The 144,179-nt window shown below is 48.9% G+C and overlaps 1 long non-coding RNA gene and 1 pseudogene across 1 annotated transcript; both read left to right on the forward strand.

Annotated features, from left to right (window-relative positions):
- The first annotated feature begins 30,223 nt into the window (after nucleotides 1–30,223).
- On the forward strand, nucleotides 30,224–92,126 carry LOC146813523 (uncharacterized). Its single transcript, XR_014966995.1, has 4 exons — nucleotides 30,224–30,389; nucleotides 43,462–43,560; nucleotides 63,557–63,633; nucleotides 89,061–92,126. It is a non-coding gene; the product is annotated as an uncharacterized LOC146813523 (long non-coding RNA).
- LOC146813524 (uncharacterized) lies at nucleotides 89,800–91,747 on the forward strand (annotated as a pseudogene).
- Nucleotides 92,127–144,179: the final 52,053 nt, after the last annotated feature.

Genomic DNA, 144,179 nt, shown 5'->3' on the forward strand with positions numbered 1-144,179 from the left:
AAGGAAGGAAGGCAGCAGAGACTGGTCTGCAGGGCCCAAGGGATCCAGAAGGAAGGAAGGCAGCAGAGGCTGGTCTGCAGGGGCCCAGGGGGCTCCAGAAGGAAGGCAGCAGGGGCTGGTCTTCAGGGGCCCAGGGGATCTGGAAAGAAGGCAGCAGAGGCTGGTCTGCAGGGACCCAGGGGATCCATAAGGAAGGTAGCAGAGGCTGGTCTGCAGGGGCCCAAGGGATCCAGAAGGAAGGCAGCAGGGGCTGGTCTTCAGGGGCCCAGGGGATCCAGAAGGAAGGCAGCAGGGGCTGGTCTGCAGAGGTCCAGGAGATCCGGAAGGAAGGAAAGCAGCAGGGGCTGGTCTGCAGGGGCCCAGGGGATCCAGAAGGAAGGAAGGCAGCAGAGGCTGGTCTGCAGGGGCCCTGGGGATCCGGAAGGAAGGCAGCAGAGACTGGTCTGCAGGGACCCAGGGGATCCAGAAGGAAGGTAGCAGAGGCTGGTCTGCAGGGGCCCAGGGGATCCAGAAGGAAGGTAGCAGAGGCTGGTCTGCAGGGGTCCAGTTGATCCTGAAGGAAGGAAGGCAGCAGAGGCTGGTCTGCAGGGGCCCAAGGGATCCAGAAGGAAGGCAGCAGGGGCTGGTCTGCAGGGGTCCAGGGGATCCAGAAGGAAGGCAGCAGGGGCTGGTCTGCAGGGGCCCACGGGATCCAGAAGGAAGGTAGCAGGGGCTGGTCTGCAGGGGCCCAGGGGATCCAGAAGGAAGGCAGCAGAGGCTGGTCAGCAGGGGCCCAGGGGATCCGGAAGGAAGGTAGCAGAGGCTGATCTGCAGGGGCCCAGGGGATCCGGAAGGAAGGCAGCAGAGGCTGGTCTGCAGGGGCCCAGGGGATCCAGAAGGAAGGTAGCAGAGGCTGATCTGCAGGGGCCCAGGGGATCCGGAAGGAAGGCAGCAGAGGCTGGTCTGCAGGGGCCCAGGGGATCCAGAAGGAAGGCAGCAGGGGCTGGTCTGCAGGGCCCAAGGGATCCAGAAGGAAGGAAGGCAGCAGAGACTGGTCTGCAGGGGCCCAAGGGATCCAGAAGGAAGGCAGCAGAGGCTGGTCTGCAGGGGCCCAAGGGATCCAGAAGGAAGGCAGCAGAGACTGGTCTGCAGGGACCCAGGGGATACAGAAGGAAGGTAGCAGAGGCTGGTCTGCAGGGGCCCAGGGGATCTGGAAAGAAGGCAGCAGAGACTGGTCTGCAGGGACCCAGGGGATACAGAAGGAAGGTAGCAGAGGCTGGTCTGCAGGGGCCCAGGGGATCCAGAAGGAAGGTAGCAGAGGCTGATCTGCAGGGGCCCAGGGGATCCGGAAGGAAGGCAGCAGAGGCTGGTCTGCAGGGGCCCAGGGGATCCAGAAGGAAGGAAGGCAGCAGAGGCTGGTCTGCAGGGGCCCAGGGGGCTCCAGAAGGAAGGTAGCAGGGGCTGGTCTGCAGGGGCCCAGGGGATCCAGAAGGAAGGCAGCAGGGGCTGGTCTGCAGGGGTCCAGGGGATCCAGAAGGAAGGAAGGAAGCAGAGGCTGGTCTGCAGGGGCCCAGGGGATCTGGAAAGAAGGCAGCAGAGGCTGGTCTGCAGGGACCCAGGGGATCCAGAAGGAAGGTAGCAGAGGCTGGTCTGCAGGGGCCCAAGGGATCCAGAAGGAAGGTAGCAGAGGCTGGTCTGCAGGGGCCCATTGGATCCAGAATGAAGGCAGCAGAGGCTGGTCTGCAGGGGCCCAGGGGATCCGGAAGGAAGACAGCAGAGGCTGGTTTGCAGGGGCCCAGGGGATATGGAAGGAAGGCAGCAGAGGCTGGTCTGCAGGGGCCCAGGGGATCCAGAAGGAAGGCAGCAGAGGCTGGTCTGCAGGGGCTCAGGGGATCCAGAAGGAAGGCAGCAGAGGCTGGTCTGCAGGGGCCCAAGGGTTCCAGAAGGATGGTAGCAGAGGCTGGTCTGCAGGGGCCCAGGGGATCCAGAAGGAAGGTAGCAGAGGCTGGTCTGCAGGGGCCCAGGGGATCCAGAAGGAAGGTAGCAGAGGCTGGTCTGCAGGGGCCCAGGGGATCCAGAAGGAAGGAAGGCAGCAGAGACTGGTCTGCAGGGCCCAAGGGATCCAGAAGGAAGGAAGGCAGCAGAGGCTGGTCTGCAGGGGCCCAGGGGGCTCCAGAAGGAAGGCAGCAGGGGCTGGTCTTCAGGGGCCCAGGGGATCTGGAAAGAAGGCAGCAGAGGCTGGTCTGCAGGGACCCAGGGGATCCAGAAGGAAGGTAGCAGAGGCTGGTCTGCAGGGGCCCAAGGGATCCAGAAGGAAGGCAGCAGGGGCTGGTCTGCAGAGGTCCAGGAGATCCGGAAGGAAGGAAAGCAGCAGGGGCTGGTCTGCAGGGGCCCAGGGGATCCAGAAGGAAGGAAGGCAGCAGAGGCTGGTCTGCAGGGGCCCTGGGGATCCGGAAGGAAGGCAGCAGAGACTGGTCTGCAGGGACCCAGGGGATCCAGAAGGAAGGTAGCAGAGGCTGGTCTGCAGGGGCCCAGGGGATCCAGAAGGAAGGTAGCAGAGGCTGGTCTGCAGGGGTCCAGTTGATCCTGAAGGAAGGAAGGCAGCAGAGGCTGGTCTGCAGGGGCCCAAGGGATCCAGAAGGAAGGCAGCAGGGGCTGGTCTGCAGGGGCCCAGGGGATCCAGAAGGAAGGCAGCAGGGGCTGGTCTGCAGGGGCCCAGGGGATCCAGAAGGAAGGCAGCAGGGGCTGGTCTGCAGGGGTCCAGGGGATCCAAAAGGAAGGCAGCAGGGGCTGGTCTGCAGGGGCCCAGGGGATCCAGAAGGAAGGCAGCAGGGGCTGGTCTGCAGGGGTCCAGGGGATCCAAAAGGAAGGCCGCAGGGGCTGGTCTGCAGGGGTCCAGGGGATCCAAAAGGAAGGCAGCAGGGGCTGGTCTGCAGGGGCCCAGGGGATCCAGAAGGAAGGCAGCAGGGGCTGGTCTGCAGGGGTCCAGGGGATCCAAAAGGAAGGCAGCAGGGGCTGGTCTGCAGGGGCCCAAGGGATCCAGAAGGAAGGCAGCAGGGGCTGGTCTGCAGGGGCCCAGGGGATCTGGAAAGAAGGCAGCAGAGGCTAGTCTGCAGGGGTCCAGTTGATCCAGAAGGAAGGAAGGCAGCAGAGGCTGGTCTGCAGGGACCCAGGGGATCCAGAAGGAAGGTAGCAGAGGCTGGTCTGCAGGGGCCCAGGGGATCCAGAAGGAAGGTAGCAGAGGCTGGTCTGCAGGGGCCCAGGGGATCCAGAAGGAAGGAAGGCAGCAGAGACTGGTCTGCAGGGCCCAAGGGATCCAGAAGGAAGGAAGGCAGCAGAGGCTGGTCTGCAGGGGCCCAGGGGGCTCCAGAAGGAAGGCAGCAGGGGCTGGTCTTCAGTGGCCCAGGGGATCCAGAAGGAAGGCAGCAGGGGCTGGTCTGCAGGGGCCCAGGGGATCTGGAAAGAAGGCAGCAGAGGCTGGTCTGCAGGGACCCAGGGGATCCAGAAGGAAGGTAGCAGAGGCTGGTCTGCAGGGGCCCAAGGGATCCAGAAGGAAGGCAGCAGGGGCTGGTCTGCAGAGGTCCAGGAGATCCGGAAGGAAGGAAAGCAGCAGGGGCTGGTCTGCAGGGGCCCAGGGGATCCAGAAGGAAGGAAGGCAGCAGAGGCTGGTCTGCAGGGGCCCAGGGGATCCGGAAGGAAGGCAGCAGAGACTGGTCTGCAGGGACCCAGGGGATCCAGAAGGAAGGTAGCAGAGGCTGGTCTGCAGGGGCCCAGGGGATCCAGAAGGAAGGAAGGCAGCAGAGGCTGGTCTGCAGGGGCCCAAGGGATCCAGAAGGAAGGCAGCAGGGGCTGGTCTGCAGGGGTCCAGGGGATCCAGAAGGAAGGCAGCAGAGGCTGGTCTGCAGGGGCCCAAGGGATCCAGAAGGAAGGCAGCAGGGGCTGGTCTGCAGGGGTCCAGGGGATCCAAAAGGAAGGCAGCAGGGGCTGGTCTGCAGGGGCCCAGGGGATCCAGAAGGAAGGCAGCAGGGGCTGGTCTTCAGGGGCCCAGGGGATCCAGAAGGAAGGCAGCAGAGGCTGGTCTGCAGGGGTCCAGTTGATCCTGAAGGAAGGAAGGCAGCAGAGGCTGGTCTGCAGGGGCCCAAGGGATCCAGAAGGAAGGCAGCAGGGGCTGGTCTGCAGGGGTCCAGGGGATCCAGAAGGAAGGCAGCAGAGGCTGGTCTGCAGGGGCCCAAGGGATCCAGAAGGAAGGCAGCAGGGGCTGGTCTGCAGGGGTCCAGGGGATCCAAAAGGAAGGCAGCAGGGGCTGGTCTGCAGGGGCCCAGGGGATCCAGAAGGAAGGCAGCAGGGGCTGGTCTGCAGGGGTCCAGGGGATCCAAAAGGAAGGCAGCAGGGGCTGGTCTGCAGGGGCCCAAGGGATCCAGAAGGAAGGCAGCAGGGGCTGGTCTTCAGGGGCCCAGGGGATCCAGAAGGAAGGCAGCAGGGGCTGGTCTGCAGGGGCCCAGGGGATCTGGAAAGAAGGCAGCAGAGGCTAGTCTGCAGGGGTCCAGTTGATCCAGAAGGAAGGAAGGCAGCAGAGGCTGCTCTGCAGGGACCCAGGGGATCCAGAAGGAAGGTAGCAGAGGCTGGTCTGCAGGGGCCCAAGGGATCCAGAAGGAAGGCAGCAGGGGCTGGTCTGCAGGGGCCCAAGGGATCCACAAGGAAGGCAGCAGAGGCTGGTCTGCAGGGGCCCAAGGGATCCAGAAGGAAGGCAGCAGGGGCTGGTCTGCAGAGGTCCAGGAGATCCGGAAGGAAGGAAAGCAGCAGGGGCTGGTCTGCAGGGGCCCAGGGGATCCAGAAGGAAGGCAGCAGGGGCTGGTCTGCAGGGGTCCAGGGGATCCAAAAGGAAGGCAGCAGGGGCTGGTCTGCAGGGGCCCAGGGGATCCAGAAGGAAGGCAGCAGGGGCTGGTCTGCAGGGGTCCAGGGGATCCAAAAGGAAGGCAGCAGGGGCTGGTCTGCAGGGGCCCAAGGGATCCAGAAGGAAGGCAGCAGGGGCTGGTCTTCAGGGGCCCAGGGGATCAAGAAGGAAGGCAGCGGGGGCTGGTCTGCAGGGGCCCAGGGGATCTGGAAAGAAGGCAGCAGAGGCTAGTCTGCAGGGGTCCAGTTGATCCAGAAGGAAGGAAGGCAGCAGAGGCTGGTCTGCAGGGACCCAGGGGATCCAGAAGGAAGGTAGCAGAGGCTGGTCTGCAGGGGCCCAAGGGATCCAGAAGGAAGGCAGCAGGGGCTGGTCTGCAGGGGCCCAAGGGATCCACAAGGAAGGCAGCAGAGGCTTGTCTGCAGGGGCCCAAGGGATCCAGAAGGAAGGTAGCAGAGGCTGGTCTGCAGGGGCCCAGGGGATCCAGAAGGAAGGTAGCAGAGGCTGGTCTGCAGGGGCCCAGGGGATCCAGAAGGAAGGTAGCAGAGGCTGGTCTGCAGGGGCCCAGGGGATCCAGAAGGAAGGAAGGCAGCAGAGACTGGTCTGCAGGGCCCAAGGGATCCAGAAGGAAGGAAGGTAGCAGAGGCTGGTCTGCAGGGGCCCAGGGGGCTCCAGAAGGAAGGCAGCAGGGGCTGGTCTTCAGGGGCCCAGGGGATCCAGAAGGAAGGCAGCAGGGGCTGGTCTGCAGGGGCCCAGGGGATCTGGAAAGAAGGCAGCAGAGGCTGGTCTGCAGGGACCCAGGGGATCCAGAAGGAAGGTAGCAGAGGCTGGTCTGCAGGGGCCCAAGGGATCCAGAAGGAAGGCAGCAGGGGCTGGTCTGCAGAGGTCCAGGAGATCCGGAAGGAAGGAAAGCAGCAGGGGCTGGTCTGCAGGGGCCCAGGGGATCCAGAAGGAAGGCAGCAGGGGCTGGTCTGCAGGGGCCCAGGGGATCCAGAAGGAAGGAAGGCAGCAGAGGCTGGTCTGCAGGGGCCCAGGGGATCCGGAAGGAAGGCAGCAGAGACTGGTCTGCAGGGACCCAGGGGATCCAGAAGGAAGGTAGCAGAGGCTGGTCTGCAGGGGCCCAGGGGATCCAGAAGGAAGGTAGCAGAGGCTGGTCTGCAGGGGTCCAGTTGATCCTGAAGGAAGGAAGGCAGCAGAGGCTGGTCTGCAGGGGCCCAAGGGATCCAGAAGGAAGGCAGCAGGGGCTGGTCTGCAGGGGTCCAGGGGATCCAGAAGGAAGGCAGCAGAGGCTGGTCTGCAGGGGCCCAAGGGATCCAGAAGGAAGGCAGCAGGGGCTGGTCTGCAGGGGTCCAGGGGATCCAAAAGGAAGGCAGCAGGGGCTGGTCTGCAGGGGCCCAGGGGATCCAGAAGGAAGGCAGCAGGGGCTGGTCTGCAGGGGTCCAGGGGATCCAAAAGGAAGGCAGCAGGGGCTGGTCTGCAGGGGCCCAAGGGATCTAGAAGGAAGGCAGCAGGGGCTGGTCTTCAGGGGCCCAGGGGATCCAGAAGGAAGGCAGCAGGGGCTGGTCTGCATGGGCCCAGGGGATCTGGAAAGAAGGCAGCAGAGGCTAGTCTGCAGGGGTCCAGTTGATCCAGAAGGAAGGAAGGCAGCAGAGGCTGGTCTGCAGGGACCCAGGGGATCCAGAAGGAAGGTAGCAGAGGCTGGTCTGCAGGGGCCCAAGGGATCCAGAAGGAAGGCAGCAGGGGCTGGTCTGCAGGGGCCCAAGGGATCCAGAAGGAAGGCAGCAGGGGCTGGTCTGCAGAGGTCCAGGAGATCCGGAAGGAAGGAAAGCAGCAGGGGCTGGTCTGCAGGGGCCTAGGGGATCCAGAAGGAAGGTAGCAGAGGCTGGTCTGCAGGGTCCCAGGGGATCCGGAAGGAAGGCAGCAGAGGCTGGTCTGCAGGGGCCCAGGGGGCTCCAGAAGGAAGGCAGCAGAGACTGGTCTGCAGGGGCCCAGGGGATCCAGAAGGAAGGTAGCAGAGGCTGGTCTGCAGGGTCCCAGGGGATCCGGAAGGAAGGCAGCAGAGGCTGGTCTGCAGGGGCCCAGGGGGCTCCAGAAGGAAGGTAGCAGAGGCTGGTCTGCAGGGGCCCAGGGGATCCAGAAGGAAGGAAAGCAGCAGAGGCTGGTCTGCAGGGGCCCAGGGGATCCAGAAGGAAGGAAGGCAGCAGAGGCTGGTCTGCAGGGGCCCAGGGGATCCAGAAGGAAGGAAGGCAGCAGAGGCTGGTCTGCAGGGGCCCAGGGGATCCAGAAGGAAGGAAGGCAGCAGAGGCTGGTCTGCAGGGGCCCAGGGGATCCAGAAGGAAGGAAGGCAGCAGGGGCTGGTCTGCAGGGTCCCAGGGGATCCAGAAGGAAGGCAGCAGAGGCTGGTCTGCAGGGGTCCAGTTGATCCAGAAGGAAGGAAGGCAGCAGAGGATGGTCTGCAGGGGCCCAGGGGATCCAGAAGGAAGGCAGCAGAGGCTGGTCTGCAGGGGCCCAGGGGATCCAGAAGGAAGGCAGCAGAGGCTGGTCTGCAGGGGCCCAAGGGATCCAGAAGGAAGGAAGGCAGCAGGGGCTGGTCTGCAGGGTCCCAGGGGATCCAGAAGGAAGGCAGCAGAGGCTGGTCTGCAGGGGCCCAGGGGATCCAGAAGGAAGGTAGCAGAGGCTGGTCTGCAGGGGTCCAGTTGATCCTGAAGGAAGGAAGGCAGCAGAGGCTGGTCTGCAGGGGCCCAAGGGATCCAGAAGGAAGGCAGCAGAGGCTGGTCTGCAGGGGCCCAAGGGATCCAGAAGGAAGGAAGGCAGCAGGGGCTGGTCTGCAGGGGCCCAAGGGATCCAGAAGGAAGGAAGGCAGCAGCGGCTGGTCTGCAGGGTCCCAGGGGATCCAGAAGGAAGGCAGCAGAGGCTGGTCTGCAGGGGCCCAGGGGATCCAGAAGGAAGGCAGCAGAGGCTGGTCTGCAGGGGCCCAGGGGATCCAGAAGGAAGGTAGCAGAGGCTGGTCTGCAGGGGTCCAGTTGATCTTGAAGGAAGGAAGGCAGCAGAGGCTGGTCTGCAGGGGCCCAAGGGATCCAGAAGGAAGGTAGCAGAGGCTGGTCTGCAGGGGTCCAGTTGATCCTGAAGGAAGGAAGGCAGCAGGGGCTGGTCTGCAGGGGTCCAGGGGATCCAAAAGGAAGGCAGCAGGGGCTGGTCTGCAGGGGCCCAAGGGATCCAGAAGGAAGGCAGCAGGGGCTGGTCTTCAGGGGCCCAAGGGATCCAGAAGGAAGGCAGCAGGGGCTGGTCTGCAGGGGCTCAGGGGATCCAGAAGGAAGGCAGCAGAGGCTGGTCTGCAGGGGCCCAGGGGATCCAGAAGGAAGGAAAGCAGCAGGGGCTGGTCTGCAGGGATCCAGGGGATCCAGAAGGAAGGCAGCAGGGGCTGGTCTGCAGGGGCCCAGGGGATCTGGAAAGAAGGCAGCAGAGGCTAGTCTGCAGGGGTCCAGTTGATCCAGAAGGAAGGAAGGCAGCAGAGGCTGGTCTGCAGGGGCCCAGGGGATCCGGAAGGAAGGCAGCAGAGGCTGGTCTGCAGGGGCCCAGGGGATCCAGAAGGAAGGAAGGCAGCAGAGACTGGTCTGCAGGGACCCAGGGGATCCAGAAGGAAGGTAGCAGAGGCTGGTCTGCAGGGGCCCAGGGGATCCAGAAGGAAGGTAGCAGAGGCTTGTCTGCAGGGGTCCAGGGGATCCAGAAGGAAGGCAGCAGAGGCTGATCTGCAGGGGCCCAGGGGATCCAGAAGGAAGGAAGGCAGCAGAGGCTGGTCTGCAGGGGCTCAGGGGATCCAGAAGGAAGGTAGCAGAGGCTGGTCTGCAGGGCCTCAGGGGATCCAGAAGGAAGGCAGCAGGGGCTGGTCTGCAGGGGCTCAGGGGATCCAGAAGGAAGGCAGCAGAGGCTGGTCTGCAGGGGCCCAGGGGATCCAGAAGGAAGGTAGCAGAGGCTGGTCCGCAGGGTCCCAGGGGATCCAGAAGGAAGGCAGCAGAGGCCGGTCTGCAGGGGCCCAAGGGATCCAGAAGGAAAGCAGCAGAGGCTGGTCTGCAGGGGCCCAGGAGATCCGGAAGGAAGGAATGCAGCAGGGGCTGGTCTGCAGGGGCTCAGGGGATCCAGAAGGAAGGCAGCAGAGGCTGGTCTGCAGGGGCCCAGGGGATCCAGAAGGAAGGTAGCAGAGGCTGGTCTGCAGGGGCCCAGGGGATCTGGAAAGAAGGCAGCAGAGGCTGGTCTGCAGGGGCCCAAGGGATCCAGAAGGAAGGTAGCAGAGGCTAGTCTGCAGGGACCCAGGGGATCCAGAACGAAGGAAGGCAGCCGGGGCTGGTCTGCAGGGTCCCAGGGGATCCAGAAGGAAGGCAGCAGAGGCTGGTCTGTAGGGGCCCAGGGGATCCGTAAGGAAGGCAGCAGAGGCTGATCTGCAGGGACCCAGGGGATCCAGAAGGAAGGAAGGCAGCAGGGGCTGGTCTGCAGGGTCCCAGGGGATTCAGAAGGAAGGCAGCAGAGGGTGGTCTGCAGGGGCCCAGGGGATCTGGAAAGAAGGCAGCAGAGGCTGGTCTGCAGGGGCCCAAGGGATCCAGAAGGAAGGTAGCAGAGGCTGGGCTGCAGGGACCCAGCGGATCCAGAAGGAAGGACAGCAGGGGCTGGTCTGCAGGGGCCCAAGGGATCCAGAAGGAAGGCAGCAGGGGCTGGTCTGCAGGGTCCCAGGGGATCCAGAAGGAAGGCAGCAGGGGCTGGTCTGCAGGGGCTCAGGGGATCCAGAAGGAAGGCATCAGAGGCTGGTCTGCAGGGGCCCAGGGGATCCGGATGGAAGGCAGCAGGGGCTGGTCTGCAGGGGTCCAGGAGATCCGAAAGGAAGGAAAGCAGCAGGGGCTGGTCTGCAGGGGCTCAGGGGATCCAGAAGGAAGGCAGCAGAGGCTGGTCTGCAGGGGCCCAGGGGATCTGGAAAGAAGGCAGCAGAGGCTGGTCTGCAGGGGCCCAGGGGCACCAGAAGGAAGGACAGCTTAGCTGGAGTCTAGCCAGTCGAAGTCAGGTATAAGGAAGCCAAGCAGTAACTAGAAGCACCTTGCAGCTTTAAATAGACAGAGATGTACAGGTGTTTCCTGTCAGTTGAACCACAGGTTGAAAAGGAGCGATTATGAAACCAAATTAGATGGCGCATGTTTGCAATACTTTACATGGAGGCACGTTGTTCATTAGGCTAATGAGGAGCTGCACGTTTCTAACTGTGATAGTTGAACGGCTGCCTGCATGTGTCTTGATTCAAACTGTTGGTAGGAGTTTCAAACAGTGCTTAGTTATCACATGAACAACAAGCATTGGCAATTGCAAAGTCAGTGCATGAGGAACAAGGATTGGCAATTACAAATTAAATACTGAATGGCAACAAAGAACAAAACTTCAAGTGAGCAAGGATAGTCATGAATTATTGCTTGAATCAATGATTGGTACATAATGCCATATTCATTAGACAACATCATGTGGCTGAGCATTACCCATGACACTGGTTTAAACAATTTTATGGTTGGGGAACTTCTCAATATATTCCTCGCCAATCAGGGTATATGGAATGTAGGAGAGTAGGATCTGCTTCACATGGGTACCCCCACTTTTTGCTGGTGTTTCACTGTTTTTCGACCTTAGTCTGGCTGTGGCCCTGCTAATCAGGACTACAGCCTAGCTGCTTCCTCTCTAAAATGGTTTGCATGTACATTAGGTACATATCTAATTGGATTCTGGAGTGCCTTATATGCCCCTAGTATATGGTATACTATGTACCTAGGGCATAGGTACCTCAGAGGCCTCCCAGGGGCTGCAGCATGAATTATGCCACCCCTGGGAAGCACTACAAAATGGCACCACAGGTCTGCTACTGCAGCCTGGGTAAGGGTGTGCTTGCACCCCTTACTGTGGTATAGGCTACCTATATCACTATCTTATACAGACACATATAAAACTATAAGCCACTCCTATGGCAGACCTTGAAAATCCTGAAGGCAGAGTGCTTGGTTTTAAGTGAGAGGGTGCCCAAGCATGAGCAGAGCCCCTCTGCAGCTTTCGGAAATACTTCCTTATGGCTGTTCTGTGATACAGCCATACCATATACTCTTAAGTGCATTATAACCTCGCGGTAAATGCCAACTTTGGAATGGCAGCATCAAAACATGTCGTGTTTGGTGTCAAGCGCTTTGGAATACTACCCCCCCCCCCCACCAGTTCTGGCGGCGGGGGTAGCATTCCACCCTTCTAGAGGGAGAGACATGTTCACACTGACTAAACCCGGTTAAATCCTTTCAAAGCCCTGGCATCACAAAATGGATGCCACTGCCACAGACACGGGTCTGGCCTCCTGCTGCTGGGGGAAACTCCGGCAGGGGAGGCCTGGACAATAGGTTTCCTGTCACAGGGAGTGGTAACCACCTCCCCAGACAGGCTGATGTGTATTGGGGCATGGTGGGTGCATTCAGTGAATGCTTTTGAGACACTGCCTGGGGCACACAAGGTGTCCCTGTGCATAGCCCGGTTCAAACTGGTTGCAGGGGCACTCAGCCCCTGCTCTGGCGCGAAACTGGACAAAGGGGAAGGGGTGTAACCACCCCCACCCCAGGCCCACCCATAGGTGGTGCCTTAGAGGTAGTCCATCCCCTAAACTTAGTTTAGTATAGGAACCCAGTCCCTAGGACTTTAGATTACCCTGGACAAACCTCTGAAACATATATCCTGGACCTTCGACTTTCTATCACGACTAGACGACGGAAGAAATCTCCCTTGGGGTCAAGGAGTGACTCCCCTGCTTGGCAGGCACCAAAGAAGCAACTGACTGGTCTGCATTACTGAAGCTCCTGCTTGACACCGAAGTCTCTGCATCACCAGAGGTGTATTTCCAGACTTCCCCGAGGCTATCCTGAGTCCACAGCAAAGCTGAGGCCCGTGGCTATCGTGGGTAACGTGGAACCATGACCCCTGGACACCGTGAACGTTTGCAGCAACAACACCTTCCTGGTCATCCTCGAAGTTGTGCTTTGGGCACCGAGTAGCCCCAGTTTTGAGCACCTCCTGCACCGAAGATTGTTGGCCACCACTCCATGAGTGACCCGTGGGCCAGCTCCAAGTGCGACCGCTCGAGACTCCTTCGCGATCACTAGCCCGTTGGCTAGCAGGTCCCCATGAAGGCAACTCTACTTCTACTTGTGCTTTTTTGGTTGCTCCAGACTTATGCTTACTTACCCTTGCTGGGTGAGTCCATCAGACCTTGCTGGTCGGCACCGCAGTCCTTTCTCTGATTTCCTGAGACTTGCCGTTGCCAAGGCTTGTTGGGTCCTTCCTTGTCGCCGATACCGTAGCACTCGACAGACTTCGTGGGACAGCTCGAATCCGGCTCGCGGACTTCGTTGACACCTCCTGGACCTCTTGGCTGAAGAGTCAAGACACTCGACAACTCACCTGAAGCACCCAACATCTGTGGGCATTGGTCCATTCTGCTCTAGGTCACTGGCAAGTGACCCAGACTCTGTCCCCTCTGCTTTCAGGTTCCCTACATCCTAGATACAGGTTTGGATCTCTCCGGACACTTCTCCTCTTCTCGGCAGCAGCAGTTCTTTGCAGGCTTCCATTGGAATGGACGACGTGACCAGACACCAAAAGGCACCTATGCACCCGGCTTCCCTGGGTGCGGTAACTGCAGTACTCCGGTACTCTCAAGGGTGCTAGCCGTAGAACTGTCTAAGTCCAAAAGGGTTTGGTCCTAGTTCGATTTGAAGTGTCCCTAATCTTTAAAATTTCAACCGCGACATTCCCCTTAGAAAGTAATAGGAACCCGCGGTTGTGTTTCCATACTGCATACGGCTCCCGCGGCTCCCCGACGTCCCTACCTTGGGTGGTTCCTTGGGGTCCCAGCGATTCTAGAAGTGATAGGCACCTTGCCTATCTCAGTCGTGGTTCTTATACCACTATTTTAGTATGTGGTTTGGTACGCCCCTAGGGCCCAAACGTGTATTTGTGCTTTTACTGATGCTTAAACACTTGTAACTGAAGTACTTCGAACTCCAGTCTCATAAAGAAAATAGAGGGGTGTGATTTATCTCAAATACATATATTTTGAATATACCGGTGTGGTTGTCTTTTCATTTGATCATTCAAGAGATTATAGACTGGTAAAACAAGCTGCTTTACATTCCTTCAAGATTTAGCCTGAAGGCTGCTCTCCATAGCTACCGCTAGGATAGCTTTCAATAAAGGTTGTCTTTAACCTATCACCATAAGGGGTTGTTTGGACTGATACAAGGTGCCCACTAGAACTAATGAACAGCGTATATCGGGCCACCTTCTCACATGGAACACCAGAATCTGCAATGGCATGCACCTCTACCCCATCTACTTTAATGGTACAATAAGGACGTATCGCCTCACAAGCAACTCCTACCTCGCTGATTTGTGAAATAAAGTTATCCTCCTGACCTCCCAAACTTTCTTCACCCACTATACGAACAAATGCTTTTGCTTTTAGGGAAGCCCCCTATGGTTTTGCAGACCCTGGCAAAATGTCCCTTGGCGGGGAAAACATGGCGGCCGGCTAGTCGCGGGTCGCGAGCGGCTCCCGAGGCGGATGGCGTTCTGTGTATTTGTTTGCGGTTGAATGGAGTCTTAGAGATGCAACTCGCTTGTTTGAGGCTGCGGTGACTTGCCTTGTGCTCTCCGGAACTTTTCTTTTCTGAGGGGTCGCCAGCACCGGTGTGAATGCATCAACGTGGGATCTTCTGTCGGTTTAGTTTCTTCTTCCGCTCTCCTGCAGTGCACGGCGTATGGCGGGTTCGGCTTGCGGATCCCTGCGGAGCCTGGAGAGATTACACGACGTTGCAGAGGAGGTACCTGCGAGTCGAGGTTCGGATAGGGCGGCGCTTTAGGTCGGCAGGGGCTGCCGAGCAGCTGCCAGGATCATTTTCCGAGGGGGAGAGGCAGTCAGGCTGCTGCAGGGACCGAGAGGGAGAGGAGATCGGCCGAGCGCTTTGCTGCGGTAAAGACACAGGTACTCTCTTCTCATTTATGTGGAAAACTCCAACAACCTCACTGTGTGGCTTTAGAGGTCTCCCCCGCTGTGCAGGTGGGATTAGTTAGAGACGTTTCAAGGGCAGTGCTTACCGATAATCGGTCACTTGCTCAAGATTGTGGGAGTGACACTGCTGTAGCTGTTGGTGGGGGGGACGAAGGAGGCATCTCCAGGTATGCGCTAAGGAACACGGGGAGTGTGGGGAGAGCGGCACAGGACTTGGGTGGCAACCAAGGAGGCTTATCATACACTGAGGAGGTGAGGAGGGTGAGTGAGTTAAAGCGTAGAGGCAGGCAACGTGTTAAAAACAGTACAGTGCATAATAAGTTGTTAAGGGGGGATTTATTGGATAGTAAGATTAAGGTGACTCCCTCCCTTAGATCGTATTTTAAGGTGGTCCCTAAGACTCTGGTCCTGAAAACGACACATTCAGTGGAGCTAACTAGTCCAGTGTCTGCCCTGATGGGGGAACAGCTTCATCACAATTGTGGGTCTGGTACTGGGGGAGAGGGTCCAGACATAGACCTGGTGGAATGGTCGCCCCATTTGTCCCCTAATCGTTTTCAGGTTTTGGCTCCAGTTATGGGCGACGCTCCCCAGGTACAGGCTCAGGAGGGAGGTCTATATAAACCTAGGTGCTCTGTTTCTGGCCTTGTAGCTGCTGCAGCAGCAGGAACTGTTGTGACGGAAGCAGGAACCATGCTAGTGCAGGGGTGTGAACACTCTGACCATTTGAGTGAGTTAGGAGTGGAACCAGACCCAGCGCCACTGCAGGAGGGTAGTGACTCCCCTATAATTATTATGCTTAGAAATCTCAGTTTGGAGATGAAGAAGAGATTTGAGAAGTCAGAGTCAAATCAGGAGAGTATTTGGGTGGCCTGTGGCTTATTAGAAAAGAAGATTGATGATTTGAGCTCCCGTACGATCGCACTAGAGATGGAGGTCAGAGATCTTAAGGCCGATGTCATGGTCAACCGCAAGGATTTAGATCAAATTAAGAGCAAGGAAAGGGAATATGACGATAGGGTGGAAAGATTGGAGAATATGCAGAGGAGGAATAATTTGAAAATCCTAAAACTTCCGGAGGGGAGAGAAGGTGAGGATATTAGGAAGTTTGTAGTACATTTACTGAAGACTGAGTTATAGTTGGAGGAGACTGAGGAGGAAATCTCCAAAGATATTCAGAGAGTACATCTGGATCCTTTCAGGCTGAATCCGAATCGTGCTAAACCTAGGAGAATTATGATAAATTTTATGTCATTCACTTTGAAAGAAAAGATCTTAGCAATTGCTCTCAAGAAAAAAATGCTGGAAGTTAGTGGCGTTCAAGTTGAAATTAGGTCAGATTTATCCACAGTTACAGCCAACAGACAGTGGGAGCTTGGTAAAAGAATTGAACCACTGAGTAAATTGGGGGCATCAGTTCAATTAAAATTTCCTGCACTATTAAAGGTGATGTGGAATAATAAGATGTACTCTTTTCATTTTGTAGGAGATGTAGATACATTTTTGGAACAGTGTCAATCAGGCAGCCTTTAACATCGGTGTTTTGGGAGTTTTGAGACTCTTGTGTGATATGGTGGATGTTTTTGTTGATAGGTTAAGACTCTATTCATTCTATTCGCTGCAGTTTTTTTTATTTTTCAATGTGCCGCCGTTAAGGGGCGCTCATATGGCTTTTAGCCATGGGTAGCAGGAAAGGGTTTTCCTGGGTAATGGGGTGGGTTGTAGGTTTTAGGTGGGTTTGGGAGGGAATGGTTAGGAAAATCCTCATTTGCACTTCTGCTGTTATTGGTAGGGAGGGTGGGACTGCACTTTTTGGGAGAGATGACTGGGGGTAGTTTAAATGAATTGAGGATTTTATCATGGAATGTGAATGGGTTGCATGTTAAGAGAAGAAGGGAATTGATTATGCAATATTTGGAAGATTCTCCAGCACAAATTGTGATATTACAAGAGACTCATCTGACTGCTGAGGAAAGTAAATTGCTGTTTTCATCTCAACGTTGGCTGACCCATGCAGTATATACTCCACAGACAGCTGTAACTAAAGGAGTGGTAGCCCTAGTTAAACAAGGTTTGAATATTTCAGTGGTGGGTAAGGCGACAAATGTTGGAGGGCGATGGGTGATTGTTAAGTTAAAGGTCTGTCGACAAGTGTATGTTTTAGTGGGTTATTATGGTCCGAACCAGGATGATGTGGGCCCTTTAGATGATTTGGCAAGGGAATTGTTGAATTTTCCTGGCCAGATTATAATGGCTGGTGATTTCAACACAGTGTTAGATCATAAACTAGACAGATCACAAAGCAGTAGAGCAGCGGTGAATCCTAAGATGGCGAACAGAATTAGATTGTTGATGTCTCAGCTAGGGTTGTGGGATATTTGGAGAAGGAGGTCTGGTCGTTTGTTAGGATTTACGTTCTATAATAAAAAATACAATCATAAATCCCGAATTGATTATTTTTTGGTAGATTATAGGTTGGCCGATTCAGTGTCGCTGGTTGAGCATATTGGTGTACATCTCTCGGATCACTCAGCCATTTTGCTTAGGTTGACACTGGGTGATGACTCCTCGGCCTCAGTCTGGAGGTTGGATCGAACGATACTCTCAGAAGTGGAGATAATGGAGAATTTGGAACAGGAGTCAAAATAATTTTTTGAGAGCAATCAGGGCTCGGCTAAGATTGAGATTGTCTGGGACACGTACAAGGCGTTCCTACGTGGAAGGTTGGGAGCTTTGGCAGCTAGAAAAAGAAGAGTATATTATAAGACCGTCTCAGACATGGAAGATAAGATTCGTAAGCAAGAGGCAGGTTTAGTTAATCTAGTTAATTTGGAGGTCAGGGACAAGGTGGTACAAGATTTAATGAGTTTAAAAGCAGATTTAGCAGGATTTTTTAGAACCAGAGTTAAAGAGAGGTGGGATGCTAGCCAGCTTGCTCATTTTGAGTATGGGAGGGTTGCAGCAAGCTTTTAGCTTGTAAGATAAAGAGTGAGCAAGTGCGTAATCTGATTAAAGAAGTGAAATGTGATATGACGGGATTAATATCTAGTGATAATAAAGGTATAGCTGCAGCTTTCCATGATTATTTTGAGGTTTATCAGGAAGATCTGGTGGTGGATGACCAGGAAATTTTAAGATGGGTGGAACTTTTAGTCCCTCTATCGGAGGAGTTTAAGGTTATTCTTAACCAAGAGATTACAGAGGGAGAGGTTGAGGGGGTTATGAGACAGGGAAAGCGAGGCAAGGCTCCTGGCCCGGATGACCTACCGGCCGAAATTTATAAAGCCCTGTCTCCAGTTCTAATTCCTATTTTGACACAGCTGTTTAATGGGATTTTTACTGGTAACACTTCTCTCCCCCCTTCTTGGAACGAGGCAAATATAACACTTATTCTTAAACCTGGTAAATCCCTTAGGAATGTTGAATCTTACAGACCCATTTCCCTCTTAAATACTGATTATAAGTTTTTGGCTAAAATCATGGCGGCAAGATTGAATACGGTGATTTCACATTTAGTCCATGAGGACCAAAAAGGTTTTATTACAGGGAGACAGCTTAAGGAGTTGACCTTTTCTCTTATTGGTTCCATAGATTTAGCTTCTTCGTATGATCTTCCCTTGGCGGTTATTGCATTAGATGCCGCCAAGGCTTTCGATCGAGTCAATTGGGCGTATTTGCACTCATTAGTTAAACATTTAAATTTGGGTGCAAATTTTTGTAAAATTTTGTCTGCCATTTATCGGGCCCCTACAGCAAGAGTGATCGTGAATGGGTCTTTGACACAGCCAGTAAGGATTAGGCGAGGCACTAGGCAGGGGTGTCGACTGTCTACGCTTTTGTTTGATTTATATATAGAGCCTCTTGCCTGTATGATAAGACTTTCTGGGAGGATTGTGCCCTTTGAGGTGGGAGCTTGGTCGAAGAAGATCGGGCTCTACGCAGATGATATAATAATTTATACTGCTAAACTACAACAAACCATGACTTACTTGTTGGATATCACGAAAAAATTTAGGGCCGTTTCGGGCTATCATGTTAATAAGGAAAAAACTGAAGTAATGGCCTGGAATATGAATACTGAGGGAATAGAATGTAAAAAAGATATGAGGTACCTTGGATTAAGATAATTTGAGGGGTTGGTCGCATCTTCCGCTGACATTGTTTGGCCGTGTAAACTTGGTTAACCCCTTCCATGCTGCGCAGATTCCGCCGCTGTGCTGACGGAATCTTGCGCGGGCGTGGTCATGACGGAACGGTTCCGTCATGAGCACAGCTCAACCGTGGCTCATGACGGAACCGTTCCGTCATGAGCACCGAAGGGGTTAAAATGATGATTCTGTAAAGGTTGACATTTCTGTTTGAAACGGTGTGTGAGAAAGTGGCTCTGTATATACTGTTCCCCAATAGGTACAGGGTGTACAGAGTCCACAGTCCTCCAGAGGATGACAGAGGCTAAAGTTAGATATAATCTTACTCTCTAAAGTGATAGCTTGGTCTAGCAGCAAGGCAGTATCAGAGGACAGTGTAAAGCATTTGTTGTACACACTCAGTCAGCAAATGGTCTCACACACTCAATAACTGAACTCTAGGCCAATAGTTTATATATAAAAAAATATGTGCTTGTTTTATTTTAGAACCAACAATTGGAATTAAAATATACTTTCTCAGAATGAGATGCTTGAAATAAATACTTTTGCAATATGCAATTGACTTTTGTAAACAGTTACAAGTGGTTGCAATACGCAACACTATTTTAAACACAACAATGCATTGAGCTCAATGGAATTTTCATATTATTTGTCACAGATTACTTTTAGGATTACTTTTGGAATTCCAAGACTGGATCCTAGATTCACTGCTGGGTCAGTACTTGGAATCAAGTGATAAAAGTCGACTTAATTACTGTGATGATTTTTAAGCAATATTTAGCTATTTTAAAAGTCGACACTTAGAAAATATTTCCTAGAAAACATTCAATGATTCTCTATGGCAAGAAATTCAAATTGCAGTGATAGTATGTTCTCGTTACTTTTGTAATCCAGTCCTGGGTGCCTAGACTCAGTACTGGGACCTTTATCCAAAACAGGTAAGTAATTACGTTTGCAGATATTATACGATTTTTAAAGAATATTTAAAGATTGCAGAAATTGACACTTAGAAGAAATTTCACAGAAAAACAGTCAATGATTTCCTATGGAAGAAAATTAGGTTACTGGTACAGTTGTAAGTATTTTTCAGAGTCAGTGCTGGGCACCAAGATCCAGCACTGGGAGCTCACCTAAGGGCAGGTGAGTTTTTGCGTTTTTGTTATTCGGCTGATTTTTGGTGAATATTTTAAGATTTGAAAAGTCCACACTTAGAAGAAATTTCAGGAAAAAGCCAGTCAATGTTACCCTATGAAGAAAATAGAGTTAGCAGTTTTCAGGTAAGTACTCGACTGGCAGAGTTGAGGTTCTGGGCATAGACTCAGGGGTCCCCCAGGGTCAGATAGGTACAGCTGGTTCACCCTCAGCGACTCTAGGGCGGCCGGGTGCAGAGAGAGTTAGGCCCAATGTTATCCTATGAGGAATAGGGGGACCTTGGTTGGTGGCTGCTAACTAGCAAGCCACGATGCTGTGGGAGCTGGGCTCCTGGTCACTTACTCAGGGCAAGTGGGGAAGTAGGTAGGTGTGGAGGTTGCACTGCCAGGGCCACTCGGGCGGCTGGGTGCAGGGTGCTTTTGAGCCTTCGGACGCTCAATTGATTTCAATGGGAAATCTCCGGTTTAGAAAAAGACTGCAAGCTCGGGGACGAGGATTCTTCAGGTGCCACCACCACTTCGAGAGGTAAGTTGGGTAGTTGGAGGATAGGTAGGTACCCCGGGATTGGGCACAGGGGGCAGCGGGGCGCCGCGTGCAGGGGTGCCTTTTGGTGTCGGGAAATCTTACCCTCTGTTGATCGTGGTTGGGGGGGCACCTTGTTCTGAGGATGCAGGCTTCTTCAGGAGTGAAGAGGGAGGTCCTTGGGTGTCGGACTCGGGGTCACAGTCGCCGTGGGGTCGTCCTTGTGGGCTTTATTCACTCCGGCACCGGCCAGGCTTGGCTGATGCAGAGTGGGCTGGGTTCGCGGTTCCGGGCTGCTGCCAGGGATGAGATGTAGATTTTGAGTAGAGCCTCTACTCATGGGAGACCCAGGGGTTTAGAGTTCAAAGGTAGCCAGGTCCTCCGGGGTGTGTGAGGCTGCTGGCCACAAGAGATGCCGGGTTTGGAGCAGGAGCAGGTTCGAGGGTTGACAGGCCGGTAAGGCTGGGGCCAAAGCAGTTTGTGTCTTCCACTTCTTAGCAGCTGCAGGGCAGGTCTTCTTTCTTCTAGCTCTTCTTCGGATTTTGGAAACTGGAATCTGGAGAAGGAAGGTTCAGGGTGCCCCTAAATACTAGATTTAGGGGCGTTACAGGTAGGTGAAGGCCAGGGACCAAGGGGTCCCTGTCCTGGGGTGGGTACACCCCCTATCCTGCCTCTCTCCTCTGGGAGGGGGGCAGTAGCCTAGTCCTGATAGGGTAGGGCTCCCCATCTTCAAGATGGCGAGAGCCCGGAGATGTGCTTCACCTCGCCTCCCCCACCTGAGGGGTGGGGTTGGCAGGCTGGCACATCCCCTGTCCTTATTTGGGGTTTCCGGCCAAAGCTTCCCGCCAGAGTGGGGGGTTGCAGTGGCCTGGGGAAGCTCACAGAGGCGGCATGCCTTTGAAGCTTCCCCCTGCTCATCCTGGGGGAGGAGATTTATCACCTCGCCCAGGATGTGCATTGTTGCAGGCCCAGGAGAGCAGGGGCTCTCCCACCGAGGGGTCCAGCAACGTGTCTGCTGTGTGGCAGCCTGGGCAGCTTCAGAGCAGACGTGGATTGTAGGTTAGGTTTAAGGGGGCATCTCTAAGATGCCCTCTGGGGGGCTTGGTACATTAAATCCCACACTGGCATCAGTGTGGGTTTAATGTGCTGAGAAGTTTGATACCAAACTTCTCAGTCTTCAGTGTTGCCATTATGGTGCTGTGGAGTTCGTGTTTGACAAGCTCCCAGCACCATATACTCTTAAATGGCAGCACTGCACTTACAGTGCCCAGGAATGGACCTGGGTACTGTAGGGGCACAGGGCTCATGCTCCTGTGCCCACGCCATTGGCATAAGGCACCCAGCTAGAGGGGTGGCTGATATATGCCTTGGCAGTGTAGGTGATGGGCATGGCACACATGGATGTGTGCCATGTCGACTCTTTGTTTTGCATTGCACCCAGACACCCAGCCTGCAAAGGCAGTGTGTGTGTGTAAGGGTACAGGGCCTCTAAGGGTGGCAATATGAGTGCTGCAGCCCTTAAAGACCTTCCCTGGTCACAAGGCCCTGGGTACCTAGGGTACCATTTACCAGGGGCTGACATGTGGCCAGGGTTTGCCAATTTGGGTCTTGTGTGTTTTAGGGAAGGAACATAGGCCCTGGGCACCTGATTGGCAGGAGTCCAGGGCACACTCAGTCAAAGTACATTCAGCAATTCAGCAAAAAGTGGGGGCATACCATGCAAGAATGGTGGCACTTTCTCACACAGTGCCCCTGTCTTTTAATAAGGAGTGGTTCTTAAAACTCCAAAGTGAGATTGCTACTTTTCTCTGGGCATCTAAAGGGTCGCGTCTTTCCTGGAAGAACCTAAGGAGACGGTTGTTGAAGGGTGGTCTGGCGGTCCTAGATTTTCAACTATATTCATGGTCATTTCTATGAAAAAATATGAGGATGCTCCTAAATACCCCGACAAATTCGGCAATTGGTAGAATGTGTGAAGCCATGCTCAAGAAGCAGGATTATAATGAGAATGGATTCATGTAAAAATTTGCTGATCTAAAATTTGTTAAAAAGGTTAGTCTGAAGGTTTTAAGAGACATCGCCGAGACTTGGTATAGAATTAGACGGGCGGTTAAGATTCCATATTTTAGCCAGAAGGCCTCAATCTGGGATGCCCCAGGATCTCCATCGTGGTCTAAGGACTTGCAGGCTTATCCGTTAAGGGAGAAGGGTCTCCAGAGATGAGAGCAGTTATTCCCGGATGGATCATTAATCACTTGTGCTCAGTGTGAAGAAGAGTGGGGTTCTAGTTTTTCTAGATTCAAGTATTTACAGATCCAGAGCTGGTCGGTGGGAATGTCTGATCAAATTGGTTCCTATAATAAATTGGAGGGCAAGCTGTTTTGGACTCGTGCTTTTAAGAAAGAAATAGCGTTGTGGTACTAGTCGCTGCTTAAAATGGACGATGGCCAGTTTACGCTTCCAGAGACCTTGTGGGGAGACTGCTTGCCGGAGCTTGCTACAGAAGATCAATGGCAAGTAACAATGTCTATGCTTTATAAAATTGTAAAACCTGCATTTTTAAGAAGGAATCATTTTTTGACGCTACACAGGGCGTACTGGACCCCTCGAAGACTCTTTAAGTTCAGTGCAGGTGGTGTGGTGGTGTGTCCCAAGTGTAAAAGCACGAGCGAAGATGACTTACACATGTTTCTGCGTTGTCCGAAGATCCAGGCTTTCTGGGAGGCCGTGGTTTCTTTTCTGGCAAGTATCCTGGGGGCCCAGATTCAGGTAAGCCCAGAGCTGGTCATATCAGGAAGAGCTGATTTGCAAGGTAAGGGCACGGACAATAATGCCAAGCTTATTTTCTATGCTGTGCTTTTGGCCCATATAGAGATATGCAAACTATGGGTCTTCCCGGTGCCTCCAACAGAGCATGACTGGTTGTGTTCTATGATATACATTGCAAGAATGGGTATTTTGGATCAGACAAAGAAAAGATACAAATTTTGGACTCCTTTTTTGGCTCGTGTGGGGGAAGTGTAGGGTGTTGGGTGTTTTGTTTTGTTTTGTAAGATGCAAAAGTCCAATGAATAAGCCTGAGCCCTCCCCGGCTGGTGAAGGTTTTGTGTCTGGGCGACCAGGAGGGTTTGGGGAAAGGGGAGCCTTTGGTCTTAGACTTTGGCTTGGCCCTCCTCCTCTCGATCTACTCCCCTACCTCCTTTTGTCTCCCTCCTAAACTACTTCCAGTGAAATGAGGTTGAAAAGCCCAGGGCGGTTTCGTTGGAGTTTTGGGCGGCAAATAGGCAAATGAGGACAAGAAAAAAAAAAAGTCCCTTGGTTTTGCACTTTCTGCACACATGCCATACAGCAGGACAGCTAGGATCATTAGCTACATGCCCTTTCAGCCCACACTTATAACAGGAGTATACCTTTTGATCCAACAAACTCCATGTAAAGGGGCAATCTCCTTTTTGTTCTTCACAGCACTAGATGAATTTGCTTGTACTGCCCCCACTTTCACCGCACATTTTGATGCCATTTCCTTGAGACCTTCCTGCGTATTTGCTGCCCTCCTAGCTATCTTCATAGCCTTTACCGTCGTTTGTGATCAACAACTTTTCTCGTTTACGCTTGTCTCTGATGTTCTGTACCAGTTGACCCCACAGCATCTCATTCACAAAGCCTTTGTAGCAGCGTGTTGACGCCAGTCTGTGTAAAGCTGCTAAGAAATTGTCTTCAAAGTACATGGGAGTATCCTCCCCTGTGTCCTGCCTCTCCTCTAGTAGGGACCCCTGAATCGTTCCAACCCTTTCCCTAGGGTACTGAAGGGCTTACGCGTGGGTAGCTCTTCAGATTTATTGTGGGTCAAGGTTCAAACCTAAAACCACCTCAATTTAGAGCGTTTGGGCACTTGGACTTTGCTGGGCTCTGCCTGGAACCGAGAATGCACTAAGGAAAACTCCTGATGCTCCTGGTCTTCCTGCTCTGCTCGCCTTCTTTGTCATCGGTGCTTCTTCCAGGTTCCTCTCCAGGTCTGTGGGCATCAAAGACACCCAAAGGAATATCCCTTGGAGTGAAGGAGTCACACCCGTATCTGCAGGCACAGTCATGAAGTTGACTGGTCTGCTGCTCCTGACGTCCCACAGACTTCAAAGGGTTCAGCAACACAGGTGGTGGTTCTGCAACTCCCCCTAAACCTGACCTGTCCTCTTAGGTAGTTTAAGGCCAGTATCCCTCATCGGAAGTACTGGAACAGAACTCCTTTGCACCCCGTTGCCTTGCCGTTGACAAGGCTTGTTTGGTCTGTACTCCAGCAATCTTCAGGCTACAAGAAGCTCCATTCTCCTGTCAGGGTACAGCTCCAGTCCAGGCCCCACCATGTCTCATTTTACCCACCCACTAGGTTCCTTCGTTGCCCATGTTTATGATCCTTTATGGGATTTTAAATACAGCTTCTACATTCTTTACTGCAGGATTCAATTGCATTGTATTGTATTTCAAATTTGTAAGGCGCACTGTGGCCAAAAATGGTATCCTGGCGCTAACTAGACCACTATGTGAGGAAATCGACTGGTGTGAATCGGGAAAAGCTAAAACTGATGGTTAATGGGGAAAAGGTCAGGTTTTCAAGGACCTTCCAAACTTTAACAGGTCAGAGAGAAATCTTAATGGAGCTGGCAAATCTGAGTAGCTTTTGCGGTAAAAGCATGTCCTCCTTGTCGAGTTTTTTTAAATCTGTACTCTTAGACATAGTTGCATTTGGCTGATCGGAGGGGTCTGCTAGAAGAGTATTTTATTAGTTTGGCTTGTAAATGTTGTGGTGCTTTGTTGTGTACTGCCTTCTGTACAATACAGAGTGATTTGAATATAGCTCTCTGTTTGACAGGCAGCCAACGAAGATCTCTCAGGGCATTTGTCACAGAGGAGTGTCGAGGTCTCTAATGTTAGCTTTGCTATGATTATCTGGAGGCGTTCCAACTTCTTTAATAAGAAACTGGGAACTCCTCATAAAAGGGCATTACAATAGTCCCGCCTACTTAATATTACACCGCTGGAAATCAGTGATCTGGCTGTGAGATCAAGCAGTGGGTATAACATCCTGATGGAGTGAGCAGTGCGAAGCATGTCCCAGTGATTCCATTCACTTGCTTATCCATGGAGAGACCTTCATCTGGAACTACCCCTAGATTTCATACCGCAGTTGAATTGCTCAACAGGGTTTCCGTGGGCAATGGCCAGCTGGTTGTAGCAATGCTGGTTTAATCCAACCTGTAAATGCCAATGCTTGTTTAATTGCAGCAATGCTTGTTGCACTGCCTTCATTATGACATGTGATAGTCAACCATGATATTGGTGAGTGTGGCAAGCCTTGTGGAAGTGCATGTTGAGGGGCGTGATTTGCTTCATGTGGAGGGGCATGATTTGCCTCATGTTTACAAGCACCTGTCCTGTTGGTTCTAAAAGGACATTCCCTGCACGTGCCTGTGCTTGGCTTATTTCCTGGATTCCTGTAGGTTGTTGTCTCAGCATCTCTCCGGCTGTCAGTGGCAACACCCGATTCAATGTCTTCGATCAGGCTTTCAAAACGATTCCTCGCGCATCGGACAAGCTAAGTGCTGCAGACTTCTTCCTTTTGTCTTTTCATCTTGTCTGTCACTTCTCGACCTCGCGCATGGCTACTTCTTTCGCGCCCGGTGTAGAACATGAACCAGTGACTCTCTGAAGTGGCAACATCGCTTTTGAAGGCGGTTTTCTTGGTTTCTGTCTAACGCCCAAATACAAGACTTATGAGAACAAAAAACCAAAGTCTTTTAGTGTGCTTATCGCACTTTAGGAATTAACGAACAGTGTTTGTACTCAGTATTTCTAATTGTTAATAAAGTGCTGTAGTCTCCTGTGACAATTTCAGAAATTGGAAACTCTAGTGCATGTTATGAATGGTGATTCGTTCCTGAAGCACAAGTGCACGTTATGAATGGTGACATATGCTTTAGTCCTTTTATTGTTCAGTTCTGCCTTATTTTGTTTTTCATTTGAATCTTTTATTTTGAAATACTTACTCCTGTTGGAACAAGAGACTATACATGTAAACCAAAGCACAAAGTATACTATAAAGAGAAATCATATTGTATTCATATCTACCAAGCCTTAGGATTGGGATAGTAAGAGGCTGCAAGTGGTCCTTGCATAAGGGGAATACACATTTATTATACGACATTGATATATCTAAACTTGTGAGTGTGTATGAGTGCGGAGAAGTGTAGCTGTACTCATCCTTACTATTTTTACCGTCAGAGTATTACACAAACAAACGCTGTAGATTCCTCAGAGACCCAAGAAGTGGTGCCCGACTGGACCAGGCTGAGTAAAGGAGCAGTGTTTTTCCCTTCTCTTCTTTCTCATCCACTTCCCCCTCCCTTTTGGAAGATCTGCCAGTGTGCCAAGAGGAATAGGGAGCATTCGTCATTCATCGCTCCTACAAACATCCTGAGATTTTAGATGAGTGGTCACACCACATCCTTACACCTCCAGCATCTCTTCCAGCCAAGATATTTGGCCTCACCACATCCTCTGCACCAAGGGCCGTCATCTTTGGTGAGCTGCTTGAGGTCCTCTTGCGACTCTTATGCCTTTAGCCTGTGGGTCCTCATGAGGGTCTCATTTAGCGTAAGTGGGCTCATTTTCTTGGTTGGGGTCTGCCCTGACTCTGAAATTGGTGAATCCCTTGGACCTTGCTGGTCCAACGTTGCTTCTTTTTTATTTACCACATCTGTTGCTGCTGCCAATGCTTGTTGGTGTTCCCACCGGACACCAACCCCCTGGTTCTTGACTTCCGACGTGGCACAGCTCGTGAATGACTATTGGTCTTCCACAGTATCGCCTGGTCCTCACGGCTGCAGCGACAAGTTCACTGTCATCACTCCTGCATCTTCTGTCATCGGTGGTCATTGCTCTCCCCTGCCTCCTGGTCACCTCTGAGTGGCATAGACTCTGTCCCTTCTGCTTGCAGGTACTCCTGATCGAGAATATACCCTTGGATTTCACCGGACTCTTTCACCTCCTTCGCCAGCAGCATCTTTCCTGAAGTCCTCCATTGTGGTCTACGGCGGTTTCCGATGTCACTTTGCACCTATGCACCCGGCTTCCCTGGTTTAGGTATCCTGGTCCCTGAGGTATCCACGGGTGGGGTGACTCTCCAACCTTCTGTCTTCCACAGGGTTACTTCTTCTTCAAAACTGCAACCACGACTTTCCCGTTGACTTCTACTGAGTACACAGCTGTGTTTCCACTCTGCACACAGCCTCCGTAGGGTTCCAGGGTGCTTACCTTGGGTAGTTCCCAGTGTCCCCAGCACTTCTGAGTCTCCTGGTCCAAGTCCAAACTTCGGTCGCAGTTCGCATTTCACTTCTTTAGTATATGGTTTGGTCTCCCCCTGGAGACCACTATGTATTGTCCTTACTTACCTCTTACATTTGAAGTATTACTGTGTATTTGTGTTGATATCTCTGGCTAGGAGATATACCAATGTGTTAGTGAGTGTTGTGTAATAAAAATACATATTTTTATAACTACACTGTGTGGGTTATTTTCATTTAACCTACACTACATGATAAGATCTGGTAAAACAAGCTGTTTAACACTCCTTCTGGCCTAAGCCTGAAGGCTGCTCTCCACAGCTACCACTTAGAGAGCTTTCTATGGATGTCTAAGACCACTAAAATCACCATAAGGGTTGTCTGGATTAGTGCAGGGCGCTTCACTTAAATAAATGTGCACCATATACTAAGCCAGCCTCCTACATACACGGATCAGGTGCCAATAACAGGGGACGTGAGGGACTCCATTGTTGGTTGGGACACAAGGATGCCTAGATTGGCAGGGCTATCTTCTGGCAATTTTTTTAAAGGAATGGCGTACAACATGTCAAAACTGCAGTGTATCATCCCACTGGAAATGGTGCCGTTGAGCGATTTAATCGTGTGATCAAATGGACTATTCAAATTGCTTGTGAAAATAGGAAGAATTGGGAAGTAGAAATTTAAAAAAATGCTGTGGGGTTACCGGTTAACACCATCTCTCACAGGATTTAGCCCTTTTGTTCTCATGCGAGGAAGAGAACCATTTACAAAAGATAACATGGGATGGATGGACGGTACTAGGCATGTGGAATGGTCACCCAAAGTTGTCAAGGAAAACATTATTAAAGCACAAGAAGTGTACGAAAGGAACTTTGACAAAAAGAAAGCCACTAGGGTGGAGGATTTAAAAGTGGGGGACTGGGTAAAGACAAAAAAATGGGGAAAGGTACCTAAAGGGGAGAGTGCATTTTCTGCACCACTAAGAGTAGTGAAATGTTTGAGGAACTCAGCCAGGTTGAGTGACAATCGTGTCTGGCACATGAGTCGTATTGCTAAATGCAAAAACATTAGAAAAGCACAAGGGGAGGATGTTGGTGGATCTCCTGTTTTTGATGATTGGTTGTGGGAGGATGAAGTCGAAGATGGAATGGAGCAGGGAAAGACAGTTGGGGCGCAGGAGGCTTTTAACACATCTGCGTAAATACAGGAGCATGTGGAAACCGGTACAAAAAGATTGGGTAGAATGGGAAGAGTAATTCACACCCCTTACAAATTCAGGGATTTTGTGCAGTGTTAACCTTTCTTGTTATTTTATATTTGTAGGATGCATTGTATATAGTTGTTTTCTCTCTCACTGTTGTTCACTATACATAGGAGGGAGATGTGTGGTTTGATGCATTCCACATCTGGAATGTATCTTACATCACAGTGAGGTACGACAGAACTAAGGGTAGTGGGAGTTAATGGGGATGACAGTTACCTTTGAATGTTGCCATGATAAGATGTACTTGAAGATATGTGCTATGCAGAGTTGCCAATAAAGCTACTTGAAGACAACTGAAGCTTACCGGAGTATGACTTTACAACCAGACTGTGGTTCAAGCAGCGAGGTCGGGGGAGCGGCAGCGGCACCGCACTCAGAGACTTCTTGATCCCTGAACTTCAAAGCACAGCCCAAACTTATTTCACCCGCTTGCACCACAGATGGTAGCTGAGCAGGTGGGTCAGAGGACAGACCTGTGACTATCCACGGTCCGTTCAGTTCACCGGTGGTGGTCGTCTAATGACCCGGTCGACTCGCAGAATCTCCATTTTTAGATAATTTCTCAAGCCAGTGGAGTCCGACCCGGGCCCGCCGACTTCCTGTTCCAGGAGGTGAGGTCACATCCCCCCACCACGGCGCCACAGAGCCTGCGCAACGACTCTGCTGAGGGCAGGCCCCGCCCGGGTCTCCAGGCAGCAGAGGACAGATTGTTACATTGCAGCACGGCACTGACAGATGTTTAACTGTTACTGAGCCAGTGCTGGCAAGTGAAGTCTGCTGCGGCCCAGGCCAGCCAGTTTCAGCGCTGTCAGCAGACAGAGTGCGGTCAGTGGCAAAAATGCGTGACAATGCATTTCAGTGATGCGGGAACACCACACTGAAATGCGTTAGCTTCACGCCTGATGCGTGATACCTGGCAGGCCTGCCTCCCCTTCGCAACACTAGTCACGCATGCACCACTGTGTTGTAAGGGCTTCACACATCCTGTGTTGGGGCCAGCCCCAGACCCACGTGTGGGAGAGGCCCTAGAGTGATGCTAAGCAGCATCATTTATTATGAGGGAAGAGCCGGGGGGGGGGGGCCAGGTCCAAGTCGCTAAGCCAAGGCTCAAAGTGTAATTTCTAATATTTAAATGTTTCCCTCGTTTTCATTGCTTGCTTGATTTTGCTCGCGAGAAAGTGTCACTCCTGGTGGTTGAAATGTCACTCCTAATTACACAGAAATTATGAAAATGTCACACATAGCAACCTCGAACCATGGCAGCTCTGACTACCCTGGTGCTTTGGAAAGGAACAGATCAAACGAGTTTTCGCGGAGTCTTACACTATGGGAAGTATATGATTTTATTAATTGCTCGCTTTGTTCTGCCCCATGTTCTCTCTGCTCCTTCCTTCTGAAAACACAGTAAAGCTGCTATAAAAATAAAAAAACTCTTTTCTCGGCGTTCAGTTTTGGCTTGATTGATGTATGTTAGGTTCTAAGCAGCAGCCCCAGTGATTAGGATTTCACACACTGAGCACGCGCAGTACCTTTCTTTGACGCTCCGCGATTGTTCCGGCATTGGTGATTAGTGTCATATTATGAGCATGCGCAATATTTTTATTAGGCAGGTTTTTTTTTTATCAGGCATAGTTTTTATTAGGTTTACTCCACTCTCCAGGGATTAGTATCTTATCCTCTGAGAAGCCGCAACACATTTGTCTAGCCGCACTGTCTTATCTCACCCCCCCCCCCCTCGTGTAGTATCTTGCTCCCACGCATGCGCAGCATGGTTTTTTTGCAGCGCCATCTTGTCTCCCTCCCTCTAGAGTAGTGTTTTGCCTCTGCACAGGCGCAGTACGTTTCTTAGGCAGCGTGACGTGTGCACGTGTCCTTGCCCCCAGAGAGAAGTTGCTATCACGAGGTCGTGAGGCTCCCATGTGGATCCCTCAGCAGGGATCCTCCTCCTCTCAGATCCTCAGCACCGGATCCCCGGGAGTGATCCAGTGTCGCTTCCAAGAGACAGATGCCCTGGCAGGAGGCGGTGAGTCCCCATCCTCGTCGCCAATATGTAATGGGTAAAAGCTTTCCCAATATTCCTCTTTATTTTTCCATGAATAAAGGATCCCACACCCGAGAGTGTAATAATTAAAGATGTAACCGAAGTATGATGATTAAGTAGGTGTATTAGATCTTTAGTACAAGAATACAGAAGAATCAGGTCTTAAGTATAGAAATATAGAAAGCCCCACCAGGAGCCGCTCCCTTGCTGCTCAGCCCAATCTCACAACTGACATCCATCCACCAGGCATCCTCCACATTCTATCATTACATCACACACACCAACGCTGAAAGTAATGAAGGACTATAGTATCAGCACCACACGGGGGCTCCTGGGCCTTGGAAGAGTCTCTCCACGCTGACCTGATCTCAGGGCCTCGAGCACCTGCTGCTGAGAGATGGGGCTATCCCGACCCCTGACCCCTTCCCACAGGCAGGGCCTAGAGCACCTGCTTCTGAGAGATGGGGCTATCCTGACTCCTTCCCACAGACCGGGCCTAAAGCACCTGCTGCTGAGAGATGGGCTATCCCGACCCCTGACTCCTTCCCACAGACAGGGCCTAGAGCACCTGCGCCTGAGAGATGGGGCTATCCCGACCCCTGACTCCTTCCCACAGACAGGGCCTCGAACACCTGCGTCTGAGAGATGGGGCTATCCTGACCCCTGACTCCTTCCCACAGACAGGGCCTAGAGCACCTGCGCCTGAGAGATGGGGCTATCCCGACCCCTGACTCCTTCCCACAGACAGGGCCTAGAGCACCTGCGCCTGAGAGATGGGGCTATCCTGACTCCTGACCCCTTCACACAGACACAGCCTTAAACACCTGCTTCTGGGAGACGGGGCTATCTTGACCCCTGACTCCTTCCCACAGACAGTCAATCAATCAATCAATCATAACATTTGTAAAGCGCGCTGCATACCCGTGAGGGTCTCAAGGAGCTGGGGGAAGGGTGGCGCTGCTACTGTTCGAAGAGCCATGTCTTGAGAAGTCTTCTGAAGGCAATCGGGTCCTGCGTCTGTCGTAGGTCGGTCGGGAGAGTGTTCCAGGTCTTTGCGGCGAGGTGGGAGATGAATCTGCCGCCGCCGGTGGATTTCCGGATGCGAGGGACTGTGGCGAGGGCGAGGTTGACAGAGCGGAGGCTGCGGGTGGGAGTGTAGAAGCTGAGTCGGTCGTTGAGGTATTCTGGTCCGGCGTTGTGTAGGGCTTTGTGCGCGTGGATGAGGAGTTTGTAGGTGATCCTCTTATTGACGGGGAGCCAGTGCAGGTCTCTCAGGTGGGGTGTGATGTGGCTGCGTCGGGGGATGTTGAGGATCAGTCGTGCTGAGGTGTTCTGGATGCGTTGCAGCCGTCTCACGAGCTTGGTTGTTGTTCCTGCGTAGAGGGCGTTCCGGTAGTCCAGTCTGCTGGTGACGAGGGCCTGGGTGACAGTTCTTCTCGTGTCCGAGGGGATCCATTTGTAGATCCTGCGGAGCATTCGAAGGGTGTTGAAGCAGGATGCGGAGACCACGTTGACTTGCTTGGCCATGGAGAGGGAGGAGTCGAGGATGACCCCCAGATTGTGTGCGTGGTCGCTGGGTTCTGGGGCTGTTCCCAGCGATGTTGGCCACCAGGAGTCGTCCCAGGCTGAGGGGGTGCGGCCGAGGATGAGGACTTCCGTCTTGTCAGAGTTCAGCTTCAGTCTGCTGTGCTTCATCCATTCTGCGACGGCCTTCATTCCTTTGTGTAGGTTGGCTTTGGCGGTGTGGGGGTCTTCGGTGAGGGATATGATCAGCTGGGTGTCGTCGGCGTAGGAGATGATGTTGAGGCAGTGTTGTCGTGCGACGTGGGCGAGTGGTGCCATGTAGATATTGAACAGCGTCGGGCTGAGGGAAGATCCCTGAGGGACTCCGCAGATGATCTCGGTGGTCTTGGAGTGGAAGGGTGGGAGGCGGATGCTCTGGGTTCTGCCAGAGAGGAAAGATGTGGTCCATGCCAGGGCCGTCTCTCGGATACCGGCGTCATGGAGGCGTGCTGTTAGGGTGCGGTGGCAGGCCGTGTCGAAGGCTGCTGACAGGTCCAAGAGGATGAGGGCGGCAGTTTCTCCTTTGTCCATGAGGATTCGGATGTCGTAGGTGGCGGCGATGAGGGCCGTCTCTGTGCTGTGGTTGCTGCAGAAGCCAGACTAGGTTGGGTCCAGGATGTCGTTGTCTTCAAGGTAGCGGGTGAGCTGTTTGTTGACGATCTTCTCGATAACTTTAGCCGGGAAGGGGAGCAGGGAGATGGGTCGGAAGTTCTCAGGTCCTTCGGGTCCGCCTTGGGTTTCTTCAGTAGGGCGTTGATCTCGGCGTGCTTCCAGCTCTCCGGGAAGGTTGCTGTCTCGAGGGAGATGATGGTCTTCCGGAGGTGGGGTGCGATGGCTGTGCAGGCTTTGTTGAAGACGTGGTGGGGGCATGGGTCAGATGGGGATCCGGAATGGATGGAGGTCATGGTCTTGATGGTGTCTTCGTCACTGACGTTGGACCAGGTGGTCAGCCGGCTGGTGCGGGTGGTGTTCTCAGCGGTGGCGATCTCGACGACGGGTGCAGCCTTCTTGCTGGGGTGGTTAGTGGTGGAGGTCTTGAGTGGGCGAGGGTGTTGGCGCAGTCGATGATCCATTGTCTGAGGTTGGTGGCGGCCGTGTCGGGGTCGGTGGGATCTACGGGAGGTCCCAGGGTGAGGGTGGCGGTCAGTTGGTCCTCGGTGACCTTGCCCCAGCGGCGGAGTGGCATCTGTTGGGTGCGGTGGTGTGTGGTGGGTTTCCTGAAGGTGAAGTGGACGCAGCTGTGATCTGTCCAGTGGGGTTCGTTAGTGTGGTCGAAGGAGACGTGGGGGCTTGCGGTGAAGATGGGGTCCAGTGTGTGACCAGCGGCGTGGGTGGGTGTTGTCACGAGCTGTTTGAGTCCGAGGTTGGCGAGGTTGTCGATCAGGGCGGCGGAGTTGATGTTGTTGTTTTTCTCGAGGTGGAAGTTCAGGTCCCCGAGGAGGATGTAGTCCGTGGAGGTGATGGTGTGGGTGCTGATGAAGTCGGCGATGGTGTTGCAGAACTGTGGTCGGGGTCCGGGTGGTCTGTAGACAAGTGTTCCTCTGAGGGTGGTGTTGAGGTCGGTGTGGATCTGGAAGTCCATGTGCTCGGCGGTGGTGAGGGTGTCGTCCGTGTTGGTTGATACTCGGAGGGTGTCATTGTGGATGATGGCGATTCCCCCTCCTACTCTGTTGATGCGGTCTCTGCGGGAGATTTTGTAGCCCTCTGGGATGGCAGTGGCGATGTCTGGTGCCGAGGTGGTGTCCAGCCAGGGCCTCGAACAGCTGCTGCTGAGAGATGGGGCTATCCTGACCCCTGACTCCTTCCCACAGACAGGGCATAGAGCACCTGCTGCTTAGAGATGGGGTTATCCTGATCCCTGACTCCTTCCCACAGTCAGGGCCTCGAACACCTGCTGCTGAGAGATGGGGCTATCCTGACCCCTGACTCCTACCCACAGACAGGGCCTCGAACAGCTGCTGCTGAGAGATGGAGCTACCCTGACCCCTGACTCCTTCCCACAGACAGGGCATAGAGCACCTGCTGCTTAGAGATGGGGCTATCCTGACCCCTGATTCCTTCCCACAGACAGGGCCTCGAGCACCTGCTGCTGAGAGATGGGGCTATCTTGACCCCTGACTCCTTCCCACAGACAGGGCCTCGAAAACCTGCTGCTGAGAGATGGGGCTATCCTAACCCCTGGCTCCTTTCCATAGGCAGGGCCTCGAACACCTGCTGCTGAAAGATGGGGCTATCCTGACCCCTGGCTCCTTCGCACAGGCAGGGACTAGAACACCTGCTGCTGAGAGATGGGGCTATCCCGACCCCTGACTCCTTCCCACTGACAGGGCCTCAAACACCTGCTGCTGAGAGATGGGGCTATCCCGACCCCTGACTCCTTCCCACAGACAGGGCCTCGAACACCTGTTGCTGAGAGAAGGGGCTATCCTGAATCCTGACTCCTTCCCACTGACAGGGCCTCAAACACCTGCTGCTGAGAGATGGGGCTATCCTGATCCCTGTCTCCATCCCAGAGGCAGGGCCTTGAGCACCGGCTGCTGAGAGATGGGGCTATCCTCACCCCTGACTCCTTCCCACAGACAGAGCCCAGAGCACCTGCTGAGGAGAGATTGGCTATCCTAACTCCTGACCCCATTCCACAGGCAGGGCCTAGAGCACCTGCTGCTGTGAAATGGGGCTATCCTGACCCCTGACTCCTTCCCACAGACAGGACCTCGAACACCTGCTGCAGAGAGATGGGGCTATCCTGACCCCTGACTCCTTCTCACAGGCAGGACCTAGAGCACCTGCTGCTTAGAGATGGTGCTATCCTGACCCCTAACTCCTTCCCACAGACAGGGCCTAGAGCACCTGCTGCTGAGAGATGGGGATATCCCTGCACCCTTCCCATAGACAGGGCCTCGAACACCTGCTGATGAGACATGGGGCTATCCCGAACCCTGTATCTTTCCCACAGACAGGGCCTCAAAAACCTGCTGCTGAGAGATGGGGCTATCCTAACCCCTGGCCCTAACCCCTGGCTCCTTCCCACAGGCAGGGCCTCGAACACCTGCGGCTGAGAGATGGGGCTATCCTGACCCCTGACTCCTTTCCACTGGCAGGACCTGGAGCACCTGCTGCTGAGAGATGGTGCTATCCTGACCCCTGGCTCCTTCGCACAGGCAGGGACTAGAGCACCTACTACTGAGAGATGGGGCTATCCCGACCCCTGACTCCTTCCCACTGACAGGGCCTCAAACACCTGCTGCTGAGAGATGAGGCTTTCCCGACCCCTGACTCCGTCCCACTGACAGGGCCTCTAACACCTGCTGCTGAGAGATGGGGCTATCCTAACCCCTGACTCCTTCCCACAGACAGGGCATAGAGTACCTGCTGCTGAGAGATGGGGCTATTCCGACCCCTGATTCCTTTCACAAAGAGAGGGCCTCGAACACCTGCTGCTGAGAGATGGAGCTATCCTGGTTCCTTCCCACAGACAGGGGCTAGAACACCTGCTGCTGAGAGATGGGGCTATCCTGACTCCTTCCCCCATACAGGGGCTAGAGCACCTGCTGCTGAGAGATTGGGCTAGCCTGACTCCTTCTCACAAGCAGGACTTAGAGCACCTGCTACTGAGAAATGTGGCTAACCTGACCCCTGACTCCTTCCCACAGACAGGTCCTCGAACACCTGCTGGTGAGAGAAGAGGCTATCCCAACCCCTGACTCCTTCCCACAGGCAGCGCCTCGAACAGTGGATGCTGAGAGATGGGGCTATCCTGACCCCTTCCCACAGACATGGCCTTGAACAGCTGCTGCTGGGAGATGCTGCTATCCTGACCCCTGACTCCTTCCCACAGACAGGGCCTAGAGCACCTGCTACTGAGAGATGGGGCTATCCTGACCCCTGACTCCTTCCCACAGACAGGGCCTCGAACACCTGCTGCTGTTGAGTGATGGGGCTATCCTGACCCCTGACTCCATCCCAGAGGCAGGGCCTAGAGCACCGGCTGCTAAGAAATGGGGCTATCCTGACCCCTGACTCCTTCCCACAGACAGAGCCCAGAGCACCTGCTGAGGAGAGATTGGCTATCCTAACTCCTGACCCCATACCACAGGCAGGGCCTAGAGCACATGCTGCTGTGAAATGGGGCTATCCTGACCCCTGACTCCTTCCCCCAGACAGGACCTTGAACACCTGCTGCAGAGAGATGGGGCTATCCTGACCCCTGACTCCTTCTCATAGGCAGGACCTAGAGCACCTGCTGCTAAGAGATGGTGCTATCCTGACCCCTAACTCCTTCCCACAGACTGGGCCTCGAACACCTGCTGCTGAGACATGGGGCTATCCCGAACCCTGCATCTTTCCCACAGACAGGGCCTCAAAAACCTGCTGCTGAGAGATGGGGCTATCCTGACTCCTTCCCTCATACAGGGGCTAAAGCACCTGCTGCTGAGAGATGGGGCTAGCCTGATCCCTGACTGCTTCGCACAGGCAGGGCCTTGAACACCTGCTGCTGAGAGATTGGGCTATCCTGACCACTGACTCCTTCCCTCAGACAGGGCCTAGAGTACCTGCTGCTGAGAGATGGGGCTATTCTGACCCCTGATTCCTTCCCAGAAAGAGGGCCTCGAACACCTGCTGCTGAGAGATGGAGCTATCCTGATTCCTTCCCACAGGCAGGGGCTAGAGCACCTGCTGCTGAGAGATGGGGCTATCTTGAGCTCTGACTCTGTCCCACAGGCAGGACCTAGAGCACCTGCTGCTTAAAGATGGTGCTATCCTGACCCCTTACTTCTTCCCACAGACAGGGCCTCTTGCACCTACTTCTGAGAGATGAGGCTATCCTCACCCCTGACCCCTTCTCCCAGACAGGGCCTCTAACAGATGCTGCTGAGAGATGGGGCTATCCTGACCCCTGACTCCTTCCCACAGTCAGGGCCTTGAACACCTGCTGCTGAGAGATGGGGCTATCCTGACCACTGACTCCTTCCCACAGACAGGGCCTAGAGTACCTTCTACTGAGAGATGGGGCTATTCCGGTCCCTGATTCCTTCCCAAAGAGAGGGCCTCGAACACCTGCTGCTGAGAGATGGAGCTATCCTGACCCCTTCCCTCATACAGGGGCTAAAGCACCTGCTGCTGAGAGATGGGGCTAGCCTGACCCCTGACTGCTTCGCACAGGCAGGGCCTAGAGCACCTGCTACTGAGAGATGTGGCTAACCCAACCCCTGACTCCTTCCCACAGACAAGGCCTCGAACACCTGCGGGTGAGAGAAGAGGCTATCCCAACCTCTGACTCCTTCCCATAGACAGTGCCTCGAACACTGGATGCTGACAGATGGGGCTATCCTGACCCCTTCCCACAGACAGGGCCTCAAACAACTGCTGCTGAGAGATGGTGCTATCCTGACCCCTGACTCCTTCCCACAGACAGGGCCTAGAGCACCGGATGCTGAGAGATGGGTCTATCCTGACCCCTTCGCACAGGCAGGGCCTAGAGCACCTGCTACTGAGAGATGTGGATAACCCAGACCCCTGACTCCTTCCCACAGACAGGGCCTCGAACACCTGCTGGTGAGAGAAGAGGTTATCCCAACCCCTGACTCCTTCCCACCGACAGGGCCTCGAACACCGGATGCTGAGAGATGGGTCTATCCTGACCCCTTCCCACAGACATGGCCTCGAACAGCTGCTGCTGAGAGATGGGGCTAACCAGACCCCTGACTCCGTCCCACAGGCAGGACCTAGAGCACCTGCTGCTGAGAGATGGGGCTATCCTGAGCCCTGACTCCATCCCACAGGCAGGACCTAGAGCACCTGCTGCGTAGAGATGGTGCTATCCTGACCCCTTACTTCTTCCCACAGACAGGGCCTCATGCACCTGCTGCTGAGAGATGAGGCTATCCTCACCCCTGACCCCTTCTCCCAGACAGGGCCTCTAACAGCTGCTGCTGAGAGATGGGGCTATCCTGACCCCTGACTCCTTCCCCCAGTCAGGGCCTTGAACACCTGCTGCTGAGAGATGGGGCTATCCTGACCACTGACTCGTTCCCACAGACAGGGCCTAGAGTACCTGCTGCTGAGAGATGGGGCTATTCCGGCCACTGATTCCTTCCCAAAGAGAGGGCCTCGAACACCTGCTGCTGAGAGATGGGGCTATCCTGACCCCTGACTCCTTTCCACAGTCAGGGCCTAGAGCACTGGCTGCTGAGATGGGGCTGTCCTGGCCCCTCACTCCTTCCCACAGGCAGGGCGTAGAGCACCTGCTGCTGAGATATGGGGCTATATTGACCCCAGATTCATTCCCACAGGCAGGGGCTCGAGCACCTGCTGCTGAGAGATGGGGCTATCCTGACCCCAGACTCCTTCCCACAGGCAGCACCTCGAACAGTGGATGCTGAGAGATGGGGCTATCCTGACCCCTTCCCACAGACATGACCTCGAACAGCTGCTGCTGGGAGATGCTCCTTCCCGCAGACAGTGCCTAGAGCACCTGCTGCTGAGAGATGGGGCTATCCTGACTCGTTCCCACAGTCAGGGCCTTCAACACCTGCTGCTGAGAGAGGGGGCTATCCTGACCACTGACTCTTTCCCTCAGACAGGGCCTAGAGTACCTGCTGCTGAATAATGGGGCTATTCTGACCCCTGATTTCTTCCCAAAGAGAGGGCCTCGAACACCTGCTGCAGAGAGATGGAGCTATCCTGATTCCTTCCCACAGACAGGGGCTAGAGCACCTGCTGCTGAGAGATGGAGCTCTTGTGACCCCTGACTCCTTCCCACAGGCAGGGCCTAGAGCACTGGCTGCTGAGAGATGGTGCTATCCTGACCTCTGATTCCTTCCCACAGACAGGGACTCGAACACCTGCTGCTGAGCGATGGGGCTATCCTGACCCCTGACCCCTTCTCCCAGACAGGGCCTCTAACAGCTGCTGCTGAGAGATGGGGCTATCCTGACTCCTTCCCACAGTCAGGGCCTTGAACACCTGCTGCTGAGAGATGGGGCTATCCTGACCACTGCCTCCTTCCCTCAGACAGGGCCTAGAGTACCTACTGCTGAGTAATGGGGCTATTCTGACCCCTGATTTCTTCCCAAAGAGAGGGCCTCGAACACCTGCTGCAGAGAGATGGAGCTATCCTGATTCCTTCCCACAGACAGGGGCTAGAGCACCTGCTGCTGAGAGATAGGGCTATCCTGACCACTGACTCCTTCCCACAGACAGGGCCTAGAGTACCTTCTGCTGAGAGATGGGGCTATTCCGGTCCCTGATTCCTTCCCAAAGAGAGGGCCTCGAACACCTGCTGCTGAGAGATGGAGCTATCCTGACTCCTTCCCTCATACAGGGGCTAAAGCACCTGCTGCTGAGAGATGGGGCTAGCCTGACCCCTGACTGCTTCGCACAGGCAGGGCCTAGAGCACCTGCTACTGAGAGATGTGGCTAACCCAACCCCTGACTCCTTCTCCCAGACAGGGCCTCTAACAGCTGCTGCTGAGAGATGAGGCTATCCTGACCCCTGACTCCTTCCCACAGTCAGGGCCTTGAACACCTGCTGCTGAGTGATGGGGCTATCCTGACCACTGACTCCTTCCCACAGACAAGGCCTAGAGTACCTTCTGCTGAGAGATGGGGCTATTCCGGTCCCTGATTCCTTCCCAAAGAGAGGGCCTCGAACACCTGCTGCTGAGAGATGGAGCTATCCTGACCCCTTCCCTCATACAGGGGCTAAAGCACCTGCTGCTGAGAGATGGGGCTAGCCTGACCCCTGACTGCTTCGCACAGGCAGGGCCTAGAGCACCTGCTACTGAGAGATGTGGCTAACCCAACCCCTGACTCCTTCCCACAGACAAGGCCTCGAACACCTGCGGGTGAGAGAAGAGGCTATCCCAACCTCTGACTCCTTCCCATAGACAGTGCCTCGAACACTGGATGCTGACAGATGGGGCTATCCTGACCCCTTCCCACAGACAGGGCCTCGAACACCTGCTGCTGAGAGATGGTGCTATCCTGACCCCTGGCTCCTTCCCACAGACAGGGCCTAGAGCACCGGATGCTGAGAGATGGGTCTATCCTGACCCCTTCGCACAGGCAGGGCCTAGAGCACCTGCTACTGAGAGATGTGGATAACCCAGACCCCTGACTCCTTCCCACAGACAGGGCCTCGAACACCTGCTGGTGAGAGAAGAGGTTATCCCAACCCCTGACTCCTTCCCACCGACAGGGCCCCGAACACCGGATGCTGAGAGATGGGTCTATCCTGACCCCTTCCCACAGACATGGCCTCGAACAGCTGCTGCTGAGAGATGGGGCTATCCTCACCCCTGACCCCTTCTCCCAGACAGGGCCTCTAACAGCTGCTGCTGAGAGATGGGGCTATCCTGACCCCTGACTCCTTCCCACAGTCAGGGCCTTGAACACCTGCCGCTGAGAGATGGGGCTATCCTGAACACTGACTCCTTCCCACAGACAGGGCCTAGAGTACCTGCTGCTGAGAGATGGGGCTATTCCGGCCCCTGATTCCTTCCCAAAGAGAGGGCCTCGAACACCTGCTGCTGAGAGATGGGGCTATCCTGACCCCTGACTCCTTCCCACAGTCAGGGCCTAGAGCACTGGCTGCTGAGATGGGGCTGTCCTGGCCCCTCACTCCTTCCCACAGGCAGGGCCTAGAGCACCTGCTGCTGAGATATGGGGCTATATTGACCCCAGATTCATTCCCACAGGCAGGGGCTCGAGCACCTGCTGCTGAGAGATGGGGCCATCCTGACCCCAGACTCCTTCCCACAGGCAGCACCTCGAACAGTGGATGCTGAGAGATGGGGCTATCCTGACCCCTTCCCACAGACATGACCTCGAACAGCTGCTGCTGGGAGATGCTCCTTCCCGCAGATAGTGCCTAGAGCACCTGCTCCTGAGAGATGGGGCTATCCTGACTCCTTCCCACAGTCAGGGCCTTGAACACCTGCTGCTGAGAGATGGGGCTATCCTGACCACTGACCCTTTCCCTCAGACAGGGCCTAGAGTACCTGCTGCTGAATAATGGGGCTATTCTGACCCCTGATTTCTTCCCAAAGAGAGGGCCTCGAACACCTGCTGCAGAGAGATGGAGCTATCCTGATTCCTTCCCACAGACAGGGGCTAGAGCACCTGCTGCTGAGAGATGGAGCTTTCGTGACCCCTGACTCCTTCCCACAGGCAGGGCCTAGAGCACTGGCTGCTGAGAGATGGTGCTATCCTGACCTCTGATTCCTTCCCACAGACAGGGACTCGAACAGCTGCTGCTGAGCGATGGGGCTATCCTGACCCCTGACCCCTTCTCCCAGACAGGGCCTCTAACAGCTGCTTCTGAGAGATGGGGCTATCCTGACTCCTTCCCACAGTCAGGGCCTTGACCACCTGCTGCTGAGAGATGGGGCTATCCTGACCACTGACTCCTTCCCTCAGACAGGGCCTAGAGTACCTACTGCAGAGTAATGGGGCTATTCTGACCCCTGATTTCTTCCCAAAGAGAGGGCCTCGAACACCTGCTGCAGAGAGATGGAGCTATCCTGATTCCTTCCCACAGACAGGGGCTAGAGCACCTGCTGCTGAGAGATGGGGCTATCCTGAGCCCTGACTCCGTCCCACAGGCAGGACCAAGAGCATCTGCTGCTTAGAGATGGTGCTATCCTCACCCCTTACTTCTTCCCACAGACAGGGCCTCTTGCACCTGCTGCAGAGAGATGGGGCTATCCTCACCCCTGACCCCTTCCCACAGTCAGGGCCTTGAACACCTGCTGCTGAGAGATGGGACTATCTTGACCCCTGACTCCTTCCCACAGACAGGGCCTTGAACACCTGCTGGTGAGAGAAGAGGCTATCCCAACCCCTGACTCCTTCCCACCGACAGGGCCTCGAACACCTGCTGCTGAGAGATGGGGCTATCCTGACCCTCAGACCCCATCAGGTTCAGCCCTACAGTGATGAAGCTGAAATTAGCTTCTTAACTTCAGCCTCGTCCTGCAGTGCACATTTGGAGTCATCTCGGTCTTTGCACTTATGTTTCTTGCCTCCAATGTGACATAATGTCTGTACTTTTCTCTACGTGATGAGCTAAGTCTCTGCACTTTCACAGATTTATTTACTGCATTGTTCTATTCGCCTGTGTACTGTAAAGCGCTTTGACACCCCACACTGGGCTGGTAAGTGCTATATATGAAAGCACAAATCAATACAAATCTCTGCAGGAATAGTAGGTGAAGTGGCCACTCACTGCAGGTCTTTTAAGCCTCAGGGAGGTGAAAGTAATGGGGGGGGGATGTTTTGAAATGACGATGACATCTTATTTGAGACCAGGTAATGTGGATTGTCTCTTCAATACCAGTCCCCAAACTCATTGTGTTTTGCAAGCAGAGAGCGTTGTATGGCAAGGGCGGAAAAAGGCCCATCTTGGGCATTCCCAGATTGTAATGAAATGGGTTTCGTGCCCGTGGCATCCCTCCACAAACATTTAGAACAGCATTTTGCGCTTTTGGACTCTATGGAGCTGAACTGTGGAGAACTGTGAGAGCACCGACTGCCCCACTTATTCTCATTTATTGCATAAGATCCCCAGCTCACCAAACTCGGCCTGTGTGGACATTTTATGGAAAGTGTTGGTTTTAGTCCGTGTTAATCGAGTGATCGCCTATGTCTTCTAGTGTTTCTTAGTTAAGAATGTGGACCAATTTTGGTACACATTTTACAAGGAGCCTCAAGGGAATTGATTGATTGCGATAACTCCTATTGTGTCCTAGGGTCAAACATTTATTCAATTTACAATGAATGAGATGTTATTTGACTCTTTAAACGTTTATTGTCGTTCTGTTGCTATTTTAAATTCTAGGTTTTGGCAAAATGTAATTGTGAGGATCTGAATACAATCTTCTAATATTTACCTGGTCTCTCATATTTAAGGTTTAAGTCTGTACCTGCCACCGAGCCATATTTAGATCGTAGGTGCTGTTTCTAATATGGGAAGTATCTTCTGATATTCCTAGTATGTATAGCTAAGATACACCTAGGCTTCCGGCAAATTTTACAACTGGTTGGGGCCGAGAAGCTCAAAAATGTATTCAAATGTTCATGTTATTTAAGATAAAATGCATTTACTTTCATGTGCATGATAAATCGATGATTTAGACCAATGTTAAGGAGTATGGAATAGATAGTAGGAAGAAAAGACTACGGATTTTCAGAAGGACAGAAAATATTAAATGTAATCTTGTGGACCATATCTCCTATGGAGAGCAAGGAGAATATGTGTAAAACGTGTCTGTGGGCAGGTAGCATAATAGCCCTATAGTGACCCTTGACGTTAGGCGAGTCTTCTTTCATTTGATGAGGCCAACTTCAATAAGGAATGTATATATTGTTAGTGGACTTTATGTATTTAATCCTTTCTATCTTAGCTAATTTTTTGGTTTTTAAATTTCATGACATAACAGTTATAGCTCATTTTTAAAACCTGTGCTTTTTGAAATAATGTGTTTTTCAGAAATAGACCTTGAAACTGAACAGAGTCCCGACCTGTATCGGGGGCCGAATCGGACGACAAATGTTGAAAGCTGCAATGAGAGCGGATTTTTATTGAAACGTAAGTCAAGCCTTAATTTTCTATATTAATGAATGAATGATGTGCATTTGTAGAGCGAACGGCTACTCAGCAAGAGTGTCTCCGAGCTAGTTGTCTCCGTCTAACAAACCTAACGGCCACCCCTAACCACAGAAAAAGCAAGTTTTAAGAAGTTTTTTAAAAACCACCAGGTCAGTCGTAGATCAGAGAGTAGCCGGGAGTCGTTTCCAAGCTTGAGCTCCCAGGAGTCTGAAGGATATTCCTCCTGTCCAGGCTAGGCGTATTCTGGGGCCGCGGGGCAGGACCATGGAGGATGACCTCAGAGTTCTGGTTGGCAAGTAGTGGCTAACTCTTTTCCTGAGAGATCAAGCACCCCTTCCATGAAGGGCTGTGAAGAACAGTACCAGGGCCCTGAATTTTATCCTTTTACTCATAGGGAGCCAGTGCAATGCCTCCATATGCGGGGAAATGTGAGTCCTGGGCTTGAGCATAAGAACTAGTCTGGTCGCAGCATTTTGGACCACCCAAAGGCGCTGGAGGAGATATTTTGGAAGGCCTAAGTACAAAATATTGGCGTAGTCCAGTCTGGAAGTAACGAGACCTGGACCACGGTTTTCCTGGTGTTCAATGAGAGAAGTGGTAGAAATGTCCTCAACATATGTAGAAGGCCAAAGCAGATGTCCACTACAGACTGGACTTGAGATCTCATCGAGAGAGCACTGTCAATATAGATGCCCAGATTTTTTACTGTGGTTTGAGCTGAGAGAGGCGGAGATATCAGCGTCTCCATTCTTCCACGGATGGAGTGCTAAAAAATATGATTTCTAATTTCTCTAAATTACATTTCCGTTCGTTCCTCCTAAACCAATTGAACACCATAGTGAGGCACGATCACCATCAAAATCAGAAAATCAGTTGAGTATCATCAGCGTATGATATTATTTCAGCCCCACAAGCTTCCGCAAGAGTGAGGGGCGACATATATAGATTAAAAAGAGTGTGGCTCAGAAACGAACCCTGGGGGACCCCCACTTTCAAGCTGGGAATGGAGGAAGCAAAAAGAGTCCAAATTTCCTGGCTTCTGTCATCCAGAAAGGAAGACAGCCATTCCAGCGCAGATCCGCCTATTCCAAGGTCTCTCAGCCTATCCAGGAGCCTGTCATGTGGGACCGTATCGAAGGCCGCTGACAGGTCCAATAAAATTAGGATAGCTCTGCCTCCTTGATAACGTTTTTCTTCGATGTGTTCAGTCACCTCCAACAGAACTGTTTGAGTGCTAAAAGTTACCCTGAAGCCAGATTGACTGATGAGCAGATTATTATTATTCTCTGCATAGTCAGAAATTACTCTATTCACATATTTATTCTACACCTTAAAGAAAGACGGTAGAAGGGATATGGGTCTGTAATTAGCAAGCACATTCTGGTCAGCTGATGGTTTCTCCCGAAGAAGAATTTTCGCATGCTTCCAAATGGAAGGCATGTGGCCCGTTGAGAGAGAAGAATTCATAACCTTACTGACCACTGGATTTATGACCGAGGCCAGCAATTTTGCAGACACGAGTCTATAGGTGAGCCAGACTTGATACCCTTTTAAATAACTAGGGATATCTCAGGCTGCAGAAAAGGTATCTGAAATAAAGTGGGGGTTTTCCTGATGGAACGCTGCCTAGAAGAAACTCGCAAATGTGCGTGGTCATCCAGAAGCCCCCCTGAAAAAGAGTTCTAAATAGTCTCGATCTTCTCATGGAAGAACGTTGCTAGATGGTTTGTCCATTCTGCAGAATGCGGGAGCTCCTTGATGGCAGCTTAGGGGCTGTAAACGATTTCACGATATTAAAAATCTCCCTTCCCTTTTTGTTGGAAGTCGTGGTTTCGTTTTCCAGGTAGCTCTTCCTGGCACCATTGACATTAGTGTAGTAAGATTTCAATGCCGCCTTATACTCCGATTTATCCTCGAGATTATCATTTTTCTGCCACTTCCTTTCCAAGCGTTTTCATACTCTTTTGCTAGTTCTCAGAAGATCATTGAACCAGGGAGCTGAGGGCCTGGCTTTCTTGGAAGTGTGTATCGTCAGAGGGGCTAATTCAAGGACGTTCTGCCATAACCAGGATTTTAATTGTAGTGCGTCCCCATCAGGACAGAAGATTCAAGAGCGTCCTCCAGAGCTGATGGTGAAATCCTGTGCAGGGCTCTATACTTATTTTCAGCCCTACTCAGGAGATTCTGGCAGTCAGTCTAAGCGCTGGGCACCCTAAAACTTATTAGGCAGTGGTTCGACCAGGCCAGGGCCAGGGGTAGAGGTCGGTCAACCTCCAGCTCAACATTTGAAAAAATCTGGTCTAGGGTATGACCCAAACTGTGAGTAGGAAGGGATACAAAGGGGTCAGGGAGACGACATTCAACTCCATAGGTTTATCCATATGTACATTTAGATCACCTAAGACCATAAAGTGGTTATATCTGAGGGTCTGGGGAGCAAGCACCTCATTAAGTGATGTCAAAAAAGAGCCAGGCGTTCCAGGAGGCCTATACATTAGGACCCAGGCCAGGCAATGGTGTCACGATAGAGTACAGCGGAGACCAAGAAATTCTGCATCCTCTACGTTATCCATAATGATGGAGGTACAGTCAAAATCTTGTTTAAACACTATAGCCACTCGCCCCCTTCCCCACGGAACATTCTTTTCTAAGCACCTTGTACCTGGGAGGAATAGCTGAGGCATTAGTGGGATTAGAAGATTTAGTCAACCACGTTTCCGTTAGAAATAAGATATCAGGGAGAGAGTCTTGTAGAAGGTCAAAGACCTGAGTTTTATGTTTCTGAAGAGATTGTGTGTTAAGCAGCAGGGCCTTAAAAGGCCTACCCTGATTCATTTTACTACGACTCGCAGTACTAAGAGCTATCACCGCTGGAGAGCCCCTCGCACCCCGGGCATAGTGTATATCGGAATTCGGCCCAATTCTCACAACTGGCAGCTTCACCCTGACAGTAACAGAGCGTACCTAGTCTTAGAAGCGGTTCTCTCTCGTACTGTATTCTCTGCTTCAAGTCCTAGCCCGACAGGCAACATGGTCGGCGCCGGTCAGCTCTGGGACGCTGACAGGCTCAGACAGTCTTGCCTTGGGCGTGCCTTCGGCGCACCAGCGGCTCATCCGCGCAGCTTCTTTGCTTTTATACATAAGAGACTAGAGCGCGCACTTACTAAAAATGGCGCAGCTCTGTATCTCGACCGAGTAGATAAATAAGACTACTTGGGAAAGCCCGTCCCCTCCTCCCACAAATTCGCACACATTCAAATACAGTAACGCACAGAAAACTAAAAACACAGTATTAAAACTTCAGACTAAAAAACTTGGAACACAAAGGAGCAGGGTGTGCAGGTCAAACGTCAGAAAGAGATTTATGCATTTTTCAACAATAATATTTTATTATGTGCATCAGCAAAATTGTACTTGTTTTAAACAATATGTGATCAAGATGGCATTATCGAGGATCTGTTGACATCTATGGACGGTGCTTGTTAAACGATGCAAAACTGGACTGGACTATGCTGCAGGACGGGACTGGACTATGCTGCAGGACTGGACTGGACTATGCTGCAGGACTGGACTGGACTATGCTGCAGTACTGGACTATGCTGCAGTCCTGGACTGGACTATACTGCAGTCCTGGACTGGACTATGCTGCAGTACTGGGCTGGACTATGCTGCAGTACTGGACTAAACTGTGCTGCAGTACTGGACTGGACTGTGCTGAAGTACTGGACTGGACTGTGCTGCAGTACTGGACTGTGCTGCAGTACTGGACTGGACTGTGCTGCAGTGCTGGACTGGACTGTGCTGCAGTACTGGACTGGACTGTGCTGCAGTACTGGACTGGACTGTGCTGCAGTACTGTACTGGACTGTGCTGCAGTACTGGTCTGGACTCCTGCAGTGCTGGACTGGACTATGCTCCATTACTGGACTGGACTGTGCTGCAGTACTGGACTGGACTATGCTGCAGTACTGGGCTGGACTATGCTGCAGTACTGGACTAAACTGTGCTGCAGTACTGGACTGGACTGTGCTGAAGTACTGGACTGGACTGTGCTGCAGTACTGGACTGTGCTGCAGTACTGGACTGGACTGTGCTGCAGTAATGGACTGGACTGTGCTGCAGTACTGGACTGGACTGTGCTGCAGTACTGGACTGGACTGTGCTGCAGTACTGTACTGGACTGTGCTGCAGTACTGGACTGGACTGTGCTGCAGTACTGGTCTGGACTCCTGCAGTGCTGGACTGGACTATGCTGCAGTACTGGACTGGACTATGCTGCAGGACTGGACTATGCGGTAGGACTGGACTATGCTGCAGAACTGGAGTGGACTGTGCTCCAGTACTGGAGTGGACTGTGCTCCAGTACTGGAGTGGACTGTGCTCCAGTACTGGAGTGGACTGTGCTGCAGTACTGGAGTGGACTGTACTGGACTATGCTGCAGTACTGGACTGGACTATGCTCCAGGACTGGTCCGGACTGTGCTCCAGTACTGGACCGGACTGTGCTGCAGTACTGGAGTGGACCGTGCTGCAGTACTGGAGTGGACTATGCCGCAGTACTGGACTGGACTAAGCTGCAGTACTGGACTATGCTGCAGTACTGGACTGGACTATGCTGCAGTACTGGACTGGACAATGCTGCAGGACTGGACTGGACTATGCTGCAGTACTGGACTGGACTATGCTGCAGTACTGGACTGGACTATGCTGCAGTACTGGACTATGCTGCAGTACTGGACTCCTGCAGTGCTGGACTGGACTATGCTGCAGTACTGGACTAGACTGGACTATGCTGCAGTACTGGACTGGACTAGACTGTGCTGGAGTATTGGACGGACTGTGCTGCAGTACTGGACTGTGCTGTATTACTGGACTGGACTATGCTGCATTACTGGACTCCTGCAGTACTGGACTGTGCTGCAGTACTGGACTGAACTATGCTGCAGGACGGGACTGTGCTGCAGTACTGGACTGGACTCCTTCTTGACTATGCTGCAGTACTGGACTGGACTGTACTGGACTATATTGCAGTACTGGACTGGACTATGCTCCAGGACTGGTCCGGACTGTGCTCCAGTACTGGACCGGACTGTGCTGCAGTACTGGAGTGGACCGTGCTCAGTACTGGATTGGACTGTGCTGCAGTACTGGACTGGACTATGCTGGGGTACTGGACTGAACTATGCTGCAGTACTGGACTGGACTATGCTGCAGTACTGGACTGGACTGTGCTGCAGTACTGGACTGTGCTGTGGTACTGGACTGGACTGTGCTGCGGTACTGGACTGGACTATGCTGCGGTACTGGACTGGACTATGCTGCAGGACTGGACTGGACTGAACTATGCTGCAGTACTGGACTGAACTATGCTGCAGTACTGGACTGGACTATGCTGCAATACTGGACTGTGCTGCAGTACTGGACTATGCTGCAGTACTGGAACGGACTGGACTGGACTATGCTGCAGGACTGGACTGTGCTCCAGTACTGGACCGGACTGTGCTGCAGTACTGGAGTGGACCGTGCTCAGTAAAGGATTGGACTATGCTGCAGGACTGGACTGGACTGTGCTGCAGTACTGGACTGGACTGTGCTGCGGTACTGGACTGGACTATGCTGCAGTACTGGACTGGACTGAACTATGCTGCAGTACTGGGCTGCACTATGCTGCAGTACTGGACTGGACTATGCTGCAATACTGGACTAAACTGCTGCAGTACTGGACTGGACTATGCTGCAGTACTGGACTAAACTGTGCTGCAGTACTGAACTGGACTATGCTGCAGTACTGGACTAAACTGTGCTGCAGTACTGGACTGGACTATGCTGCGGTACTGGACTGGACTATGCTTCAGTCCTGGACTAGACTGTGCTGCGGTATTGGACTGGACTATGATTCGGTACTGGACTGGACTATGCTTCAGTCCTGGACTAGACTGTGCTGCGGTACTGGACTGGACTATGCTGCAATACTGGACTAAACTGCTGCAGTACTGGACTGGACTATGCTGCAGTACTGGACTAAACTGTGCTGCAGTACTGGACTGGACTATGCTGTGGTACTGGACTGGACTATGCTTCAGTCCTGGACTAGACTGTGCTGCAGTACTGGACTGGACTATGCTGCGGTACTGGACTGGACTATGCTTCAGTCCTGGACTAGACTGTGCTGCGGTACTGGACTGGACTATGCTGCAGTACTGGACTGGACTATGCTTCAGTCCTGGACTAGACTGTGCTGCGGTACTGGACTGGACTATGATTCGGTACTGGACTGGACTATGCTTCAGTCCTGGACTAGACTGTGCTGCGGTACTGGACTGGACTATGCTGCAGTACTGGACTGGACTATGCTGCAGTACTGGACTGGACTATGCTGCAATACTGGACTAAACTGCTGCAGTACTGGACTGGACTATGCTGCAGTACTGGACTAAACTGTGCTGCAGTACTGGACTGGACTATGCTGCGGTACTGGACTGGACTATGCTTCAGTCCTGGACTGAACTATGCTGCAGTATTGGGCTGGACTATGATGCAGTACTGGACTGGACTATGCTGCAGCACTGGACTGGACTATGATGCAGTACTGGACTAGACTGTGCTGCGGTACTGGACTGGATTATGATTCGGGACTGGAATATGCTGCAGTACTGGGCTGGACTATGCTGCAGTACTGGACTGGACTGTGCTGCAGTCCTGGACTGCTGTACACTGTCTTAACCATGATATGTGTTGTTTCATTTGAGCCCTAAAGCTAGACCTGAGAGCTGCGCATATGTGGTTCTCAAGCTCATTTGGCCTTCAGCCTCTTGGGCTTTGTTGCAAAGAAGGAAATAGATAGGGGAGTCATTGTGCTGACTTTAACTTCCTTGTGTGCCATCTAGTGTATAAGCCTTTTGTAATCAGGAGGAAAAGATTCCTTGTTCACGGCAATTAAGAGCATTATCTAAAGAGCCTCTCAGATATTCGATAACTTTGTACATTTAGGGAGCTTGAAACTTCTTTCACAGAGCTTTGTAGACTTTTAAAGCCTCTCTTCTTACCTTTCACACTCCGACGACAGAGGCTCAGCGTCTAGTTGGAGAGTAGAGGGTGGGACATACATGGTCCCTTAAACTCTTTCTATTGTGCCTTTTTTGCTTGCCTTTAACTTCCTTAGGTGGCAAGAATTTGCACAAGGGCCAGAATTCCTTCCTGTGCCCTTTGATGAAATGCCACCGTAGGCTCTTTCGTTTCCTTGAACCTCTTCTCTGCCGCCGCAACCTTCTGTCTAGTCAGGAATGAATAGAGAAGAAGGATTCATGATCACCCCCCAAAATTTGGCCCATATCCTCTCTGGGGTCATTGTCTCCCTTCCAGCAGGTTGGATTCTCAGAGCTTCAATGACAATATTGCTGAAGATGGTTTAGAGTGTCAACTACCGAAGAGTAGAAGTAGAAGACAGAGCTGCCGGGGCTTTTGAAGAAGCAGGCCCTGCACTGCTCTTGCAGACCTCAGCATAAATCTTATTGGATCGATAGTAAACAAGGTTGGAATGACTGGTTCTGGTGTAGCAGATGCCTCTTAGCTCATCGTTGGTTAGGTGTTTCATCTTTGTGGCTCAGAGGGAGCCGCGAGAGACCTTAGGTTCACCTTCTGCCACTCTCTACCCCACAGTCACTGCTTGGTACTCTCTTCCGATTGCCACCCAGTTCACCTGTCATCTGTCTATGTGCCGTTTCGAAATTTCACATTTGGCTTATTAAACATCTTACAAATTCATCAAATTATGCGACGGTAACCCTTTAACCCCTTTATCCCTTGAGGCCAAAATATCCACTAAATCAACAGGGAGGAAAGACCGTCTTATTGCAGACCATATGTGGGGCAATAAGGTGTTTTTGTCAGGCAATTGAAGGGGTGAAACACAGATATCATAAGACACCCTGATCTTCTCCAGTTTTTGTCCCAGTCGAGGCCATGGAACCCACTCTGGTAGCTGGCCATCCAGTGTGCATGTTCGTTATAGTTAGCTCAGGTAATTGTAACTGTTGAATTTCTCTGTATGAGTGAAATATGAGCCTAACTATAACGTCCCTATAACCTTTGTTTTTTTCAGTGAATTTTTATGTTTTTTTAAAACTCTATTTCCTAACTATAACATCTTTGTAACCTTTGGTTTTTTAAGCAAATTTCTATGTTTTTAAAAATTCTATTGCCTAACTATAACATCCCTGTAACCTTTGTTCTGTTAAGAGAATTTATGTGTGAATGTGTACATAACACACTTACCTGCGAAATACTTAAATGTTCGTGGTAAAGGCATGTGTGGTAAGGCATAATCATGGTAAAAAAAGTGCGTGGTAAAGACGCATGCATTGTAATTAACAATTGGCAAAGATAATGCCTGGTTCAGGCTGCATTGTAATGGCTGTTTCCCGTACTACTTATATCACACCTCCAGGAGGAGGCATGTACAGACCTCTTGTCACTCACTGTGCCTAAAGATCAATGTGTGCCTAGAGGTCAGTGTGTAAAGGTCAGTGTGAGCCTTGAGGTCAGCGTGTGCCTTGAGGTCGGCGTGTGCCTTGAGGTCGGCGTGCGCCTAGAGGTCAGCATGCACCTAGAGGTCAGCATGCGCCTAGAAGTCAGCGTGTGCCAAGAAGTCAACGTGCGCCAAGAGGTCAGTGTGCGCCTAGTGGTCAGTGTGCGCCTAGTGGTCAGTGTGTGCCTAGAGGTCAGTGTGAGCCTAGAGGTCAGTGTGTGCCTAGAGGTCAGTGTGTGCCTAGAGGTCAGTGTGTGCCTAGAGGTCAGTGTGTGCCTAGAGGTCAGTGTGTCGCTAGAGGTCAGTGTGCGCCCAGAGGTCAGTGTGCACCCAGAGGTCAGTGTGCGCCCATAGGTCAGTGTGCGCCCAGAGGTCGGTGTGCGCCTAGAGGTCGGTGTGCGCCTAGAGGTCGGCGTGCGCCTAGAGGTCGACGTGCGCCTAGAGGTCGGCGTGCGCCTAGAGGTCGGTGTGAGCCTAGAGGTCGGTGTGAGCCTAGAGGTCAGTGTGTCCCCAGAGGTCAGTGTGTCCCCAGAGGTCAGTGTGTCCCCAGAGGTCAGTGTGTCCCTAGAGGTCATTGTGAGCCTAGAGGTGAGCGTGTGCCTAGAGGTGAGCGTGTGCCTAGAGGTGAGCGTGTGCCTAGAGGTCAGTGTGGGCCCACAGGTCAGTGTTTGCCTAGAGGTCAGTATGTAGAGCTCAGTGTGAGCCTAGAGGTCAATGTGTGCCTAGAGCTCTGTGTGTGCCTAGAGGTCTGTGCCAGTGTGAGCCTAGAGGTCAGTATATAGAGGTCCGTGTGTGCCTAGAGGTCAGTATGTAGAGGTCAGTGTGTGCCTGGAGGTCAGTGTGAGCCTGGAGGTCAGTGTGAGGTCAGTGTGAGGCTAGAGGTCAGTGTGTGCCTAGAGGTCAGTGCGTGCCTAGGGGTCAGTCCGTGCCTAGGGATCAGTGTGTGCCTAGAAGAAGGGAGCATGTGCCTAGAGATGAACGTATGCCTAGAGGTGAGCGCGTGCCCAGAGGTGAGCGTATGCCCAGAGGTCAGCGCATGCCCAGAGGTCAGCGTGTGCCCAGAGGTCAGCGTGTGCCCGGAGGTCAGCGTGTGCCCGGAGGTCAGCGTGTGCCTGGAGGTCGGCGTGTGCCTGGAGGTCGGCATGTGCCGGGAGGTCCGTGTGGGCCCAGAGGTCAGCGCATGCCCAGAGGTCAGTGTGCGCCCAGAGGTCGGTGTGCGCCCGGAGGTCGGTGTGCGCCCGGAGGTCGGAGGTCGGCGCGCGCCTGGAAGTCTGGAAGTCAGTGCGTGCCTAGGGGTCAGTGCGTGCCTAGGGGTCAGTGTGCACAAGGATATGGACGCTGTCATCAGTCCTCAGCTTTTGTGAGCACGAGTGCCGGCTTCACCTCTCCCTGCCTTCTATTTCAAGTCACAGTAAACCTTCCGTGACTGCAGCAAGAAGTAGCTGAGCTTTATTAAATGGAAACATAATCCTGTGTGTGGTATTTTTGGTTTAAATTGTCATTAACGATTAAAAAATAGTGAGTTTTATATTAACTTAAACGGTGCCACTAACATTATAAAACAGTGACGCTTTTCTAGTTTTAAATTTGCGGCGTTGACTTCGCGGAGTCTTTAAAATCCTTGGAAGGCGTTATGCTCATGTTGGGAGAGGAGCAGTTTTATTTTGCTAACTGGGAAAGAATTGTGAATGGTCAGAAGCACAGTCAATTCTAGGTTGTGCCGTTTAATAGAGAACTGAGCTTATGGCATTATTAGAGAACACATATAGGGTGTAGGTCTCAATTTTTGTAACATTAACTCACTTTCATAAAGATTGAAATATAATGATCTTGTCTTAAAGAAATTCATTTTATACTGTACTTTTTGCAGAATATATTAACGTTGTTAACATAAGTGAAGCAGGATTATTATTTTTAAATTGTATTTATAAAAGACTTGTTTGAGACCTCCCCCTTTTAAACCTATTGCCTCTCAATCTACTTCTTCATCAAAATATGATTGTAACATGCTCAATTTTGCCCTTTAGTTTTCACATTTTCCAGGAGGGAGAACACCCTCCAAATGCCTGTGGATCAGTCACTTTTCTTGCTGCATGATCCAAACAATGTTCACTCCCCACCACTTTTAAAATTCACCAACTGCCTCCGCTACGGATGTTTTCATCTATTTTGGCTTTTTGCCGTCCTGCCGTGTTTGACAATTAATTTGACTTTTGTGCAATCTTGCAGAATACCTTGATAACCAGATCTACTAAATGTCAGACCAAGTCAAATTCTCCTGCACATTTGAAAAGGGCAAATTATTTGCTGCATGTGTGGTATTCTGTTTAGCTAGCCCCAAAATGGAGGTAAAAAATTGAGAGTTTGGTTTATTAATTCCTCCCCCAGTCTAAATGACACATACTAATGAGGAATAACACCAGTTATCCACTTCACTGCCAGCACAATGATCTTTTTTGCTGTCTCAGCATATCCCAGAGACGGTCCCTACTAAGTTTGATTGTCCTCCTGTTGGGCTAATTCCAGCTTGGCATTCAAGGAGAGACACTGCACCGGCTGACAAAAAGTGCAGCAGCTCCAGCTCCTAAAAGCTTCTCTTAAAACACTGTGAGTCGTCGGCTGCAGCACTTCTTGGATCCAAAAGTCACAGTGACCTTGATTGACCAAATACTTAGGGCCTTCGTTAGAGTTTGATAGAGTTCCACACTATATCACGAGAGCAAACATTCCCGCCAAACTCTCAATTCCTTCATTAGAGATCAGGGAATTGCTGGATTTCTTGCTGTTGTCTGAGTCTGTCGGTGGAGACCTTGACACGTCGGTGGTCACACCCTGGTTAAGAGCACTGGTTTTCCCTCCTAAGGTTCACCATCTGAGCCTTGGAGGACCCTAGCAGGGAGAACATTAAATAGCCCTGATGTGAGTCGTCATTTAGCCTTATTATCCAAGGTTCCCTCCACCGAATCAACGTAGGTATAAATTTCCCATTCTGTTTCTCACTGTCATCCCTAAATGTATCTGTAGAATGGAGCCCAGTTTTCATTATGTTTCGCATTTCGTATCATACTAGGCAGTCAATTCCTCCAGAGCTTGGACCACCGTTGAGCTTCTGGATGCAGGTCGGGGAGCTTCCAATTGTGACCTATAATGAACTTCACTGCCAGTGGCATTAGAACATAAAGCTTACAGCTATAGTTGCTAGTGGGTACCGTCTCTCTTTACCGCTTTCATCCATAACTAAAGGGTTCATTTTAATGTCCCTATAAGGGATATCCCTTAAGACCACCACATATGCAACATTGTGCCAGGTTAAGTACAAACCTTCTATCCTCAGCCCCACTCACTAATCATTGTTTTAGCGTGGAATAGATATACTACTGTCTGATTGGTATCCTCGCTGTACTGGAAGCAAATGGAGACCGTTGATGCCTTCAGACATCTCGTAGTCCAGACCTCGTCTGTAGCTTCACACTCTAACCATTGCTTCCAGATAGTCATCGAGGTATGTCAGTTGGGTCGGGGCGATAATAGAGACTGTTATCTGACCAGCAAAGATGAACCTCCTTAAACTGTCGTCTCTCAAACAGCTTCCCTAGTAAGAGCACCCACTAGACTTGCAGGGCTCGAAAAATCTGAAAAATAGTACTAGTCCTGCAGGACTAGTACCTTGAAAAATCTCCTCGCCCTAACAGTGACCTACTTGACCTCCGTCCATGAAAGCGGAGCAAAAGTGACAAGATAACAAGATTTAAAGGCATTTTTATTGCTCATTTGCTTTGTGAGCAATAAAAAGGCCTTTAAATCTTGTTATCTTGTCACATTTGCTCCGTTTTCAAAGACGGAGGACAAAAGTTAGTATGTGTTCCTACTCGCCAGAAAGGGCGAGTAGGACCTAAAAATAGCCCGACCTCATAAAATTTACCTCGCAAATGCGAGCGGTCGAGTGGATTTGTCGAGCCCTGACTTGTATACCTATCCTGTGTTGTGCAACATATGAGGTATCGGGGGCTGTTCACATAGGTACATTTACATGCAAGTAAATCTGTGCGTGTAAATTTACTCTTACACATTGTAGTACATTTACTACTTTTGGCTGTTCACCATCTCCAAGTGTTAATGTACTAGAAAGTGTAGACTTGCATGTCCCCACCCCCTGAATTTAGGAGGTGGAGCCTCATTTATTAGTGCAAAGTTATGGCTAATTCATATTTGAGGCGAAGACATCCCTATGGTGAGGAATAAAGATTAAGGAAATGTAAAAAAAAATATTTTACATTTAAAAAATAGTAAACATAATGCTGTTTGATATTAATTTAAATTCATTGAATATATTTATTTTGAAAAATGCAACATCAACAATAAGGCATAATAGCATTGACTTACAGCACTAGAGAGTATGATATCAATCAAAAGAGCTTTATTTCACAACATTTCTGCACCATGAAAGCACGACTGATAAAGAAAAACATTGCAATAAAATAATATATACTTAGACAAAACCTAACAATATAAACCTTTTTCTAAGGCAGTGACAACCACAAGGGCCTGGAAAAATATTAATAGCCTAGAACTAGGAGGTCTCTTGAAAGCTTCAGTTTACCCACCACCCTCCAATGTAGAGGAAGCCACGGCCACCTACACGGAATGGGTTGATTCCGCTTGCAGGAAATTGGTGCCGGGCTAACGGTGCATTCCCAAGTGGGCATCGCCATCTGCCCCTTGGTATTCAGAAAACCTAAAAGCACAAAAACTTGACTGTAAGCGGCTAGAGCGAGCCTGGAGGAGAGGACACAATAACATTAATAAAGAGGCCTATAAAGTAAGTCTTATACATTATAAAAAACTTCTTTTTGAAACCAAAAAGACATACTTTGGGGAACGAATTAGGAAAGCCAGATCCTCATCTAAAGATCTGTTCAAAACTATTACTACTTACGACCTCCTCTAGCCCTAAGATAGACAGTAGCCCTGAACTCTGTGACACTCTGGCCGCCTTTTTTCTGCAAAAGGTGGAAATCATCTTTTCCTCCTTTTCTCTCCAGCCAACTGATGCCAATAAGGCCTCAGCGACAGGGTTGTTCAAGGACAATAGGCCTAGCCCCACATTAGGATTGTTTTACATTGCTGGATTTACATGGGGTTACCAAATTATTGTTAGAAATTCGATCTGGTTCCCCTCTGGACCCATGTCCAGCCTCTGTACTTAAACAGGTTCCAGAAATCATAGGGGCAGCCCTTACCCCACTGTTTAGCTCCATTTTTAACGCTGGTCACTTTCCTGGACCTTGGAAAACAGCATCGATCTTTCCTTTATTAAAAAAATCCAACTTGGATCCAAAAGACCCGAACAATTACAGACCCATCTCGCGTCTTCCTTTTCCAGGAAAAATGATTGAGAAGGCCATGAATGGCCAACTCAGTATGTTTCTTCAAACTAATTCTCTGTTGGACTCTACACAGTTTGGCTTCCACGCGGAACATAGCACTGAGCTGGCACTGATCAAATTCACGGAGGAGATCAGAGAGGCCTTGGACCAGGGAGGCGCCGCGATACTTATCATGCTGGATCTCTTGGCCGCCTTCGATACGGTCCATCATGAAGTTCTGATGGACCGTCTATCTGAGGTTGGGGTCCAAGGCAAGGCCTGGGATCTCCTTAGATCTTTTCTTACTGATAGGCCACAAACTGTGGACCTGGGCAGGGATAGGTCTAGGCCTTTCTCTCTCCCCTCTGGAGTGCTGCAGGGGTCCTCTCTTAGTCCCACATTATTCAATGTGTATGTGTCACCACTGGCAGCCTTGATTAGGTCCTTTGGGTTCCAGTTGACCTCGTATGTGGACGACACGCAAATTGTGTTGTCTCTTCAGAATAGTACAGAAGTAGAGACGGGATCAAGATGCCATGACTGTATGCAGGCGATCGCGGGTTGGATGGCATCAAATTTCCTGAAAATCGATGCAGGTAAAACAGAGGTGATCATATTTGGGAACATCTCTAACCTCTGGACACCGGACTGGTGGCCAACTGCAATGGGCACACTTCCAGTCCCTGTGGAGAAGGCTAAGAATTTGGGGGTGATCCTTGATTCAAAACTCTCCTTTGGTGACCAAGTTAGCAGGGTCGTCTCATCAAGTTTCTACATTCTTAGAATTCTGAGGAAAATCAAATTCCTCCTTCCGGAAGACAGCCTGAAGATAGCATTCACAGCGCTCATTCTGTCACGTCTGGATTACTGTAACAGTCTCTACATGAACATCCAAAAGAGACATTTGAACAGACTCCAGATCGTACAGAATGCGGCAGCCAGGCTGCTAACAGGTGCACCCAGGTTTGTCTCTGTGAGGATGGGACTCAGAGATCTTCACTGGCTCCCTGTCAAACAACGGGCACAATTTAAGGCTCTGTATATGGTTTTTGAAGAGCCCTTATGGACACTGGTCCTGCTTTTCTGAAACATGGGATACAATGGTATGTTCCTGGAAGAACGTTGGGCTCCTCGGAAGCTAAACAAGTGATCGTTCCTCACTTCAAAAAGGCCAGTTGGGGTGGCAGGAGCTTTCGTCGCTGTTCTACAAAGGCATGGAACAGCTTGCCTTTTCATCTTAGAAACTCAACTGAGCTCCTCCCCTTCAGGAAGGGATTGAAAACATGGCTTTTTACATGAACAGTTCTATCTTATCTATATCCAGGTAGGCAGTGCCCAGTACCAGGACACCCCAGGGTAACAGGGCGCTTTAGAAGTCTTAGTAACATTAACATATCATATTACATCTTATGTAAACAGGGAATTAAAAAGTGTGTCATAAAATCATCAGCACAATACTCAAGAACCAGCAGCAAAGATAATAAAAATGATAAAGTGCATAAAAAAGCAACATTTCGAGGGATTACAAATCCAGAAAAATAAAAGCATATCGCATTGCATCTGGACTGTACAATAAAGAGCATACACACAATACTCAATAGAGTCTCAGAATGAAACTTATATAATCAGTGGAGATCATTGGTTCTGGAAACTGCACATTTTCGTAATTCGAATGCCTGTCAAATAAACGAGGCCTCTTCATAACATACCCCAGGGCTGTGTAGGTTTTGTTAGAACAACGCCAGTCTATAGTGTCTGAATTCATACTTTCTAAAAATAGGGATTAAAAATTGTTTTCTAGGAGAATCATACCACTTACAAAAAGACTTGATATGCAAAGTGGATTGAATAGAAGCTCCATCACAGGACACAAATTCAAATCAGCAAGAGAAAATACAGGGTTAAAACGCAATCTTGTCAGCACATAGCAGTGTTGTATAGTCTGTATTTGCGATAGATATGATGGGAGACCCTCTTGAGGATGTTAAAGATTATAAGGTACTGCAGAGGGTTTCACTTTATCCCCCTCAAACCTTTTTGAACATGCCTTATTCAAAAGCATGTGCTTCAAAGAAAGCTTACTAACGTTTTGTAACAGGATCTCAGATCTCTATATCAATCAATCATAGTACTTATAGAGCGCGCTAAATACCCGTGAGGGTCTCAAGGCGCTGAGGGGGGGGTGCTGCTACTGCTCGAAGAGCCAGGTCTTGAGGAGTCTTCTGAAGATGAGCAGGTCCTGGGTCAGTCGTAGGTGGGTGGGGAGGGTGTTCCAGGTCTTGGCGGCGAGGTAGGAGAAGTATCTGCCGCCGGAGTTTGTACGTCGGATGTGGGGGACAGCGGCGAGGGCGAGGCTGGCGGAGCGGAGCTGTCGGGTGGGGGTGTAGAAGCTGAGTCGACTGTTGAGGTACCACAAACAGACACCAGGCAGGTTGTATACAAAAATAAGGCTTTTATATATCTTCAGCAGATTTAGTACAAAACCCAGTAACGGTGAAACGGTGGGTCCACGATCTCTATGAATACGGAAAGTTCTCTTAGACGGCAAGTCTTCTTAGGCGGGGCAACAAGGGGAACTGTGGGCCTTAGCGCACTTCGCGCTGAGACGGCAACCGGGAGGCACGCGTCAGACGGCAGGGAAAACAGAACTTTGCGGACCCTGGATCCGATGCGGACTCGCGGTCGAGTTCGTAAGTACAGTACCTTGTTTCTTTTCGTGAAGGCGGGTGCGGGACACTCAGCGGCTCTTTCAAAAAGGGCGAGGCGGCGTCCGGGGCTCCCGCTATTGGTCAGTAGCTGTTAGAAATGGGATCTCTGGTTGGCTAAGGCTTGCGCCAACGCAAGGCAGAGACTACCACTCTAAGTCAGGGCTGGGGAGTTACACGCCAAAGATAACCCCTGCTCACCCCCTTGGTAGCTTGGTACGAGCAGTCAGGCTTATCCCGGAGGCAATGTGTAAAGCGTTTGCGCACGCACACAGCAACAACACCCTAGGCCCACCACAAAAGAAACTCCACACAAGGTTATATATAAAAATAGCCTTTGTATTATAATAAACACATTAGATGATAATCACATAATTTACACGGTGCCAACTGGCACTGGGCAGAATTGTACAGGGGACTATTTACACAAGACAGGGCCGCATGGACCACTGTCAGAATTAGCACAAATCACGAATTGTAAATGTAGAACATATACCAACTGTAACACAAATTATCACTGTGGAGCACAACCAGTACCTACTGGCGCCATAATGACCTCAGCATTATCACAATAGAATCAGGTATAAAACCTATCCTGTATACATCACAGGGGCATAAGCACATTATGCCATCTCTCACCAGTCTAACGCATTAGACCCTACCTCCTATGTATAATTACACTAGGGGCGTACATCACACAGGGAAGTATAATCTCCCTAACGTAAACCTAAACAGGTAAAACAACCTCCTATGCAGAAATCATATCTAGAGGTATAAAACACAGGGTGCGCAAAACATACTACACACGGTACATTTCCTAACACCCAAAGCATTAGTATATACATCGCAATAGCACCTAAATCACATTAGGGTCCAGCTTGCACCAGAACCTAAACGTAGCAGCTGCCCACTACTTGCTGGGCAGCTGGGGACAAGAACAGGACCTAAACGCTGCAGCTGGCACTAAGTGCTGCGCAGCTGTGGAAGTCAGATATTAGGAAATCAATGGGCCCCACGTTGGAGCCATCTGGCTCAGAAAACAACCATGTCCCCATGGAGCGCACGGGCTCCTGCAATCAATATGCGCCAACACAGCAAAAGAAGGACTGGTCTTGAGCACTGGGGCGCGCACTGGTGGTTTAAATAAATGAAATGTGCCCCCAAAACGTGGAGTGCCCTGGCCATCGGGGCCGCAGACAACAAAGAATAGGGGACTGGCACCTCAGTGCCCTCTGGCCCCTACAGGGCTTGGAAATAACTTGCCCCCAAACGTTGGAGCCATCTGGGGCTCTAGAAACAATGTTGCCCGTCGTTGGAGTGGCCCGCTGCCATCCGGGGCCACTCTGGAAAATGGCACCGCTATTGTGCCTGGACAGGTAAGGGGACACGGGCCCTCACTGGTCCCGCACGGAGTCTCCATAGAAATTCTGCACACTGGCTAGGGCGGCCCTCTGCAAGACGGGGCCGCCCAGCACCGTCAACGTGCCTGGAACAGGCACCAGCACACTAGAGCCCCAGCGTCACTCACCGGCTCTTTCTTCACCCGGTCCCTCTTCTGGGACCGGGGCTTCCTGCTAACGCCGCCCGTCTCGCGCTTCTCACGGGGCTCCCGAGGTTCCCAGCCACTCAAGGGATCCCCGATGGGACGCGAGGCAGCTCCGGCATGGCTTTTCACCTGGGTCCTCTCCTAGGGCTCAGGACTTCTCTTCGCGTCGCCGTGTCCGCTCTCTCGGGACCGGGGCTTCTCCGTGGGCGGCAGTGGCGTAAGCGGAACTTCCTTCTCAAAACCGGAAGTCCCGCCCGCCGTCAGGCACCTCGTTGCCTGACTTCCGCCCGGTCCGCGACTCGGGCCGCAGCGGTGATTTCAACAGCGGCAAATGAGGGGTAGGCTCCCTCGGTGGGGAAACACAGTCAACAAGCGGGGTGAATTAAATACAAATAAGCACGGCAGTCATGCGGGGTGGGCACCCGCCTTGGAAGTCAAATGAGCGGGGTGGCACCCGCTCTGCAATGATGAATGCGGCAATGAGGGGTAGGCTCCCTCAATATAAAGAGCAAATTAAGATGGAGCGCTCTCAATTGCTAAGGGTAAAACACCCAGTCTCAAAGAGCAAATGGAGCAAAAGGTCCCAAAACAAATGTCGCCCAAGGTGGAAAAGGGCAAGGCAGGGCCCAGGGCTACAAGAAATCCAGCAAGAGGTTCCAGGGCATAGCTGGGCCCAGGGAGGCAGCCCTCCTGGCAAGTCCTCCTGGGCCCCAGCAGCAGCACGCCCTGCAGGAATCAGGATCCAACAGCAAGAACATTTTCATGGGGTCACAGCCCCTCTTTTATACACAAAATCCTTTGTCTCCAAAGGTGCAGGGAAGGGGCGAACCAGATGCAACTGGTTCCTGAGCACTTTGTTTTGCTCAGCCCCTCTCCCTATTCACAGGACAGGCCAGGGACATTAGACGCACCACAGGGGGTGGAGCCAGCATTGTGTGGGGAAAGCCCAGCCCTATTCAGGTCCCAGGTGTACTCCTCCCTGCCATCAACATGCAGATCTCTCCATTCACCACCGGGGCAGACTCATCCTGACTCTTGGAGCCAGACACACCAGCCAATCGCAAGCCACACAGTCACTGCACATTTATTACACAGACATGCCAGCTTCTAGAAGTGGCACTTCTACACTAGACACCGTAACGCCGCACACATCATCGCGCAGCATTCAATCTCACGAGTTTGCACATACCAAACTCGACCCTGCACTCCTCTCACATCAGGACTTAAAATGGTCACTCAGATCCCCCATGCATTCCTATGGGAGGGCAGGTCAGTCTCACTAAAACATACACAGAGCGCACGCACTTTCCACTGGGACACAGCGTAAAAGTGCCTAGAGGCCTAAAACCACTAATACAACATAGGAAAAAGGCTAGGATAAAAGCAAAAAGTTTTAGAGGTGAACTTGCCAGAAGGGCGAAGTCCAACAGTAGCAAGATTGAAAAATGAGTTAATAGTATATAACATACATCACTAGTACCAATCAGGTAGAAGTAGAGTAGACACTAATAGTTATATATGGTCCCCCCTCGGGTCATTCTAGCCTTTGCTTAGTTAGCCCGAGCCATGCAACCATTTTACCTTTGTGTCTTTTATTTTTGCTCATGTGACGTTACCTTGCAGCTTGTTGTATAAGACATCTTTGAGCCCACATGACCTCACACTGCTGCTGCGTACAAGCGGTCAACCAAAACATTAACAAACCACTTTTTTATTAAGTACTGGTGTACTGTTAGTCCATATTGCTTATCCATAAATGCTACACTTTTTGGCACGGCTGAGAAATGCTTGCAATATACTAACGCGCACCATCTAATTTTTCGCATTACAGACGGAAGATTCCCTTCTACGAACCAGAGCTTTGCAGAGCTTATGATGCAACAACTACCAGTACTAGGTTCTTCTAAGGTGAGGGGTCCCTTCACTCGGAGATCTTCATTTATAAATGTATATAAACTAAATTCCTAGGGGATGGCGGTGCTTCCACCACTGTTCAGTTATCATGATTTGATTCCCAACTGTAAGTAAGTGTAACAATGTTTATTGTTTTAATTTTTAGTGATTATCATGTTGGTGCTGCATTATAATTAGGGCTCCCTCCCGGTTTTCCGTTTTTACGGATTTTTACATATAAATACAGACGGAAAACAAGTTTTCCTTTATCTGTATTTATATATAAAAAACGGGAAAATACTAGTAAATGTTGCTGTGCTGCCGTCTGGTGTCTCCCCCTCCTTAAAGGGTTAAGAGGTGTCAGCCCGGGCTGAGAAAGCTTCCCGGACACACACAGAGCTGCCGGCCGCACCCGAGTACTTCACATGTCTTTGAAAGGTTAATGAGGCGTTGGTCTTATTTCACCCCTTTTAGAGCCCCTGCCAGAGTCAGATTAGGAGCCTCTATTCACAGCATTGTTGTGTGAGTTGTGGCTCTTGCACCATGTTGTGACGATTACAGCAATGGAGCATTTGGTGACAGGAGTCCTGTCACCAAATGCTCCATTGATGTAATCGTCACAACAGTCAGAGGCCTGTTTCTCTGAAACGCGCCATGAGAGGAGGCTGGGATCTGAGGCGGTTTTGGCGCGCTCGAGGGGAACGTCATTGTTCGCTCATCGCGGATCCATTCCACAAACCTGTTATTGTTCTGTTCAACAATATGTTGTGCTAAGGCGTGCTCGCGCCCAGCAGGAACGTGACCGTGAGTTTTAAAGTGCTGCTCCTTAATTTGGCCAGGTTCGAGTTATGCTGAGGGTTGTCACGGATCAGGAACCGGGTCTTGTGAGGCAACTGGGGTGCAGAAGGCAGATGGGTTCACTCCGCGTGAGATCTCCGCACAGGCCGTGGCATATCAAGGGCTTGATAGTAGAGAACAGACTCACCGCATAACTGCTCTTTGGTTAGGATGAAAGTATAACACAGGCGTCTTTCATCTGTGTTTTGGTTTAACACCTTTATAAGTTCTTACTTGAAACATGAAGATTTAGCTGTCCGTAAAATATTATACAGTAAAAAAAAATCGTAAATAAAAATAAATACATGTACCATGCGTACAGGTGCTTGGCTCAGCCCTCTTCATCCATTGGTCTGTTCAGTTGTCAATCACAGTTTGCTACTACCCACAACAGCATAGGGCAAGGGGTAATGGGTCAGGCCATTTGAGCCAATGGCTCTCTTGCACTGAAAGCATTTACCTTGATCACGTGGGCATATTCAACTAAAAAAGGTAAACTTGATTGCCAGGGCTGGTGGCCAATATTTTACTTACCAACCTAAGAGAGCCTATGGGAGAAATTTCCAATGGCTACTTTTATGAAAGTAAAATGATCAATACTCAGTCAAATAAGCATAAATACCTAGCTAGTAACCCCCCAGCCAACCTCCCAACAAAACTACACCATTCACCCCTCCTATTTGCACAAATAATCCCTCACCCTTTTGCAGCAGCCATCCTCCAAAGATGCCCTTTCTTCTTAATGTTGAGTGGTGCCACCTTGTTGAACATGCCACCAGTATAGCTCAGTAGTTTTTGGAACCATGGACAGCTTAGTATGACTCTCCAATCTCACCGCCTCCAGTCGAGAGAAGCTGTCGCAATACGTGTCCAATCAAGCTTCGTATAAAGAACTGTTGTCGGCTAAGTTTGTAATTGTAGTTTATTTAGAAAGCCAAATCAATAAAATTATATCTGGGAAATTAAGGCAAATGGTTGTTACCCGGAAGGGCAGACTTGGGGAGTAATACACATGAGGATTGCGCAGGACAGACCGTCTCCCGTCAGCTACAGGCCATTAAACAGGAACTGTCCACTGACCACTAGTTAGTCCCTGACCACTGAAGCATGGTACTTGTGGAGCTTGACTAAAGTGCAGATAAGTAAATAAGCGTGGACTCATACATGGTCTCTTCTTCCTGCTTGATTGCTTAGTTGACCCCATATGCTCCCTACATTCCAGCAATGCTTCTTGAACCCGCACTTTCCCTGAACCGTGGGACTCTGCTCCCTGATGGAATTAGCAGGTCTGGGAGGCAGCAGCTGCCTCTGGGGATGCAGAGCCGGTGCTTGACACCTGGATATCTCGAGAGGGGAGGGGGGTGTGGGAATGCAGACAGCAGACCGGGCTGTGAGCCGGGAGGGAACTCGAAACAGGAGCGCTGTGTTCTGACACATAGAGGCAGCCGTCTGGCGCATTGCGGCCCTCTTAAACTCATGTTGGACATCCTCCGCTATGGATACAGCACTTCTAATAGCACCATTTAGGTGTTTCTAGTTACACCTGGCCAGGGACAGCTTTTAGCGCTAGTGGGGCACAATTGGGTTGCAGTTGAAGTCCATGTGAGTTTCTCTCTGTGGGGCAGTATGACAGAAACTGCAAGGCTCTGAGACAAATGGCTTGTGATAGCACTTTTAAGCATATTTGGGACATTTTGCAAATGGCAAAGTTTTCAGGTGAATATATAGTGTTGACCAATAAAAACTGAGCGCATGTGTGCATTGTCCATTTAAATAAATGTGGAAAAATACTAGCTGTAGCGTCGTCTTTTGCTTGTGGCAAAAATAAATGTGGATAAATACAGAAAAAATGCCCGAAAAATAAATATGGATAAATACAGACGGAAATGGCAAAAAAATAAATACCATAAAACCGGGAGCCCTAATTATAATAGAACAACGTACAAAGCTTGTCAATTCAAAATAAACATTTTGAACTTACATTGCTTCCACGACTGAGAGGTTGGGTGTGTTATGTTCTGGGTTGTCTACTTGTTGGGTATCTTGGGGGGAGGGTTCGGAGATCTAATAGTTATGACAAGACACTACTATAACTAGTCGGGCAGGGGGTTGTGGTGGGTTCTGAATTTCTGATTAAGGTGTGTGAGGAAGGTCCAACCTACCATCACCAACATCCTATTTTCTTGTGCAAAGGTCTGTATGTGCAAAATCCCTACAACAGTAGTAGTATGTCCTATCATATCAAAATAGTAATAAATCTGGTTGGGCATTTGTTGGTGTGAATTGTCAAAGCCTCAAGATTAACAAAGATTCAAGATCAATAAGACTAGAAGTAGTACAAGAGGACGACCCAAAGGACTGGACTCAATGGCTAGAGCTACTGTTGGATCTGAGTTTTATTTACAACCTTTCAAATAAAGAGTGGCCAACTGGGCAAGCTTAGCTACTACAGTACAGACAGACTGATAGTAGTAGTACAGAGAGTCATCATAGCAGAGGCAGGGATAACAAGATTTTCGAAACAGTACAGATCGAAGGATAATTGTTGGTAAAAAATAGCATTGGGAAACTGAAACAATAGTTCGGGAAAAATATGGTGCAGTAAAAGTTATGGAATAAGAATAAGAATTATTATTAAAAACAAGAAGACTTACTAGGGCCAGCAGAGGAGCCCTCGTTGGTGTCCTCCTGGTGGTGTTCTCCCGCCGACTGTGTCCCACTCCCTGTCTGCCTGACCCTGGGTGCTGAACAGGAAAGATATAAGAGACAAACATTGATGGATGGTGTCAAACAAATAAAATATTTTTAAAAAACGGTCAAAAAACACTTATGTAAACAACAATTGCAATAACTAAATTGACCGATCTCATCTGGTCAACAAGTAGTATCGGGGGATTCGCGGATCGACTACTTACTATTTATCAACAGTAATCCAGTCTTCCATTCTGATTCCAGAATACTAACTAAGCCGAAGTACGACGTACCACCCGACCTAGCCCACCTATTCCGAGCGTGCCAATTGTACATTAAGTATGCATTTCCACTTCTTTTAGTCCTCAACAATGCATATGGTCAAATGGAGGACACATGACTACATTTTTTGTATACACCAAATTTTGGGTTGATTGATTGATGCTGATGTTCTGCTAGTGCTAAGCCTATTACCACCACTCATTGAACAAACTAGAAAAGGTTCTTATAAAGACTGGCGTACTTGCAGCACGTGACGTAACTGAGGGGGCATCACGCATACCACTAAAAAATTACAAACTCATACAAAGCAACTAAACCTAAGTATCAATCCGCCCCTATCTCTTAGTGACAGGACAAAGTAAGGAGGTCCCTTGGTGCCACTGGCTCCAAAACCCACACCTGTAAGGACTAGAGTCACTATAGCATTACGTAACTTAATTTCTCTAAAATAAACTCTTACATAATCACGCTAAGCGAGCGCAAACGCAAAGTTGCAAACAAGTAAGATTAGTAGTAGCGCAGAAGAGCCCCTGTGTCATAACAATGACAGAAGACTTTTAAACGTAATTAACCTGGAATGTAAGCAGCAACATTCTAGCTGGTTGGAAGAAAAAAAGATATTCGCAATATATAACACAGAGCAGAAGAACAGACACAAAGTAGTAATAATTAAATAGTTACTTACCAAGACCCGGGACCTCCACTCCTAGCAGGTCCAGCCGGTCCTGCTCACGGTACAGGATGTCGGACCACCGGTGCTTCAACTGCGCCTGGGTGCGCCGGACCCCAGAGCAGCGCAACACTGCCTGGCGCACCTTCCCCCACCGCTGTCGACGCTCCCGGAGCCTGTACGCGGACCCAGGCCTGCCACCTGCTGCCAGGGTTGAGAGGAGGTGGCGCTGCACAAAGAAGATGAGTGCAGCCAACTCCACCTCCCCAAATAAGGGCCGGGCCTGCACCCCTTGTGGGCGCCGCCTTCCACAAGGAAGGCGGTCGCGGCTCTGGCTGCGGCGAGCCCTACCCTTTGACATGGTTCTGGGGAGAGAGAGACGGGGCGGGAAAGAAAAGGTAATAAAATTTAAAAAGTAAGTAAAGGAAATAAATAGCAGGCAATAGAAAAAGAGTGAAAAAGTAGCTAAAAAACACAAAAAAAGTAGACAAAAACGAAAAATATAGAAGCAGGAAAATAGTTAGAGAGATAATAAAAAAGATTTTAAAAAAGTGGCTTGAAACAAAGGATTGGAAAGATACAGGGAGGATTGAAAATCAGGCCCCAGAACCATGCAATAGAGTGAAAAACAAGATGGCCGCGCCCATTGCGACCACGTGCGCAAGTTCGCGCGATATTTTCTCCCCGAGCAAGCAAAAAGCGGCGCGAACAAGTAAAAGCGCTCCCGAACAGGAAATACGTACCGCGAACGGGCGTGAGCATGCATTGCGCGACCCAGAACAGGAAGTAAGCATTGCGGGCGGGCGGGACAAGTGAAAACAAGATGGCCTCGCCCGTGAGCAACCGCATGGGTAAGTTAGCGAGCCGCAATCACGCAGAAAATACCGCGAACGGGCGGGAAAAAAACTTCTGTGTCTTTGCGATATTTCCGCGTGTTTGCGGAGATTTTTAACATTTTTGCGATAGTTTGCGAAAGTGAATTTCGCAAATTCCGCCCAACCCTAATGTTAATCGGAGTGTATGGATGCATTTTACAGCTTTTTACATACATTGTTTTGTAAAGGTCTTTCATATTATTTGAATTAATTAGCATACACTTACACCCTCTCTGTTTTGTGACGGCGTGTGCTGCTTACAACAGATGGAAGCAATTTTTTATATCTACAAAAAATGTTACTGTTTCTCCTGTTTTTGTGATTTAATTCACTTAAATGTGCTTCGCTCCAACACTGTTCAACAGGCGCATTTTGGGTCGGAAAGATTGGAAAATTACCATTGTTTCTGGAAATGTTAAAAGGGAAATAAACATTTTCAGATGTTGTCCTTGGAGCGATTCCAGTGCATTTAAATTGACATTTTAGAATGGGCCAGTGTCGAGTTGTCCGCACAGCCACGTCAGAGGGTCCGAGGCTGGTAACTTGGTGGCATTTATTTAGGGCTCCGGTTGTTATGACTCGTCTCTTGTCATGGAAGTGTGAAAGATTGTTCTGTGGAGATTCACTGCAGAGAGCCGGTCTGGGCACAGGGACTGTGACCCTGGCTTGTGTGGGTACGGTTTGCTTCCCAGCATGGGTGGGAGGGGGGCTGGCAGCTCTCTGCTGTTTTATTTTCATGGTCTTACGGTTACACTTCCTTTTGCATCTTTCCTTTTGTTTGGGCTCTGTGATGGGATTACTTATTACCCCCACGCCCCCTCAGGCTGGGCCAGCCATGTGTAGAATGTGTCAGCCCCGGACCCACTGAGGGTACAACAGGCAGAATGTAACAAGCCACTGCAACCTTCTTCGTCCCCAGGAGCCATTCTCCTGATTAGGGGCAGCGGTAGCGACACACCTGAAACACGGATGTGGTGCCCAAGATCACAAAGTTTGGTCATGTAGAATGAGGAAGTTGAGATTTGGGTCCAGGTCTCGTGGTTCCATGGTCCACCCTAGGGGGTTCTGCTCCAGCCTGTGCCCTTCGCAGCAGTGTTCATCCGTCGAGTCTTCGATCTGATAAAGAGCTCTTATGGGCACCACGGACACCCCCGCCATTACACGCACTAGACACTGAAGGACACAATCCATCCGTATCTACCATGTGTGTTTGAGTGCCCACAGAACACACTTGAAAGTCCCAAAAACTTAGCAACAGCCCACGCAGGATGTGCAACGAAGGGCAGTTGTGTGCTCTTGTTTCACATATCACTGTTAACAGATCACTTTAACCAGCTAGTTTAGGGGAGAGGAGTTGGCCTAAAGGCCAGGGCGCTCAACCTCGGACCTGGAGAATTGGGTTCGAGTCTCGGTAATGACTAGGGGTGGGCGGAATTTGCGAAATCCACTTTCGCAAATTATCGCGAAAATGTTCAAAATTATCGCAAACAGGCGGAAATATCGCGAAGATGCGGAAGTTTTTTCCCGCATGTTCGCGAGATTTTTTGCATGGTTGCGGGTCGCCAACTTACCCATGTGGTTGCTCGCGGGCGCGGCCATCTTGTTTTGAGTTGTCTCGCGGTGCATGATCGCGAGAAGAAATACGTGATCGCGCGACGCATGACGTCACTGCGGGCGCGAACTGTCGCGAGACAGTGCAAATGGCTAAAAACAATCCAACATCTCATGGAGAACGCAACCGGATCAAGAAAACTTGTCGGCGAACGCAGGGATTCAGGTAAGGCGATCGCGCGCGAGAATGTATTATTTTACAGCGCGAGCAAGAAACAAATTATTGCCAAGCTGCGGAAAGCGGAAATTTTGACATTTTCGTGCTCTCCGCGGAACGCGAAAATGTCAAATTATCGCAATTTCCGCGAACGGAACGAAATTTTTGCCCAGGCCTAGTAATGACGCCAAACATCCTGTGATTCTGGGCAAATCACTTAATGTCCCCGTGCCTAACAAAAAATGAATGTGTGTCCTCATGTAACGTAACTGGTGCTTAGTAAAGCGCTCTGATGCCTGATTGGATTCGGGTCAAGTTTGCGCTATATAAAACTGCAAAAAAAAAAAGTGAAGCAACCGAATACTACAAGTCCCAGAATGCACCGATTTTGTGACATGAAAGTCGATGTCTCAAGGCCTGGTGTCATGTCAGAAACTCTTCCAAACCTTAAAAAACAGGCAGCATACATGGCTCTGGGAGCTGCTGCTGGCAGCGGTGAGAGGGCGTCCGTGCAGTCACGCCTTCAAACAGCGGAGAGAGGGTGGAAAAGGGAAGGGGTGTTTAACAATAACCTGTCACAGGCAGGAGCCGCGGTATTAGCTTGAAGTCCCATGAAGAGGCCTAGCAACCGAGCCCCTGGTAGACAGGATGACAGATGGGGGAGGTGTATGCCCACAGGCTGGGGTATGCACCCCCCCAGCTCCGGGGAAAGGTAATGCAAAAACGTCTGTCTTCCCCACCAGCCTCTAATGGTGGGGCGCAAAGCCAAGAGCCGCCGCTTTCTTCTCGGCACCTTATTTATTTCACCACAACTTGAACAAAGCCAGATACAGTTAAAAAATGGAAAAGTCAAGTGTCCAGAGAGGCCTTTCCATCCTAAGAGGCTGATGGCTCAGTGGACTGTGGAACTGTGTGTGAGCCCATTGTTACAGCAGGGCCACTGTCTTTCATCCCCATGAGGCTGTTCAACTGAGCACCTTTGAGGTACAATAAACACATTTTACCTTATACAGCACCAAGAAACCCTCGGATGTGGACACACGTTAGAACAAGCATTTAAAATGCAATACGTCTCACCTTTGATTATTTGCTTTGCTAATGGTATTGTATAGCAAAGCAGATGGCTTTAACTTAATAAAAGGCAAGACCTATTGCATTTTTAATGCTTGTTAGATACACTTGGTGATAATATACGCTGAGCATATTATGTATATATTTATGAAATTAGACATGGAAATGAATAATATAAAAACATCATGTTTGTTGATGCTTGATATATTATCTACTGGCGGTCGCCAGTAGATAGTTATAGTTAGGACCGTGTTTCCATAGGAAATCTCAAAATTCTATTTTGAATAACTTTGGCGCCGGTTGACGAATCCTCGCGAAATTTTCAAAACTAATGGGGCGCTCCGTTCAGCTCCTACCCTGAAAGTCTCTGGGTGATTCGTCAAGCGGGGGCAGAGAAAAAGGGGGGGTCCCAAAACGCGTTTTCCCCATGCATTTTTCCATAGGACCTTTAGTCACAGCTACAGCCCGAACGGCTGAACAGAATTACGTGAAATTTGGCAGAGAGGTAGCCATAAGGTCAAGGAAGTGCCTTTTGCAGGTCTGGTGTAAATCTGTTCAGTATTTCCTGAGAAAATAGCATTTAAAAGCATATATATATCTATACGCGCGCAGGGTGCGCGCACCGTGCGAGCACCCTAACGTGCGCGAGCGTAATTCTGATTGGTGGTTACATGTCAGTCAACGTTCGAATCGGTCGAAATCAGGAAGTGTCGGCCGCCATTTTGTTTGTTTTCAGTGCGAGAGTGAAAAAGGAAGGTGGCGAACGTGAAAAGGGGGCAGGGTAGAGAGTTCCTGCCCCCTAGCCTTTGTCAGGGGGTCCCTGAAGGACCCCGAAGGCAAAAAAAAAAAATGTTTTTTTTTTAAAAAAATTGCGGGGGTGCGCGCACGGTGAAAAACACAACAAAAAAATATATATATATATTTTTTTTTTAAATCGCGAAATTTTTAATACGTAGTTTATTGTAAAATAAATATATAAAAAAAATAATAATACATAAATAAATTAGCATTTAAAAAATCGTACAAATTCACTGAAAAAACCATAGGTTTCACACACGTTATAGTTAGGAATTAGCATTTAAAAAACCTTGCAAATTCACTTAAAAAACCATAGGTTTCACACATGTTATAGTTAGGTGGATATTTCACTCGTAGAAAACCAATGAAATTCCCCCGTTATAGTTAGTTCAGATAACTATAACTCGCGCGACCGCCACTCTATCACAAGGATGATGTCATCAGTGATGTCATGAGTGATGCCACTGACCATGTCATGAGTGATGTAATATGTGACGTCATGAGCAGTGGATTGCGGGCGCGCGAGTTATAGTTATCTGAACTAACTATAACGGGGGAATTTCATTGGTTTTTTACGAGTGAAATATCCACCTAACTATAACATGTGTGAAACCTATGGTTTTTTAAGTGAATATATATATATATATATTACCTACTGGCGGTCGCCAGTAGGTAGTTATAGTTAGGACCACGTTTCCATAGGAAAACCTCAACATTCTATTTTGAATAACTTTGGCGCCGGTCGACGAATCCTCGCGAATTTCTCAAAATAGGTGGGGCGCTACTCTCCGCTCCTACCCTGAAAGTCTCGGGGGGGATCCGTCAAGCGGGGGCTGAGATAAAAGGGGGGTCCCAAAACGCGTTTTTCCCATGCATTTTTCCATAGGACCTTTAGAACGAGCTACAGCCCGAACGGCTGAACAGAATTACTCAAAATTTGGCAGAGAGGTAGTCCCTAGGTCAAGGAAGTGCCTTTTGTAGGTTTGGTGTAAATCTGTTCAGTAGATTCTGAGAAAATAGCCTTTAAATCAATATATATATCTGAGCCCGCTTACGGTACGCTTACCGTACGCTTACGGTAAGCGTACGGTGGCGTGCGCGAGCGCGATTCTGATTGGCTCTTAGATCTTAGTAAACATTCGAATCGGCCGAAACCAGGAAGCGGCGGCCGCCATTTTGTCTCTCGCACTGAGTGTTGTTTATCAAACATGATGGCCAAAAACATGTTACGGGGCTGTTTTGACAACTCCCTCCCACATAGTCATGTTGAGGGAGTCCACAAACATCCCCCAAGAGCAAAAACGTTTTTTTTTTTTTCGGCAATTTCGCGGGGTACGCTTACCGTACGCTTACCGTAAGCGTACGGTAAAAAAAAAAAAAAAAAAAAAAAAACACTATCCACACTTACCCCACCCCCTGTGCTTTTGGTGGACGAAGGGCACCAAATGTTCAGGGCTTATTGTAAGGGAAAAAAACACTATCCACACTTACCCCACCCCCTCTGCTTTTGGTGGCCGTAGGCCACCAAATGTACAGGGCTTATTATAAGGGAAAAAAACACTATCCACACTTACCCCACCCCCTGTGCTTTTGGTGGCCGAAGGCCCCCAAATGTTCAGGGCTTATTATAAGGGAAAAAAACACTATCCACACTTACCCCACCCCCTGTGCTTTTGGTGGCCGTAGGCCACCAAATGTACAGGGCTTATTATAAGGGAAAAAAACACTATCCACACTTACCCCACCCCCTGTGCTTTTGGTGGCCGTAGGCCACCAAATGTACAGGGCTTATTAATAGGTAAAAAAAACTAAATTTTGGCAACATGAAATTATAAAATCGAAATAAAAAAAACACTATGCACATTGACCCCACCCCCTGTGCTTTTGGTGGCCGAAGGCCACCAAATGTACAGGGCTTATTAAAGTTGATAAAAACCGTGCACGGAACGAACTGCGTTAAGTGGGCGCGCACGCCTCGAATGGCGTAAAGTAACTTAGCATTTAAAAAACCGTACAAATTCACTGAAAAAACCATAGGTTTCACACACGTTATAGTTAGGAATTAGCATTTAAAAAACCTTGCAAATTCACTGAAAAAACCATAGGTTTCACACATGTTATAGTTAGCGGAAATTTTACTGATAAAAAACCAGTGAAATTCCCCCGTTATAGTTAGTGCAGGCAACTATAACTCACGCGACCGCAATCTTCTGCTGATGACATATGTGTCTTTATGAAAAAAAAATATTTGTAATATATGTATAGCTAAAAATGTATGGAAGAAGACATGGGCAAATAAGTGTCTAAATACAGTATTAGCATCAGCAGAGGATTGCGGTCGCGTGAGTTATAGTTGCCTGCACTAACTATAACGGGGGAATTTCACTGGTTTTTTATCAGTAAAATTTCCGCTAACTATAACATGTGTGAAACCTATGGTTTTTTCAGTGAATATATATATATATATATATATATATATATATATATTCACTTAAAAAACCATAGGTTTCACACATGTTATAGTTAGCTGGACATTTCCCTCGTAAAAAACCAATGAAATTCCCCCGTTATAGTTAGTGCAGGCAACTATAACTCACGCGACCGCAATCTTCTGCTGATGACGTCAGATATTACATCACTGTATTTAGACACCTATTTACCCATGTCTTCTTCCATTAATCTTTAGCTATACATATATTACAAATATTTATTTTTCAGAAAGACACATATGTCATCAGTGATGTAATATCTGACGTCATCAGCAGAGGATTGCGGTCGCGTGAGTTATAGTTGCCTGCACTAACTATAACGGGGGAATTTCATTGGTTTTTTACGAGGGAAATGTCCAGCTAACTATAACATGTGTGAAACCTATGGTTTTTTAAGTGAATTTGCAAGGTTTTTTAAATGCTAATTCCTAACTATAACGTGTGTGAAACCTATGGTTTTTTAAGTGAATTTGTACGGTTTTTTAAATGCTAAGTTATGTATTTATTATTTTATTTTTTTCAGGTTTTTCACCGCGCGCGCGATGCGTTGTGCGTGCCGTGCACGTATGGTGCACGCACCTCGCGCTTTTTCGAAAAAAAAAAAATGTTTTTTTCACCCTTGGGGGTCCTTCAGTGACCCCCTGACAAAGGCTAGGGGGTCAGGAACTGTCCACCCTGCCCCCTTTTCACGTTCTCCACCTTTGTTTTTCACTGCCTCAGACTGCGAGAGACAAAATGGCAGCCGACACTTCCTGATTTCGACCGACTGGAATGTTTACTGTCATGTAACCACCAATCAGAATTACGCTCGCGCACGGCTGCGTGCGCGTACGGTATGCTTACCGTACGCGCACGGTGCGCGCCTATAGATATATATGTACTTTTAACTGCAATTTTCTCAGGAATTACTGAACAGATTGACTCCAGATATCCAAAAGGCACATCCCTGACCTGAGGACTACCTCTTTGCCAAATTTCAAGTAATTCTGTTCAGCCGTTCGGGCTGTACCTTGGACTAAAGGTCCCTATGGAAAAATGCATGGGGAAAACGCGTTTTGGGACCCCCCTTTTTTCTCAGCCCCCGCTTGACGAATCCCCCCAAGACTTTCAGGGTAGGAGCGGAGCGCCCCACCTATTTTAAAAAATTTGCGAGGATTCGTCAACCGGCGCCAAAGTTATTCAAAATAGAATTTTCAGATTTCCTATGGAAACACGGTCCTAACTATAACTATCTACTGGCGACCGCCAGTAGATAATATATATATTCACTGAAAAAACCATAGGTTTTACGGATGTTATAGTTTAGGAATTAGCAAAACGTTAGAAATTCACTGAAAAAACCATAGGTTTCAGGCACGTTATAGTTAGTTGGACATTTGACTCATATAAAACCATAGAAATTCGCCTGTTATAGTTAGTTGAGCTAACTATAACTCGTGCGCCTGCAATGCACTGCTGATGACGTCACATATTATATCACTCATGACATGGTCAGTGACATCACTCATGACATCACTGATGACTTCTCAAATGACATCACTGATGACATCACTGATGCCATCATCCAGTGAATGTGTGTTTCTGTACAGTTTAAATATTTTTCATATATATCTATGCCAAGGTCTATTCAAGAATAAGTCGATGTAAAAGTGCCTGAATACATTATTTAGTAGATGCATGACTGACTCTATAAGTCACTGATTGAATGTATGTTACTGAATGCATAGATTAGTGACTAGACTGTGTGAATGTCTCTCTTAGTCTCTCACTTGGTGTGTAAGCAGGTCCATGGCTTGGTGAGTAGCTACATCAGTGTGTATATGTGTTTTTCATTGATTGTATGAGTATCTGTATGGGAGTCTGACTGTCTATGTGGGTGTGTGGGTGGTGTCTGACTCTGTGCATACATGTCTGAATGGCCGATTCACTGGTTCTATAGATTCAAAAGTGCATCTCAGAAGGGCTGTATAGATAGCTGACAGTGTGAACAGGTGTGTTGATTAGTGAATTGATGTCTCAGTTGTATATATGTGAGTAACTATATATGTTTTTACACACTATATGTGAGTGTTGGGGTGTATTGACTACGTGAAAGACAGTGATTACAAGAGTGTCTACATACACGAATGTGTACATGTATTAGTGATTGTATAAGAGAGTAAGTATGTGATAGTATCTATATAAATAAGGTAAGTGATGTGTGTATAAATAAGGCAGGTGTTGTGTATATATCTGCATAGGTGAGTACATGGGTGTATGATTGATTTTTGGCATGACTGAATAGATGTGTGAGTAACTATGGATCAGTAGCACTGTGTAAATGTATATATACGTAAATGAGTGGATATTGTACTGATGTAATGATGAGTGACGCATGTATGAGTGACTCTATCAGTATATATCTGGTTCACAATATATAGATAGGAATCAGTGGATGGATATCTAGTATCTGGTATTGGTGTGTCTATGCTTTTCAAAACGGTAGTCTGTATTTTAGAGTGCGTCTATCAAAGGTTATATTACAGTGTGAAGAGGTGTGTCAGACTATCACGTGGATGATGTCATCAGTGATGTCATCAGTGATGTCATGAGTGATGTTATATGTGATGTCATCCTCAGTGCATTGCAGGCGCGCGAGTTATAGTTAGCTCAACTAACTATAACAGGCAAATTTCTCTGGTTTTATATGAGTCAAATGTCCAACTAACTATAACGTCCCTGAAACCTATGTTTTTTTCAGTGAATTTCTAAGGTTTTTTAAATGCTAATTCCTAACCATGACGTCTGTAAAACCTATGGTTTTTTTCAGTGAATTTCGAAAGTTTTTTTTAATGTTAATTTCATATTTCATATTTTAATATTTATAAAACCTATATTTTTTCAAATTGTTTTTTAATATTTTGCAACTCTATCATCCTTTTTTTAAACTTTACAAATTATGTAATCTTTTATATCTTCCCCACAAAATATGTATATCTTTTTTTTGGGGAGAAAACTAGAGTCCCGTACCGGTAGTCTACCAAGCTCGATCAACACGCGAATCCTATCCACCACATTTCGTATCCGACGGGTTTGTGACACCGCGTCCCGCGTAACAACATGTACATATGAGGTCGCACCAGCTGCTACTTTGGTATGCGACGAGTACGCACTACCAAGCCGCGCGTTACGTCATGTACGTATAGGGTCACGCCCGCTGCGTGTTGCGTATGCAACGAGCGTACGCTGCCATGCCCTGTCTTACCTCATAGACGTACGATGTCGTGCTGCATACGCCATTCCCTCATTTTGTTTTGTCTCAAAACTATATCTAAAAAACTTTAAAGTGTACTTGAGAGCAAGCGATAATTAAAAATATTTTAAACAGTTATATATTTCTAACTCTAATAAACTTATATTATAATAAATATATTTTCTCAAAATCACATCAGGTGCGGTCTCATTGCGCACTGGCTGCGCGATTGCCATGTAACCATAAAAAAAAAGCATTTCATTAGTTCATAACATTTCCCATTGTAACAGTTCGAAAACGCCACCCATTTTAGTCAATATCTGTACTGCATTTCATGATACACACCTCTTCTGCTTAGAGAGCTTTGTTCAAAACATTTTGCAATATACACATATCTTACACTAAACACAGCATGCAACCAATTTCCATCAATATTCATGCTCTGTAAAGTAGCCTTCCACCTATGATACCCATACACCTAAAAGTTACAATACCGAAATTTTCTCCAATACCACATGTAACATGGTTCAATACGCTGTCCACAACACAACGTACTATAGTACGGCCAAGAGACAGTAACATGCATAGATAATGAACACACGGACACAGATAGTGGAAGTGGATACGGGCACATACGCTTGACTCCTTTTTATTACCATGGTGACCTATCCAGTGACATCTGTGCTGGATGTGTGTGTGGTAAGTCTAAACCAGCCTTCAGACAATGGTTGCTGCTAGCATCAACTACAAGAGTAATCATTGGATCACACACAGAGATTCAATATTAAAAGAATCAATAATTTATGCTGCAGTAAGGCAGGGACAGTAGATGTGAAATAATGCAGAAATAATTCCATCGTAAAAGAACAACAACTTGTGGTATACTGACACACAATCAATAGATCTGAAATAATACACAAAAAGATTCTATCATAAACGCTCCATCAGTTCTAGTGCACTAACATACCCACATCAAAAGCATTCAGCATGTGCACAGCCACCGATAATGCGTGCTGTAGACAGCCCGTACTAGGAGCAATATCTGTTGCCATCAACACTGCATCATCTGCAATACCGACTCAATCTGAATTAGTAACACTGCTGTCTGCAGTGTAGGCCATAGAGAGCGGTCTCAAAGGACCCACAGAAACGTAAAGTGACTTCACCTACCCAGTTTGTCGTCAGCAAAGCAACAAAAAAGAGTGTGCAAAGCCTGCAATGATACATATGCATGGTGCAGACAGTACACACTGGAGCAATGTCTTTTCCTACAGGACTACCTCATCTACAATAGCGACTCAATCTCAATTGTGAACACTGCTGTCTGCATTGTAGGCCAGAGTGAGCGGTCACAAGGGCCCACAGCTACATGGCATTCACTTGAGCTCTACAGTTTGCAATACACAAACTAAACAAAAACGTGTGCAGTGCAATGATGCATATGAGTGGTGCAGACAGAGCACACTGGAGCAATATCTTTTCCTACAGGACTGCATCATCTACAATACCGACTCAATGTCAAATGTGGACACAGAAGTCTGCAGTATAGGCCAGAGAGAGCGTTCGGCAAGGGCCCACAGCCACGTGGCATTGACTTGACCTCTACAGTTTGCAATACACGAAGCAAAAAAACCGTGTATAGAGCCTACAATGATGCGTATGAGTGCTGCAGACAGAGCACACTGAAGCAATGTCTTTTCCTACAGGACTACCTAATCTACAATAGCGACTACATCTGAATTCTGAACACTGCTGTCTGCAGTGTAGGCCAGAGAGAGCAGTCAGCAAGAACCCAAAGCCACCTGGCATTCACTTGAGCTCTACATTTTGCAATACGCGAAGAATAAAAACGTATGCAGATCCTACAATCATGCATATCAGTGGTGCAGACAGAACGCACTGGAGAAATGTCTTTTCCTACAGGACTGCATCATCTATATTACCGACTCAATGTCAAATGTGGACACTGAAGTCTGCAGTATAGGCCAGAGAGAGCGTTCAGCAAGGGCCCACAGTTACGTAGCATTGACTTGAGCTCTACAGTTTGCAATACACGAAGCAAAGAAAACGTGTGCGGAGGCTGCAATGATGCGTATGAGTGGTGCAGAAAGAGCACACTACAGCAATCTCTTCTCTTACAGGACTGCATCATGTACAATAGCAACTCGATCTGAATCGTGAACACTACTGTCTGCATTGTTAATTAAAAGCAGTACTCACACACACAACCATCAATACTTTTTCTCACTCCCTCTTTACAAAATAAAACATAAATTACAGAGAACTCTACAATTAATAAATCAAAACAATTCAAATTGGGATTTCATCTCTCCACAGTCTACACTATTCACTGTTCCTTTGGACTTCCAAGATAAATTTGGTCATTTCACTAAACCTATAACTGATATAAAAAAAACTTCTTGAAGCAAGTATACTAAAACAATATTGTGTATGTTTCAATAGACGTTCTAATTACTTAACTACTGGATTCTGTAATTAAACAATCACCACGCAATCTAAATTGTTAACCCTGCGAACTGCAGTCTACACCAAATCCAGTGGTCATTCACAACCACATACCATTGGATTTGGAAGCATGGAGTTGGTTGCACCTGATCAGAGGGGGTACACAAAAACCATCACAGACTTTAACTTATGACAGCCTCAATCATAGAATCAAGACCCCATTTCACTGTTTGAACCTGCTCTACTGCGGTGTATTCCAGCAATACCAGTCAACTAAGCCCAATAACCATGTGCAGCATTTAACTACAGAAGCACAGAATCTGATGCACCTCAACAGACGGAGTTGTGTGAAAAACCAGCAAGAGGTAATATTGGACATCGTCCATAGTGTGATCAAGACACCATTCCACTGTTGGTACCTAGAGTTGGTTGCGCCTCATCAGAAGCTATACACAAAAATCATCACATACTTTAACTTCTGACATCCTCAATCATAGAATTAAGACCTTGTTTGACTGTTCAAACATGCTGTACCGCTGTGTACTCCAGCAACTGCAATAAACCATGCCTAATAATCATGTGCAGCAGTTAACTACAGAAGCACAGAGTCTAATCCACCTCAACGGAAGGAGTTCTGTAAAAATTAAGCAGAATGTGATATCGGACATCTTCCATTGTGGAATCAAGAAAACATTCCACTGTTGCAACCCAGAGTTGGTTCACCAGCCGACTGGACTACGGCAATGCCCTCTACGCCGGAACCACAGCCAAACTTCAGAAAAGGCTCCAGCGCATTCAGAACGCCTCAGCACGACTCATCCTGGACATCCCCCGACACAGCCACATCTCCGGACACCTGAGAGACCTGCACTGGCTCCCAGTCAGCAAGAGAATCACGTTCCGACTCCTCACCCACGCACACAAAGCTCTCCACAACCAAGGCCCCAGATACCTCAACGACCGCCTTACCTTCTACACTCCCACACGCCAGCTGCGATCGACCAGCCACGCCCTCGCCGCCGTTCCCCGCATCCGAAGAGCCACAACGGGAGGAAGATCCTTCTCCTACCTGGCTGCCAAGACGTGGAACTCCCTCCCCATCCACCTCCGCTTGACCCAATACCACCTCTCCTTCAGGAAGCAACTCAAGACCTGGCTGTTCGAGCAGTAGCGGACCCCCCCCCCCCCAAGCGCCTTGAGACCCTCCGGGTGAGTAGCGCGCTATACAAATGCTTGATTGATTGATTGATTGATTGAAAGGGAGTACCTTCATCTCCACTCTCAGATGCAGTTCTAACATAATCCATTATGGCATCAAGACACCATTCCAATGTTGGGACCCACAGTTGGTTGCAGCTGGTCAAAGGGAGTACCTCCATCTCCACTCGCAGATGCAGTTCTAACATCGTCCATTGTGGGATCAAGACACCGTTCCACTGTTCGGACCTAGAGTTGGTTGCACCTGATCGGAGGGGCACCTTCATCTCCACTCTCAGATGCAGTTCTAACATCGTCCATTGTGATATCAAGACACCGTTCCACTGTTCGGACCTGCTGTACCACGGTGTACTCCACCGACTGCAGTCAGCCAACCTCTATAATCATGTGCAGCAGTTAGCTACGGAAGCACAGAGTCTGATGCACCTCAACGGAGGGAGTTCCCTGAAAACTCAGTAGCAGGTAATATCGGACATGGTCCATTCTGGGATCAAGACACTGTTCCACTGTTGGGACCCAGAATTGATTGCACCTGATCGGAAGGGGTACACCAAAATCATTCCAGACTTTAACTTCTGACATCCTCAATCATAGAATCAAGACCCCGTTTCATTGTTCGGACCTGCTGTACCGCGGTGTACTCCACCGACTGCAGTCAACAAATCCCAATAATCCTGTACAGCAGTTAGCTACGGAAGCACAGAGTGTGATGCACCTCAACGGAGGGAGTTCTCTGAAAACTCAGCAGCAGGTAATATCGGACATCGTCCATTATGGGATCAACACACCGTTCCACTGTTGGGACCTACAGTTGGTTGCAGCTGGTCGAAGCGAGTACCTTCATCTCCACTCTCAGATACAGTTCCAACATCGTCCACTATGGTATCAAAACACCGTTCCACTGTTGGGACAACTGTGTTAGTAGTATACAGAGCACTCCACACTCCTGGGCCTCAGGCTGGGCTCTGTGTGCCTGTGTCGCGGTAGCCAGCGTTAATCTCAGGAGCCTTCTGAGCTCGCAGACCTCAGCCCAGGACCTTCCGCCGGCACGCGGTCGGCTCTCTTTCACATACAGCGGTGTCAAAAGGTGAACTGTGGGGCATAGATGCATCACAGCGGCCATGGCGGTTTCTGAGTACCAGCAGGCTGACAGCATCATTCACGCACCCACCTTCGCTCACAGCGTCAGCCTCGTGGCGCTGTAAACTGCGCAGACCTAGCAGACACGTTCGCCAATCCGGAAGAGAACCACACCCAAAGAAAATTGCTTTTTTTTCATACCCTTACGCTACGGCGAGCCAGCCCACTTCCCTAAACATTTGGGGGGGGGGCACGTATGTGCTACCATTCCGTAATCTTCCCTACTGACTGTACTAACATGGTTGCGTCCACTGTCCACTTCACTCAATAGACCATCAGTGTATGTTGACATTTCTGTGCTCTGCATACTCAAGTCTGTCTGGCACATCCCCTCAAGAGTTTGCATTGTATACTTTTATAATCGAGAATTACTTGCCACCTTCGCACATACTTTGCTCCCATCTCTCTCCACATTCTGCATTGTGTGGCAGAGGTGCCCTGACATGTTTGCTTTGTGTACATGGCTAGCCACGGTTCCCACAGTACGTAGTGTCGTTGTGTCTGCTAGGTGTACATGTTGTTTGTCATGTTGTATGTGATTATATGAAGTAGCACGTTTATTCATGAGCAGTGGTTTCTCCCATTTACATATCGCTGTTTTAAAAAGCAAGTTTTTCTCACAGGTTAAAAGTGCGACCACAATAGCAGTCATTCATTACTATCCAAGAATGTCCAACTACACGGAGCTTCTGAGCTTACAGCCCCCAATCTTGCGTCCTTTCTTAAAAGGACGCCAACTCCCACAATCAGACCAACATTCACACAGCTTTCTAACGGCAGTTATCTGCTTCTCAATAACATGCACTCCTACGGAATGTGAGCTGGCATACCGTATGTCCTTACTGTTTCAAACCAAGTAACTTCCTGTGGCAATGTCTATTGCCACCCACACAAACTAACTCTCAAACTTCAACTTGGCCTTCAATCCCTACTTTGAAAACAGATTTCATTAAACAAACCAAACTGAAAGCGCTTTTGTTCACAATAGAAGTGTCTCTCACTTCTGCAAAAGAAATTTATCGACTGCAGATACCACGAACTTCAAGTAAAATACACTCCCTTTTAAATACGAACCTCCCATTAAACTTTGTGAATTGTTACACAATTTTCAACACATGTCACACTCAAGGTCTGGCACACTTTTTTATCATGGTCTCCTACAGCCTTCTAACACGCTTTCAAACTGTTCTTCTTTTAATACCAGACTACATTCAGACATTCTTTCGATCATCTCTGGAATAACAGGAACAGTGCTCATAATTCTCACCCTCTTTGCGGCCAATGGGATTTCTGCACAGCCGCGAAAGATCTCCTGCAATGTGCGACCTTTCACAACATCCCAGATTGCCTGCCCATTCAAATTACCGCTCCAACATTCGAGGAACATTACTGTCCCATAGAGGATATGAATTGGATCGCTTCGCTTTTCTCACACGATGGTATCGATAGCCTCTTGGAACATTACGCATCTCAAGCAGCTGAAGAACTTCTGGACTAGAATCTCCAAGACTTGTGAGAAACTCACATTATTCTTGAATGGATTTTTTTCCATCTTTTTTTACTTTTTCCTTTAAATTTATTATAATACACTTCAATCCTACTACTTTGATATAATAACTTTCTAAGTATACTCAGACATTTGAACTCTATCCTCATTATTCCCCCTTACGTCTCCAGTCTAACCAGGAATCGGTGATGTGTGGCCTGTGCAAATACGCTATTTACTTTCAAAATTAACCTAAACTCGACACCCATTTAGAAACCACGTCTATTCTTTGTGCATACACCTCTCTGCTTGCCTGTTATTCACAAAGCCCTTTCACACAGTTTTACTCAAAGTCAGCCTCTGCTCAGAACCTCATGATAAAAATGTAAAAAGACGACTTTTTAGGAACTTGTTGGCACAGTGTGGTAATCGTAAACTACCTTTATTTTCATTATACAATGTATTTATTCATGTCTAATAGCTATTCTGTAGGTCACTTAGAACTGTAGCATGTAATGTGCAATTCACTGATGCAGGAGCTTCGATTTGGCTACAGCAGAAGCAATTGGAGTTTGTCTAAGCTCGATGTCTTAGCTCTCTACACAAGAATGTTTTTTTGAAACAGCTGAAGACAATAATGTACGGTTTGACTACAAAGGTACCGAATGTGCTTCTCAGAAGCAAAATGTTTGTATTCATCCTCAAAGTTCCAATGTGGGTAGAACTAGTACCAATTCTGACACGCACCACATTGAAACTACTGTACAACAGATTGCTAACTATTCTACTGTTGTTAATTTTCTGTTACAAAAAAACACTGCCAAGGTACATAAAAAGTTTAATGACTACATTTTGCAATTTCTTTTTTATTTCTTTCCTTTCTTAAACAATACATGTACTAATCGTATCCTACATTTATTTATAGAATGTAGAGTGATTCAAGTGTAATAGCTATTGTTTATTTCACATGCAACTGTAACATGTAGTATACAATTCACCGATGCCGGAGCTTACGTTTGAATACAGCAGAAGTGGTTCAACTTTGCATCAGCTGGATACATTAGCTCTTGCACCAGTGGGTCCAATTATGGCACTGAAATAAAGACACTTTCTATATAATTTTTTAACTCCATCCCTTTATTACACACAACCACTTTCTTAGACAAAACTCATTTTACCATTTTCTTTCTCTGGCATTGCAACATTCTGCATTATATTCTCCACGATTATTCCTTTATTCCTGCTTCCTAAAACGCTACATTCCACTCTTCAGACCAATAGGGATGAGTAGTTTGTTTTACACTCCCTGTATAGAATAGATGCACACTAACACTACTTACACAGGTATGCTACAGCGGCCAGTATCCTACAGCACATCACTTCACAGCAATAAACTCACGACTTACATTCACAGTTTCATCCCTGAGTCTTCATACCGATACCACTAAGTACTTTGCTTCCCACTCCCGCTATACTCTAAAGCATACTAACACCACCTGCACAGATATGCTACAGCGCCCACTATGCTGCAGTGCCCAGAGCACATCACTTTACAGCACTCAGCTCACAGTTTAGACGCACAGTTTCATCCCAGACTGTACAGGCACCTCACCTCCGCACTATCTCACAGTGGGCAAAACAGCACTTTCACACCAGTAGGGATAAATAATTCGCTTCACACTCCCTCTATAGCACACCCTACCCACCCTACAAACCTCACAGCGCTCCTACCCTCCTCTTTCCCACTTTTTTCTCCCTTTTTTCCCCTTACTCGCTTCAATGGAATCACAAAATGGCGGCCAACACTTCCTAGTTGCAACCGCTCGCAGCCAATCACCAACAAGCTCATGCTTGTAACGCCTCAGCCAATCAGATGGCAGAATTCCCAAATATCTATATCTGAAAATTTTGATACTTCTCAAAAACTACTGAACGTATTTATACCAAATAAACAAAAGCGTGCTTTCTAGACCAAGACCCTTCTCCCTTCCAAATTTGGGGAAATTCCGTCCACCCATTCGACCTGTAGCCTTGTCTAAAGTTTCCTAAGGAAATTAACATTGAAAAAACACGTTTTGGGACCCCCCTGTTTTCTCAGCCCCCCTTCATGAATCACCCCCAAACTTTCAACATAGGAGCTGATCTCAACAAATAATTAGTTTTGAAAATTTCGCGAAGATTCGTCAATCGGCGCCAAAGTTATTGCGAATAGAATGTTGCCATTTTCCTATAGTAACTAGGTCCTAACTATAACTACCTACTGGCAACCGCCAGTAGGATATATATATATATATATATCATGTTGGTAAATATGCCTTTTTTGTCTTGATATGTTGTACGTATAAAAGAATCATAGTATGAACAACATTGTATGCCCAACCATATATGTTTACATATCTGTTTAACAACTATGTTTATATATATATTTTATGGTTTCTCTTAGTTTTAATTCAGTTATTGGTCCTGAAGACGGTGGGATAAAGGTCAAGAAGTCACTGAAATGCTGCGTCGACACAATAACCTTTTTTAGTACTTTGATTGAATACAGTTGTATTTTTTGTAATATTTGGACTAAACGTTTTAGATATTGTAGCCGGGTCTGGTGGCTCTGTGGACAAATGCTACAGCTGCTGGGGCCTGTGATTGACCCCATAATCACAGGTTCAAATTCCGGTGGGCCCACTCAGCCTTTCATCCATCTGAAGTCGATAAAATAAGTTCCATTGAATTGGGTAGCAATAAACATCTGTTATCAGCACCAAGATACCTACTGGTGAACGTGCGCTTTAGAAATACACATTATGTTATGTATCTAGTCCAATGAATGATTAATTACATTTTCAAATGTCAATAGTATTTTACGTATATTTTATAAAATATCTATGAGATTCTAAATACTGTTGTTGGAGCTTAATTGGTTACTTTTGATATCGTAGTTATATCTGTCGTTCTTAGGTTGATAATTAAGCATCCACTTAGTGAAATATTAGAGTTTAATAACAAGTCCAGTGGAAAAAAATGTGTTCTGATTCAACATGGCTAAAACACGTTACCTGTAACGCCCTGAACGTCTCAGGATCGTTTAACAGACACGATAATGAGGACGCAACCACTTGTGAAGGGTTAGTTATTTTAATGAAGGCAAAAATACTACAAAGAATAAACAAAAGTTATAGACACTGGAATCCTCCAGGCTAAGTACGTTACCAGCCCACAGCACGGATGGTCCTAACCGTCCTCTGCATACACGCCGATCCCGGCGTATGCCAACAGAGGGCAGAAATGAAATGGCCGACAATGCCAATCGGTAGGCTGTGAGGGGCGCGAAGAGTGTTGGGGAAAATCGAGGAGTCAGGGAAACACCCAGCCGGGGTCTCTACCTGAAGGGAGCAGCCGCTCAACCTCTTCCTCAGACTGCACCGGGACGCGGAGTCACCTCCTGGTGATGCGTCACCGATACCCCAATCTACAGCAAGAAGACTGAACCGAGAGCAGCCGCTCGATCGATCCTGTGGACTTCCGAGTCTGTAACGCGGCAAACACCTCCTGGTGTGCGTTACAGCTGGCAGTCCCTGTATCTCTGGTCGGGCTGGGAGTTACGACTCCAACCAGCAAAAGCGCCACTGCGCTTTGACTCAGCCGAGTCAAAAAAGCGAAGCTCAATGGTAGACCGGTAGAGCTTCCGGGTCCTTCACAGGTGACGATGGGACAAGACACGGCCCAGGGAGTAACGACTCGACCTACCTCCGTTCTTGCCTTACTGGAGCACCACTCCGGAACACTGCTCTTCACGAAGCAGGTACGTCGGTGTAAACACAATATCCGACAGCCTTGTACCTCCCGGTTCCTCCCTTTATAGGGCGTGTTTTCCTTGAGTTATGTAACAGCTCTCCTGTTTACATAAGGGCGTGTTTTCCTTGAGTTATGTAACAGCTCTCCTGTTTACATAAGGGCGTGTTTTCCTTGAGTTATGTAACAGCTCTCCTGTTTACATAAGGGCGTGTTTTCCTTGTGTTATGTAACAGCTCTCCTGTTTACATAACCTCTCAACCGCTAAGCATCCTGGGAGATGTAGTCCGTTTTCGCTGGTTACCGTTTTCCTCCCCTCGCATGACAGGAATTCTTGACATTACCAAAGCCAATAGCTCCTGCATACGCAAGACTTATTGGATTTGCCGATGCTTTTTCTTTATTATTTTTAAGAGATAGTTGTCTGATGGTGCACAAGTTCACTATCATCTCTTCCCTTCAACAGGGATGCAGTCATTCCACCGTTATGGGAATTCAAAACCATACTAGCTAAAACATGGGAAAGGCGACCCTCTTTGCAAAATTACTGAGAAGTAGCTTTTGTCTTGTATATTTTGCTGTGGGAACATGACAAAAACTAACAATGTTACTTTCTGTTTATTTTAATAGGTAATCAATGTGTGAAACACAGCAACTGAAATTCTGTTGAGTTTAATTGGATAGCACTGCCGGCCGATTAAGTAATGGAAAATGGGATATTATCAATTCTCTGTGACACGTAATCAATACTGTACCGCTTCTAACATACCAGACCGACAAAGGAAAACCAGAGAAAAGTGTTAAAGCATGGATCAAATAGAAAAGATTGTTATTCACAAATATCTCAAAACTTTTATTAAATCTAAGATGAGTTTAATTTAAAAAAAAATGTTGAAAAGCTTCACTCAGTGAGAGAATTTTATTCAACAAAAGAAGCCGTATTCCTGAAAAACTTTATCAATGCACTGAATGTGAAAATAGCTTCAAAGAAAGTGAAAGTGTGACAGGCATCTGTGAACTCACACAGACTATCCTATCAATGCTGCAAGTGTAAGAAGAGCTTCATCAAGGAAGGACTTGATACTAAACACGTAAGAACACGTTCCAAACTGGCAAGAAACTTTATCAGTGCACTGAAATGTGGAAAATGTACAGGCGCGAAACATTACCGATCTTCAGCGAGAAAGAGAGCATGAGCATTATCAATGCACAGATTAGGTGAGGGGGGTTCATCTGAAAGCCGTGCCCTTCACCAGAGAGCACTCTCAAAAGAAAACTCTCATCAGCTACCAGTACCTTGCAAATGAAAAAAAAATCCTACAAAGCATAATAGAAGACATACATGTGGGAAACCTGATTAATGTACTGAATGTGGGACACCATGCAATCTCTTAACATCTACCAAGGGACTGATACAGATAAGAAACCTATCCGCCAGACAGCCCAAACTGGTGAGAAACCGTATCTATATTCAGAACATGGGAAAAGGTTCAAAGTGAAAAGAAGTCTTACTCTTCACCAGAGATCACACTCGGGCAAGAAACTTTATCAGTGCTCAGAATGTGAGAAAGTTTTTAGTAAGCAAGATAATCTTACAATTCACGAGCGAGCACACACAGGCGAGAAACCCTATAAATGCATTGAATGTGGTAAACTGTTCATTAAGAAAGAATATCTTATTACACACAATCGATCACATACAGAGGATAAACCTTATCAGTGTTCAGAATGTAGGAAAAAGTTCAGGGCGAAAGCAAGTCTTATTGTTCACCAGAGAATACACACCGGCGAGAAACCTTATCAATGCACTGACTGTGGGGTTTATTTTAGTTATAAAAATAGTCTTATTACTCACCAGAGAACACACACAGGTGAGAACCCTTATCAGTGCACGGAATGTGGCAAAAGTTTTAATACAAAAAGTAATCTTACTATTCACCAGAGAATACATACTGGCGAGAAACCTTATCACTACACTGAATGTGAGATTAGCTTCTCTGATAAAGGATACCTTAAAAAACACCAGAGATTACATACAGGTGAGAAACCTTATCAGTGTACTGAATGTGGAGCACACTTCAGTCACTCACATATCTTAGCTAGCCACCTTAGAACTCATACAGGACAGACTCCATATCAGTGCACAGAATGTGGGAAAGGGTTCAATCAGAAGGGATCTCTTAATAGTCACCGGAGAACACACACAGGCGAAAAACCTTATGAGTGCTCTGAACGTGGTAAAAGGTGTATTAGAAAAGACATTCTTACTAAACACCAGAGAGTACATACTGGTGAGAAACCGTATCAGTGCCTTGATTGTGTGGCCAGCTTTTCTGCCAAAGGAAGCCTTACTAAGCACCAGAGAGCACATACAGGTGAGAAACCCTATCAGTGCACTGAATGTGGGGCAGGGTTCAGTCAATCTTCTGGTCTTACTAGTCACCTTAGAACTCATACAGGAGAGACTCCTTATCAGTGCACAGAATGTGGGGCAGGGTTCCGTCAATCTTCTGGTCTTACTAGTCACCTTAGAACTCATACAGGTGAGAAACCCTATCAGTGCACTGAATGTGGGGCAGGGTTCAGTCAATCTTCTGGTCTTACTAGTCACCTTAGAACTCATACAGGACAGACTCCATATCAGTGCACAGAATGTGGGAAAGGGTTCAATCAGAAGGGATCTCTTAATAGTCACCGGAGAACACACACAGGCGAAAAACCTTATGAGTGCTCTGAATGTGGTAAAAGGTGTATTAGAAAAGACATTCTTACTAAACACCAGAGAGTACATACTGGTGAGAAACCGTATCAGTGCCTTGATTGTGTGGCTAGCTTTTCTGCCAAAGGAAGCCTTACTAAGCACCAGAGAACACATACAGGTGAGAAACCCTATCAGTGCACTGAATGTGGGGCAGGGTTCAGTCAATCTTCTGGTCTTACTAGTCACCTTAGAACTCATACAGGAGAGACTCCTTATCAGTGCACAGAATGTGGGGCAGGGTTCCGTCAATCTTCTGGTCTTACTTGTCACCTTAGAACTCATACAGGTGAGAAACCCTATCAGTGCACTGAATGTGGGGCAGGGTTCAGTCAATCTTCTGGTCTTACTAGTCACCTTAGAACTCATACAGGAGAGACTCCTTATCAGTGCACAGAATGTGGGAAAGGGTTAAGTAGTAAAGCAAGTCTTACCATGCACCGTAAAAGAGACTCATGCAAGAATCCTTAACCAATGCTCAGATTGTGGCAAAAGCTTCACTAATACAGGTAGTCTAGAATTCACCAAAACGTACAAACAAATGAGAAGTCTTAATTAATGCTCAGCGTGTGAGACCGGCTTCATTGTGAAAGCACGGGTTGCTAGACATCGAAGGACACATGGGAAAGAAAAATATACAAATTCCTCTACTTTCAGTACTGAGCTGAGAACTGTCATTATTGAAAACGCTATCATTTATAAACTTTACAAAAGATATCAAATCATTGTTTACAAAATTGTTGCAGTTTATATCTCAATACTAACAAAAATGTAAATTAGCAGGTAGAAGAATGCGTAGAAAATGGTTGTATGTTTTGTGAGGCAAACTGTGTGAGATTTTCGAGTTATTGATAGCGGAAGGCATGATTTGGAAACTTGGATGAAATACCTAAAAGTAATTAGAAAACTGATTAAAATCCTTAAACAGATCTAATAAACTTGATCTATTATTATATTTTAAGCCGGCATGTTTTTGGCAAAGAGCATAATTTTAAATTCACGTTTGAAAGGGGCAGTTTAGATGATGATTTTAGATCATTTCAAATAAGAAGGAGGCGATAACTCTGAAATTGAGCAGCGATTATTAAGTGTACTTTTAAAGGAAATGTCATATATTGAAATTTGCAAAAATATGATTTTAATGATATTTATGCAGTAAAATCATTTACACCCAAGTCCAAGCAAAGTTTATTGTTTTGAACCACACCAATGTTTTTGTCTGGGTTATTTCTTGTGAACCACTTCGCAATTTTGTTTGGGTTCAAAGACTAGTTGCGAGTCCTGATTTTCTAAAAAAATTATGGATCACCATCATTTCTAATTTTTTTTTTGTCTGCCTTTTTTCTGGTTTTGTTTAATTTATCAATTCCAATCATTAATATTGTGTCAGAATATTTATTTTCTATTGAAACTAACTCAGTAAATATAGAAGGAGTTCTGATTTACCAGTTCCCAAAATATACTATTATGAGAATTTACCTAACAATGAATACTCATTTGAGGAGAAAAAAGAGATCACCACATAGTCCAAAAACTACAACTTTTGGTATTCAGCTACTTATAACAGAATAACATTTGCTAGCATGACAAAAAGAAAAAGAACCACTATAGAAATACAAGCGATCCCAGCCACAGAGACCACACGTGAGGAAATAAGAGAGAATATCTCTGCCTTGCCGTGAATAATTACATTTAAACTCCCAGTTACAAGAAACTGCTTTTAGCGGCATTAACTAAAGCAAGTGTAATGAAACAAGAGAAGAAAAGATGTTTTTTTTTCCCTAAGGGCAATAGGCACAGGCTATTGACATATAGGTAAAATCCTGCTTTGAAAATAGGGAGCCAAGACAGCTGTGATATTCACTTCAGCAGTAGCAAAAACTGCAGGAGTACGTCTAGGGTGTAATAACAGTGAAAGATATCAGGAGGTACAAAAAAAAAAAATCATTTTAGATCAAGCAGCCTGGGACTTAATTATCTGCTATGAGATTTCGTATATGCCTGACAGTGTTGTCAACTAAATGTGTTTTCATTGTACCTTGAGTGCATGTATACCTGCCATCCTTTAAGTAAACGGTTTGTTTCCAATATACCGATTCTTCATGAAAGTGATATTTGAACAGAAGAATGCATCTTTGCTTTAGATTAGAACAATAATTTTAAAAAATGCTCTTCCTGATTTAATTGTCAAATTAAAACGTATTTATCAATGCGTACACTGCACTGTTGGTTGTTTGCTAATGTGCTGTGGCTGGTAGTAAAATACATGTTTGATTAGCGTGTAGATTCTGGAAAGGGGAGGCAGCCGCTGTTAACTCCTGAGAAATTAAAGTGATTATTAAATTATATATATATATACGAGAACCAAACCATGAAGGATGCTAAACAGCTGTACCGAATGCTTGAAGTTTGACTAGCAGGAGAGATCTGACCCTATTCTGCTCTGACTACTCTTCAGCTTGCTTTCCTCTCCTGTCTATTTCCTGTGCATCACTGTTAATCGTTCAGTCCACCCAGGACAAGCAAGATGTTATATCCCATGAACAGCAGGCATGAAGGTCAGATTTTACTCCTGCTTCCTGTAGGGCTACCCTCAGTGGACAACCTATGGCTCTCTTTGATGTCCTTTAGTGTCCTCGAAGCAGTCTCCCACTACCCTGCCATCTGGTGACACCGTTGATTGCTAAATCCTTCTCATACTAAGACCACACCTCCTTTGATTGCATTGCCTTGTTTCTTCTTCAGCAGCAGAGTTGCTGCTTAGTATTTGTGTCCCGTATAGTGTTGCAGCTGAAACATGCTGATGCCCCTCAGTTACAGATACTGAGAACAATGTTGTGGCTCTTTGACAGAAGGTTTCACAACTGAGACTTTGGACTCTGGGTTGGCAACACCCCGAACATATGTGCTGTTTTGTTCATCACCAGTTCTATCATGTCTTTTCCTTTTATGTCAGAGTGGAGGCCCCGTGAACATTCATGATCTGCACTAACCAGCTGTCTACCAGCTGCCAACTTCTCCATGTGCCTGGGGAGTCTTTGCTTAACTTCATTTGTTGCTGATTTTACTCATATGATTTGTTTTCTCTGTGCCTCAACTTTAGTGTCTGACAATGGAAATTAGATGAGCATCTTTTCAAGTTTGTATATCTTTGCCATTAAAATAGTTCCAATGTTATGATTGTTGCATGTTTTCTTTTTGAACATGCTTTTCCCCCTGTACTTGTGACGAGGGGTTCTGTATTGTTATGCATTTTGTGTTGCTTTCATTTTTTCTATGGGTTTGTGTAACCAATTCATAATCGATTGTTCCATCTTGGTAATTGTTGTAAGGCCCTTTGTTTGACAGCACTCCCGTTTCATTTAAATAAATATGGATATGATAAATTTCTTGACATTTGTTTGTGAAATAGTGGAGCTTGGCTTACCCAAGATCACAAATACTGATTACGTTTGTGTTTATTCGACCAAGGGCAAATCACAGTACCCATTTTGTTATCGTGTGTTGTGTGTGTCTCTTTGTCTCCTCCAGTTATCCAATGGACACAGCAGGAATCTTCCAAACTCCAATGCGAATGACTGGCACCCACAAGTCACAAATAGGACATGTGAGTCACACAGCTGGAGCCTTGCAGCACCTGCAGTAAGGGACATGGACAAACCTAAAGGGAAAAGACCCCTGTGGTCAACGCTAGACAAATACCCACTGACAGCGTATGTACGCTTAGTGTCTGAAATAGAAGCATAAATATCACCGTATGAACCAGTATAAGGATTAACTGACTAAAAAGAATCTCTAGAAGTTGTATATTGTGCTACTGCAGCCTGACAGGCTACGAATATTGACAATAGTGGATTAAAATGAGTGCCTATCCTTGGCGCAAATTACAGCATTAGAACCGGGAAGACAGGCTGGTGTATGTCAAGATATTGAGTTACAAATATCAACCTGCAACAATATGGATTCTAGACTGCTGGCTACTACTATCTAGGAAAGCAAAGGCGGAGAAAAAATAGCAAATTTATAATTACAAATAAATAAATATATTTAGAAGATTGGATTGTTGGCAGCTCCGCTGAAGACAGCAGAGGGACTGAGTGCTAATAGTGGCTGGTATAAGCCTTCTGCGCCAACATTTCAATATGTGCCTTTTTGTTTCTCCGTTTACTATTAAACCGCCAGCGGATGGAATTTTATAGCCCTTCTGCCTCAGGCTATACTGGTTGTTAAAGACCCTTTCTCTTGTTGTAAGCCCTTGCCTGTGGCTCATGCCTATTAATCAGGATCAAGGCCTTTAACAACTGTTATAGCCCTCTGCAGTGGCTATAAGGCTATACTAGAGATAACACATGACGATGCAGAATGCTGTGAGAAATAATGGCAGTGAAATAATGGAAGAATGGTGGGAGCGCCAGATTGAGAGAAGTAGAGAGATTCTGATTGATACCTGCAAGACACGCTCTACCGCTGGTGTGGCCCAGAAGAATTGTCTGACAGATTTATGGTTGAAAGAGCACATACCTCTTCCAGGGTGGATACTCAAGCCCTTATTGTCCAGAGGGTGCTCACGAGGATGCACTGTCTTTTTAAGTCTTTGTTCACAATCTGCACAGTGAGTCCTTTTTTTCTTTCCACAGTACAGTAATTGCTGTCACCATTCCCAACACCTTCACTGGCAGGGCAGGCCCTCTCTGTTAACCTTGACTTCGCAGTACTCAGAAATGCAGTTCTGAAGCCAGGTGCCAATCTGCATCCCCTTCAACACCAGTCACGTGACAGTGATGTGAGCCAGGCGATGAGGTTATGGTCTCACCTTCATATTTATAACTTCTTAGGTCTTCCTCTGAGTTTAGCTTTTTTCTTGACTTTGTGCCCAGGCTTCTTGGCTGCTCTGAAACTTCTAATTCCTGCTAAACTGTAACTTTTCGCTGGCGCAGTCAGAAGTTTATTTCCATGGTTAGTGAGTTCCAAAGAGCAGTGATTCCTGGAAGATGGTTTGGCTATAACAAAGAAAGCGAAACTCCACCGACAAATAAGCTGGAACGAGGGACAAAACGAATTTGTTACATTAGACAAAGTGACAAAAAGCACAGCAAGATTTTATTCTACGGAAATATAAACTATCTTAATGTAAGTATTTTTTTTTAGTGGCCCTTACCATCCAAACAGAAGCCTGGCGTCTACCAGCCGAGGCCTAATGATGACCCTACTGATGTGATACAAGATGTGCAATGGTTTGACTCTGTGACTCCTGCCAGTTCCTTAATCACATTCTGCTCACCCTAACATTATATAGGTGTGATATTTATAGAAATGTTGAAGAACTACATTAATTAAATTATAAACTGCTGCTACTTAAAGTAAAAAGGTTGCAAGCAAGATGGATCCTGTTACCGCTCACCTTGTAAGGATAGCGGCATTGCTAAAGAAGGCGGTCCTCCCTTTGTTCCGTTTCTTCTTGTCAGCCATATGCTTGATGTATATAATCAAACCCCAGACTGGCACTTAACAAGTTATATGGAAGTGCGGAAGTGAGAGGGTTGGCTGTCCCGATTTTTTAAGAATATAATCACTCACATTTTGCGCAGTACGCTTTTAGATTTAACTAGACCCTAATACCATTTTTGCTCTTTAAGAATGAGTTGATGAACATGATTTTAAAAAATAGTGTCAGTCAAAGTAACTTTATTCGGCCCAGAAGCGGTCCCAACAGACCTCTTTCTTGAAGCCCATGTCCTATGGGTACCCCTACCGCAGAATGTATTTAATGCCGTTTCGAAGGATGGCCCCTTGGTATCATGGAGTTCGTGTCATCGTCCCGATTTTTAAAAAGGGAGCCAGAAGCGAGCCAGGTAATTATAGGCCCATATCCCTGTTCGATAGCACTTCAAAATGAATGGGATGCCAGTTATTACATCGGTTGGAAGAACGGGCTAATGATAAAAACGTACTGATTTCAGCCCAACATGGATTCCAGCAGAGAAGGGGCATGACCGATCAGTGCTTGAATTTAAGCCTTATAATTGAAAAATACACCAGGGCTAAAGGGGAAACAATCTACATGGCCTTCATGGATCTCTGGGCGGCATTCGATTGCGTAAACCATAGCAGGCCATGGGAGATAATGGAGGCCATGGAGGTGGACCCGCCAATACTCACATTCATCAAACAGCTCTACTCCCAGACTACCGCCTCGGTGCGGTACGGTAAACAGGGGGCTTCGACCCGTTCTTTCAGGATTCTTCGAGGGGTTAGGCAAGGGTGCGTTCTCGCCCCCTTCATATTCTCCTTCTACACGAATCGGGTATAAGTAGCCCTGGCGGGTACAGCCCTGGACATCCCAAAGTTCGGGTCATTATCGCTGCGTCTGCTTGCATATGCAGACGATACTGTCCTAGTGGTGAGAACTGGGAGGGTACTGCAACACGTTAATGGCTTATTCCTCATTCATGACTTCCCTCGATTTAAGGGTAAATGAATCAAAATCACTTATCTTAATAGTAACTCCAACGGGGCGAGGCAAAACACCATCCTTGCATTTAGGGGCTCACAAACTTGAGATAGATTCCTTTCCCTACTTGGATGTCATGTTTGATAAGCATCATACCTGGTTTCCTATGATTAAAAATAGGGTGCTAGCAATGGAAAAAAGCTTGGTAGCCATTACCAGATTTGCCCACAAATAGGTTTCAAAGCCCATAAGAATTATAAAGAGCATTTATAAGGCAAAGACTGTATCCCTAACTACCTATGGAGCAGGGGTGTGGGGTATCGCTAACACCGACAGCTCATTTCTCTACCGGCATCATGCTCTAATTTCAACAGCCACGCAGAACTAAGCTTTCTGTATATTAGCGACTGGATAAGATTAGCCCCTCTAGTGTTATGACACTCAATATGGAGGAAGAACACGCTCCCCCTAACACATCATATTATATAGGACTGCCTCGGTATGGAGGATTTGTATAAAAATCCAAGCAGTTGCCTCCAAATATCAAAGAAATTTGTAAAATAAATATTTCTGGCTAACCTGGCGCATGAGCGTATAGAGATAAACAAAGCGAAGTCATCAGTCAGGCTATATATGAGTCTGCCATCCTTATCAGAGAGTTACTATCACTACCTAGAGGAAATTCCAAATCTACTGCACAGATTCATTCTAGCAAGAATCTGCATAAATCTGTTTCCATTGCTGGTGGGGTACCCAGCGGGAAAACATAAGCTCTGTGACCTGTCTGTTTGCCCATGTGACGGAATCTCAGAACAATCAGACCTCCATATCATTTTATTCTGTGAACTGTATAAAAAGGAACGAGCAAGATACTTATTACCGGTTCTGAGACAGCACAATTTTAGGCAATGTAGAGTTGCTCTTAGTTTTCTTGAAAAAGTAGCAATCCTTTTATTAGCTACGTAGTAGCTAACTCCTTCTGGGCCTGCACAAAGAAAAGGAAGCGTTTTAACTAATTTTAAAACACTTAAGGTATTTTATTGGAATATTTGATGAATTTTATACTTGTTATCACTATTTGTGCTTTTATGATCTGTTTGTACTCGAGATCGAATAAAGCTTTATGAAATGAAATGATTTTTAAAAATTGTGTCATTCAAAATAACTTTATTCGCCAAGAATTCCATAAAAGTACATCACAAATTTATTTCAAGTACACAATACATTCAACAATTATAAACAGAAATTAAAATTGACATTGTCTGGTTAAAATAGTAAAAACCTGTAAGCGGTCTGTAAACACGCACTTTGTACTAGTAGTCCTTGCTTACGAGAAGCAAGGCTGGCAGTAAAAGAGGCGCAGTTACTGCCAGCCTTGCTTCTCGTAAGCAACGGCTATAAGTACAAAGTGTGTGTTAACGCACCGCTTGCAGGTTTTCAAAACACATAAATAAACCGCATTGTCATTTAGAATGCCAATAGCTCAAACTCTCGCAAAGGCGAGACCTATTGCATTGCAAATGCTTGTTATCTTTTAGGCACCAGATTGCTTTGGCTAGAGTGCCTGATGCTTACAATGTTATGAAGCATAATGTAGTTGATGAACAATTGATTAACTGCCTACACAGCAGAGGCTTATGAAAGTCTGTGTCTTAGCGAGCAAACCTTTATTCGCATATACATTTTGTAATTTTCCACAAATATAGATTAGCCAGAAGGAATGGTCCCAGGTAAAAGAAATATTCAGCACTTTTATTGAGTGATCACTCACACGCAGTGTGTGAAAGCTTATAAGGAACAGCACAGGTTAAAATGTCCCAGTTAATTCAATCCGTGTCACCTACCTAGATACATGTGCAATATTTAAATAAACACAATGCAATATGAATTCCTATCATCATTGCATGACTACAGTAGCAGAGTAGTTTATCTGTGGTGCTGCATTACAACTCACAGTCAGTCTGTAGTATTGTAGTACTGTTTGTAGTTAAAATTAGACGTATTAAAATTAGCTACTGAATTCTAGGGCTGGGCGGAATTTGCGGAATACCTCTTCGCGGAATTTTGAAAAAAATTGTGGAAAACGAGCGCACAAACTGAGGGACCGTGTGCCCGGGACTGGGGTCCCTCGTGCTTGGGCAGGCTCCCCGATCTCCCCGGCCTGGCTGCGTTGAGAAGTAGGGACCGGCCCCGGGCCTCCTGATTTTTGCTCAGGGCCTGGGATCCCACGTCCTGCGGCCTGCCAAGTGTCCATCTGCCCGGGACAAGAGTCCCTGGTGCAGAGCCCTGGAGCCCTGCAAGGGCAGGCGGGAGCCCTACCGCTATGGCTCGGTGTGGGCAGCTGGGAGTCCTTTCGGTCCCGGCCATCTGGTTACACCTTTCCCTCGGCCATCTGGTCGCATGCAATGCTTTCCAATGGGGCGACCAGATGGCCGGGCCGGCCTGGAAGTCCCGATGAGGGTCCATTCGCCTCGTGGATCCCAGCCAGGGCTCCAGGAGGCCGGGCGCGTCCGCGCCTAGGGTCCTCTCCGTCACTCGGTGTGCACGGTTTACCAGAAAGGGGGGTAGCCTTCCTCCGGATTACTAGGGGCAGGGTATGCCGGGACACCCCTCCTGGGGATGACAGTTCTCAGGCGGGGACCAGATGGGCCAAGCCCGGACGACACTTCCCCGGGGCGTGCAGTGCTCCCTCCTCCAGCCCGCGGCGAGGCAAAGTGCCCGTGACGGGCTCCATGGGCCCCGGGAGCTCCGCTGGGCCTCCCATGCCTGAGGCCCAGCGTGGGGTCTACGAATCCCCCCGAGCCCTGCAGCCCCAAAGCCCTGCAGCCCTGGAGCCCTTCAACCCGGAGCCCTGCAGGCCCGGAGCCCTGCAGCCCCGGAGCCCTGCAGCCCTGGAGCCCTGCAGCCCCGGAGCCCTGCGTGGCAGGCGGGAACCCTAGCGCGAAGGCTCGGGGTTGGACAGATGGGAGTCCTTTCAGTCCCGTCCATCTGGTTGCACCTCTCCCCTCGGCCATCTGGTCGCGCGCAATGCTTTCCAATGGGGCGACCAGATGGCCGGGCCAGCCTGGAAGTCCCGATGAGGGCTCATTTGACTCCCAGATCCCAGTCAGGGCTCCAGGAGGTCGGGCGCATCCGCGCCTAGGATCCCCTCCGTCACTCGGAGCGCAAGGGTTACAAGAAAGGTGGGTAGCCTTCCTCCGGATTAGTAGGGGCAGGGTATGCCGGAACACCCCTCCGGGGCTGGTGGTTCTTTGCCGGGGACCAGATGGGCTATGCCCGGGCAACATCCTCCCAGGCGTCCGGGGCTCCCTCCTCCGGCCCGCGGCGTGGATGAGTGCCCGGGACGAGCTCCACGGTGCCTCGGGCAGTCCTCCCCCGGGCGCTCGGGCCCAAGAGCTCCGGTGGTCCTCCAAGTGCCTGAGGCCCAGCCGGGGTCGCCGAGCCCCCCAGGAAGCAGAGCCCCCAGAGCCCTGCGTGGGTGGGCAGGCGGGAGCCCTACCGCTATGGCCCGGCTCTGGGCGGGCAGACGGGAGTCCTTTCAGTTGCCGGCCATCTGGTCGCTCCTTCCCCCTCGTCCATCTGGTCGCACGCAATGCTTTCCAATGGGGCGACCAGATGGCCGGGCCAGCCTGGAAGTCCCGATGAGGGTCCATTGGCCTCGCGGATCCCAGCCAGGGCTCCAGGAGGCCGGGCGCGTCCGCGCCTAGGGTCCCCTCGGTCACTCGGAGCGCGCGGGTTACAAGAAAGGGGGGTAGCCTTCCGCCGGATTAGTAGGGGCAGGGTGTGCCGGAAGACCCCTCCGGGGCTGGTGGTTCTTTGCCGGGGACCAGATGGGCTACGCCCGGGCAACATCCTCCCAGGCGTCCGGGGCTTCCCTCCTCCGGCCCGCGGCGTGGCAAAGTGCCCAGGGACGGGTCCCGGGCAGTCCTCCCCCGGGGCGCCCGGGCCCGAGAGCTCTGTCGGTCCTCCCCGTGCCTGAGGCCCAGCCGCTGTCCCCGAGCCCCCCCCCCCGGGAAGCAGAGCCCACCGAGCCCTTGGATCAGGTGGGAGCCCTACCGCTATGGCTCGGCTCTGGGCGGGCAGACGGGAGTCCTTTCAGTTGCCGGCCATCTGGTTGCGCGCAATGCTTTCCTATAAGGGGGGCCAGACGGCTTGGGTGGCCTGGAAGTCCCGATGAGGGTCCATTCGCCTCGCGGATCCCAGCCAGGGCTCCAGGATGCCGGGCGCGTCCGCGCCTAGGGTCCCCTCCGTCACTCGGAGCGCGCGGGTTTCAAGAAAGGGGGGTAGCCTTCCTCCGGATTACTAGGGACAGGGTACTCTGGGACCCCTCTCGGTTCTCAGCCGGCAGCTGGACGGGCCCGGATGCTATTCTGGTTCTGTCCCGTGGGCTGCCGCGTGGCAGGGTGCCCGGGACAAGGGGTCCGGGGAGGCTTCCCCTGCGCCTGTGGTCCTGGGAGCACCGGCTGGGTCCAGGGGCCTGGCCGGGCCCCTGGTAAGGGGCTCTGGCCCCGGGCCCCGCCCCCCGGCCTGCGGCACTCCCAAAGGCCCGGAACAGGGTTCCGTTGTGGCCAGGGAGCATCCCCTCGCTCGGCTGGGTTCAGGAGCTCCGGAGGGCCCCGGGGAGGGCGGCCTTCCCATCCCGGGCTCCGTCCTGGGTTCTGCCGCGTGGCAGGGTGCCCGGGACACGGGGTCCGGAGGGCCCGGGGAGGCTTCCCCTGCGCCTGCGGACCTGGGGGCCCCGGCTGGGTCCAGGGGCCTGGCCGGGCCCCGGGTTGGGGTCTCCGGCCCCGGGCACCCTCCCCCGACCTGCGGCACTGCCTAAGGCCCGGGACGGGGTTCCGTTGTGTCCGGGGAGCCTCCCCTGGCTCGTCTGGGTTCAGGAGTTCCGTCCGGGCCCCGGGGAGCGTGGCAGGGTGCCCGGGGTAGGGTCCGGAGGGCCCGGGGAGGCTTCCCCATCGCCTGTGGTCCAGGGAGCTCCGGCCGGGCCCCTGGGGGCCCCGGGGAGGGCGGCCTCCCCGCCCCGGGCTCCGTCCTGGGTCCTGCCACGTGGCAGGGTGCCCGGGGCGGGGTCCGGAGGGCCCGGGGATGCTTCCCCTGCGCCTGCGGGCCCAGGGGCCCCGGCTGGGTCCAGGGGCCCGGCCGGGCCCCGGGTCGGGGTCTCCGTCCCCGGGCCCCGTCCCCCGGCCTGCGGCACTGCCAAAGGCCCGGGACGGGGTTCCGTTGTGTCCGGGGAGCCTCCGCTCGCTCGTCTGGGTTCAGGAGCTCCGGCCGGGCCCCTGGGGGCCCCGGGGAGGGCGGCATCCCCGCCCTGGCCTCCGTCCTGGGTCCTGCCGCGTGGCAGGTTGCCCGGGGCAGGGTCCGGAGGGCCCATGGAGGCTTCCCCTGCGCCTGCGGGTCCGGGGCCCCGGCTTGGTCCAGGGGCCCGGCCTGGCCCCGGGTCGGGGTCTCCGTCCCCGGGCCCCGTCCCCCGGCACTCCCAAAGGCCCGGGACAGGGTTCCGTTGTGTCCGGGGAGCCTCCCCTCGCTCGTCTGGGTTCAGGAGTTCCGTCCGGGCCCCTGGGGGCCCCGGGGAGGGCGGCCTCCCCGCCCCGGGCTCCGTCCGGGGTCCTGCCGCGTAGCAGGGTGCCCGGGGCGGGGTCCGGAGGGCTAGGAGAGGCTTCCCCATCGCGTGTGGTCCCGGGAGCCCCGGCTAGGTCCAGGGGCCCGGCCAGGCCCCGGGTTGGGGTCTCCGTCCCCGGGGCCCGTCCCCCGGCCTGTGGCACTGCCAAAGGCCCGGGACGGGGTTCCGTTGTGGCCGGGGAGCCTCCCCTCGCTCGTCTGGGTTCAGGAGCTCCGGCCGGGCCCCTGTGAGCCCCGGGGAGGGCGGCCCCCCCCCCTGCCCCGGGCTCCGTCCGGGGTCCTTCCGCGAGGCAGGGTGGCTGGGGCGGGGTCCGGAGGGCCTGGGGAGGCTCCCCCTTCCCTTTCCCCTCGGCCATATGGTAGCACCTGTCCCCTCGGCCATCTGGTCGCGCAAGTCCCTTCGGCCATATACTATCCAACACTTACCCTACTGTTGCACCCCCTGGAGTTAGAATAGTAATTTTTACCCCTATACTATCCAACACTTACCCTACTGTTGCACCCCCTGGAGTTAGAATAGTAATTTTTACCCCTATACTATCCAACACTTACCCTACTGTTGCACCCCCTGGAGTTAGAATAGTAATTTTTACCCCTATACTATCCAACACTTACCCTACTGTTGCACCCCCTGGAGTTAGAATAGTAATTTTTACCCCTAAACTATCCAACACTTACCCTACTGTTGCACCCCCTGGAGTTAGAATAGTAATTTTTACCCCTATACTATCCAACACTTACCCTACTGTTGCACCCCCTGGAGTAAGAATAGTAATTTTTACCCCTATACTATCCAACACTTACCCTACTGTTGCACCCCCTGGAGTAAGAATAGTAATTTTTACCCCTATACTATCCAACACTTACCCTACTGTTGCACCCCCTGGAGTTAGAATAGTAATTTTTACCCCTATACTATCTAATACTTACCTTAAATGCAATTTAATATTATGCGTTGTAATGGTATGCGTTGTAAAGGTAGTATGCGTTGTAATGGAAATGCGTTGTAAAGGTAGTTTTTAAAAATGCGTTGTAGTGTACTGCGTTGTAATGTCATGCGTTGTAATGGATTGTGCGTTGTAAAAAATGCGTTGTAAGTGCATGCGTTGTAAAAGTGTGCGTTGTAACGTCATACATCCGAAGTGGCCCCAGCCGCGACCGCCCGCAGACAGCTTGGGAGGGCTCTTGCAACAGGGTCCAGCACAGCAGAAAAATAAGCGCAAGGTCGCTGTCTATCACCAAATGTTTAAGTCAAGACAGAAAGCACACAACCATCCATCTCGTGGACGTACAGCACAAATGGTTTCCTATAATTGGGTGTGCCTAGCACTGGAGCAGAGCGAAGCACAGTTTTTAATTGTTCAAAAGATTGCTGACAATCTGGCGTCCAAGGCAAGGGCTCAAGCACTGCTTTCGTTGTTAATGCAAGCAAAGGTTTGATTAGTAAGGAATAAATAGGAATCCACTGTCGACAGTAGGAAGTAATGCCTATAAAAGCGCGCACATCCTTTTCAGTTGGTGGAAGGGGCATTTTGGTGATAGTACTAATGCGTTCTGGCGTTAACCGTGTAACTTCTTTGATAAGTCCAAGCCCATCAAATTCTCACCACAAATAGAAGTCAAAAGAAATGGAGAGTCCACAGTAAAAAGACCGATGGTAAGAGCAAGAGGGCGTGAGATTGGGCTTACCACTGGTACTCCTGAAAAACCCACTGAAACATTATTATGGCCAGACAGGACCACGCTGATCTACAGGTATGTGAACTGGTCACTTACCCTGTCCCTGGCTGTCCTAGCTGTAAGACATGCCTGTCACATCATCAAAATCATAATCGTCAGTATAATACTGTCCGTCCAGTAAGTCATCAAAATAATTATCAGAATGGCCCACAGATGCCATATTGTTTTGCTGTGTGTCAGTCCCGTGACCCCTATTTCCAGAACCCCTTCTTCGAGTGGGCGAAACGTTTTGCAAAAGTACAGGGCACTGGCTGCGCCAATGACCTTCTTCCTTGCAATAAGCACACTGATTCTGTCCCAAAGGTGTCATGGCTGGGTGTCTAGTATGAGGAAGTTGACGTTGTTGTCCCCAGCCTCTAGTATTACCCCGATATGCCTCTTGCAATAATACCTTTGTCTTCAAATCCTTATGTTTCGTGTCATTTATGTCTTTTTTTTCCATTGTCTGTCCTCGTAATATTGGGCCATATTTAAAACATAACAGAGGGAGAGGACATGGACCATGTCCTTTCAGATGCCTGAAGTTTAGACATTATTTCGGGGAGGAGATTAGTGACAAACCTATCAATGAACAAACTGACTCCCCCTTCTGTAGACCTATCCTGCCCACTTTAATCCAAGAACGTTTCTTCAAATCTGGTGAAGAAATCAGACACACTCTCATTTTTCTTCTGGCGACAGGCAGTCAATCTTACATTACTACACTATCCCAACCAACTTTCTTAGGCGGGATGAGTGTCTGCATGTATGCTATTATACGACCAGGCAAGACAAGTAACGCAGCACCTGGTTTATCTCCCAGCTTCCTATCCCGGTCTCAACCCTTAATAGCATCCCAGGTGCCGCCCAACTCAGTGACATGGTCTTGAGTATGCACTTGCCGCCAAATATCAACAGGAACTAGCAGCCCAAAAAACATTTCAATATCAGCGAGAGTCATTACAGTAGAAGAGGCAGCCTCCGTCAACTCTTTATAGTAAGCAGTGGGATTTTTTCTAGGATCAGGCAGAGTAGCTTTAAGGGCCAAAACTTCACTCCTTTTCCACTGAGGACAAACCCATTGTTCCTGAAAACGGGCAGCCACGGCTGGTCTGGTGCCCACTCACTGCTGGTCCGTCACTGCAAGAATGTCCGGGTGGCAAATTGGGTGAACTTCACGCATTGGGAACTGAGTTATTTTTGTGGGACTCTTATCGTGGAGTCTGCCTCTGTAAGTAAGCAAAGTGGAAATATTGCTGAACATTTGGTCTGGCGCCATGTTACATAAACACGATCTCTAATATCAAATAATATTTGGGGAGCCTCCGTTTCGATATGTGTATGCCAAAGGGCAATCAGTACTGCAGACATATACTTAAGGGCATGCTGTTGTATGAAAGGTTCAAAATCTTGCATGACCTGCCAGATATCCTCAAGACTATATATTATATAACGAGCCCACAGTATTGCCTGATCCACTATTACTTTCTTCTCTTCCTCCCCCACTCCAGATCGCATTAACGGACCTAACTGTTCCCTAAATCTAATCAAAGCTCTATGTTCTGAGCCACGTCCCGGTGTGTCAGTAATCGATAACAATGCAGGATGAATAACTGGAACAGGGGTAGCAGATGTTACTGTGGTCAGAGATTGTACCAGAGGAGAAGGAGTAGGGGGCACATTAACCAGAGCAGTAGGTGTAACAGCCGTAGAGACAGGGGCACCTTGGGCAGGTTGTTGTGGCTGATGGGGAACAACGGGATATATCCTTTCCGGGACATATGGTGGAGGGGGTCGGGTATCTAACAAGGCCTCAATAAAAGTGTTGCTGTCTTCCTGAACCATTTAAGACTTATCCATTTGCAATTGAAATCTCTGATCTTCACGTTCTGTTCCTGTCTCTTGCTTGTCTTTGGCATAAGCTACACCTTTTTGTGTAAGCGTTTGCATCTTTCCCCTTCTAGCATCTCTCTCCATTTTTAACCGCCTCTGTTTGGCCTCCTTCTGCCAAGTCCGAAAGGAGTCAAACATAGACTGTCTACTAAGTCTTTTAAACAACTGTTCCTGGAGAAATCCTATCTTCTGTTCGTCAAAAGAACCTGTCAAAGGCCACTGTAACTCTGCATTGTCCCTCGTATATTTGTGCCATAATGTAACAAACATAATTGGGCCAAAGCCATGTTTTACATACATATCAAAATTAGGACTGCCCTCAGGAGGTGCAGGCTGGATTTCTTCCAACCGTGCATCTGTAGAACAACAACAACGACAACACAAACTTACTAAATCGAGGCATTGAAAATGAAAAGAAAACAAAATTGTTATTTTACCTGGCAAAGTATTTGCAAACACTTTTCATCAAAACAGCCCTTAGACTGAAACAAAACCAAATCACGGTGGTATCACATCCACATAGAACCAACCAGACTCACCTGATTTCAGAGGTACAAATAGACCCGTTCTCCGCTGCCGACTCTTCAGACCAAACAGTCAGATCAAGGGTTTCGCCGTTCAGGACCCCAGTCGGGATGACCACTGGGCGAGGCACCCTCCGGTGGGACAGAGGCAGCTGCTGCGAGTATCAAACTCTTCGTGCAGGGATCCCTGAGCCTTTAGTCCGACCTGATGATGTCTTCGTCCTCCCTTCCGTTTGTGGAAAATGGATGAGTCATAACCCGAAGGAGTCCATGTTTGGGCGCCAATTGAAGGAAGTATCCTAAAAAGGGCCACCCGGGTCACCACTGAGCACCTCTCGGCCTTCCATACCAAATCAAGAGTCAAGGGGACAGTGGAGAATATATGCCAATAACTGTTTATTCATATACTCTCAGAGCGAGCCCCGTCTGCCCAGTCTCGAGAAAGTGCTACTGAGGGAACTAAACACGGCAAGCATAGAGATACATTATGTACATTTCATGGTTAGGTAAGAACACGCCGACAGTGGAATTTTTCAGGAAGATATAATTGGACAGTGAAAGACAAAAAAATTGGTTTCTGTTCTTGTTTCTTGCACATCTCGGCACAGTCCAAGGCTGTTTCACCCAGGGCTGTGATCAAACTGGCAAACAGGTGGGGGAGGATTTTATTGAGAAAGCTATATGCTGGCACTAACCATCTTTATTACAGAAACAAAACTTTGCAAAGGGCATTTCCCAGAACTAAAACAAATTAATTTCGATCAGCATACAAAATAGAGTCGGAAAAGAAAATGGTGCAGCGAATGCTAACTAAAATATGACAGTTGCGTGAGTATCAATGGGGCCTAATCTAACACGCTCTCTTCAAGTACACCTGCTGCTCCAGGCGGGTGTAAAAGCAATAGCTATCCTTCCACAGCAGCACTCGTTTTGGCACCTGAGTCAATGTTTGCCAGGGCTGTATCGAGGCATCTCCTGTGTGGTGCTTACAAATACAGGGCATGTGGCTCGTGCCCCCTCCATACATGATGGGTCGCATGGGCGTCCGCAGGGGGGGGGCAAGGAGGGGCGCTTGCCCCCCTCCTCCCCGAATCACCCGGCCCGCCGTACTGGTGCTGCCATGGTGTGTTTTAAAATGTAATTGTGTGGGCAGTGGCATTTTTATTTCCATAGTAAGAATGGATGGATCTTTTAATTTTGTGAGCAGGCCTCTTCATTATATAATTTTAGGCCAGCAGCACCAAATCCCTATGACATCATGACGCGTGCTGCGCCACCTATCCTACACTGTAGAAGAGGCGGGACCGGCATCGAACACGCCGATAATATGGCGGTCCTGCCTGCCCCCGATGACAGGGGAGGTGGGCCTGTCGCGCACAGCAGTGACGCGACAGGCACGCTTCCTCTCTCATTGGACAAAGCTGGGTCGTGACCCGGAAGTGAAAGGAATCACTTCCGGGTCACGCAAGTTGCCAGCCCCCCAGGCCGGCCAGAACCGGTCTGGGGTTAGTAGTAGCCATAAAAAGCTGGGGAGCAGAGGAATCTTCCTCTTTGCCTTCCATGCTCCCCAGCCTGTAGTGCAACCTCGCTAGGAGGCTGCAATTTAATTTTTGTGTTCTTTATCGTTTTCACAGGTCACGAGTTGTGGGATCACGACGAAGTTTACGGTGGCGGCTGGATCGCGTCGGCGAGTCTTTGCATCAGAGCATCGGATCAGAGCATCGGAGTGTCGCAGGACTGCCAGGGGCTCGGGTCGGCGTCAACATCGCTACGTGGGTGGTGTGCGGCCAGAATCGGGTGGCGCAAGTGCAGGTAGCAGCGGTAGTGAAGGTCGGGTAAGTGCGCGCAGCATCGCCGTCCCAGTGTGGGAATACGCGGTGAGGTCTGCCCGCAAAGAGGGGCAGGGGCGGAGTACAGCGGGTGGGGAAGAGCGCTTTGTATCCCAGTCGCGCGGCTGCCGGCAGCAAGATAACAGCGTCACTGTGGCCCAATGGTTAAAGTTTGAGACTCTTACTCTCAAGGTTATGTGTTCAATGCCCGCCTAATGATTGAAGTCTGAGACTCTTACTCTCAAGGTTATGTGTTCAATTGCCATTGTTCCTGTTCTGTTAGATCACTTTTAACCAAGACCTTCTACAGATTTCTCGACATTGGGAGATAGCGTGTAGGGTGCACGTCATAAATAAGTGAGGAGAATCACTGTGGCTGAATGATTAGGGTCTGAGGCTATTGCTTTAAAGGAGGCTCTTGCTCTTGTTCAATTCTCAATGTTTGTTATGCTACAGTTTAAACAGAACATACTGTTGGGGCAAATAACTGACCTAATGATCAAGTACCCGCGACAGGCAAGGGCTCAAAACGTTGTGAGGCGAAATCAACATTGCCTATCAAAAAAATGTTTGGGCCCTTGCCTGTCGCGGGTACTTTGGCCTCCCACACAAGTGAGGCACCATTTTTACCGGGAGACCTGGGGGAACGCTGGGTGGTGGTAAATTTGTGTGAGCCCGGTGATGCCACAACTTTCCCACACCAAAATGTGTGAAAAAAGTGATTTTTTCAGCTAACATTGAGGTTTGCAGGGGATTCTGGGTAAGGAAACGTTGGGGGATCCACACAAGCCATACCTCCCTGGAAGCCGCCGGGTGTCTAGTTTTCAGAAATGTATCGGTTTGGTAGGTTTCCCAAGATGGCCACTGAGAACCGGGCCAAAAACCCAGGTGACACCCCTTGCAAAACCAGATTGTTTAGACATAATTATTTGTTTGTTTCTACAGCGTGAGAATTTTGGAACAATATTGCAATGAAAATGTGACATACATTTTGCGGTTTGCAGGACATTGGGGATAAAAAAACTTTTTGAATTCACAAGAGAGACATCACCATGAACTCCCATGGGTTAACGACAATATCTACAGTTGGTGGGTTATTCTTACATGGAAAGTACACCTTGGCAGAGAAACTAAAGACAAAGATTCCTGCACAACCATCTATTCCTCAAACACACACACATACTGGTTGGATTTGGCACGAGGGCGAGTCATTGTTCAGTATATTACATTTTATTAACAAGAGATTTCACAAAAATGAAATGCACTGTCAATAATTAAATTCACAAAAAACCAAACCAATGACTCGCAGCTCGTAAGCTGTAAAGCCACGTCAAGGCACCAACCACTTTACAGGCCATTCACACACCTTTCATACGTGATACAAACAAGACCATTCGCACCACCAGGCACAAAAGCAACACATTACAAAATTCACAAAAAGTGACAAGGTACACCCTGCTTCAGAAAGACAAATATTACTGCACAGCCATCTAATCCTCAAGCACACACACATACTGGTTGGATTTGGCACGAGGGTGAGTAATGGTTCAGTATATACAATTGTATTAGCAAGTGATTTCACAAAAATGAAATGCACTGTTAATAATTGAAAGGGCGAGAAACTGAACCATTGACTCACAGCTCGTGAGCTGTAAAGCCACGACAAGGCAACAACCTCTTTACAGGCCATTCATACACCTTTCATACGTGTGAGACATACAAAACCATTCACACCGCCAGCCGCGGGCCCATCACATAACAAAACTCACACCAGCACACAGTGCCATTCAAGGGCCCATCACTTTCACACGCCCACATTCCTGACACAGCAACTACACAAGCTGATGGATTGCGTGGAGTGGCACTCAGCTAGCAGTGTGTGTAGTGACCAGCAGAAAGTCACTACTCACACACAGCCAGCCGAACGCTAGTCCACACACACCGCTAGCAGAGCGCCAGTTCACGCACACCGCTAGCCAAACACCAGTCCACGCACACCGCTAGCCAAGCGCCAGTCCAGGCACACCGCCAGCCAATCGCCAGTCCAGGCACACCGGCAGCCAATCGCCAATCCACGCACACCGCCAGCCAAGCTCCAGTCCACGCACACCACCAGCCAAGCACCAGTCCACGCACACCGCCAGTCCACGCACACCGCCAGCCAAGTACCAGTCCACGCACACCACCAGCCAAGCACCATTCCACGCACACAGCCAACCAAGTGCCAGTCCACACACACCAACAGCCAAGCGCCAGCCTACACACACCGCCATCACATTTAGGATTTTTTTAGACAAAAATAAAAACACAAACAAACCGCAAATAGATACAAATCTACAAACACAAAACCAGAAACTAAATACATTGCACTAACGCCAACCTTGAAACAGAATCAAATTTTCCAAAGAATACAGACCAGGCAGTTCACTTTACCACTCATGAATGCTCCCAAAAATTATTTTGCGTGTGGTACGCTCTAAAACAAGCAGGGACACACAGCCCAGGTTTAGAAGGACAGTCGGGGCAGTACATACGAATCTCCTTCCGCGTACCTCTTCGCCAACAGACTCTACATCTCCCACTGAGAAAATCTTTTGAGGGTGTTGGAGGAATGTGATCAGGAAAGTGGTGATCTCTTAATCTAGCAACATCCTCCACCACTCCAACTCTAGGAACACTTGCCTGTTCCACTACAACAAGGCTGCCTATTACAGACTCCTGAAACTTAGCAAAAGTCATCTTTGACTCAGGGCAAGAATCCTGGAACACAACAAAAGCATTAAAGGTTGCCAAGTGGAAAAGATGGATAGCCAACTTCTTGTACCAAATGTAAGCCTTACGAAGAGCAGCGTAAGGGTCCAACCTCTGATCTACTCTGTCAACACCACCCATGTGCCTATTATAGTCTAAAATGCACACAGGTTTGCGCGCTTCAGCGACCTGACCCCAAACAGTCACAGGTGCAGTGCTTTCATCAAGAAGCTCCTCGCAACGCAACGCACTGCACTGTCCCCGCACAAGCTTTTGACAAACAAGTTCTTTTGGGAAACCTTTACGGTTTGTGCCACAAGCAACAGTGTCCACTTTGGCCAATTCCCTGAACAACCGCACACCAGTGTAGAAGTTATCTACAAATAAATGGTGGCCTTTGTTAAAAAATCCTCTACCAAGTTCCCAAACAATTTTCTCAGTCACTCCAAAAGTGGACGGACAACCAGGGGGTTAATCCTGGATTCCTTACCGGTGTACACCCTGAAATTAGAGACATATCCAGTCCTACTGTCACAGCATATACAGCTTAATTCCATAGCGTGCCCTCTTACTAGGAATGTATGGCCTAAAAACCAAGCGGCCCTTGAACAACACCAAAGACTCATCCACTGCAATTTCTTTCCCAGGAGCATAGATCTCAGAAAATCGATCAACAAAGTGATCAAGGACAGACCTAATCTTAAAAAGACGGTCACACTCAGGGTGATCTCGTGGCAACGCTAAACCATTATCAACAAAATGCATCATCCGAAGCAGAAGCAAATACCTGTCACGACTCATGACTGCCGGAAAAATAGACGTTGCCATCAAGGGACCAGTAGACCAATATGAAGACATTGATGGCTTCCTTAGCAAGCCCATCAAAAAAGTTAAACCCAAGAACTTCTTCATCTCTTCAAGATTTGTGGGAGTCCACCGGGTAGCTCTAGAGTGTGGCTTAAGACTGGCACTGTTGTCCTTCAAAAACTGTTCGGCATACAAATTAGTCTGCTCAACAATCTCTGCCAAAAACACATCGTCCATAAACAACTGAAAAAAATTTATCGGCAAAAAGTTTTCAGTATTCACTCTATACCCTGGAACACCAGTAAACTCTGGCAATGCTGGCTGCACCATGCCAGGGGCAACCCAGAGGTCATCACTTTCAAAGGGAAGCCTTGCAGCCCCAGCCTGCAGCCCAGATGCCTCTTGCCGCACTACACCAACGGGAAGCCTTGCAGCCGCAGGCTGCAGCCCAGAAGCCTCTTGCCGCACTACACCAACGGGAAGCCTTGCAGCCCCAGGCTGCAGCCCAGATGCCTCTTGCCGCACTATCGGCACATCAGTCTGCTCCTCTAACACAGGCACTTCATCCGCACTAAGAGTATCTTCATCATCCAATGACTCCATATGGAGAGAAAACTCACTGCCAGAATCGTCCCCTGCCTCCTCTGCCTCAGATGCAGAGTCAGTCTCTGAACCATGGTCAGAGGAAGACTCAAAAAGCAAACCAACAACCTGCTAGGCAGTAATCCTGCGGCTAACCATTATACTTACTAAGATAGAAGACTGCACAAACAAGTCAACAACAACCAACAATGTGCAAACCAAGTAAGTAAAGAAATGTGTACCTTTATCACAAAGATCAATGTACTCAAAAACTATAGAATTCACTTACAAGAGACAGCTACACTCACCAGAACCTACTCTGCAGTGACACAGCAAAAACCAACGATATCCAACTAGAAAGAAGAAAAAAAACAAATTACTCACAAGACAACAAAATACACATCGAGCACAAATGCAAACAGTTTTTGACACTCAAAAACCAAACATACTGCTATTATTACACCATTTGCAAATAAAAATTCATGCAGAGAAATCAAACTCATTTACATTGTACAAAAAAAAGTCTCTTACCAAACTACACAAACAGCAGAACCACCAGTTACGAAACCGCAAACTGGAAAGAGCAAAAGCCTTCACCTAGAACAAAAAAGTAAAAAAAAAAAATTACAATTGCAATTCACAAAAAATATAACAATAAACATTATAACATGCTATGTTACTACCCAAATGGTCAATCGGGTTGTGTGCAGGTGGGGCAGAAAACAGCAGGAAAAAAAAACCAGGCTAATCTGTCCCGGGGCGGGGGGGGGGGCCAAATACATATTAGGGTCGCTTCCTTTACGCTACCAAAACATCCCTGGTGTCTAGTGGGGCATCCCTGCTCCACGATCGCGACGCTGTGCGCGATCGTGAAGCAGGAATGCCCAGCATTGAGACATCAGGGGAGAGGAAATACTCTTTCCTCTCCCCCGATGCCTCAAGGCATCCTAATTTGCCCCCCCCCCCGCCCCACCGGAGGCAAAACACGTACCTCCTTCGTTGGACGTGCTGGAAGAAATGAATTCCAGCGCGTCCAACGCTTCCTTAAAACGTCGGCACGCGCTGTGCGCGCTGACGTCATGGGGAAGCGTGGGGGTCTCGGGGTGGCAGCGGAAACTCTTCTGCTGCCATCCCCCTCTGTCGGGGCAAGATCGATGCCCCAGGGGGGGAGCGCCAGCGTTTCCCCCAGGGGCTGTGCTCATGACGGAGCGGTTCCGTCATGAGCATCGAAGGGGTTAATAAATACGGCCGGGGGCTACCTACGACCCCCTTTTCCAACTAAACTCTTGTTCTTGATATTGTGTGGGTCTTGACAAGGGAGGAGGGGGTATAGGTAGTACCAGGCCATATAGAGAACCGCACATAAGGACAGTGGCGTTAGTCTGCAGGGCGCCAATATTAAGAGCGGGAAAACTGCTGCTGATGGCGACATCAAGAGAGGGGGTCTGGCCTGCCTGCTGCTCCCACGGCTCGAAGGAAGTCTTTACCTCTCCTGTTTGCTGTCTCTGTCTAGCACGAGGACAAGTCGGAAAGTGACATTTGTTTTCGCTCAGTGCGCTTTCTGAGCCAAGGCCAGCCCAGCCTGACCAATGTCACTGGGTTAAGGATGCTAAAGTCGCAATGCTCATTCGGGCGCCGGGGTGGGGTGTTTTATATCACGTCAGCGTGTGTTCTGGAAACCCCAGATCGTTATGTTCATACCAGATTTCCAGACACAGAGCGACTGATTTCGTTAACACTTCAGCATTAGGGAATCAGATATTGTGAAATGATGGTTTGACGGGGCTGACGTGTAAACCGGGGCCTTCCCCGCAGCGCATTCTTAGTTACCAGTATTCGTACAGGCTATTGCCACTTTGTGGTATGCAAATCGACTATTTCAATCATTATTTCTTTAAAAGCCTACACTTTTGTTTAACAGCCTCTCGCCCAAAAAGATTGTCGGTCTTTTTGAGCAAGGTGTATTCTCTGCAATAAGAAAAGAAATGAACTTTAGATCCTCCATTGCACTGCAAGATGGGAAGGTTGTTTGTTGCAAACTGCACGAGCGTCAACTGCTGTCATTATGCACGTGCTGGTGCAGGTGATGTCTGCACCTGTTCAGAGCCTTCGCCTTGATATTCAAACCAGGCAGAGGGGAGTCAGCCTCACATCTCAGGCCCATCGGCCCATCAAATGTCACAATCCAGTGAGGGTATGCTAAACTGCTGCATGCGTGTGACTGCGGCCAATCAAATGTCACAATCCAATCAGGGTGTGCTAAACTGCTGCATGCGTGTGACTGCGGCCAATCAAATGTCACAATCCAATCAGGGTATGCTAAACTGCTCCATGCGTGTGACTGCGGCCAATCAAATGTCACAATCCAATCAGGGTATGCTAACCTGCTGCATGCGTGTGACTGCGGCCAATCAAATATCACAATCCAATCAGGGTATGCTAAACTGCTGCATGCGTGTGACTGCGGCCAATCAAATATCACAATCCAATCAGGGTGTGCTAAACTGCTGCATGCGTGTGACTGCGGCCAATCAAGTGTCACAATCCAATCAGGGTATGCTAACCTGCTGCATGCGTGTGATTGTGCGGCCAATCAAATGTCACAATCCAGTCAGGGTATGCTAAACTGCTGCATGCGTGTGACTGTGCGACCAATCAAATGTCCCAATCCAATCAGGGTATGCTAAGCTGCTGCATGCGTGTGACTGCGGCCAATCAAATGTCACAATCCAATAAGGGTATGCTAAACTGCTGCATGCGTGTGACTGTGCGGCCAATCAAATGTCACAATCCAATCAGGGTATGCTAAACTTCTGCATGCGTGTGACTGAGCGGCCAATCAAATATCACAATCCAATCAGGGTATGCTAAATTGCTGCATGCGTGTGACTGCGGCCAATCAAATGTCACAATCCAATCAGGGTATGCTAAACTTCTGCATGCGTGTGACTGCAGCCAATCAAGTGTCACGATCCAATCAGGGTATGCTAACCTGCTGCATGCGTGTGACTGCGGCCAATCAAATGTCACAATCCAATCAGGGTATGCTAACCTGCTGCATGCGTGTGACTGCAGCCAATCAAATGTCACAATCCAATCAGGGTATGCTAACCTGCTGCATGCGTGTGACTGCGGCCAATCAAATGCCACAATCCAATCAGGGTATGCTAACCTGCTGCATGCGTGTGACTGCGGCCAATCAAATGCCACAATCCAATCAGGGTATGCTAAACTGGTGCATGCGTGTGACTGCGGCCAATCAAATGTCACAATCCAATCAGGGTATGCTAAACTGCTGCATGCGTGTGACTGCAGCCAACCAAATGTCACAATCCAATCAGGGTATGCTAAACTGCTGCATGCGTGTGACTGTGCGACCAATCAAATGTCCCAATCCAATCAGGGTATGCTAAACTGCTGCATGCGTGTGACTGCAGCCAATCAAGTGTCACGATCCAATCAGGGTATGCTAAACTGCTGCATGCGTGTGACAATCCAGTCAGGGTATGCTAAACTGCTGCATGCGTGTGACTGTTCGACCAATCAAATGCCACAATCCAATCAGGGTATGCTAAACTGCTGCATGCGTGTGACTGAGGCCAATCAAATGTTACAATCCAATCAGGGTATGCTAACCTGCTGCATGCGTGTGACTGCGGCCAATCAAATGTTACAATCCAATCAGGGTATGCTAAACTGCTGCATGCGTGTGACTGAGGCCAATCAAATGTTACAATCCAATCAGGGTATGCTAACCTGCTGCATGCGTGTGACTGCGGCCAATCAAATGTCCCAATCCAATCAGGGTATGCTAAACTGCTGCATGCCTGTGACTGCGGCCAATCAAATGTCACAATCCAATCAGGGTATGCTAAACTGCTGCATGTGTGTGACTGCGGCCAATCAAATGTCACAATCCAATCAGGGTATGCTAAACTGCTGCATGCGTGTGACTGCGGCCAATCAAGTGTCACAATCCAATCAGGGTATGCTAAACTGCTGCATGCGTGTGACTGCGGCCAATCAAATGTCACAATCCAATCAGGGTATGCTAACCTGCTGCATGCGTGTGACTGCGGCCAATCAAATATCACAATCCAATCAGGGTATGCTAAACTGCTGCATGCGTGTGACTGCGGCCAATCAAATATCACAATCCAATCAGGGTGTGCTAAACTGCTGCATGCGTGTGACTGCGGCCAATCAAGTGTCACAATCCAATCAGGGTATGCTAACCTGCTGCATGCGTGTGATTGTGCGGCCAATCAAATGTCACAATCCAGTCAGGGTATGCTAAACTGCTGCATGCGTGTGACTGTGCGACCAATCAAATGTCCCAATCCAATCAGGGTATGCTAAGCTGCTGCATGCGTGTGACTGCGGCCAATCAAATGTCACAATCCAATAAGGGTATGCTAAACTGCTGCATGCGTGTGACTGTGCGGCCAATCAAATGTCACAATCCAATCAGGGTATGCTAAACTTCTGCATGCGTGTGACTGAGCGGCCAATCAAATATCACAATCCAATCAGGGTATGCTAAATTGCTGCATGCGTGTGACTGCGGCCAATCAAATGTCACAATCCAATCAGGGTATGCTAAACTTCTGCATGCGTGTGACTGCAGCCAATCAAGTGTCACGATCCAATCAGGGTATGCTAACCTGCTGCATGCGTGTGACTGCGGCCAATCAAATGTCACAATCCAATCAGGGTATGCTAACCTGCTGCATGCGTGTGACTGCAGCCAATCAAATGTCACAATCCAATCAGGGTATGCTAACCTGCTGCATGCGTGTGACTGCGGCCAATCAAATGCCACAATCCAATCAGGGTATGCTAACCTGCTGCATGCGTGTGACTGCGGCCAATCAAATGCCACAATCCAATCAGGGTATGCTAAACTGGTGCATGCGTGTGACTGCGGCCAATCAAATGTCACAATCCAATCAGGGTATGCTAAACTGCTGCATGCGTGTGACTGCAGCCAACCAAATGTCACAATCCAATCAGGGTATGCTAAACTGCTGCATGCGTGTGACTGTGCGACCAATCAAATGTCCCAATCCAATCAGGGTATGCTAAACTGCTGCATGCGTGTGACTGCAGCCAATCAAGTGTCACGATCCAATCAGGGTATGCTAAACTGCTGCATGCGTGTGACAATCCAGTCAGGGTATGCTAAACTGCTGCATGCGTGTGACTGTTCGACCAATCAAATGCCACAATCCAATCAGGGTATGCTAAACTGCTGCATGCGTGTGACTGAGGCCAATCAAATGTTACAATCCAATCAGGGTATGCTAACCTGCTGCATGCGTGTGACTGCGGCCAATCAAATGTTACAATCCAATCAGGGTATGCTAAACTGCTGCATGCGTGTGACTGAGGCCAATCAAATGTTACAATCCAATCAGGGTATGCTAACCTGCTGCATGCGTGTGACTGCGGCCAATCAAATGTCCCAATCCAATCAGGGTATGCTAAACTGCTGCATGCCTGTGACTGCGGCCAATCAAATGTCACAATCCAATCAGGGTATGCTAAACTGCTGCATGTGTGTGACTGCGGCCAATCAAATGTCACAATCCAATCAGGGTATGCTAATCTGCTGCATGCGTGTGACTGCGGCCAATCAAGTGTCACAATCCAATCAGGGTATGTTAAACTGCTGCATGCGTGTGACTGCGGCCAATCAAATGTCACAATCCAATCAGGGTATGCTAAACTGCTGCATGCGTGTGACTGTGCGACCAATCAAATGTCCCAATCCAATCAGGGTATGCTAAACTGCTGCATGCGTGTGACTGCAGCCAATCAAGTGTCACGATCCAATCAGGGTATGCTAAACTGCTGCATGCGTGTGACAATCCAGTCAGGGTATGCTAAACTGCTGCATGCGTGTGACTGTGCGACCAATCAAATGCCACAATCCAATCAGGGTATGCTAAACTGCTGCATGCGTGTGACTGAGGCCAATCAAATGTTACAATCCAATCAGGGTATGCTAACCTGCTGCATGCGTGTGACTGCGGCCAATCAAATGTTACAATCCAATCAGGGTATGCTAAACTGCTGCATGCGTGTGACTGAGGCCAATCAAATGTTACAATCCAATCAGGGTATGCTAACCTGCTGCATGCGTGTGACTGCGGCCAATCAAATGTTACAATCCAATCAGGGTATGCTAAACTGCTGCATGCGTGTGACTGCGGCCAATCAAATGTCCCAATCCAATCAGGGTATGCTAAACTGCTGCATGCGTGTGACTGCGGCCAATCAAGTGTCACAATCCAATCAGGGTATGTTAAACTGCTGCATGCGTGTGACTGCGGCCAATCAAATGTCACAATCCAATCAGGGTATGCTAAACTGCTGCATGCGTGTGACTGCGGCCAATCAAGTATCACAATCCAATCAGGGTATGTTAAACTGCTGCATGCGTGTGACTGCGGCCAATCAAATGTCACAATCCAATCAGGGTATGCTAAACTGCTGCATGCGTGTGACTGCGGCCAATCAAATGTCACAATCCAATAAGGGTATGCTAAACTGCTGCATGCGTGTGACTGTGCGGCCAATCAAATGTCACAATCCAATCAGGGTATGCTAAACTGCTGCATGCGTGTGACTGCGGCCAATCAAGTGTCACAATCCAATCAGGGTATGTTAAACTGCTGCATGCGTGTGACTGCGGCCAATCAAATGTCACAATCCAATCAGGGTATGCTAAACTGCTGCATGCGTGTGACTGCGGCCAATCAAGTGTCACAATCCAATCAGGGTATGTTAAACTGCTGCATGCGTGTGACTGCGGCCAATCAAATGTCACAATCCAATCAGGGTATGCTAAACTGCTGCATGCGTGTGACTGCGGCCAATCAAATGTCACAATCCAATAAGGGTATGCTAAACTGCTGCATGCGTGTGACTGTGCGGCCAATCAAATGTCACAATCCAATCAGGGTATGCTAAACTTCTGCATGCGTGTGACTGCAGCCAATCAAGTGTCAAGATCCAATCAGGGTATGCTAACCTGCTGCATGCGTGTGACTGCGGCCAATCAAATGTCACAATTCAATCAGGGTATGCTAACCTGCTGCATGTGTGTGACTGCGGCCAATCAAATGTCACAATCCAATCAGGGTATGCTAAACTGGTGCATGCGTGTGACTGCGGCCAATCAAATGTCACAATCCAATCAGGGTATGCTAACCTGCTGCATGTGTGTGACTGCGGCCAATCAAATGTCACAATCCAATCAGGGTATGCTAAACTGGTGCATGCGTGTGACTGCGGCCAATCAAATGTCACAATCCAATCAGGGTATGCTAAACTGGTGCATGTGTGTGACTGCGGCCAATCAAATGTAACAATCCAATCAGGGTATGCTAAACTGCTGCATGCGTGTGACTGCGGCCAATCAAATGCCACAATCCAATCAGGGTATGCTAACCTGCTGCATGCGTGTGACTGCGGCCAATCAAATATCACAATCCAATCAGGGTATGCTAAACTGCTGCATGCGTGTGACTGCGGCCAATCAAATGTCACAATCCAATCAGGGTATGCTAAACTGCTGCATGCGTGTGACTGCGGCCAATCAAGTGTCACAATCCAATCAGGGTATGTTAAACTGCTGCATGCGTGTGACTGCGGCCAATCAAATGTCACAATCCAATCAGGGTATGCTAAACTGCTGCATGCGTGTGACTGCGGCCAATCAAATGTCACAATCCAATAAGTGTATGCTAAACTGCTGCATGCGTGTGACTGTGCGGCCAATCAAATGTCACAATCCAATCAGGGTATGCTAAACTTCTGCATGCGTGTGACTGCAGCCAATCAAATGTCACAATCCAATAAGGGTATGCTAAACTGCTGCATGCGTGTGACTGTGCGGCCAATCAAATGTCACAATCCAATCAGGGTATGCTAAACTGCTGCATGCGTGTGACTGCAGCCAATCAAGTGTCACGATCCAATCAGGGTATGCTAAACTGCTGCATGCGTGTGACAATCCAGTCAGGGTATGCTAAACTGCTGCATGCGTGTGACTGTTCGACCAATCAAATGCCACAATCCAATCAGGGTATGCTAAACTGCTGCATGCGTGTGACTGAGGCCAATCAAATGTTACAATCCAATCAGGGTATGCTAACCTGCTGCATGCGTGTGACTGCGGCCAATCAAATGTTACAATCCAATCAGGGTTTGCTAAACTGCTGCATGCGTGTGACTGAGGCCAATCAAATGTTACAATCCAATCAGGGTATGCTAACCTGCTGCATGCGTGTGACTGCGGCCAATCAAATGTCCCAATCCAATCAGGGTATGCTAAACTGCTGCATGCCTGTGACTGCGGCCAATCAAATGTCACAATCCAATCAGGGTATGCTAAACTGCTGCATGTGTGTGACTGCGGCCAATCAAATGTCACAATCCAATCAGGGTATGCTAAACTGCTGCATGCGTGTGACTGCGGCCAATCAAGTGTCACAATCCAATCAGGGTATGTTAAACTGCTGCATGCGTGTGACTGCGGCCAATCAAATGTCACAATCCAATCAGGGTATGCTAAACTGCTGCATGCGTGTGACTGCGGCCAATCAAATGTCACAATCCAATCAGGGTATGCTAAACTGCTGCATGCGTGTGACTGCGGCCAATCAAGTGTCACAATCCAATCAGGGTATGTTAAACTGCTGCATGCCTGTGACTGCGGCCAATCAAATGTCACAATCCAATCAGGGTATGCTAAACTGCTGCATGCGTGTGACTGCGGCCAATCAAATGTCACAATCCAATAAGGGTATGCTAAACTGCTGCGTGCGTGTGACTGTGCGGCCAATCAAATGTCACAATCCAATCAGGGTATGCTAAACTTCTGCATGCGTGTGACTGCAGCCAATCAAGTGTCACGATCCAATCAGGGTATGTTAACCTGCTGCATGCATGTGACTGCGGCCAATCAAATGTCACAATTCAATCAGGGTATGCTAACCTGCTGCATGTGTGTGACTGCGGCCAATCAAATGTCACAATCCAATCAGGGTATGCTAAACTGGTGCATGCGTGTGACTGCGGCCAATCAAATGTCACAATCCAATCAGGGTATGCTAACCTGCTGCATGTGTGTGACTGCGGCCAATCAAATGTCACAATCCAATCAGGGTATGCTAAACTGGTGCATGCGTGTGACTGCGGCCAATCAAATGTCACAATCCAATCAGGGTATGCTAAACTGGTGCATGTGTGTGACTGCGGCCAATCAAATGTAACAATCCAATCAGGGTATGCTAAACTGCTGCATGCGTGTGACTGCGGCCAATCAAATGCCACAATCCAATCGGGGTATGCTAACCTGCTGCATGCGTGTGACTGCGGCCAATCAAATATCACAATCCAATCAGGGTATGCTAAACTGCTGCATGCGTGTGACTGAGGCCAATCAAATGTTACAATCCAATCAGGGTATGCTAACCTGCTGCATGCGTGTGACTGCGGCCAATCAAATGTCCCAATCCAATCAGGGTATGCTAAACTGCTGCATGCCTGTGACTGCGGCCAATCAAATGTCACAATCCAATCAGGGTATGCTAAACTGCTGCATGTGTGTGACTGCGGCCAATCAAATGTCACAATCCAATCAGGGTATGCTAAACTGCTGCATGCGTGTGACTGCGGCCAATCAAGTGTCACAATCCAATCAGGGTATGTTAAACTGCTGCATGCGTGTGACTGCGGCCAATCAAATGTCACAATCCAATCAGGGTATGCTAAACTGCTGCATGCGTGTGACTGCGGCCAATCAAATGTCACAATCCAATCAGGGTATGCTAAACTGCTGCATGCGTGTGACTGCGGCCAATCAAGTGTCACAATCCAATCAGGGTATGTTAAACTGCTGCATGCCTGTGACTGCGGCCAATCAAATGTCACAATCCAATCAGGGTATGCTAAACTGCTGCATGCGTGTGACTGCGGCCAATCAAATGTCACAATCCAATAAGGGTATGCTAAACTGCTGCGTGCGTGTGACTGTGCGGCCAATCAAATGTCACAATCCAATCAGGGTATGCTAAACTTCTGCATGCGTGTGACTGCAGCCAATCAAGTGTCACGATCCAATCAGGGTATGTTAACCTGCTGCATGCGTGTGACTGCGGCCAATCAAATGTCACAATTCAATCAGGGTATGCTAACCTGCTGCATGTGTGTGACTGCGGCCAATCAAATGTCACAATCCAATCAGGGTATGCTAAACTGGTGCATGCGTGTGACTGCGGCCAATCAAATGTCACAATCCAATCAGGGTATGCTAACCTGCTGCATGTGTGTGACTGCGGCCAATCAAATGTCACAATCCAATCAGGGTATGCTAAACTGGTGCATGCGTGTGACTGCGGCCAATCAAATGTCACAATCCAATCAGGGTATGCTAAACTGGTGCATGTGTGTGACTGCGGCCAATCAAATGTAACAATCCAATCAGGGTATGCTAAACTGCTGCATGCGTGTGACTGCGGCCAATCAAATGCCACAATCCAATCGGGGTATGCTAACCTGCTGCATGCGTGTGACTGCGGCCAATCAAATATCACAATCCAATCAGGGTATGCTAAACTGCTGCATGCGTGTGACTGCGGCCAATCAAATGTCACAATCCAATCAGGGTATGCTAAACTGCTGCATGCGTGTGACTGCGGCCAATCAAGTGTCACAATCCAATCAGGGTATGTTAAACTGCTGCATGCGTGTGACTGCGGCCAATCAAATGTCACAATCCAATCAGGGTATGCTAAACTGCTGCATGCGTGTGACTGCGGCCAATCAAATGTCACAATCCAATAAGGGTATGCTAAACTGCTGCATGCGTGTGACTGTGCGACCAATCAAATGTCCCAATCCAATCAGGGTATGCTAAGCTGCTGCATGCGTGTGACTGCGGCCAATCAAATGTCACAATCCAATAAGGGTATGCTAAACTGCTGCATGCGTGTGACTGTGCGGCCAATCAAATGTCACAATCCAATCAGGGTATGCTAAACTTCTGCATGCGTGTGACTGAGCGGCCAATCAAATGTCACAATCCAATCAGGGTATGCTAAATTGCTGCATGCGTGTGACTGCGGCCAATCAAATGTCACAATCCAATCAGGGTATGCTAAACTTCTGCATGTGTGTGACTGCAACCAATCAAGTGTCACGATCCAATCAGGGTATGCTAATATGCTAACCTGCTGCATGCGTGTGACTGCGGCCAATCAAATGTCACAATCCAATCAGGGTATGCTAACCTGCTGCATGCGTGTGACTGCAGCCAATCAAATGTCACAATCCAATCAGGGTATGCTAACCTGCTGCATGCGTGTGACTGCGGCCAATCAAATGCCACAATCCAATCAGGGTATGCTAACCTGCTGCATGCGTGTGACTGCGGCCAATCAAATGCCACAATCCAATCAGGGTATGCTAAACTGGTGCATGCGTGTGACTGCGGCCAATCAAATGTCACAATCCAATCAGGGTATGCTAAACTGCTGCATGCGTGTGACTGCAGCCAACCAAATGTCACAATCCAATCAGGGTATGCTAAACTGCTGCATGCGTGTGACTGTGCGACCAATCAAATGTCCCAATCCAATCAGGGTATGCTAAACTGCTGCATGCGTGTGACTGCAGCCAATCAAGTGTCACGATCCAATCAGGGTATGCTAAACTGCTGCATGCGTGTGACAATCCAGTCAGGGTATGCTAAACTGCTGCATGCGTGTGACTGTTCGACCAATCAAATGCCACAATCCAATCAGGGTATGTTAAACTGCTGCATGCGTGTGACTGAGGCCAATCAAATGTTACAATCCAATCAGGGTATGCTAACCTGCTGCATGCGTGTGACTGCGGCCAATCAAATGTTACAATCCAATCAGGGTATGCTAAACTGCTGCATGCGTGTGACTGAGGCCAATGAAATGTTACAATCCAATCAGGGTATGCTAACCTGCTGCATGCGTGTGACTGCGGCCAATCAAATGTCCCAATCCAATCAGGGTATGCTAAACTGCTGCATGCCTGTGACTGCGGCCAATCAAATGTCACAATCCAATCAGGGTATGCTAAACTGCTGCATGTGTGTGACTGCTGCCAATCAAATGTCACAATCCAATCAGGGTATGCTAAACTGCTGCATGCGTGTGACTGTGGCCAATCAAGTGTCACAATCCAATCAGGGTATGTTAAACTGCTGCATGCGTGTGACTGCGGCCAATCAAATGTCACAATCCAATCAGGGTATGCTAAACTGCTGCATGCGTGTGACTGTGCGACCAATCAAATGTCCCAATCCAATCAGGGTATGCTAAACTGCTGCATGCGTGTGACTGTGCGGCCAATCAAATGTCACAATCCAATCAGGGTATGCTAAACTTCTGCATGCGTGTGACTGCAGCCAATCAAGTGTCACGATCCAATCAGGGTATGCTAACCTGCTGCATGCGTGTGACTGCGGCCAATCAAATGTCACAATTCAATCAGGGTATGCTAACCTGCTGCATGTGTGTGACTGCGGCCAATCAAATGTCACAATCCAATCAGGGTATGCTAAACTGGTGCATGCGTGTGACTGCGGCCAATCAAATGTCACAATCCAATCAGGGTATGCTAACCTGCTGCATGTGTGTGACTGCGGCCAATCAAATGTCACAATCCAATCAGGGTATGCTAAACTGGTGCATGCGTGTGACTGCGGCCAATCAAATGTCACAATCCAATCAGGGTATGCTAAACTGGTGCATGTGTGTGACTGCGGCCAATCAAATGTAACAATCCAATCAGGGTATGCTAAACTGCTGCATGCGTGTGACTGCGGCCAATCAAATGCCACAATCCAATCGGGGTATGCTAACCTGCTGCATGCGTGTGACTGCGGCCAATCAAATGTCACAATCCAATCAGGGTATGCTAAACTGCTACATGCGTGTGACTGCGGCCAATAAAATGTCACAATCCAATCAGGGTATGCTAAACTGCTGCATGCGTGTGACTGCGGCCAATCAAATGTCACAATCCAATAAGGGTATGCTAAACTGCTGCATGCGTGTGACTGTGCGACCAATCAAATGTCCCAATCCAATCAGGGTATGCTAAGCTGCTGCATGCGTGTGACTGCGGCCAATCAAATGTCACAATCCAATAAGGGTATGCTAAACTGCTGCATGCGTGTGACTGTGCGGCCAATCAAATGTCACAATCCAATCAGGGTATGCTAAACTTCTGCATGCGTGTGACTGAGCGGCCAATCAAATGTCACAATCCAATCAGGGTATGCTAAATTGCTGCATGCGTGTGACTGCGGCCAATCAAATGTCACAATCCAATCAGGGTATGCTAAACTTCTGCATGCGTGTGACTGCAGCCAATCAAGTGTCACGATCCAATCAGGGTATGCTAACCTGCTGCATGCGTGTGACTGCGGCCAATCAAATGTCACAATCCAATCAGGGTATGCTAACCTGCTGCATGCGTGTGACTGCAGCCAATCAAATGTCACAATCCAATCAGGGTATGCTAACCTGCTGCATGCGTGTGACTGCGGCCAATCAAATGCCACAATCCAATCAGGGTATGCTAACCTGCTGCATGCGTGTGACTGCGGCCAATCAAATGCCACAATCCAATCAGGGTATGCTAAACTGGTGCATGCGTGTGACTGCGGCCAATCAAATGTCACAATCCAATCAGGGTATGCTAAACTGCTGCATGCATGTGACTGCAGCCAACCAAATGTCACAATCCAATCAGGGTATGCTAAACTGCTGCATGCGTGTGACTGTGCGACCAATCAAATGTCCCAATCCAATCAGGGTATGCTAAACTGCTGCATGCGTGTGACTGCAGCCAATCAAGTGTCACGATCCAATCAGGGTATGCTAAACTGCTGCATGCGTGTGACAATCCAGTCAGGGTATGCTAAACTGCTGCATGCGTGTGACTGTTCGACCAATCAAATGCCACAATCCAATCAGGGTATGTTAAACTGCTGCATGCATGTGACTGAGGCCAATCAAATGTTACAATCCAATCAGGGTATGCTAACCTGCTGCATGCGTGTGACTGCGGCCAATCAAATTTTACAATCCAATCAGGGTATGCTAAACTGCTGCATGCGTGTGACTGAGGCCAATCAAATGTTACAATCCAATCAGGGTATGCTAACCTGCTGCATGCGTGTGACTGCGGCCAATCAAATGTCCCAATCCAATCAGGGTATGCTAAACTGCTGCATGCCTGTGACTGCGGCCAATCAAATGTCACAATCCAATCAGGGTATGCTAAACTGCTGCATGTGTGTGACTGCGGCCAATTAAATGTCACAATCCAATCAGGGTATGCTAAACTGCTGCATGTGTGTGACTGCGGCCAATCAAGTGTCACAATCCAATCAGGGTATGTTAAACTGCTGCATGCGTGTGACTGCGGCCAATCAAATGTCACAATCCAATCAGGGTATGCTAAACTGCTGCATGCGTGTGACTGTGCGACCAATCAAATGTCCCAATCCAATCAGGGTATGCTAAACTGCTGCATGTGTGTGACTGCAGCCAATCAAGTGTCACGATCCAATCAGGGTATGCTAAACTGCTGCATGCGTGTGACAATCCAGTCAGGGTATGCTAAACTGCTGCATGCGTGTGACTGTGCGACCAATCAAATGCCACAATCCAATCAGGGTATGCTAAACTGCTGCATGCGTGTGACTGAGGCCAATCAAATGTTACAATCCAATCAGGGTATGCTAACCTGCTGCATGCGTGTGACTGCGGCCAATCAAATGTTACAATCCAATCAGGGTATGCTAAACTGCTGCATGCGTGTGACTGAGGCCAATCAAATGTTACAATCCAATCAGGGTATGCTAACCTGCTGCATGCGTGTGACTGCGGCCAATCAAATGTCCCAATCCAATCAGGGTATGCTAAACTGCTGCATGAGTGTGACTGCGGCCAATCAAGTGTCACAATCCAATCAGGGTATGTTAAACTGCTGCATGCGTGTGACTGCGGCCAATCAAATGTCACAATCCAATCAGGGTATGCTAAACTGCTGCATGCGTGTGACTGCGGCCAATCAAGTGTCACAATCCAATCAGGGTATGTTAAACTGCTGCATGCGTGTGACTGCGGCCAATCAAATGTCACAATCCAATCAGGGTATGCTAAACTGCTGCATGCGTGTGACTGCGGCCAATCAAATGTCACAATCCAATAAGGGTATGCTAAACTGCTGCATGCGTGTGACTGCGGCCAATCAAGTGTCACAATCCAATCAGGGTATGTTAAACTGCTGCATGCGTGTGACTGCGGCCAATCAAATGTCACAATCCAATCAGGGTATGCTAAACTGCTGCATGCGTGTGACTGCGGCCAATCAAGTGTCACAATCCAATCAGGGTATGTTAAACTGCTGCATGCGTGTGACTGCGGCCAATCAAATGTCACAATCCAATCAGGGTATGCTAAACTGCTGCATGCGTGTGACTGCGGCCAATCAAATGTCACAATCCAATAAGGGTATGCTAAACTGCTGCGTGCGTGTGACTGTGCGGCCAATCAAATGTCACAATCCAATCAGGGTATGCTAAACTTCTGCATGCGTGTGACTGCAGCCAATCAAGTGTCACGATCCAATCAGGGTATGCTAACCTGCTGCATGCGTGTGACTGCGGCCAATCAAATGTCACAATTCAATCAGGGTATGCTAACCTGCTGCATGTGTGTGACTGCGGCCAATCAAATGTCACAATCCAATCAGGGTATGCTAAACTGGTGCATGCGTGTGACTGCGGCCAATCAAATGTCACAATCCAATCAGGGTATGCTAACCTGCTGCATGTGTGTGACTGCGGCCAATCAAATGTCACAATCCAATCAGGGTATGCTAAACTGGTGCATGCGTGTGACTGCGGCCAATCAAATGTCACAATCCAATCAGGGTATGCTAAACTGGTGCATGTGTGTGACTGCGGCCAATCAAATGTAACAATCCAATCAGGGTATGCTAAACTGCTGCATGCGTGTGACTGCGGCCAATCAAATGCCACAATCCAATCGGGGTATGCTAACTTGCTGCATGCGTGTGACTGCGGCCAATCAAATATCACAATCCAATCAGGGTATGCTAAACTGCTACATGCGTGTGACTGCGGCCAATAAAATGTCACAATCCAATCAGGGTATGCTAAACTGCTGCATGCGTGTGACTGCGGCCAATCAAATGTCACAATCCAATAAGGGTATGCTAAACTGCTGCATGCGTGTGACTGTGCGACCAATCAAATGTCCCAATCCAATCAGGGTATGCTAAGCTGCTGCATGCGTGTGACTGCGGCCAATCAAATGTCACAATCCAATAAGGGTATGCTAAACTGCTGCATGCGTGTGACTGTGCGGCCAATCAAATGTCACAATCCAATCAGGGTATGCTAAACTTCTGCATGCGTGTGACTGAGCGGCCAATCAAATGTCACAATCCAATCAGGGTATGCTAAATTGCTGCATGCGTGTGACTGCGGCCAATCAAATGTCACAATCCAATCAGGGTATGCTAAACTTCTGCATGTGTGTGACTGCAGCCAATCAAGTGTCACGATCCAATCAGGGTATGCTAACCTGCTGCATGCGTGTGACTGCGGCCAATCAAATGTCACAATCCAATCAGGGTATGCTAACCTGCTGCATGCGTGTGACTGCAGCCAATTAAATGTCACAATCCAATCAGGGTATGCTAACCTGCTGCATGTGTGTGACTGCGGCCAATCAAATGCCACAATCCAATCAGGGTATGCTAACCTGCTGCATGCGTGTGACTGCGGCCAATCAAATGCCACAATCCAATCAGGGTATGCTAAACTGGTGCATGCGTGTGACTGCGGCCAATCAAATGTCACAATCCAATCAGGGTATGCTAAACTGCTGCATGCGTGTGACTGCAGCCAACCAAATGTCACAATCCAATCAGGGTATGCTAAACTGCTGCATGCGTGTGACTGTGCGACCAATCAAATGTCCCAATCCAATCAGGGTATGCTAAACTGCTGCATGCGTGTGACTGCAGCCAATCAAGTGTCACGATCCAATCAGGGTATGCTAAACTGCTGCATGCGTGTGACTGTTCGACCAATCAAATGCCACAATCCAATCAGGGTATGTTAAACTGCTGCATGCGTGTGACTGAGGCCAATCAAATGTTACAATCCAATCAGGGTATGCTAACCTGCTGCATGCGTGTGACTGCGGCCAATCAAATGTTACAATCCAATCAGGGTATGCTAAACTGCTGCATGCGTGTGACTGAGGCCAATCAAATGTTACAATCCAATCAGGGTATGCTAACCTGCTGCATGCGTGTGACTGCGGCCAATCAAATGTCCCAATCCAATCAGGGTATGCTAAACTGCTGCATGCCTGTGACTGCGGCCAATCAAATGTCACAATCCAATCAGGGTATGCTAACCTGCTGCATGTGTGTGACTGCGGCCAATCAAATGTCACAATCCAATCAGGGTATGCTAAACTGGTGCATGCGTGTGACTGCGGCCAATCAAATGTCACAATCCAATCAGGGTATGCTAACCTGCTGCATGTGTGTGACTGCGGCCAATCAAATATCACAATCCAATCAGGGTATGCTAAACTGCTGCATGCGTGTGACTGCGGCCAATCAAATGTCACAATCCAATCAGGGTATGCTAAACTGCTGCATGCGTGTGACTGCGGCCAATCAAGTGTCACAATCCAATCAGGGTATGTTAAACTGCTGCATGCGTGTGACTGCGGCCAATCAAATGTCACAATCCAATCAGGGTATGCTAAACTGCTGCATGCGTGTGACTGCGGCCAATCAAATGTCACAATCCAATCAGGGTATGCTAAACTGCTGCATGCGTGTGACTGAGGCCAATCAAATGTTACAATCCAATCAGGGTATGCTAACCTGCTGCATGTGTGTGACTGCGGCCAATCAAATGTAACAATCCAATCAGGGTATGCTAAACTGCTGCATGCGTGTGACTGCGGCCAATCAAATGCCACAATCCAATCGGGGTATGCTAACCTGCTGCATGCGTGTGACTGCGGCCAATCAAATATCACAATCCAATCAGGGTATGCTAAACTGCTGCATGCGTGTGACTGCGGCCAATCAAATGTCACAATCCAATCAGGGTATGCTAAACTGCTGCATGCGTGTGACTGCGGCCAATCAAGTGTCACAATCCAATCAGGGTATGTTAAACTGCTGCATGCGTGTGACTGCGGCCAATCAAATGTCACAATCCAATCAGGGTATGCTAAACTGCTGCATGCGTGTGACTGCGGCCAATCAAATGTCACAATCCAATAAGGGTATGCTAAACTGCTGCATGCGTGTGACTGTGCGACGAATCAAATGTCCCAATCCAATCAGGGTATGCTAAGCTGCTGCATGCGTGTGACTGCGGCCAATCAAATGTCACAATCCAATAAGGGTATGCTAAACTGCTGCATGCGTGTGACTGTGCGGCCAATCAAATGTCACAATCCAATCAGGGTATGCTAAACTTCTGCATGCGTGTGACTGAGCGGCCAATCAAATGTCACAATCCAATCAGGGTATGCTAAATTGCTGCATGCGTGTGACTGCGGCCAATCAAATGTCACAATCCAATCAGGGTATGCTAAACTTCTGCATGTGTGTGACTGCAGCCAATCAAGTGTCACGATCCAATCAGGGTATGCTAACCTGCTGCATGCGTGTGACTGCAGGCAATCAAATGTCACAATCCAATCAGGGTATGCTAACCTGCTGCATGCGTGTGACTGCAGCCAATCAAATGTCACAATCCAATCAGGGTATGCTAACCTGCTGCATGCGTGTGACTGCGGCCAATCAAATGCCACAATCCAATCAGGGTATGCTAACCTGCTGCATGCGTGTGACTGTGGCCAATCAAATGCCACAATCCAATCAGGGTATGCTAAACTGGTGCATGCGTGTGACTGCGGCCAATCAAATGTCACAATCCAATCAGGGTATGCTAAACTGCTGCATGCGTGTGACTGCAGCCAACCAAATGTCACAATCCAATCAGGGTATGCTAAACTGCTGCATGCGTGTGACTGTGCGACCAATCAAATGTCCCAATCCAATCAGGGTATGCTAAACTGCTGCATGCGTGTGACTGCAGCCAATCAAGTGTCACGATCCAATCAGGGTATGCTAAACTGCTGCATGCGTGTGACAATCCAGTCAGGGTATGCTAAACTGCTGCAGGCGTGTGACTGTTCAACCAATCAAATGCCACAATCCAATCAGGGTATGTTAAACTGCTGCATGCGTGTGACTGAGGCCAATCAAATGTTACAATCCAATCAGGGTATGCTAACCTGCTGCATGCGTGTGACTGCGGCCAATCAAATGTTACAATCCAATCAGGGTATGCTAAACTGCTGCATGCGTGTGACTGAGGCCAATCAAATATTACAATCCAATCAGGGTATGCTAACCTGCTGCATGCGTGTGACTGCGGCCAATCAAATGTCCCAATCCAATCAGGGTATGCTAAACTGCTGCATGCCTGTGACTGCGGCCAATCAAATGTCACAATCCAATCAGGGTATGCTAACCTGCTGCATGTGTGTGACTGCGGCCAATCAAATGTCACAATCCAATCAGGGTATGCTAAACTGGTGCATGCGTGTGACTGCGGCCAATCAAATGTCACAATCCAATCAGGGTATGCTAAACTGGTGCATGTGTGTGACTGCGGCCAATCAAATGTAACAATCCAATCAGGGTATGCTAAACTGCTGCATGCGTGTGACTGCGGCCAATCAAATGCCACAATCCAATCGGGGTATGCTAACCTGCTGCATGCGTGTGACTGCGGCCAATCAAATATCACAATCGAATCAGGGTATGCTAAACTGCTGCATGCGTGTGACTGCGGCCAATCAAATGTCACAATCCAATCAGGGTATGCTAAACTGCTGCATGCGTGTGACTGCGGCCAATCAAGTGTCACAATCCAATCAGGGTATGTTAAACTGCTGCATGCGTGTGACTGCGGCCAATCAAATGTCACAATCCAATCAGGGTATGCTAAACTGCTGCATGCGTGTGACTGTGCGGCCAATCAAATGTCACAATCCAATAAGGGTATGCTAAACTGCTGCATGCGTGTGACTGTGCGACCAATCAAATGTCCCAATCCAATCAGGGTATGCTAAGCTGCTGCATGCGTGTGACTGCGGCCAATCAAATGTCACAATCCAATAAGGGTATGATAAACTGCTGCATGCGTGTGACTGTGCGGCCAATCAAATGTCACAATCCAATCAGGGTATGCTAAACTTCTGCATGCGTGTGACTGAGCGGCCAATCAAATGTCACAATCCAATCAGGGTATGCTAAATTGCTGCATGCGTGTGACTGCGGCCAATCAAATGTCACAATCCAATCAGGGTATGCTAAACTTCTGCATGCGTGTGACTGCAGCCAATCAAGTGTCACGATCCAATCAGGGTATGCTAACCTGCTGCATGCGTGTGACTGCGGCCAATCAAATGTCACAATCCAATCAGGGTATGCTAACCTGCTGCATGCGTGTGACTGCAGCCAATCAAATGTCACAATCCAATCAGGGTATGCTAACCTGCTGCATGCGTGTGACTGCGGCCAATCAAATGCCACAATCCAATCAGGGTATGCTAAACTGGTGCATGCGTGTGACTGCGGCCAATCAAATGTCACAATCCAATCAGGGTATGCTAAACTGCTGCATGCGTGTGACTGCAGCCAACCAAATGTCACAATCCAATCAGGGTATGCTAAACTGCTGCATGCGTGTGACTGTGCGACCAATCAAATGTCCCAATCCAATCAGGGTATGCTAAACTGCTGCATGCGTGTGACTGCAGCCAATCAAGTGTCACGATCCAATCAGGGTATGCTAAACTGCTGCATGCGTGTGACAATCTAGTCAGGGTATGCTAAACTGCTGCATGCGTGTGACTGTTCGACCAATCAAATGCCACAATCCAATCAGGGTATGTTAAACTGCTGCATGCGTGTGACTGAGGCCAATCAAATGTTACAATCCAATCAGGGTATGCTAACCTGCTGCGTGCGTGTGACTGCGGCCAATCAAATTTTACAATCCAATCAGGGTATGCTAAACTGCTGCATGCGTGTGACTGAGGCCAATCAAATGTTACAATCCAATCAGGGTATGCTAACCTGCTGCATGCGTGTGACTGCGGCCAATCAAATGTCCCAATCCAATCAGGGTATGCTAAACTGCTGCATGCCTGTGACTGCGGCCAATCAAATGTCACAATCCAATCAGGGTATGCTAAACTGCTGCATGTGTGTGACTGCGGCCAATCAAATGTCACAATCCAATCAGGGTATGCTAAACTGCTGCATGCGTGTGACTGCGGCCAATCAAGTGTCACAATCCAATCAGGGTATGTTAAACTGCTGCATGCGTGTGACTGCGGCCAATCAAATGTCACAATCCAATCAGGGTATGCTAAACTGCTGCATGCGTGTGACTGTGCGACCAATCAAATGTCCCAATCCAATCAGGGTATGCTAAACTGCTGCATGTGTGTGACTGCAGCCAATCAAGTGTCACGATCCAATCAGGGTATGCTAAACTGCTGCATGCGTGTGACAATCCAGTCAGGGTATGCTAAACTGCTGCATGCGTGTGACTGTGCGACCAATCAAATGCCACAATCCAATCAGGGTATGCTAAACTGCTGCATGCGTGTGACTGAGGCCAATCAAATGTTACAATCCAATCAGGGTATGCTAACCTGCTGCATGCGTGTGACTGCGGCCAATCAAATGTTACAATCCAATCAGGGTATGCTAAACTGCTGCATGCGTGTGACTGAGGCCAATCAAATGTTACAATCCAATCAGGGTATGATAACCTGCTGCATGCGTGTGACTGCGGCCAATCAAATGTCCCAATCCAATCAGGGTATGCTAAACTGCTGCATGCGTGTGACTGCGGCCAATCAAGTGTCACAATCCAATCAGGGTATGTTAAACTGCTGCATGCGTGTGACTGCGGCCAATCAAATGTCACAATCCAATCAGGGTATGCTAAACTGCTGCATGCGTGTGACTGCGGCCAATCAAGTGTCACAATCCAATCAGGGTATGTTAAACTGCTGCATGCGTGTGACTGCGGCCAATCAAATGTCACAATCCAATAAGGGTATGCTAAACTGCTGCATGCGTGTGACTGTGCGACCAATCAAATGTCCCAATCCAATCAGGGTATGCTAAGCTGCTGCATGCGTGTGACTGCGGCCAATCAAATGTCACAATCCAATAAGGGTATGCTAAACTGCTGCATGCGTGTGACTGTGCGGCCAATCAAATGTCACAATCCAATCAGGGTATGCTAAACTTCTGCATGCGTGTGACTGAGCGGCCAATCAAATGTCACAATCCAATCAGGGTATGCTAAATTGCTGCATGCGTGTGACTGCGGCCAATCAAATGTCACAATCCAATCAGGGTATGCTAAACTTCTGCATGCGTGTGACTGCAGCCAATCAAGTGTCACGATCCAATCAGGGTATGCTAACCTGCTGCATGCGTGTGACTGCGGCCAATCAAATGTCACAATCCAATCAGGGTATGCTAACCTGCTGCATGCGTGTGACTGCAGCCAATCAAATGTCACAATCCAATCAGGGTATGCTAACCTGCTGCATGCGTGTGACTGCGGCCAATCAAATGTTACAATCCAATCAGGGTATGCTAAACTGCTGCATGCGTGTGACTGAGGCCAATCAAATGTTACAATCCAATCAGGGTATGCTAACCTGCTGCATGCGTGTGACTGCGGCCAATCAAATGTCCCAATCCAATCAGGGTATGCTAAACTGCTGCATGCCTGTGACTGCGGCCAATCAAATGTCACAATCCAATCAGGGTATGCTAAACTGCTGCATGTGTGTGACTGCGGCCAATCAAATGTCACAATCCAATCAGGGTATGCTAAACTGCTGCATGCGTGTGACTGCGGCCAATCAAGTGTCACAATCCAATCAGGGTATGTTAAACTGCTGCATGCGTGTGACTGCGGCCAATCAAATGTCACAATCCAATCAGGGTATGCTAAACTGCTGTATGCGTGTGACTGTGCGACCAATCAAATGTCCCAATCCAATCAGGGTATGCTAAACTGCTGCATGCGTGTGACTGTGCGGCCAATCAAATGTCACAATCCAATCAGGGTATGCTAAACTTCTGCATGCGTGTGACTGCAGCCAATCAAGTGTCACGATCCAATCAGGGTATGCTAACCTGCTGCATGCGTGTGACTGCGGCCAATCAAATGTCACAATTCAATCAGGGTATGCTAACCTGCTGCATGTGTGTGACTGCGGCCAATCAAATGTCACAATCCAATCAGGGTATGCTAAACTGGTGCATGCGTGTGACTGCGGCCAATCAAATGTCACAATCCAATCAGGGTATGCTAACCTGCTGCATGTGTGTGACTGCGGCCAATCAAATGTCACAATCCAATCAGGGTATGCTAAACTGGTGCATGCGTGTGACTGCGGCCAATCAAATGTCACAATCCAATCAGGGTATGCTAAACTGGTGCATGTGTGTGACTGCGGCCAATCAAATGTAACAATCCAATCAGGGTATGCTAAACTGCTGCATGCGTGTGACTGCGGCCAATCAAATGCCACAATCCAATCGGGGTATGCTAACCTGCTGCATGCGTGTGACTGCGGCCAATCAAATATCACAATCCAATCAGGGTATGCTAAACTGCTGCATGCGTGTGACTGCGGCCAATCAAATGTCACAATCCAATCAGGGTATGCTAAACTGCTGCATGCGTGTGACTGCGGCCAATCAAGTGTCACAATCCAATCAGGGTATGTTAAACTGCTGCATGCGTGTGACTGCGGCCAATCAAATGTCACAATCCAATCAGGGTATGCTAAACTGCTGCATGCGTGTGACTGCGGCCAATCAAATGTCACAATCCAATAAGGGTATGCTAAACTGCTGCATGCGTGTGACTGTGCGACCAATCAAATGTCCCAATCCAATCAGGGTATGCTAAGCTGCTGCATGCGTGTGACTGCGGCCAATCAAATGTCACAATCCAATAAGGGTATGCTAAACTGCTGCATGCGTGTGACTGTGCGGCCAATCAAATGTCACAATCCAAACAGGGTATGCTAAACTTCTGCATGCGTGTGACTGAGCGGCCAATCAAATGTCACAATCCAATCAGGGTATGCTAAATTGCTGCATGCGTGTGACTGCGGCCAATCAAATGTCACAATCCAATCAGGGTATGCTAAACTTCTGCATGCGTGTGACTGCAGCCAATCAAGTGTCACGATCCAATCAGGGTATGCTAACCTGCTGCATGCGTGTGACTGCGGCCAATCAAATGTCACAATCCAATCAGGGTATGCTAACCTGCTGCATGCGTGTGACTGCGGCCAATCAAATGTCACAATCCAATCAGGGTATGCTAACCTGCTGCATGCGTGTGACTGCGGCCAATCAAATGCCACAATCCAATCAGGGTATGCTAACCTGCTGCATGCGTGTGACTGCGGCCAATCAAATGCCAGAATCCAATCAGGGTATGCTAAACTGGTGCATGCGTGTGACTGCGGCCAATCAAATGTCACAATCCAATCAGGGTATGCTAAACTGCTGCATGCGTGTGACTGCAGCCAACCAAATGTCACAATCCAATCAGGGTATGCTAAACTGCTGCATGCGTGTGACTGTGCGACCAATCAAATGTCCCAATCCAATCAGGGTATGCTAAACTGCTGCATGCGTGTGACTGCAGCCAATCAAGTGTCACGATCCAATCAGGGTATGCTAAACTGCTGCATGCGTGTGACAATCCAGTCAGGGTATGCTAAACTGCTGCATGCGTGTGACTGTTCGACCAATCAAATGCCACAATCCAATCAGGGTATGTTAAACTGCTGCATGCGTGTGACTGAGGCCAATCAAATGTTACAATCCAATCAGGGTATGCTAACCTGCTGCATGCGTGTGACTGCGGCCAATCAAATTTTACAATCCAATAAGGGTATGCTAAACTGCTGCATGCGTGTGACTGAGGCCAATCAAATGTTACAATCCAATCAGGGTATGCTAACCTGCTGCATGCGTGTGACTGCGGCCAATCAAATGTCCCAATCCAATCAGGGTATGCTAAACTGCTGCATGCCTGTGACTGCGGCCAATCAAATGTCACAATCCAATCAGGGTATGCTAAACTGCTGCATGTGTGTGACTGCGGCCAATCAAATGTCACAATCCAATCAGGGTATGCTAAACTGCTGCATGCGTGTGACTGCGGCCAATCAAGTGTCACAATCCAATCAGGGTATGTTAAACTGCTGCATGCGTGTGACTGCGGCCAATCAAATGTCACAATCCAATCAGGGTATGCTAAACTGCTGCATGCGTGTGACTGTGCGACCAATCAAATGTCCCAATCCAATCAGGGTATGCTAAACTGCTGCATGTGTGTGACTGCAGCCAATCAAGTTTCACGATCCAATCAGGGTATGCTACACTGCTGCATGCGTGTGACAATCCAGTCAGGGTATGCTAAACTGCTGCATGCGTGTGACTGTGCGACCAATCAAATGCCACAATCCAATCAGGGTATGCTAAACTGCTGCATGCGTGTGACTGAGGCCAATCAAATGTTACAATCCAATCAGGGTATGCTAACCTGCTGCATGCGTGTGACTGCGGCCAATCAAATGTTACAATCCAATCAGGGTATGCTAAACTGCTGCATGCGTGTGACTGAGGCCAATCAAATGTTACAATCCAATCAGGGTATGCTAACCTGCTGCATGCGTGTGACTGCGACCAATCAAATGTCCCAATCCAATCAGGGTATGCTAAACTGCTGCATGCGTGTGACTGCGGCCAATCAAGTGTCACAATCCAATCAGGGTATGTTAAACTGCTGCATGCGTGTGACTGCGGCCAATCAAATGTCACAATCCAATCAGGGTATGCTAAACTGCTGCATGCGTGTGACTGCGGCCAATCAAGTGTCACAATCCAATCAGGGTATGTTAAACTGCTGCATGCGTGTGACTGCGGCCAATCAAATGTCACAATCCAATCAGGTATGCTAAACTGCTGCATGCGTGTGACTGCGGCCAATCAAATGTCACAATCCAATAAGGGTATGCTAAACTGCTGCATGCGTGTGACTGCGGCCAATCAAGTGTCACAATCCAATCAGGGTATGTTAAACTGCTGCATGCGTGTGACTGCGGCCAATCAAATGTCACAATCCAATCAGGGTATGCTAAACTGCTGCATGCGTGTGACTGCGGCCAATCAAGTGTCACAATCCAATCAGGGTATGTTAAACTGCTGCATGCGTGTGACTGCGGCCAATCAAATGTCACAATCCAATCAGGGTATGCTAAACTGCTGCATGCGTGTGACTGCGGCCAATCAAATGTCACAATCCAATAAGGGTATGCTAAACTGCTGCATGCGTGTGACTGTGCGACCAATCAAATGTCCCAATCCAATCAGGGTATGCTAAGCTGCTGCATGCGTGTGACTGCGGCCAATCAAATGTCACAATCCAATAAGGGTATGCTAAACTGCTGCATGCGTGTGACTGTGCGGCCAATCAAATGTCACAATCCAATCAGGGTATGCTAAACTTCTGCATGCGTGTGACTGAGCGGCCAATCAAATGTCACAATCCAATCAGGGTATGCTAAATTGCTGCATGCGTGTGACTGCGGCCAATCAAATGTCACAATCCAATCAGGGTATGCTAAACTTCTGCATGCGTGTGACTGCAGCCAATCAAGTGTCACGATCCAATCAGGGTATGCTAACCTGCTGCATGCGTGTGACTGCGGCCAATCAAATGTCACAATCCAATCAGGGTATGCTAACCTGCTGCATGCGTGTGACTGCAGCCAATCAAATGTCACAATCCAATCAGGGTATGCTAACCTGCTGCATGCGTGTGACTGCGGCCAATTAAATGCCACAATCCAATCAGGGTATGCTAACCTGCTGCATGCGTGTGACTGCGGCCAATCAAATGCCACAATCCAATCAGGGTATGCTAAACTGGTGCATGCGTGTGACTGCGGCCAATCAAATGTCACAATCCAATCAGGGTATGCTAAACTGCTGCATGCGTGTGACTGCAGCCAACCAAATGTCACAATCCAATCAGGGTATGCTAAACTGCTGCATGCGTGTGACTGTGCGACCAATCAAATGTCCCAATCCAATCAGGGTATGCTAAACTGCTGCATGCGTGTGACTGCAGCCAATCAAGTGTCACGATCCAATCAGGGTATGCTAAACTGCTGCATGCGTGTGACAATCCAGTCAGGGTATGCTAAACTGCTGCATGCGTGTGACTGTTCGACCAATCAAATGCCACAATCCAATCAGGGTATGTTAAACTGCTGCATGCGTGTGACTGAGGCCAATCAAATGTTACAATCCAATCAGGGTATGCTAACCTGCTGCATGCGTGTGACTGCGGCCAATCAAATTTTACAATCCAATCAGGGTATGCTAAACTGCTGCATGCGTGTGACTGAGGCCAATCAAATGTTACAATCCAATCAGGGTATGCTAACCTGCTGCATGCGTGTGACTGCGGCCAATCAAATGTCCCAATCCAATCAGGGTATGCTAAACTGCTGCATGCCTGTGACTGCGGCCAATCAAATGTCACAATCCAATCAGGGTATGCTAAACTGCTGCATGTGTGTGACTGCGGCCAATCAAATGTCACAATCCAATCAGGGTATGCTAAACTGCTGCATGCGTGTGACTGCGGCCAATCAAGTGTCACAATCCAATCAGGGTATGTTAAACTGCTGCATGCGTGTGACTGCGGCCAATCAAATGTCACAATCCAATCAGGGTATGCTAAACTGCTGCATGCGTGTGACTGTGCGACCAATCAAATGTCCCAATCCAATCAGGGTATGCTAAACTGCTGCATGTGTGTGACTGCAGCCAATCAAGTGTCACGATCCAATCAGGGTATGCTAAACTGCTGCATGCGTGTGACAATCTAGTCAGGGTATGCTAAACTGCTGCATGCGTGTGACTGTGCGACCAATCAAATGCCACAATCCAATCAGGGTATGCTAAACTGCTGCATGCGTGTGACTGAGGCCAATCAAATGTTACAATCCAATCAGGGTATGCTAACCTGCTGCATGCGTGTGACTGCGGCCAATCAAATGTTACAATCCAATCAGGGTATGCTAAACTGCTGCATGCGTGTGACTGAGGCCAATCAAATGTTACAATCCAATCAGGGTATGCTAACCTGCTGCATGCGTGTGACTGCGGCCAATCAAATGTCCCAATCCAATCAGGGTATGCTAAACTGCTGCATGCGTGTGACTGCGGCCAATCAAGTGTCCCAATCCAATCAGGGTATGTTAAACTGCTGCATGCGTGTGACTGCGGCCAATCAAATGTCACAATCCAATCAGGGTATGCTAAACTGCTGCATGCGTGTGACTGCGGCCAATCAAGTGTCACAATCCAATCAGGGTATGTTAAACTGCTGCATGCGTGTGACTGCGGCCAATCAAATGTCACAATCCAATCAGGGTATGCTAAACTGCTGCATGCGTGTGACTGCGGCCAATCAAATGTCACAATCCAATAAGGGTATGCTAAACTGCTGCATGCGTGTGACTGCGGCCAATCAAGTGTCACAATCCAATCAGGGTATGTTAAACTGCTGCATGCGTGTGACTGCGGCCAATCAAATGTCACAATCCAATCAGGGTATGCTAAACTGCTGCATGCGTGTGACTGCGGCCAATCAAGTGTCACAATCCAATCAGGGTATGTTAAACTGCTGCATGCGTGTGACTGCGGCCAATCAAATGTCACAATCCAATTAGGGTATGCTAAACTGCTGCATGCGTGTGACTGCGGCCAATCAAATGTCACAATCCAATAAGGGTATGCTAAACTGCTGCGTGCGTGTGACTGTGCGGCCAATCAAATGTCACAATCCAATCAGGGTATGCTAAACTTCTGCATGCGTGTGACTGCAGCCAATCAAGTGTCACGATCCAATCAGGGTATGCTAACCTGCTGCATGCGTGTGACTGCGGCCAATCAAATGTCACAATTCAATCAGGGTATGCTAACCTGCTGCATGTGTGTGACTGCGGCCAATCAAATGTCACAATCCAATCAGGGTATGCTAAACTGGTGCATGCGTGTGACTGCGGCCAATCAAATGTCACAATCCAATCAGGGTATGCTAACCTGCTGCATGAGTGTGACTGCGGCCAATCAAATGTCACAATCCAATCAGGGTATGCTAAACTGGTGCATGCGTGTGACTGCGGCCAATCAAATGTCACAATCCAATCAGGGTATGCTAAACTGGTGCATGTGTGTGACTGCGGCCAATCAAATGTAACAATCCAATCAGGGTATGCTAAACTGCTGCATGCGTGTGACTGCGGCCAATCAAATGCCACAATCCAATCGGGGTATGCTAACCTGCTGCATGCGTGTGACTGCGGCCAATCAAATATCACAATCCAATCAGGGTATGCTAAACTGCTGCATGCGTGTGACTGCGGCCAATCAAATGTCACAATCCAATCAGGGTATGCTAAACTGCTGCATGCGTGTGACTGCGGCCAATCAAGTGTCACAATCCAATCAGGGTATGTTAAACTGCTGCATGCGTGTGACTGCGGCCAATCAAATGTCACAATCCAATCAGGGTATGTTAAACTGCTGCATGCGTGTGACTGCGGCCAATCAAATGTCACAATCCAATCAGGGTATGCTAAACTGCTGCATGCGTGTGACTGCGGCCAATCAAGTGTCACAATCCAATCAGGGTATGTTAAACTGCTGCATGCGTGTGACTGCGGCCAATCAAATGTCACAATCCAATCAGGGTATGCTAAACTGCTGCATGCGTGTGACTGCGGCCAATCAAATGTCACAATCCAATAAGGGTATGCTAAACTGCTGCATGCGTGTGACTGTGCGACCAATCAAATGTCCCAATCCAATCAGGGTATGCTAAGCTGCTGCATGCGTGTGACTGCGGCCAATCAAATGTCACAATCCAATAAGGGTATGCTAAACTGCTGCATGCGTGTGACTGTGCGGCCAATCAAATGTCACAATCCAATCAGGGTATGCTAAACTTCTGCATGCGTGTGACTGAGCGGCCAATCAAATGTCACAATCCAATCAGGGTATGCTAAATTGCTGCATGCGTGTGACTGCGGCCAATCAAATGTCACAATCCAATCAGGGTATGCTAAACTTCTGCATGTGTGTGACTGCAGCCAATCAAGTGTCACGATCCAATCAGGGTATGCTAACCTGCTGCATGCGTGTGACTGCGGCCAATCAAATGTCACAATCCAATCAGGGTATGCTAACCTGCTGCATGCGTGTGACTGCAGCCAATCAAATGTCACAATCCAATCAGGGTATGCTAACCTGCTGCATGCGTGTGACTGCGACCAATCAAATGCCACAATCCAATCAGGGTATGCTAACCTGCTGCATGCGTGTGACTGCGGCCAATCAAATGCCACAATCCAATCAGGGTATGCTAAACTGGTGCATGCGTGTGACTGCGGCCAATCAAATGTCACAATCCAATCAGGGTATGCTAAACTGCTGCATGCGTGTGACAGCAGCCAACCAAATGTCACAATCCAATCAGGG

Source organism: Triturus cristatus, chromosome 7, assembly GCF_964204655.1.
Source record: "Triturus cristatus chromosome 7, aTriCri1.1, whole genome shotgun sequence".
Taxonomy (NCBI): Eukaryota; Metazoa; Chordata; class Amphibia; order Caudata; family Salamandridae; genus Triturus; species Triturus cristatus.